General features: G+C 37.2%; 3 protein-coding genes across 9 annotated transcripts; all 3 read right to left on the minus strand.

Annotated features, from left to right (window-relative positions):
• Positions 1–1,136: 1,136 nt before the first annotated feature.
• On the minus strand, positions 1,137–17,447 carry LOC103461837 (interferon alpha/beta receptor 2-like). 2 transcript variants are annotated; one of them, XM_081604681.1, is made up of 8 exons: positions 16,994–17,447; positions 12,817–12,940; positions 12,422–12,472; positions 11,212–11,390; positions 10,168–10,316; positions 8,711–8,870; positions 7,522–7,637; positions 1,137–5,363 (listed from the first exon to the last, which is right to left on the minus strand). In XM_081604681.1, the coding sequence occupies exons 1-8, from the start codon at positions 17,040–17,042 to the stop codon at positions 4,737–4,739; spliced, it is 1,455 nt and encodes a 484-aa protein (XP_081460807.1). In that variant the 5' UTR covers positions 17,043–17,447; the 3' UTR covers positions 1,137–4,736. The 2 variants fall into 2 exon arrangements, with proteins under 2 accessions (XP_081460807.1, XP_081460808.1); XM_081604682.1 differs by lacking the exon at positions 12,422–12,472 and having other exon boundaries at positions 16,994–17,442.
• Positions 17,448–19,840: 2,393 nt separating this feature from the next.
• On the minus strand, positions 19,841–35,916 carry crfb1 (cytokine receptor family member b1). Its single transcript, XM_081604683.1, has 7 exons — positions 35,374–35,916; positions 35,172–35,295; positions 25,449–25,591; positions 24,357–24,517; positions 23,348–23,501; positions 22,292–22,419; positions 19,841–21,711 (listed from the first exon to the last, which is right to left on the minus strand). Exons 1-7 carry the CDS (start codon positions 35,417–35,419, stop codon positions 21,067–21,069), a joined length of 1,401 nt encoding a protein of 466 aa, XP_081460809.1. The 5' UTR covers positions 35,420–35,916; the 3' UTR covers positions 19,841–21,066.
• Positions 35,917–42,926: 7,010 nt separating this feature from the next.
• On the minus strand, positions 42,927–102,434 carry LOC103461792 (exosomal polycystin-1-interacting protein). 6 transcript variants are annotated; one of them, XM_008404149.3, is made up of 9 exons: positions 102,035–102,297; positions 94,320–94,477; positions 94,049–94,181; positions 83,405–83,705; positions 83,236–83,298; positions 82,960–83,152; positions 75,435–75,571; positions 53,732–53,840; positions 42,927–46,167 (listed from the first exon to the last, which is right to left on the minus strand). In XM_008404149.3, the coding sequence occupies exon 9, from the start codon at positions 46,123–46,125 to the stop codon at positions 45,442–45,444; it is 684 nt and encodes a 227-aa protein (XP_008402371.2). In that variant the 5' UTR covers positions 46,126–46,167; positions 53,732–53,840; positions 75,435–75,571; positions 82,960–83,152; positions 83,236–83,298; positions 83,405–83,705; positions 94,049–94,181; positions 94,320–94,477; positions 102,035–102,297; the 3' UTR covers positions 42,927–45,441. The 6 variants fall into 6 exon arrangements, 5 of the variants coding, with proteins under 5 accessions (XP_008402371.2, XP_017159248.2, XP_017159250.2 ...); XR_001776411.2 differs by lacking the exons at positions 42,927–46,167; positions 53,732–53,840 and adding an exon at positions 68,892–69,246 and having other exon boundaries at positions 102,035–102,434; XM_017303759.2 differs by lacking the exons at positions 94,049–94,181; positions 94,320–94,477.
• Positions 102,435–130,019: the final 27,585 nt, after the last annotated feature.

The raw sequence follows: 130,019 nt of genomic DNA on the forward strand, positions 1-130,019 counted from the left end.
AAAATACTTGGTAAGATTTTGTCTTTTTGCAGTGTAGGCCCCCAATAACAAAACATAAACACACGGTTTGGATAAATAAGTCCAGGAAAACAGGATCCTGAAAAAAGGATTAATAATCCTTAAACATTTGAAATGTGTTAAATTAGTCCCACAAATCAGATTTTCTGAATTTTAATTTCTGATTTTTCACTCATTTGTCTTTGAAAAATACCTCCAGTTTACTCAACCTAGTCACAGTCTTAATCCCAATTACATCAGGACTTTGACTAGGCCATTTTGACACTTTATGGAAGGTGAATCTTCAGGTCTTTTTCACCATCCAACATGTTTCCCCCCCTCCCCATGTTTCTCCTGTTTTTATCTTCCCATCAATTATCTCTCTTGATGAAAGTCCCACATCATGCTGCTGCCACCACCATGTTTCATTACAGAAATAATGCACTTAGATGGATGAGCTGCTTTCCTCCAAGTCCCTTTAATTTACCATTCAAGATTGTCTCTGAATGTCCAAAATATGATTTTTTAAAAATTTAAAAGATATTTTGTGTAAATATTGGGCACATCGTCTATTGAATCTTATTTTATAAATTCAGAAACGCAACAGAATTCCAATTAAAATATATATATTTCTATATTAAAGTATAGAGATACACATTAATCCAGAAAGACATGCAGATGATAGATTGCTCAACAGATTTGTAAATACTTTGTCATTCAAACTGATTTTTTATAAACAGGATGAGTTTAAGAATATTAATATAGTTTAACAGACTTTTGCTATTTAGACTCCATTTCATTTTACATTTATGAAATATAAAGAATAAAAAACTAGAATCACAATAAAATAAGTTACAATAATAAGGAAATATATTTAAATTTGAATTTAATTGAAGCCAAATACTACAGATGTTCCAACATTAATAATTTAAATACGATTTCTTTGGTTCAAAGTCTCAATGAGTGTAAATCCAGCAGTAAAACACGGTGGAGGTCCCATCATTAGCCGTGTTGGAGATCTTATAAAACATTAAATAAACTCAACTTGCTAAATGAATAAATCAAACTGAATACTGGAAACCATCCAGCTGGACGCATTACACAACATGCTGAATTTAAAATGAAAAATAACACTAAAGTTTAAAAAAAAAAAGTTTTTTGTACCATTTATTTTTAATTTTCCCATCAGTGCAAAATACAAAAATATAAAATATACAACAGACAGAGCGTTCCATACGGAGCGGTCCAATTTCACAGGAAAACCGATTATGGCTGAACAAGGTGAGGTGATGAGGCGAATTTGATCGAACAGTGAGGATAACAAAATGAACATTTAAACAAAACAACTAAAAAATATGGCAACATTTCACCAAAACATCCAGACTGAAGTAGCTGCAGGAATCTGACACGGATTTGGAAAGAGTTAACCACCCGGGTTAACATCAACTTTGATCAGAACAAAAACAAAACTTAGGAGTTCCTGATTGTGCATTTTTAACCAACATAAAACACAGAATCAAATTATAATGACAGAAAACAATCAGTGTAGATGAGCTGACTGTTCTCAGTTTACAGTCATTAGAGGGGAAACCAAGGTAATGTAGACCTGCACAGCTACTGGTTCATTATTCACCTTTAAAAGTCCATTTGGAAAAAAAAGAAACGGATACAACAATAAAATACTGTAACTAGTGAAAAACACTCCAAAAACACAAAATCTTGCCAAGTATTTTTAGTCTAGTTTAGTGGAAATATTTCTGTACACTTGAAAATAAGACAAAAAAACTAAATTTGCTTTTCAGAAAGATATAAGAGCTTGTTTTAGGCAAACAATTCCTTAATATTAACATTCCCACATTAACCTGGGAAAAATGTCATGAAAGTAAAATAATTTGCTAGCAAAACAAAGTCTTCATCAACATTAAGGAATTATTCACTTAAAACAAACTCCTATATTTTGCTGAAAGGTTATTATAAGTTTTTGTCTCATTTCAAGTGCACTAGACCAAAAATACTTTGTAATATTTTGTGTTTTTGCAGTCCAGGAGCAAAACATGAGAAAATGTTTTCATTTCACAACTGAACTCTAAAATAATACTCAGAAAAATAATAATTGGCCCTTTTGCTTCATGTAAATGTTAAAAGAAATGCCAGAAAAATCTGAAAGAAATACCTGCTTGGTGTAAACGAGAAAGCGGGCGGTTCAAGTTAGAAATGAGGCGATTATGAGCCGCCGGATCGACACAAAACTAACCAAACATTCTGGAGTTCTGCTTGGGTTGCTAGGTGACGGGCTGGCGTTGCTAGGTAACGGGCTGGCGTTGCTAGGTGACGGGCAGTGCCTGCTGATTTGTAACGGAACATTTGGGAGGTTTTTGAAATGGATAACTTATTGCCAACAAAAAAACTTCTGAATGTTGTTTTAGTTTAGTGATTTGGCTGTTTTTAGAAGCAGTAGAAACCAAATCCAAGTATAAAAACGTGCAAAAACGTTAATTATTCCTATTAAGTTCCATCTAAATCTAGGCGGTCGGTCACTAGTCACAAGTTTTCCACCACACTGTCCAAAGGTTTGAACCCTTTACAGCAGTGCTCCCCAACCTTTTTATTACCGCGGACCGGTCAAGACTTGGAAATTTTGCTGCGGCCCGAGGGGGGCAGGGGAGGTGGGAGTGAACCGTGAGATAAGGCTTCTGCATGTTGGTGTTCCCGCCAAATACTGAATATACCCTATTTGGGTTGTCTTGGCCCTTTTATCGCAGCCTGTGGGGTTTTCCCTGACCTGTTGAATGTGACAGGTAGCCAATCAAAAAGCGCGGTGACGTAAGAACAGAGGGGAATCCCAAACAGCTGACATATTGCGCAACCGAGAGTCCGGTGGATATCGGAGATGATATGTGGAAATGTTTATTATTAAATCTAAAGGTCATTTTTATGTTAATTCAGTTAAAAACCTTAACTATGAAATAACATATTCACCTCCAAATTATAGTGCAGCAAATAGAGCGGCTGCTCCCGTCGTCTTTCATCCACCAGCTTTTCTTTTTATTACATCTTTTATCTATTAAAATGAACTATCACTATTGCTTCTACATCGTCATTCGTGTTTGGTTATTCTAAATTCCCGCCATGTTGGGGGTTTTACTGGATCATCCTCTGGAATCAGGACGTTCGTGACTGGAATCAGTTCGTGTTGCTCCTGCCTTGGACACACGAACCGATCGAACCTGTTGTACTTTATCAGCTCTGTGGTCACAGAGGTTTGGAGAATCGGCCGACAATTCTTAAATCTTGCAGTCTAAACCAGACTTAAGACTCACAAGCTCTACTCATCTCCTCTCGACCACTGCCCAAACGCTCTGACTCTGGTCGCTATGGTAACGTTTACATATCCTTTCAAAATAAGATACAGAAGCGCCACAAAAACGAACATTTTACTTTTGTGAAAATTTTAACTCACGATAATGACTAACGGGAGCACTGAGCTTGTTTCTCTGCAACGAGACGGTTCATCTGGGAGTGATGGGAGACAATGACACCCGACGTGTTGCTTATATGCAAAGGGTGCTCATGGTCTCTACGTGGTGAAGCAGTTTGAAGCTTCATTGCCTCATTAGCGAGCCAACATAAACTATCGAGCAGGAGACTTGGGAAACAAAACCAAGAACTAGGGGTCGGTGTTTATCGTATCGTTTATCGTGATAAATTTCTTATGGCAAAAATTTTGATACATCGTTGTCATAATAAATTCCAATTAATGTTTAAAACCTCCCATATTATCAGGAGTTCTACCTTTACTACTTTTCCCACCATCTGTTCAATGGAAGCATCAATAAATGTGAAAATATGATTAAAAGCATTTATGATTTGCAGTCCAATTATATAAATCATATTTTTTATGTGACTGGCCTAGGAAACCTTTACAAAAAGGAGTGTTTTTCAAGAGTAATACTTGTGTTTGTGTGGATATTATTGCCCGTCACAATAAGCAATAAATCGATTGATCGCACGATAAGTTAAAATAGATTTGGCAGATAAATATTCTGTATTCTGTTTTTTTTTATCTTTGAGTTGGTATACTTGCATAAATATGCCTTTATTATTATTAGATTGGTTAATGATGTCAAAATGATATCGTTTAACGCAATAATTTCAGGGAAAATTTATCATCCAGCAAAATTTATCATGTGATACACAGCCATACAGTTTACCTAGAAAAGAAGCAAGTAGCCCTTATTGTCACTTTATCCTTATGAAAACGGAACAATAAAACCTTAAGCCCACCCCGGGTTCTGAAGTTTGTGGGCTGAACGGACTCCAGCCACTAACCGTGGTTGGTCGTTGGAGGGCTGGAAAGCAGTTTGAACCATTACCATGGCGACGGGTTTCACACATGTACATGGTTCAAGCGACTCATCTCCCTGAGGGAAAAACATCGGCTGCGTTCGGGTTCATCAAGGAGCGGCTTGTTTGGCGCCCACCGCACGGTGCGTTTATGTTTCTATCCGTTTAACTTTGTTAATCTAAAAAACAAACAAAAAAACAAACTGGCTTGGATTTGTGGAGGTTGAATGTCTTCCACTAAATGATCTAAAGTGCCAACATGCAGCGACTGACACAAGAAAGTCCAATTTGATCACAAATCTATGTGTAGAATTGTTCTAATGAAGATGGAGTGGAAATGTATTCCTGACCAGAGCCGGGTCAGTCCAGCTGATCCAGACCGGATCGGGGACGCGTCACGTTGCCTGTCTGCGCATGTAGTCGCAGTCATCGTAATCTTCATCTTCATCAGTATCAGTACAGCATGACGCCGCGGCATCGTCAGCAGGCTGAGGAGGCTGAACCAGAGGAGTTGCCAGAGCGCTCAACTCATCTGGAACATCTGGGCAGCCATCTTCCTCCTCCGTCTCCTCCTCTTCCTCCTGCTTCTCTGGCCAGCCGAACGTCAATGTGAGGAGGTTCACTTCCTGTCCAACGTTCACCGCCGCCTGCTCTTCCTCAGTTCTCCTTTTTTTTAAACTATGAAGTTTCTGTTCAGCTCCAGGCCGAGGTTCTATAACAGCTAGAACCTCGTGTTGCGATATTGGGGTCCGGTTGGGTGGAGGTTCCGGTTTGGAAGGTGAAGATAAGGATGATGAAGATGATGAGGGGGAGGAGAGCGGGGTGGCGCCTTGACGCAGAGCGTAGTTTGCACCAGAGGAGCTCATACCGGAGGTTTCTGTGCAGCTCTCCTTGTCCGATTCCTCTGAACTGCTGGAGGTCCTCTTGCCTGCAGGGGGCACCATCGACCTGACGTTGAGCAGAGACGACGGGGCGTCTCCACAGGACGAAACTTTCACTTCTTCTAAGTGAGAAATGGAGGTCTGGTGGAGAGGCAGGAAAAGCAGGTTCAGATTTACTACATCTGGAGATTAAAAACACTTTTTCAGAAAACTTTAAAATACTTTCCTGAACGCATCAGGAATATAATGTAGCAAAGAGTGAAATCCTTTATTGTATTCATTAAGTGAATACAATAATAAAAAGGGACATTGCAAGAATTTTGTCACAAATTCTTAAAACTAGAAATATTTCCACCTGACATGCAACCAGAACAGAAAAAGTTAGCTGAAAACTGCAGAAGAAGCTGATAATTAGCTGAAATTTAAGCAAAACAAATGGCAAATTTAGTGCATTTAGTGACAGATTACAAATGACAAATTACAAATGGACTCATACAAAGGTTGGGCTGCTGTAAGGAAGATTATTCCACTGATTTCTGTCAGGGCTATGAATCATTTTGAGCTTGACAGTAAAACTGCTCAGCCTAGTTGGCAGCTCACTAAGTTAGACTGTTCAGCTTCATTAAGCCTATAAATGCATAACAGCATGTTAAGTGTATTGGTTAATGCTAGCATAGCTAGCTCTGAGCAGCATGTCTGCATAGCAGCAGACTGCAGGCTAGCCACTAGATAAGACTGATTACTTATCCAGCTGAGGATAGATAAGATGACCTAGAGAGACAAAGATACAGAAGATTGGCTAGAGACATAGATAAAGATAAATGAGAATAGCTAAAGACATACAAGATTAGATACAAATAGGAAACTTACACTGTATTAAGTGGCTGTTTGCAAAAAATGCCACAAATACAATTATCCATGTCAGGGTGTTTTATTATTTTAGCAGGAGAAGGAATAAATGTTGCTTTTCTGTGTTAAATGTAGGGAATTAGAATGACAGCATTATTTCTCATTTAAAATGTTTTTTTTCCCCATAAGATTATTTATGCAAAGTTACGCAAGTTTCCCAGGGGGGAAATAACACATGCAAAACTACCATGAAACATTCACCGGAAACTACATGGTCTCTGCAGATGGGTGCTTCCGTTTTGTCTCGGTGCTGCAGACCACAGATAAAAAAAAACAACAACCAAGGCCAAGTCTCCAATCTGAGAGTGCTGACATGGTAGCTGATGTTCCTTCCTGTTATCACAAATGTTCAGTCTTTCAAACAGTTTGAAATTGAAAAGTTTCTAATGTGGCAGGGAGTGTTTTACTCCCTGATGATGCAGCCATTAAAGGGAAATTTTAATGGCTGCATTAGTTGATCCTCAGCTTTTAAAGTACATTTGCACAGCAGACATTTATGTGGGTTTTGATGTAATAGAAAGTCGCCCGCAATGGTTATAGAGAACAACCTGTGGTGTTTAAACTGTAAAGCGCATCATTAAAAACATTCGGCATATTGGAGCAGTGAGACAACCTGAAACCAATTTCTGTTACCTTCATGTAAGGACAAAGCGAGAGGTTTGCTCTGAGTGCTCTTCCTCGAAGTCAGAAACCACTGCGCTGTTTTTATTTCTTCACAGAAACGTTTGAAGCAGTTTTCTCAGAAATCTCTAGACGTACCAACCTCGCGCCGTTAATCCAAACTGAGGCTTCATTGTCAACGGACAAAAAAAAAAGTCTGAATATTACATTAGATCCTAAAAAAACAAAAAGAAATGCTAGGTTTTCTGAAAAGTATGTTTGTTGGCTGTGGAACCCAGTGGACCAGTACCAGACATGCTGATCCAAACCATCCAGAGTCTGTGACCTCTATTTTAAAATGAAATTTAACTTTTCCTTCACCTGAAAAGAGGATTTTTGACCTCACCAACTCAAATTTAAGACTTTTTAAAACCACTATGAACAAAATTTAAGACTTTTATCAAGACAGAAATGTTCATAAGAAAATCGCAAATAAATAAATGGTACGTGTTGGCAACTGGCGAAGATGAACGTTATCCAGTCAGACGATAAATTTAAACTTGGCTAATGTTAGCCATTTTAAAAGCCAATTAGCTAACAAAAGTATATTAGCAGCTAGTTAGCGGTTGCCACAGCAGCAGCCGCCATGAGTGCAAGTCAAAAGTTTGCGCAAAAAAAAAAAAGACATTGCAAAGGAAAAAGGAAAACCAGAATACACACGATTAAATAATCCTACCACAGCAAAATTAAAGTTGTTTTCCGTTTTACCGGCCGGCTGCGTTTCACTCACCAGAACCGACGGCATCGGACTCCGTTTCAGACAGATGAAACCGGTCCAGACCAGCAGAGCTAAGACGGCGATGACGGCCAACACCAATAAACTCAGCACTGCAGAAATGACTGCGTCTGCATGGAGGAGACATTATTTTAACCGATTAATCCAGAGAAAACACCTTCATCATGGCAGAAACTGACTGGGCCTTTTTCCTTTCAAACACAGGATTTATTTCCTCATTAATACGTTTTTTTAAGGTTTCTATCAGGGTCTGTACACTTTTCTCAAAGTACAATCAAACGTTTTTCAAAATTTTCTAGAACTACACTTTGAAGATAAAAACAATCCATCACCAAAAACAGGCCGTGTCGATTTACTGTTACATGATAGAATTTATTACCATTATTAATAACAATCTACAGCAGGGACAAGGAAACTCAAATTTTATGTTTGGAAATGTCTCACGCATGACTTATACACCTGACTGGTCTGAGAATAAACCACTAATTTAACAAAAATATAAATATATAAAACTATCTTTATTGCAACTACAGAGTTCTGCAATTCATTGAGAAATTAGGAATAATACATGTTCATTATATTTAAACAATTCCAATCAACCCTAATTGCGCAAATTACTGTAAAGACAATATACAAAGAAAGTAAAAAAGAAATCTCTACAAAATGCTCCTGCTTAGTTTTCTGGCATTAAACAAATAGAAATGATTTACTAATTCTAACTAACGTAAAACAAAAAAGATAAGCTCCGATTTCACTTTACAGCGAGGAAAAATAAAAGTGTTTTTATATATCTGAACACAGAAGTACGTAAGCTTCTGGTTTCAACGATAAACAAAGGTTTATTCTGTTTAATTTTTTTATTTTTATTTAAATTTCACACTTTTTCCTCTTTTTCTCGTTTAAACACAAATGGGCTCAGAAGATTAGGATCCCAATATGAGTCGAAAGAGCAACACTTGATTTCATTGGACTTTGGGGGGAAATATTTAAGAAAAATTCAATAAAATTGATAAAAATATTTAGAGATCTGAGTTTTTCCACACAAAGCTCATATTGATTTTGTTACTCAGACATTGCAGCAGCTCAATAAAAGCATTAAATAACTTGTTTATCCAATAAAAACAGGTGAACTGTGTAAATACAGAGTGGATCATTTAGAAAACAACAGGAAAAATGTTTCCACCTGAATAAAAGTGTCCTGGGACAGAAATGCACTCAGGCTGGCTGAAGTTGGACGACAGGTGAATCAGGCTGTCGTTGAACCGGATCGAGGCGCAGTAATCTCTGCCCGGAACCAGATCCATCACGTTTTCCCTGCTTTCCAGGGAGCGAATGTTCAGGATCTGACATGAAGAGGAGAAGAACGGGGATGTCACACCGCAAAACAGACAAAACTGTGATTCTTTTATTAAAAACGACAACAAAAACATCATTTTATATACCTTTAGATGTGGCGCTGTCCCGCGTATACATGAAATCTCAGACTTTGTTCATAATAGATCCGATTTCCAATTTTAATGCAATTTTTTTCCAAAAAAATGAATTACAGAAAATATTTCCAGAAAGTGGCTCGTTTTTGTTTCAATCATCTCTTCTGTGAATTATCAGGGCCAAAGTACGAGAATTTTTGTTCAACAAGAAATATTATTATTATGTTGGAAGAATAAAGATGCAGATTTATCAGAAGAATGTCTTAAATTACTAAATAAAAAAGGTTTGATGAGAAAAAAGCTTTAATAGTAACGTGACAACCATGTGGTTCTTTCTTAGAAATAACTGCTTAACAGTTTCAGAGTCTTGCTGCTGATAATTTGATGCTGATGTGTTGAAAGATGAAATATTTCTTTATTTGTAAAATTGAAGCCACAGTATAACTTCACAAGATTCTTCATTTAAAACTTCTATAGAAGTTCAAATAATTAAAAGCTGTAAAAAGTGGTGGTGCTGACAACCAAGGCACAATAAAATGTCTATTCACAAACACTTTGCTTAAATTGAATTAAAGCAAAGTGGCAAAAAAAAAAAATCTAGGCCACTTTTGGCAGAACATATTTACAGAAAAAGTTTTTTTTAATCTTAAATGCAAACTATACATTTTTGTACAGTTTTGGCTTAATTTACACCTTTGAGGATATTTTTCTGACAGCGAATTGCCTATTTTTGAATCAAATTACTCAAGTTAACAATTGATTACTCACTTAGTTGGTAATTATTTCAACCATCGATTAATCACGATTAATCGTTTGCAGCAGGTTATAACAGCTTAATGAGACTAAAGTCATTGTTAGAGTTGGGATTTCTGTTTAATCCGAGTTGTGTAGAGGTTCTAGTTTTGCTATCCTGCCAATAATCTCCACTTGCATTGCAGGTTTGAATGATTTTATCTCTGAACTTGAAAACAGTTCCTGTGTTTAGATTATTTACAGGAAGAGAAACATCTCTTCTTCTGACATCCTAAATAAATCCCGTGGTAACCTCATGCTGCTGCAGGCTTTTTAAACCACATCACATGAAGATATTTGTGATTCCTGCTCAGCAAGTTGCATAAAAGTTTAACCCCTTTAGGTTTTGATAATGCTAACAGGAAGCTAACAGGAACCATCCAGGCTGCTGAAACTGGCTCCATTTATAAGTCAGTACCTTGGCTTTGCTGGTGTGGCTGCTCTTGATCCGAAGTTGGTATTCGATGTTGTTGTAGGTCTCCTGGAAGTGCGAGTACGGAGGCAGGAAGCGCAGGCAGAGTTTGGTTTTGCAGGATGTGACGTTCAGCTTGGGCAGAGGCAGGTGGGCTGGCAGGGCAGACATGACGATCACATGATTAACGAGCCATAAGGCAAAGATCAGTCATCAGATGAGTGCAAACTTGTCGATAATTATGAAAGTTTCCCTGAGGCGGCCATTAAAATAAGTGAACGTGAACCATTTAAAGGAGTGGCATCCCTCCTCAGATTGTTTTCATTTGATACTGCAAAAAACAAACATCTGATCAGAATTTGAGAGCAAACTAACCAACTAAGGAAAAACGTCTGTTTTTATGTATTGTGATGCACATTAGTGCTTTTTAATCTTCTTAAATTTGTAACTTAATATGTTTATTTTGTTCATTATAATTATTCCAATTTTTGGAAGAATCTTGGATAAGTCTTTATTTAAAGAGGTGAGCATAAGACTGACATGGCAGCTGTCATGAACATAAAGGAGTCTTCAGGAATGTTTACGGCTGTTGTCATCGTGTCATTCGGTAAATGACACTTGATGCAAAGTTGACTCTTCTACCTGAATTTTAATGTAGGTTTTAATGCAACTTTGCATAAAAATGTAATTATTTACCAAGTAATGCAACTTTTAAGGCACATTTGCATTAAAACTGTCAGTCAGACATTCATGAAGACTCTCTCATAGTCATTGTAGGTATTATGTCATGTTTATAGCAGAGTACCGTGTCAAATAAAGTATTACTGAAACCTGTTTTTTATATTATTGTACCTTAAGGGACTGCAGATGAAAACTAGACTTTATGGCTAACTCTGTCATATTATGCAATGCACATTTTCCCTTTTGAAATAAAACAACATGTAATAAAAAGTTTAATAAAAATAATAAAAAAACGAAGTGAATCAGACAAAGAAGCCTCTTTAATACCAAAGCTATGCTAGCCCCGCTCCAAACATGGAGATAACTCACCCACTGGTTTATATTCTCCAAGTTTGGCTGGCTGGGATGCGTTGTTCCCCAGGTGAGCCTTCACCTCGATGTTAAAGTTATTCTGTAGGCCTCCAAATGTTTCAGTCAGGTTGCAGGTCAGTGGACTCTGAACGCGTTGGCAGCCGGGTACCGGGATTAACCGCTGGTTTGAAACCAATCTGGAGAGGGAAAACCAAGCAGAAAACAAGAGATTTGAGTTGAAATAATTGTTAATGTCTATGTTCACCATGAGTCTCAAATTAAAAACAATCCAAGGGTATCTAAACCGAGCTTTCTCACTCCCATTAGCTAAAGGAGCAGTTTTTTTAAGTGAACCTATTATGGAAAATTCACATTTTGGATGTTTTTGTACCATACTTCCATTTGGGTCTCAACTATTTCTAAAAACAACAAATACCCTTAAAATATGCCATCCAGCCGTTTTGTTTGGAAATAATTTAATGTTTTTTGAGTGTGGAAAATAAGTTATTTCAAAAAGTCAGAATTGACTGGAACTATGCAGTTGCCTAGCAACCCCAGCAGAGTTCCATCCGTTACCTAGCAACCCCAGCAGAGTTCCATCCGTTACCTAGCAACCCCAGCAGAGAGGTTGCTAGGTAACCCTGCTGGGGTTACCTAGCAGAGGGGTTGTCTTTTCCAGCAGCACAATGGCTGCTGGAAAAGACAAGTGTTTTGTTGTCAACTTACCATCCAGAAACCACTTGCTGCATTCTTGTTGGTTGTGCAGGAGGATCCACTTCTGCTTTTCAAATATGTACAATTGTATAATTGCACATCTATCTATGTGGGATCAATAGAGTATTTTTGAATTTGAATTGAATCTGTTTGTAGCCATTTTGGTGAGTGCGTGGCCGGCATCAGCTTATTTGGATTTAAAGTGACAGGACGCCCTGAAACAGCTCATTCTGAAAATAGAACTGAGCAAACTGAAATCTTAATATCCAAAAATGAGTTAAGCCTGTCTCAATAACAACATTTAGCTGGATGACAAATTGTCCCAGAAGTTATTGAGATAAACCATAATACTGATGTTTTGAGACAATTTTTAAGTAATATAACGGTTATGGCATCATAAAACAAGTAATATCAATACATTTTAATTTATAACAAACATTTAAGTCTGGAACCGGAAGACTTTTTAAATATATAAAATAAATAAACAAAAACAACAAATACAATGGATACTGACGCCTCTGTAAACAAAATTATCCTCCAAGAAAGGGCTTGTTGAGACTGAAGACTTTAGTCATCCAGTTTTTGGTAGAAATGGAGAAAAAAAAATCATGCAAATTATATTAATAGATTATCTGTTAATCTAGTAAATTAGGTGATTAATTACTACATAAATAAACTGTGACCGTAGATGAAACGGCTGACAAAGTGGTTTGGTCCCAGTAGCTTTAATTCCTGGCTGCTGGTTTGTTTAGGAAACATTTCCTGAAGTGAAACTCCTCATGGATCTCCAGGTTTCTCTCTGGGTGAGAGTCCCTCGACACAAACAGTGACTCATCTGCACACAGCAGCCTGCAGCGGTTTCCACTCAGAGACGCCACCAGGTGAGACACGCCAACAGGTGAGACCCACCTGGAGGTATGAACGCTGAAATACGTCCCACTGGGGGTTCCTGCTCCGGGTTCCCATCTCAGCATGTAACCCGACTGATCCAGGGTCACCTTGACGTTTAGTGGTGCTGGAAGCCCACTCACAGCTGCAACACAAAAACAACCAGAACGGTAAGCAGAAGGGGACAAAAAGCCAGTTTTAATGGTAAATATATTTTCAATCATGGGGAAAAATAAGGTGAATTCTTTACAGATCGTCCACTATAGTTCAGTTGTGGTTCGCACACTTTTTCATCAGCAAAATTCAAGAACTTTTCTAAATTTTCACACTTTTCCAGCTAAAAAAAAACAATCCAAAATAACTAAAAAAACAAACTTTCAATTCACTAATATATCATTTATTACTGTCACTAATAATGTCTTGTTTCTAGTATTTTTACTTTATAGCAGGGACAAAATAAACTAAAATATAACAAAATGTCATGTTTTGAAAAGCATCTTTCACTCAACCTATGCACAATTTTTTTTAAATGATTTAAATAAAAATGATTAAAAAAATACTAAAAATGAAAATGACTAAAAATAAATAAAAATTATTAAAAATAATAAAAATAGAAACAAAAAAATTAAAAGAAATGATAGAAATAATTTTGTCCAAGTCTTTGTCAAAATAATTAAATTAAGCATTTGTAGCAACCATAATCGTGATAACAATGCAACAATGTAAAAAATTTTTTTTTTAGGAAACTGCATGGCCACATGACTGAGTCACAGCAATAAAAGCCCCACAAACACAAATACTGCTCTTGTAAAACATTCCTATTTGTAATGCACTTCTTTAAGTCATATAAAGAAATGTGATTCATACAATTAAACTGCAAATTGTGAGTATAGTTAATTATATTTTTGAATTTTTTCATGCTTTCATTGAACAAACAGTGGACAAAAAATAGTAAGCAGAAAACTCTTTCCTCTGCATGCTCTGTGTTTTACTGGGTTGTTAGTCCATTGCATTTTGCCTGATTCACTTCTAGCTGTTATATTAGTGGGATAACAGGGATAATTATCGGCCCATCGCTTTAGCCAGTACACTATCCGAGGTCCTGGAAAGGATTAGATTACCGTAAATGAGACAGAACATTTTCTCCTTACTTCAGATAGCCAGTTTGGTTTTAAAAGTGTCTTCGCTTTGAAAGATTTTAGATTTGTATAATAGGCACAACTCTACAACTTTTCCTTGAAGGTTTTTGATCGGGTTAATCAAGAAAAGTTATTTTATAAGCTACACAACAAAGGGGTTCCCAGATCTATTGTAGAATTTTGTCCTTTTGTTTCATGCATCAGTTAATGAACATAAAATGTGGTAATCGTGTGTCGGCTCCTTTTAAAATAAGGAACAGGGTTAGACACGGACGTATTTTGTCTCCTCTTCTTTTTAATGTGGATGATTTATCCAAGTGGCTACAACACTGTGGGACAGGGTGGGACCATAATTAACCATCTGATGCTGATGATTTAGTTATTTTTAGTTCTTAGTGCTGGTCTTCAACAGTTATTGAGGACCTGATCAGAGTATGGTCAGGAGTCTGGTATTATGTACAACGCACTGAAAAGTAACATTATGATTATAAGAACCAAGGAGGATCAGAAGTTGGTTGGTACTTCCTGACTTCTCCTAATCTGGTGTTGTTCTTAAAGTGTTCTGTCAAATACCTGGGATATTATACAACTGATGACACTAGGGCTGAAACGATTCCTCGAGTGATTCGAGTACCTTGATTATTAAAATTCCTCGAGGAAAATTGACCTGCCTCGAAGCTTCGTTAATTTATGTTTTATCATTTAGCGCACCGTGTTTCAGCCGGAACATTATTTGCGTTGTGCGGAGCTCTGACTTCCGCCTCTGAGTTGTTGACGGAAGCTACGTGTTAGCGGCATAACGTCCAATCTTCAAGTTCGGCCCGCGGGGATTTTACTGATTGGTGATAATTCCGGGTTTTCATCGTTTTTGTGGGACCAATAAACATCCTTAAAATGACCGGCGCGATGCCGGGAGTTCGGCAGCCTTTCTGCTCCGGAGCTGCTGGTTGAACGGCGGGAAGAAGCTGAGGAGGATTTATACAGGTGAGCGGAGAGACTGAACACGGCGGGCGGCTGAGGGTTGATGCTTACAGGGTAAGAGCAGCTTTACGGACGAACCGCACAATAAACTTATATCATCCCGGTCTGAACAAACGGGAGGCGGAACATGGCTGGTAGATGAGTTTCTGAACGGAGGAGCCGTAAATATCCCGTATTGCTCCCCCGGTCTACAAAAAAATAACTGGTAGGGAAGCTCAAATGTGGAAAAAATAGACTGATGTTGATATCCGAAGATTTACCAATATTTTATTTCATAATTGTTTTTATCCAATTACTCGATTAATCGTAAGAAAAATCTATAGATTACTTGATTACTAAAATAATCGTTTACAACAGCCCTAAATGACACTGATGGACATTTACAGACAACGTTGTTTAATGTATGCACTAGCCAACATGCTGGTACGTAAATTCAGGATGTGTTCTGCCTCAGTGAAGGCGTCTCTCTTTACAGCATACTGCTCTCCTCTGTATACTGGTCGCTTATGGAGACAGTAGAAACAAAGCAGTTTACAGAAACTCCAAGTGGCTTACAATGACGGAATGAGGATGATGCTTAGGATGCCGAGGTGGATCAGTGCTGGTCAGTTATGTGTTGGTGTCTCCACTTTTCATGCCGTCTTACGAAACCTTATGTACAGGTTAATGTGGAGGTTACATGTTTCTACAAACAACATCATCCAGATACTAAGATATTTCACAAAGCTCAGTCAGGTTTAATGTGGAATCACTGGCGGTCTAGCTTTTCTGTAAATCAGTGACTATATGTGATTATCATCTTTTTATGTGATTGTTTCTTTCTTTAATGTTCTTTCTATGGACCCATTTATGTCTTAAATAAAGCTGATGATGAGTAAAACTAAAAATACTGACAGTTCATTAACAGAAATTTTCCATGACGACGATAAATCAAAATTATCATCATGATGAGAAACTTATCATGATAAATGATACGACAAATGCCCATCGTTAGCTTGAAAACAAATTAGTTTCAAATGACTTGCAAGCTTCCCTGCTCTGTTTATAGTAGCCTGTCATATAAAAACCCAATAAAAACTTTGAACTTTGTGGCTGAAATGTGAGGAATCTTGAAAAAGTAAAACACAATATGCCAAGTCCCAAACAAGTTTAAGGACAGAGCTCAAATCGTGTCAGCTGCCGGAAGCTGACACAGACTCAGTGGCAGATTGAATATTAAATATGGATATAAATAAGTTTACTTCAAGCAAATCGATAAAAACAATAATAAAAACAATACATCTAAATATGTCCATACAGCTGCCACAGATTTTCCTTGGCAGGTACCACCAAATTAGTGACTGTTTGTGTGTATGTACTTATGTATTTTTTATTCATTTATTTAGTCGATTTGTTCAATGTTACGGCCCTGGGCCTTAAGGGCTGGGCTGCAGGTGTTGCTTTTGTCTGTCCTTGTGCTCCTCCCCTTTACAGGTGCTGCTGATCAGGTTGATTGGGAGTGCAGAGTACTTAAACCTGGCTGTCTCCATCTTCTGGGTCGCCTTCAGCGTCCACTCTGCCGCTTGACGCTTGTGGTGTTTTGTTGCCTGGCCTCAGCTCCCCTCCTTTTTGCACATTTGCGTTTGTCTTTGTTTTGGCACTTCAACACTTCCATATACACTCATACAACACATCCAAGCATTTGCATTACACCACTGATACTGATATCCACAATCCATTGTTGTTTTTGTTAATAAATCTTCATTTTTCTACACTTTAACCCCTGCATGGTCTCCCGTTTTTGTTATGACATTGAGCCAGTCGTAACATTCAAAATAAACGTATTTGTATTGATATTCAATTTGCCACAGAACCTGTGTTAGCTGCCAAAACTAAGCTGTGGCCCCTGTCACCGGAAGTGCCACTCTAGCTGCCAACTGCCAAGACACGAACATGGTGTCTCTGCGATTTGAGCATGTGTTGCAATGGGTCCACAATGAGCTCCGAACCCGATAATAAATAGGTAAAACATAAAAAGCTCAGAGAGTCATAATAATCCAGGTGTTTTTGGGTTTCTGGTTGGTAAACTTTGAACTCACCTGTCAGAGCCAGCGGCAGCCAGGTGAGAATCCACAGCAGTTCAGTCATGACGGAACCATCTCAGAACCGTTTTCTCCTGGGCTCCGCTGCTTTCATGTTCCTTAACTCTATACTTGACGCTTCTCTTTAAAAGTTAACAAAAATAAACACAATTTCCCCAACGAGTCCAGTAAACGCCAAATATTTGGACGATACCCCACTAAACAGACGCCCACTCCCCGGAAACGTGTCGCTAGCTTAAACACGGACTACCACCGCTCGGAACCAGTAAAACTCCAGAAACCGAACCGAATTTTACTCGGAAACTGGTTCGGAATGAAAGTATGAGGTTTCCCAGCGGCATCCATTAGGACTTCAGGGAAATATTCCCACCACGGACAGAAGACAACCCATTCTGGGAACCGTAATATGTACTCCTGCTGCTGGTGCGTTCACTGACATGCTGTTACTTTTGAAACCTCTTTAGGAAGCTTTCATAAACTATCATACCCAGATAGTTTATGAATAGAGACTTTATAAACTATCTCGGTATGATTCTATAGTTATAATTACAGATGCTGCTGATGGTAATTCAAGCATTTACTTACTTGCGATTGCCTTTCTTTTTCCGCATATAGATTTTACACCAAACGTCCGACTGACAATAAATGCAACATAATAGAAGCGGTTTTTAGGAAGTCATGTGACCTACCCAGCCTTTTATGCGAAGAGCTTCACAATTTACAGTTTAAATCGTTTAATTTACAGTTTTAACAAACTTTAACTCTGGCTCAGCTTAACAAAATGATCAGTAAACAAAAACCTTAAACTTCGACTGAACGTAAAGACTCTTGATCAACATATAAACAGGAAAAATATGAAGACTTCTGACTTGTTTTTTATTCATCAGTATAAAAGTCCTCATTTCACAAAATAATTATTTAAATACGCAAATACAAAATACTGTAAGAGCAAAATAACTAAAATAAACTAAAGTAGCTCTATGAGGTGTTTAAAACATTATTAAGGCAAAAACTACTACTAATATGATTAAATAATAAGTGTAATAAATGAAAATCAAATAAATCTGTGAAAAAAATTAAGCAAAACTCTAAATGATACTAAAATAAAATGAAATAAATATGTAACACTATAATCAGAGGAAAATAAGACCAAATGTATAATAAAATACAAGCGTAAAATTAATAACAAATAAGAACACAAGACAAAAAAATGAAATAAGATAAGTCTGTCAAAATGCACAAAATTAACTGAAAGAAAACTTCAGATTAAGTATTGTTTTATCTGAATAAAATAAAATAACACCCACATTTCTGAGTTTCAAATGTAAAAAATGTTCAACATTTGAACTCAGAAATTTTTTTTTCTAGAAAATATCTGATAATAGTGTTGACTTTTTAAAAGTTTAACATTATTGAAAATTGAAATTGTCAAAAAGCTGAAAAATCAAGTTTTCAAAATATTCAACTTTTGAAGCTTAGAAACTTCCATTTTTTTCCAGAAAATTTCTGAGATTTATCTAGAAAAAAAAACCATTTTGACTTTTGAATCTCAGAAATGTCCTCGTTTTCTGAAAAATTCCTGAGATTAATCTCAAAATGTCTGATATTTTCTCGCAAATGTTCATACACAGAAATTTCCAAGTCTTTTCTTGAAAATTTCTAAGATTAATCTAAACATTCCTGAGTTTTGGAGGAAATCTACTCCTATTAACTTCTTTCCATCTACAGAGGCCCTAATACACTGTGGTGGAATCCACATAGTCAATTTTATTATTTTTATTATTAAATCCTTTTCAGACTTTCCACCCATCAGGTTTTACGAAGTGAAAGACCAGCTGTTTTAAAAGCCAGAACAGTTGAACTGTTGTGATTATGTTTTACTGAACTGCCCCACTTAGAGGCTCCCTAATGGGGGCAGTTCTCTCACTTTTACTTTTGATTTAACTTCTGTTGAATTGATAATAAAATAAATGCTGATGTATCATGTGAGTCATCTGGAATAATAAACTCCTTGAGATAAAATAATTTATCTGGAAATAATCAGGAAGGAGAAGACATATGTTGCAAAAAATTATAACGTATTAACATACCATGTTTTTTTCGATAGATGTGTAGCTAACATAACTAGTAGCTAGCTAGCTAGCTCGACATGCTCGATATGTTCGCTATGCTCTAGCTAGCTGAATATATCTAAGTACTTCCCAAGAGGAGCTGGAAAACATCGCAGGAAAAAGGAATGTCAATTTTTCGTTGGTACAATAAAAAAAAATGTGCATAAAAAAAATCTCAAATTAACATGGTTTTGTGTAGTTTCTAGTGCAAATTAATACTTAAAATTAGACAAAACTTGTCAGCAACATGTAGGAGAACATTAATGAATAAGTTGAGCTCCACTGGCAGATTGTTTTATTTAGATAAGATATTTTTCCACATTATAAGAAATAATCTGCCAGTGGAACTAATACTTTGTCATTAGTATTAAAGGACTATTGATTTAAAACAAGCCCTTATATCTTGTGAAAAAGTTACTTATAAATTGTCTTATTTCTATAGTACTAGAAATTAGACTGAAAATACTTAGTAATATTTTGTTTTTGCAGTGTTAAAGTGTTTAGATTTTATATGGTCGGCCATAAGTAACACTTGTGAGAAAATGATCTAATCCCAGAACACTTTTCCTTTTGGTTTAGTTTCTGGTGAAGGGAAAACAGTCCACTGTGATGTTGTCATCTAAGACTTAAAGTCCACCTCATTCTGAAACATAGTGTCCAGATTCAGAAAGATTGCTTTTCTTAAGTCAGAAAATATCAGAAAACAAAAAGATCACACAGGAGGCGCAGTGGAAACTTTTAACAGATTTTTATTTTGTTGTTTTCACCTTTAAAACAGGTGAAGCAGATAAACATTTGTCTTTGCTCTAAGGCACTAGTCCGGTTTCATTTTGACCCAGCAAAAAACCAACTGGAACTGAAATGCGAACAATCACAAAAAACGTGAAATGTCGCTGCAGAAAATCCAAAAATACAGACGGTAAAAACTTTGAGCACCGATACCGTTAGGGTTGGATTAAATAACTGGACAGATCTGACAAACTGACTGCAAACAGTGGGAATGTGAAGAGAGCTTTACGATTAGAGGTGATTGCAGTCGGTCTGAGTTTAAAAACTGGAGACGACGTCACATCGATATTATCGGGACAGGGTTATGCGGAGTAATTGACAGGAGTCAGTGTGTTACCTGTAGTAAACGTCTTCTTACTGAAGTAGTTTTGGAGAAAAATTTAGACATTTTAAGACTACATTCACACAGCATGTTTTGATGCTCAAATTAATGAAAATGAATTTTTTGTCATTCAAACTATTAATTAAATGCGACAAAAGTCAGACTTCTGTGCGACTCCAAAGCAACCCGCATGGACCTGCTGAAGAAGAACAACAGGTCCATTTCTGATTCTACAATTCTGTGTGTGAACCGACAAATGGAATAATCATCCACACTGCAAAAACACAAAATCTTACCAAGTATTTATGTCTAGTTTATAGTGAAAATATCTTGGTACACTTAAAATAAGACAAACGTAACCTATTAGTAACTTTTCAGCAAAATATAGGAGCTTGTTTTATAATAATGATTCCTTAATATTGATAAAAAGTACTGGCAGATTTTTTCACTTATAACAAGGGAAAAACATTTTGTTACAAGTCAAATAATCTGCCAGTAGAAATAGAGCTGGGTTGCTAGGCGACAGGTTGGGCTCAGCGGGGGTTGCTAGGTAACGGTGCAGTGCCTGTTGATTGTGAAATAAGTGAACGTACTGGAACTAGTAGTTTTTCATCAATATTAATAAATTACTGACCTAAAAGAAGCTCTTATTGCTGAAAAGTTACTTCTAAGTTAATTTTGTCTGATTTTAAGTGATATTTGCAGTAGAAACTAAATAAAAATACTTTTTTGTTATTTTGTGTTTTTGCCATGTGGGTGATTATTCCATCTGCTGGTTCACACAGAGTCGTAGAATCAGAAATGGACATGCTGTTTTAACGTGCAGTCCTCCAGTTTGAGAAAACATTTCATTTATTTGTCAGATATTCAGAGAACTCTTCTTCTTCCTCCTCCTCCTCTTCCTCCTCGTCCATCCAGGACTCTGTGCAGCTGCCATCTTGTCCCGACTCTGGCGGACGAATCCCATCGTCCCGTTTGCTTTCAGAGTCTATCTGGCTCAGAGGTTTCAGGGTGTAAGTCCTCAGAAAGTCCATGGAAGAGCTTCCAGAGTCCTGATCCTCCTCTACCTCGTCTTCATCGCAAGCAGCCATTGAGGCGAGGGTGACGGAGAACAGGTTGACGTCTCCAGAGAACTCCAGAGTCTCCATTTTGATTTCCTCCTGCTGAGTTATGGAGTCCTCCATTCCAGATTGATCTTTATCATAAATAAAAAGAGTTTCTGCTTTGGCCTCATACTGGTTGGACTCCACCTCCATGAAGTCACCCTTCATCACGTCAGCAGAACCGCCGCCTGTGGAAAGTTCTGCGTTTCTGTCCATGTACAGCTTCACTGAAGCCTCCTCATCGCCGTCTTCGTCCTCAGAGCTGGCGTCCCCGGCGGGAGACGGAGACGTTGCCGGGCGGTTTCTGGTTTTTACCGTTTGGGGGATGATGGTGACCCGGTTGATGTCCGTGGTACTCAGGGTTAGGACGTAGCTTTGCCTCAAAACGACCTGAGGAAGAGGAAATGAGAAGGCAGAAACAGGAACTGTAACTGGAAATGAACTGTGGTTGGAGAGATGCAAGGGTCAGAAGTATGGCAGCAAATCAGGGCCAAAATAGATGGAAAAAAAGGAATAGATTTCCATCAAAAAACTCAGACATTTTCTAGAAAAAAGTTTAAAAAGTCAAAAATTTACTACAAAATTAATCAGAATTTTTGAGAACAAACTCAGAAATTTCTAAAAAAGAAATTTGGAAAGTTTACACTTTGAAAAGTGTAAGATGTGCTAGAAAAAACTCAGAAATGTTGAGATTAATCTCAGAAGTGTTATAGAAAAAAGAGACTTCAAACTTCTGAAAAGGCAAAGATTTGCTAAAACAACTACAGAAAACTTGGAAATTTTTGAGTTTGGAAAGTTGAAAATTTGCTAGAAAAAAAAATCACATCAATCTCAGAAGTTTTCTTGTCTGTGTGTGTGTGTGTGTGTGTGTGTGTATGAAGCCAGGTAATCAGAAATGTTACTGTTTTGTGTTTTTACAGTGTAACAATAAGGGTGACCCAGAATATCGACAGGTGAATCATTGTCTCACCATCAGGGCTGCCGGCATTTCCTTTAGTTTGCACAGGAATCCGGTGTAGTAGAGGCAGAAGATTCCCATCATCAGGCCAATCAGGGAGGAAATCAAAACAGCTGTGACGACGACTAAAACCAACAGTCCTGAAAACAATCATGGAATGACGAGGAATTCAGTCAGACTGGAAATGCTGGATCTGCCCTCTGACATCACACTGGGATTTAACTTGTTTAAACGCCTATTTTTAAACTCAGAGGGCTGGAACTTACACTGCAAAAATACAAAATCTTATCACATAATTTTCTAGTTTCTAGAATTTTAGAATTCTTGAAATGAAAAAACTAAATTATAAGTGACTTTTCAGCAAGATAATCAATCATTGCTTTGCATTGATGAACATTTACAAGTTTCTTTGGCAGATTATTTCCCTTAAAACGAGACTTTTTACCATGTTATAAGTGAAATAAATTGCCAATGGAACCAGTACTTTTTCATCCATATTCAATAATTGTTTATTTAAAATAAGCTCCTATATGTTGCAGAAAAGACCATTGTAAGTTAGTTTTGTCTTATTTCAAGTGTATAAAAGTATTTGCAGTAGAAATTAAACCAAAAATATGTGGTTTTGCAGAGTATGTTGAAGAACCGTTTCCATTTTACATTGTTATTACAGCATTTTCACTGTAAAAAACTATTTTCGGTCCAGTTTTCACTGCAAATATCTTAGTACACCTGAAAGTCTGAGAACTTGTTTTAAAACAACAATTCCTTAATATTGGTTAAATAGTGCTAGTTCCATTGGCAGATTGTTTTCACTTATAAACAGGAAAAATGACTTAATACTAATTTGCAAGTGGAATTAATAATTTTTTCATGAATATTAAGGAATTATTGATTTAAAACAAGCTCATATATTTTGCTGAAAAGTTTCTTGTAAGTTAGTTTTGTCTTATTTAAGGTGTACTAAGATATTTGCAGTGTAAACTAAACCAAAACGACTTGGTTAGATTTTGTGTTTTTGCAGTGTACTGTACTTCATTGAACAGAATCTGTTGTGGCGGTCCAGCTCACCGTAGTCTGGTTCTGAAATGCTGGTGAAGATGCATTTCCACTCGGACGGCTGCGTGTTTTTGTTCGATCGGGCCTTGGGAAGCACCCGCACGCAATACTCCACATCTTTCTCCAGGTTGCTGAGGTTGAAGATCCTTCTATGAGTTTCCAGCTCCTGAAAATAATTGAGATATAAATCCACACGGTTTTTTTCTGTGTTTTCAGCTGACTCATGTTTTCTTTAAACATGATTATGAATCGGAGCAGCTGAACAGATCCGTCCAGACTTGACCGAAGGGTTTGGGAGTGAATCATGTTTCCATTTTTCCTCCGAGCCTCATTTTAGCCCAAACAGTTCAAATGATGTGGAGCGATTAGATTCCAATTTATTCAATACATCGTTCACACAAATCTGAACGACGCCATCTTGGTAGGCAAGTGCAGAAAGCATAGTGGCCCCATGGCCAACAAGAAGAAGATATGTGGATACTATTGACCAATGTGTGAGACGAATATATACTGCTCAAAAAAATAAAGGGAACACTTAAACAACACAATATAACTCCAAGTAAATCAAACTTCTGTGAAATCAAACTGTCCACTTAGGAAGCAACACTGATTGACAACAAGGACCCTCGTCGGGTCAATCAGTGTTGCTTCCTAAGTGGACAGTTTGATTTCACAGAAGTTTGATTTACTTGGAGTTATATTGTGTTGTTTAAGTGTTCCTTTTATTTTTTTTGATCAGTGTATATCTGAAAAGTAGCTGATAAAGACTGAAACATGTTAGGTGAATCAGGTAAAAACATATGAACAGCATCCTCCTTTCCTACGTAGATTAAATCTGTAGTTTAAAATGTTGGAAGGTATTTTTTTAACTAATCTTTGAATGGAGTTTTAGCTGTAAAGTAAAGCCTCAAAAAAAGAAAAGAAAATCCTGCGCAAAAAAGTAGAACAGAGATTGCACACAGGAGGAAATCAGAAGGAAATATTTGCTGTATAAAAGAGAAATTTGATATAAGTATTTTACCTGAATTTCTCTACCGTTTCCTTTCCTCCACAGGACTGTGAAGCTGAAATCATAGTTTATATCTTCATCCTTTGTGTATGGATCTAAATCAGGCATCGAAATGTTCCCCTGGATGAACGTCCCATATCCGGCCACCGAAAGCAGCGGAGGACCAATCACAGCTTTTCACACAAGAACGAAATTAAAGTTAGTTTTATACAACACTCTATAAGGGCCATTGTAGACGGAAACAAAGGAGGAGAAAATTTATGGCAAAAAAAAAAAAGTTACATTTTGAGATTAATTTCAGCAATTTTCTTTAAGAAATATTTTAAATTTCTGACACATGCTGACACATTTCTAGAGAAAAAAAATGCAGAACCTTTCTAGAAAAAAAACACATTGAAATTTCTGAAATTCTAAAGTTGAAAATTTGCTATAATAGATTCAGAAATTTTGAGATTATTTATAACTGAAGGTTATGAGTCTAAAAAGTTTAAACTTTGCTGAAAAAAACTCAAATTTTCTAGAATAAAAACTTGGTAAGTTCTGGTTCTGTGAAGTTGAAAATTGGCTTTTTAAAACTTAGAAATTCAGATTAGTCTCAGAAATTTTCTTGAAAAAAATCTAGAAATTTTTATACATGGAAATTTTAAAAGACAAAAATGTTGTCTTTTGTAAATTTAAAAAGCGTTTAAATTCCTGAGTTTGTAAAGTTATAAATTTGCTAAAATAAACTCAGAAATTGAGACTAATGACATATTTCTTTTTTTCTTTTTTTTTACTTGGAAATTTCTGAGTTCTGAAAGTCCCCAGCTTTCGAATGTGGAAATCTTTTGACCTTCTAAAGTAAAACGAATTCAACTAAAATTGACAGATTTACTCCTTTTTTCATTCAGCTCTGCTTCATAGACATTTATGCATGAAGGCTTTTCTCATCTGTTAAAACATAAAAGTCAAACGGAAACCGTTCCCTGTGGTTCAGTCTTTGCTGATAAGTAGTGAAACAAATTTGGGCGACCTGGGCCATCCTTACATATTTTACATATTTTAGCATAGAGGAATATTAGAACCTTTATGAGGCTCAGAGTTCATGTGCAGATGTTGACTTACTTTCTGTTAAGGGCTGAAAGGTGATTGTAGAGCGAGGAGACTTTGTGTTGTTGTAGGAAGCCTCGACAGCCAGTTCGTGCTTCTTCTCGGGTTTCAGTTTCAAATTGCAGGATGTTGAGTTTACTGGTTTTTGAGAAACCTTTCTGTCATGAATCCCAAAGAAAACAGAAACTGTTAATTTCACATCTGCGCAGCAAAAGAAACAGCTGAACAGATGCTCTGACACCAGTAGGGGGAGTTTAGCGATGCTTTTGACTTGTTCTTTTTCCAGTCTGGTGCGATTATTCAGCAACGGGAATCAATTTAAAAGCAGGACTTGGCTGCACATGTTTTAGTGCTTTTCGGCGTTTCAGCTGCCTGTCATACCTTGGACCGCAGAACTTTTCTGTCCCAACTTGGCCCGGTATCAAAAGAACAGTTTTTTATTTTGGGTTCTTCTATGGCTTTTATCACTTGTGGCGTCCCTCAAGGCTCTATTCTTGGTCCACTAGAATAGAGGACCAAGAAAAGTAGCATGTAGCTAAAAGTAGCTACATGCTACTTTTAGCATGTAGCACTAAAAGTAGTGGATATTCTGATCCACCATCTTGCTGTTGATATTCAAATCTACTTGCCAATTTAGCAAGATAATCACTCTTGAACTGTCTGAATTATATTAAAACTAGGTAGAAAAGGAAATGACAATCTTGACCCTTTGCTGTCAGGAATATGTTTTACTTTAAATTATGCAGACTGCTGTGAAATCAGTTTTTTTTTTCTCCAATTATTTTAAGTTGTGCAGACTGCTGTGAAATCCTTTTTTTTTTCCAATTAAGAGAAATTTCCAGGATGACGTCAGATCTTCCAACCAAAGATCTTGAAAAAGTGATTCATGCTGTCATTAACTCTCGGTTGGATTCTTGTTGGGTTAGATAAATCATCTCTGCATCGCCTACACACCAACCAAGCTACTAAAAGTATCTGGTTCTGGCTTGTTCAGGATTGATTTTAAGATTTTATTGCTTAATTTTAAGGCCTTTTATTCCAGTGACATTAACATCCACACTCCAGTAAGAGCACCAGCCACTTTTTCTCCTTTGAGACTTTTAAATCTTTGCCTGCTATAATCACAGTTTATGGTAATTATAGATTTGCATTTTGTTTAAACTTTATTTTAAAATATAGATTTCAGCAGTTTCATGCAATATTTGAATCTTGTGATTCCTGAGTTGTTTTTGATCACTTGAATAAATGTTTTTTATCTGAGGGGGAGGATTTGGGTCACATGTTTAAAATAAGATCCTCATGTGATGATTTAGAGGTTGATTTGGAAACAGGGTGAAGTTTAGGGAACTGATTCTACTGTAAAGTTAAACCAGCAGCAAAACATCCCGATCAAATCATATCTGATTTTTATTTCCAATTCCAGTTATAGCTTGATACATTTCTTATCATGGTTAAGATAATGATTTATTGTTATTTCAACAAATTCCAATGTTAAGAAAACCCCCAAACTATCACTAATGTTCGGATTGTTACGTTTTAATCTCTGTTCTTTATGTGGCTGATGAAAGAAGTGTATTACAAATTTATGTTTTTTAAGAGCAGTATTTGTATTTGTGAGGCTATAATTGCTGTGAAGCATAGGCCCATTAGATTAAACAATAAATCAAATAGCTACATGATTAATTAAAATGATTTTCATAATTTCCAGTTGGACAACAATAGTTAAATAGATGCTCCCCTTTAAGAGTGAAAAGCCAACATTTTGAAAAACTTTGCAAACATTTGACACCATGTATGAAGTAGTTAGTCTGCAGTAGCTGCACCTTTTGCCTGTTTTCCCTGTCTAAGATGAGTGATTAATATATTTAAAGTGCAATTTTGGTTATTTTGGATATAAATTATTTTTTCTGGTATTAAATATTCTTTAGAAATTAAAGTTTTTTCATATTTGAGTGTGTACTTGCATTAATATCCCATTAGTATTATAATTATCATAGTTGAAAATTGTCTCAGGATGAGAATATTAGTATTTATGTTACAATACTTTCTGGGACAATTTATCCTCCAGCAAAATTTGCAATCGTGACAGGCTAATGACGCACACCTGCAACCATAGAGTATTACATAGTTCGTATCACTTTTTATCATTATCACAATAATAATAATTACAGTTTTTACGTATTTCAGTTAACAAAAATGTCTTCTCAATTTCAGTTTTCGTTATTTCTAGGTAACTATGACACAAACAGCTGTTGAATAGAGAAAATGCCATTTTCTGCCATGGTTATGGCGCCCCCTCTAGCGCAGCGCCCCTTTTGCCCATTCTTTTTTGCGCCACAGTCACACAGATATCGTTTTAAAATATGCTGAACTCCCAGCTCCATTTATTTCCTTGCAGGGCAGAACAGTATTAAATGCACCTGGAATCAGTAAGATAATGCAGAAATTCAGATTTTTAGTGATCAGCTAGATATGATGATGAACAAAAAACCGTTAAAAATGCCACATTCATCATGATTTCCATGTAAAAATGAATCACATTGTTCAGCTAGACGCGAAGCCTGAGAGGGCGAGGCGACCTGAAACCGAAACCACATCCAGGTGGCGTTTTCAGAGAGCAGCGGGGCTCTGCGGTGGCAGCAGCCCAGCCAGGCGCTGCGGGGATGGAAACAGCTCTCACTGCAGGAGGGACGCCTCGGAGGGAGTCAGAAACCAACCGCCATGTGTCAGATGTTCCATCAAAGGGGCTCCAGTCAACCGCATGTTTACAGACACACTACGCTCTGAGTGAAAACGTGACCGGATTAAAAGGTCGCGGTCGACCGTGGAGGACACCAAGGCTGAAAAACTCACAGAAACAGTTTCTGAAGTGAATGCAGGCACAAAACAGGCGTTTTTTTTTTTTTTTTTTACTATAGCTTAGTTTTATTTTGTTGTAACGTTTTGATGGTCTAGGTTTTTAAGAGTGTGTTTGCACATTTTTTATTAGTTACAGACACGTACGTGGCATGTTATTGTTTACGTTCGGAAATTTCGCACATGCGCACAATGCTGCAGTCCGTTACCGTAGAATTCCGCTTACAAAATGAAACCTGGATGTTTCGTATAATTAATTTTGTGCAACAGCAATGGGGAAAATAACGCAGAAAAACATTTTAAAAACAACTTAAAACCACTCATATTAATTTTTTCTCCACAACGCCACGCACAGACCCGTTGCCATGGTTTGACAAATTTAAGCTAGCATAGCTAGCTGACCTGCTTCCGTGTCCCTCACTATTTTTTTATTAAAACTTTTCTCTGACCTGTGAAATGTGCTTGTTGTTTTGTATTGGAAATATTAATTTAATAATGCTTGTTTTAATTATGCTTAACTTTAGTGCATGTTGAAATATTAGATTGATCATAATTGTTTTGAGTAGGCCTCAATTTAGATTTAGACTTATGATTTAATCAAGATATAACTTAATCAGTAGAGCAGTTTTCTTAGATATAGATTAAAATTAGTCTATGCTGTTGAGTTTTTTTTATATTAGATCACATTCTTAAGAAATTTAAGTCTGAAAATTCTCCTAGTTCATTACAGCCAAAGTAGAAAACTAATCAGAAAATATTGACTGTAATAGATGTTTTAGTAATGAAGCTGCTCATGTCTGTTTTCTACGAGTTTAAAGGTATTATATGAAGCGTGTGCTAACTTTTGCAATAAAAATCTGCCTTTTGATGCCCTGGGGCCGAGGAGAGGTCAGGAGAGCTCTGTGCGGTTCAGGAACCAGTTTGAAATGAGAAACACAGATAAATGATAAACTTTGGTCCCGATTTCTATGAGTAAAATGTTTCCCCATGAAATGAACACATCTATTGTTCATACCCTGGGAAAGTACGCAGGGAGGATAGCTTGGACAGCAATGAATTCATCCCTTGGCCTTGGCACCACCTGCATGGTCTCTGGCGTACAAACAGCAACACATCATTTCGGCTGTTTGAGATCACCTCTAAACGGTACGTTAGACGCATCAGACAGTAGAAATACGCCTTGATATAAAAGTAATTGAGCTAAAACAGCTGGTCAGATCACTGGGTGGAACTGGAACAGCTCTCAGAAGACAAGTCTTCGTATTTTGCATTTTTTTTCTCAGGTACTTGATGTTTCCTTTCTGACTTTGGTATCTGATGACCATGTTGAGCTGTTTGTGTGATTTTATGCATTTGATTGTTTGAATAAACTGGCTGATTGTGAAGTTGAACAGTGACTCTTGTTTTTGTGGTTTCGCTTTTACGCACGACATTAACAGACCTGGGGAGACGAGACAACAACGAGCAACAGGTAGAAAATATCTCGTTCTCTTGATAAGTTGTAGCAAAGTACTGTGTCCCTTTTTCTTTTACATCTCATACATTTAAGATCTTGAAAGCTAAAATGTTAGCTTAGCTACAGGGCTAAGCTAACATTTTCGTCACGTTGCAACAAGTAATAGTTTTAGTTTTCTCTATACTTTGGTTCATTTTTAGATGCAGAAATATTTTATTACTATTTATTATTGTGATAGTGTATTGGGTAATGAATACTCAATAGAAGATACCATTTTTAAAAAATGTATTAAATTATTGTTGAACATTTAACTGACTGGTGTTTAATCCAAACTTTTGCCGCCGCCATTTTGTGGACTAGCAGGTGGAGAATGGAGTACCGTAATCTACCGACAGCTGGCGTAAACTGCTTGTGTGTGGAAAAAAAATTCTCATTAGTTTGAAAGACTAATAAATAAATTCATAAACACACAAACAAAAGACATTACATGTATAATTTCAGTATGTTTTAGTTACATAAACACACAATACCAGTTACTTAGTTTTTTCCTTTACTTATCAGATGAAGCTTTTATTTCTGTTTCTGTTATTTTGTAGGTTTTATTTAACTATAATAACGATGGTGCACACAAATGGCTCCTACACACAGAAAATGCCAACTACTAGAATTCATTTTTCTACCAGTTATGGCGCCCCCTATCGCACGGCGCTCCTGCAGAGCGCCACATATTGAAAATACACACAAAAACATCCATCTTATTCTGCAGAGTAGTGGGGAATATTGTTTATGTTCTAAAAAAAATGACCCCGATATTGGGAAATGTGTAAGATGTGGTCGTCCTGGAAACCTGAGAATTTGAACTGCAAACCACAAACTCGAATATGGCAACTTTAAATCGAGCAGAAAACATCTGCTCACGTCTCACTTCTTCATTCCCTTCATAAAAGAGGAACAAAATGTCCTGAAGGTTTGATTTAAAGCAACCTGTGGAAACTGGATGCCTCAGAGTTACTTTGCTTGATAAAAATCAGTGTTCAAACAAGTTTGTGGTGCTGATTATAGTAGATAAAGCAACAGAGGGTAAAACCAGATCCAACAGCCAAGTGAGATTACGGAAAACTGACTCACCACAGCTTATCAGTGAAAATTAGAGTTTTTAAAGAAAATTAAATGTTAAACCAATTAAAGGGACAGCTGAAGTCATGTTGTACAAATAATAATAATATAGGAACATATTCCCAGCTGTTGCATGTATTTAAAGGCTGCAGACAAAGGAACAAGCATAGAGGAGGATCACCACTGAATGCCAGCAGAGGAAGAGGGGCTTACGGGTCCAAACTGACAAGATAACATGCAGCAGAGCATTCTGGGATTTGTAGTGGTTGTGGTGCACGAGCTGTTGACTAACCACAATAAAAAAAATCTACAGAATGCGCCAATTTTTTAATAAATTAGTCACCAGAACAATCAATTAATCACCAGAAGAACCAATTAATCGTCAGAACAAACAATTAATCAGAATAAAAAGATTTATTGTCCGAATAACCAATTAAGCATCAGACTAAATTGATAGATTAATCAACAACTAATATAATTGTTAGCTGCAGCTTCATTTGAACTTTAAAAATAGGCAGTTGTGAACCTTTCAAGGTCTTAAGTATTCACAAATTTCAGCTGTTTGTGTTTTTTCGGTGGTTGTGGTCATTAATCCCCACTGATACCAGGATTCACTGTAGACATGAAAATGATTGTTCAGCTAAATTTTCTGCACTTTTAAACCATGAAAGGAAAAATAAAGGGACACAAACACTACAAGCCCAGAGAGCCTTCAGCTACTTTAAGGAAATCTGGTAAAGGTGCAATGAACATAGATGGAAGGACATGCAAAAACAACATGCAAATAATGAGAGATGAAAGTACAACTTTGTTTTTTATTTAAAGCGTGCCACAGAAGTGAAAGGCTGAAGGGAGAAAAAGAATCAGCAGCTTTCAACAGCTCCCAAAGTGCTGCCGTTTATAGATATAAATATATTAAAATGTGAAAAAATTAGGGAAACTTTGTCAAAACAAGAATAAATTTACACAGATTTAACAATTTTATCATTTTTAAAATCTTTCAGAAGGTTAGGATAGGTCTTTGATCTATACAAAACATGATGATTACACTTTTTCGCACAAAATTATTCTTAGATAATAAGATTTTAGCTGTTTTAGGGAATCTTGTCACTTTAAAACCAAATAAGCCGCTGCTGGCCAACTCAGCGTTTTCATATGGCCTAGAAAATATCTGCAAACAGATGCACAATTACGCAACCATTCATCTTTGAAAAGCAGAAGTAGAGCCTCCTGCACAACCACCAAGAATACAGCAAGTGGTTTCTGGTTGGTGAGTCAACAACAAGACACTTTCCTTTTCCAGAAGCCATTGTACGGCGGTAATAAAACCAGCTACCCAAAAGTGCTGGAGCTCCTCTTGGGTCACTCGGTAACGGGCTAGACTTCACTGTGGTTGCTAGGTAACGGGCAGTGCCTGCTGATTTGTGATTCCAGAGAGTTTTGAAACGGCTCACTTTCCAGACACCAAAAGACATGAACTTATTGACAAAAAATGTCCTCGTGTTTCTTTTTTAAAACGACTTGGCTGATTTTAGAAACAGCATAAATGGAAATATAAAAATGTGAAGAATGTAAATTTCGAATTATGCGTTCCCTTTAAATCTCTAAAAGACAAGCAGATGTTCCCAGAATCATTGTACTCTCGAATCAGCAACAGTTTCTTTCACATGCAGCAAACTGCTTGATGCTAATATTGCAGGTAAAAGATGATGGATCATAAAGAACTTTAAGCTTTAAGAGCTGCTGCATAAACTATCAGAATCGACTTTATTGGTCACGTTTGTGCAAACTAACAAGGAATTTGACTTCAGTGCCACTTTCTCTCAATGTACAGATGTTTTTAAGATAAAAATATAAAAATATATGGGATAACATTTTTCTGTTTTCGTAAAAATATTTGAATATACATAATTTCACAAAGAAGATTACGACCAGGTTGAATCAGTGCAAATATAGGAGGTAAAAACAGCTGACGAAGCCTGGGTTGCTAGGCGATGAGGGGGCGGAACTCTGCCGGGGTTGCTAGGCAAAGGGGCTGGCACAGCTGGGAATAACGAAGGAATGCGACAGGAAGTTTTACAGTTAGGAAAGGATATAAAGTCCCAAACCACTTCCTTAAATGAACAGCTCAGTGTTTCCTTACAGGAATAATCTGCAACATTATTATTTATATGTTCATTTTAACCACAAGTAAAGCCGAGGAAAGGCAGGGGATTTATTTTGTGGGCGACTCTGGTATGAGGCGCGACTCGAAGCGTCTGAGCTGGTTCTTCTTCATTTCACAGGAGCTCAGACGTCTGCGAGGTAGGTTTCTCACAGAAAGAGGAAATCTGTCTGTTTGTGAAAAAGCAGCAGGCAGCAGTGGAAACTCCCTCTGAAACACCAAGGGGAGTTTAGAACAATGAAGAAAAAAATAACAGCAAAAAAAAAAAAAGAAGCTTTAATTTGACGCATGGTTCGGTTTCTGTGGAACTACGGTGGGTTTAAGTTCGAGGTTGGTGAAATGTCACTCAGTGTTTTAGTTGATGATCTGAGAGGAAACAAGTCAGCACTGAGACGTTTCCTGTAGCAAAGAAAAAAATGTTGGGGAAAAAACAAACTTCTATCTGTGACGGTCAGTTTTATTTTAACCAGACGGAAAACATTATTAAACACGCAAATCCTGCAATTTTCTGCTGTCGTGCAAAACAAACTCCCCAAGGCAGACGATGCAACTTTACAAAACCTAAACAAGGAATGTTTCAATTAACAGCCATAAAAATGAAAACTTTGGTCTGAACTTTGCAGAAACTGATTTTAATGACACATTTTCTCCTTTTCTTCAATCCGAGATCACTTTACGACATACAGATGGTGTACATTTTTAAATATTTTATAATATTCTGAGTTTATTGTAATTTAAAGTGAACTATTATTATTAAATCTTATAGTCAAGTGTTTCCCAACAGGGTGATTAAAAAAACTTTGTATTATTTCCTCAAACACCAACTATTTCAACCACCTGCTAGACGGATCCAATTTATTCACACTATCACCAAGTTTTCCCTAAGAACGGATCAATATCTAGGAATAAATGCAGCAACCAGCCATGACAGAACCTCTACCGTGTTTAAGTTACATAAACAGAACAGGCTTGCAACTAATGAGTATATTAGAAACTGATTAATCGATTATTCTGATGATTAATCGGATACAGAAATGGCAAATTCTTCAGGATTTTCATACAATATTAGAGATGCAATAAAAGACGCAAATAAACAATTAAATTCCTTTTTTCAATTAAGAAAATAAACATTTTATTGCCTAAAATGCAGTAACACAGCATTCCTTTTTTAGATTTGAACTGGGTGAAGCTAAAGCATATTTATACAGAAAGGGTTTTTATTATATGGAAAATGTATGTATTTTTGTGCAGCTTTTGCTTAATTAAAACTCTGAACATGTTGGGATTGTTCAGTACATATCCTTTTTTAATCGGAATATATCAGTTAACGATTAATCGATTACTAAATTAGTTGATGAGTATTTCAATAAACGATTAATCCCGACTAATCGCTCCATCCATAAAACTGAATTTTTTTCTTTTTAATTCTGAAATTTCTTTCTCCTGTGTAAGAGGACTGGGGCCACTGGGAAAAAAAACAGAATTATTACTTTATTCTAAGAATTCTGACTTTTCCTCCTCAGAATTTTAACTTTTTATGTAAAATTCAGACTTTTGTTGCAGAATTCAGAATACTGATTATACCAAACGTATTCTGATGTTTGATATAATCTGACCTTTTTATCTTTTTTTTTGCAACATTTTGACTTTTGTTCATCAGAATTCAGAATTTTTTTGCAGATTTCCAACTTTTTCACAGATTTCAGATTTTTTTCTCATATAATTTTGACTTTTTCTCAATATTGCGACTTTTCGTAGAATTTGACTTTTGCAGAATTCTGACTTCTGTTCCTCATAAGTCAAACTTTTTTCACATAATTCCGACATTTTCCCGCAAAATTCAGTTTTTCTTGTCAGTATTCTGACTTGTTTTTCTCTCAGAGTTTTGACTTTAATCTTCTGTGATCAAAAATCTGAATTCCTTTTTTTCAGTGGCTCTAATTGCCTTCCATATTTTCTGCATTCTTGTTTTCGGAACAGAGCGGTACACCGGTATGTTTTGGATATATAGCTATATATATATTTGTTGCTGCTAAAGCAAACGGGAGTAAACCAGTTTCAGATGTTGGGGAGGAAATGACACTTCAAAAAGACACTTCCAGGGATTACGGGAAAATCTGACGACGAGGACAGTGGGGTTAATTACCTGTTCTTATATATCCAGAACTGTGTCCCAGGAGGGCTGCCAGGTCCCGGATCCCAGTGCAGGACATGCTTGAAGTTCAGAGACTCAATCCTTAGGTTGACCGGTGCCGGAAGGGACGCGACAGCTGCGGAGAACCGCGGAGACACACCTGAGTAAACGTGACAAGAAGAGCAATTCCACCTGGATCACGCGCTTTCCTCACCTGAAGGGAGCTGAAGAATCAGGAAGATTAGAGGAAATCTGCTCATTCTTCAGGGATCCGACTCCGACAAGATCCGATCATCAGAAAACGTTCACAAATAAAGCCGACAGCTGATTTCACAATCACATCCTGAGAATTAAAACGGTCCGAAAGTTCGCAGAGACTCTAACCCGTCCTCATGTTTACTGGAGAACCGCTTCCCAGTTAAAAACAGAACCAAGACTCAAATATCGGCTTAAACTGGGAACGACTCACGGAGGTCACGTGTTCCCACGGGGCGAGTCATCAAAGCTCAGAAAGAAAAACGAAATCTTAGTTCAATAATAACAGCTGCCGCTCCTGGATGACGAAAACACGAACTTTCCAATGCCATTTACACGCATTGCTTCCGGCCCGCCTTCAAAATAAAAGCTTGCTTCAGACGTGAAAGGTTACATCAGCCTTCAGAATAAAAGACTGCTCTCTTAAGCTTTAGAAAAACGTCACATTTTGAAAGTCAATAAATGTATTTTTTAGTTTAGTAGATTATTTGTGCTGCACAGAAATGTAGGATAGTGTGTTAAAGCCATAAAAAAGACTAAATAATAATAAAAAATTAAAAATCTGAAAAATTCTTGAAAAAAGGTAAAACATTTCTGAGTTTGAAAAGTTGAAAATTTGCTACAAAAAATTCAAAAAACATATTGATCTATCTCAAAACTTTTTGACAAAATTCTGTTTGAAAAGTTGATTTTGTTTGACTTTTGAAACTCAGAAATTTCAAAGTTTTCACTAGATTTTTTTTTTTAGATTAGTCTTAAAGTTTTGGAGTTTTTACCAGAAAATTTTGGGATTTTTTCTCTAGAAAATCTTTAACTTTTCAAACTCAGAAATTTCCTTTAATTAGAAAATTAATAGAAAATTTCTGAGATTGATCTCAGAATGTCTGTCAGATTTTGTTGTTTTTTTGTGTGTGAAATGTACTTTAAAAAAATGTTTTTTATCTGAAGCGGTCCTAATACACTGTCATAGAAATGCAATGTTTTTGCTCCTAAAGGCAAAACAAGAAGGGCCGAATAAGGATTTCTTTTAAATTAGGAGAATAAAGTCATGACAAAAGTCACATCAGCAGGTTAAAGTCATAAAATTACAAGTAAAAAGTTTTTTTAATTCGAGTTTAGCTTTGATAAAGTTACCCAGACCTGACAGACTGTCACTCACAATCGTTCACGAAAGTTTGAAATGATTCAAAGTTATTATCTCCAATTAATCATATTTGAAGCTGACATTTTAAAAATATTATTTCCTTATTTTAAAAACTGAATCTGAAGCCATTTTATTATTCTAATTTACAAGATTACTTCTTCTTTTTGCTAATGTATGACCTTATTCTGGTAATTTTATGACTTTGTTCTCCTAATTTTATCACGTGTACAAACTTAAGGCCTGCGGACCAAATACGGTCTGCCAAAACTATTTCAGGGCCACAGAAATATAACTTCAAAATGAAAGTTATTTGCTTAAATATTATTTTATCAGGCAAATCAAATCTGTTTTTATTTGTATAGCTAAATAACATCTGGAAAAAAGATTCATAATAATATTTAGTTATTAAAAGTTTGAATGTTTTTTCATTCCAAAGGTTTTGTGGCCATAATCAGGTTTGATATAACAGCTTTTACTCTTTGGCTCATAAAGTTTAATGACTCGTCACACGTAGTGTTAAATATTAACCGACGCCATAAACTTTATCATCCACAGTCAATAATTCAAATAATTTTATACAAGATATGAACTGAAAATGCAAAGCATAAAATCCAACAACACAAAACAGGAATATTAAAATGAAAAATAGAAATGATTTTAATTTATCTAATAATTTTCAAGGAGATTATAAAATTATTTAAATAAGAAAAAAAAGAATGAAATATTTGTAACATATGTTTGTTCAGAAAACAAACACAAAAATTAAAGTGAATATTTACTTTTTTTTCTTATTATTTTTTCAGTGATTGTTGTTATTTTAACACGTGGTTGAGTGACAGGTTTTATTTTTGTGGTTTCCTTTTGAGATCGGGACTAATATTGTTTCTTCATTTTTTTAAACCTCTTTGCTGCCCCCTGGTGGCGCCAGCCGTCCACTGCAGCCTGAAATAATATGAAGGATTTCATTTTTGTTAATGCTGGTGCGCCCCCTGCTGTTCAATGACGGGAGTGAAAAGTTTATTTTCCAAGATTGAAATCTTAGAAAAAGAAAATCAGATTTTCCAGAAAATCTAATTTTCTGGAATCAACAAAATCAGATTTTCCTGATTCCAGAAAATCTGGAATCAAGACATATGTTCAGTTTATTTTGGTTTTAACGGTACTGCTTTCCAGATTTTTTAGTTTTCTGGGATTATTTAGCAGCTTTCTGATGTGGAGAATCATCAAGTCTCCTCTGTACGGAAGCCTTGATGTGCCACTGCTTAAATACACAGAAATAAGTTGATTTAATAAGAAAATAAATAAATAAAAGTAGATTAATGCTTTATTTGAATAAATCCAAAAAGTAAAATATTTTAAGTGGACATTTAAGTAAAGATGTGATTAGCAAGTGTTTCATTTTCAAGAAGATGAAAATTAAAGTGGTTAATGTCCCAAAAAAAAAAATATATATATATTAAAAATATTTAGACTAATCTCAGGAATTTTTTAGAAAAACCCCCAAGGACATTTATGAGCTCCCAAAATAAAAAGTTTGTGGGAATTTTTGTTTTTTAGAAATGTAGGGAATGATCTCATTTTTGTCTTTTTTTGTTGTTGAGAAAAAATAAAAACATCAAAAGTTGAAAATTTGTGAGAAAAACAAAATTCAGGAATGTTGAGAATAATCTCAGAAAATTTTTTAAAAAATTTAAAGTTTCAAGTTTTGGAAATTAAATGAATTTTATAAGTAAAAAAAAAAAGAAAGATTAGTCTAAAAAGATCTGACTTATTTCTATCCAAGTTTTGACTTTTATAGCTCATAAATTTCGTGGAGGTTTCTAGCAAATTGCTGATATGAATCTCAGCATATTTGAGTTTTTTGGCAGAAATTTAAATCCTTTTCTTGCCATTTACAATGGCCATAATACGCCGTTTCCATGGCAACACGCGCAGGCATAAGAATCAGTTATTAAAGGAAGACAGCCTGCTTTAATTTTATTTTATTTTTCTGTAAACAAATAAAACACTTACCAGCAAAGTGAGATTGTTCCTTTTTATTTTATCTATGACCAATTTGTTTTACGTAAACTTCACTAAATCATACATGTAGCTACCCAACCTGTCTGAAATGCTTAAACCAACCATTGAAGTTGGTTTATTTTTGATAATTCCTCCATGTTCTTGTTCTTTTTTTTATGACGGAGACCAATAAATAATAACTTTTTTCACCCAGCTCTTTGTTCCAAACTGACCCCGTTTACAGCTGCTCAGAAACGTCACTCTGTTTTAAAACAACCAAGAAATCTCCGTCTTGTTGCGTTATTGTTCTGGATTTCCTCCACTGCGGCGGACAGGAAGTTGGCTGACGTACATACAGCCTTTATGCAGACGGGGGGAAATAATGACAGCTGTGAGCTGCAGATGGATTCGCTTAACGTGAAACGGGAAATAGATCTATCTGAAGGGAGAAGGTGAAAACCCAGAAGAAAACAGGAAGTTTTAAACGGGACCTACACATTTAGCTACTTCCATCTAGGTTTCTACTGCGTCTAAAAACAGATCAAGCCGTTTTGGGGGCAATAAGTTAATGTTTTTTGGTGACTGAAAATGAGGGATTTCAAATTAAGGAGCGCTGCGCCGTTACCTAGCAACCCAGGCAGAGTTTTAACGTTACCTAGCAACCAAAGCGAAGCGCCAGCATTTGGTCGACTGGTTTCACCGCTTTATGCGCTCAAAATGGCTGCTGGAAAGGTGAACTGTTTTGTTTTTGGCTTACCATCAAGAAACTACTTGATGTTTTTTTCGGTTTGCAGCCATTTTCTCGTGCGAGTTGAGTTGGGGGGCGTGGCCAATGGCAGCAGCTAAATTTGGATTTAAGTGATAAGAAGCCCTAACAAACAAACAGGCAAAAAATTATCAGATTGAAATTTAATAATCTAAGAAAGATTGTGTTAAAAAAAAAGAAGAAAAAAAGAGTAATGAACATGTTTTGGAAGCAATAATAGAATAAAATCTACTAAAAAGTAAATAGTTTATTTTTATAAATTATTATTATTATTATTATTATTATTATTATTATTATTATTATTATTATTATTATTATTAATTTATTTACATAGAACATTTTTCAAATCAAATTTACTTGCATAGCACATTAAAGAACAACTGCCTTTGGCATTTTTAAACAAATGTTACAAAATGTTTTATATTAGAACATTTAAATTAAAACATCATAAATGACACAAGAATCACAAAAGACATCAAAACAATTAAAATACGTAACAATATAAGACAAAGTAAAATAATAAAAACACAAAATAAATTCAAATATTATAAGTTTTTTTTAATTAAAGTTAATTTTAGTTAGTCAAGAAATAAACTAATATCAGGTAAAAATCTGTTCTCCCATTTAAATCCACTAGTTCACACTTCTGTCTCTGGGTGGCGCTATAAAACAGTACAAATCATTATCTCCTCTGTTAAACTCTATATCCTTAAAATGCTAATTATTATTACTTTTCTTCATGACGTTAGAGAAACGTTTCATCAGTTTGGGTTTTAATTGGACCATTTTTCCTTTTTGAAGTTAATTTTAACCATTTCCCACCATTTTTAGCTTTTCTTAAAATCTGTTTTCAGAGTTCTGCAGTAGAGAAAGAAAAGAGTCATTAATTTAATCACACATTAATATATCTGGTTCCGGTTCTGCATACTTTCAGCCCCATTTCACAAACAAAACAAAGTCAACATGAGTTGCACCAGATCAGTTTGTAGGACTTTCTGTTACACAAGCAAACATGTTTCCATTTAAGTAGAAAAAAAGCATCTTGTGAAGAACTGAGCAGATGATGTGTTGACTCAAAGTGAAACTGAACATTTGTGTGTTAAAGTGCAGGCAGTGGCAGCGCTGAGAAATCCAGAGTTTATATAAAGACAGTCCAACAGCTCTGCGAGAATCTATTTTTAGACAATGTCATGTGAATCAGATGGAGAACAAGCGATGAGGGAATTTTAATGTCCAAGAAACAGAAACGACTGAAAGCTGGAGGAAAACTCACAGCAGCTCCATTGTTACCAGTCGTTAAACAGCATGTTGCAACATAAACATTTTTCAGTGCAGATAATTCACTTCCAGACAAAATGAACTTTTATTAGATAGTAAAGTTCTGACCGCAGGCAGGTAAACTGCCTCCTGTCAGAGGGTGGGACATTTAAAACAGCAGCATGGCATAGTCAAAGCATCTTGTGATGGTCCCAGTCCGCAGGCAGCCATGGCCTGCCAAAGGCTGTCCAGAAAAGAAAACTGGAGAACAAGAGGTGGGATAATGGCTCCTTGGACCAGGCAGCAATTAAGGAAGATTGTCTGGACGTCTGGTGGATGTTCAGGCCGTCTGTGTGTTTCACATGGAAAGGACATGAAACTACAGTCGAACAGGCAACAGGATTAGATCATGGTTTTCTTGGAAGCCTACCAACCAACCAACCAATGGACCAACCAACCAACCAACCAACCAACCAACCAACCAACCAACCAACCAACCAACCAACCAACCAACCAATGGACCAACCAACCAACCAACCAACCAACCAACCAACCAACCAACCAACCAACCAACCAACCAATCGACTGACCGACCAAATTCAATTCAAAAATACTTTATTGCTCTACAAGGTAAATTAAATTAAGTCAACCATTCAACCAATTGACTGACCGTCCAACCGGCCAACCAACCATCCAACCAACCAACCAACCGACAAACCGACCAACCAAACAACTGGCCAACCAAATGTACGTTTTGACTATGGCAGCCTTGAACAACATCCCATTTGCTTTGCAACGAATAAAAAAAAAAACTAACCAACCATCTAACTGACTGACCAATCAACCAACTTTCTGTCCTTCTTGACTGTGGCAGCCTTGAACAACGTCCTTATACTCGCCCGAAGTGTTTTCCATCCAGCCAACCAACCTTCTCTGATTCTTGACTTTGAACATCCTCATTACTGCCCTTCGGTGCTTCTAAAACTCAACACTTTCACAAGAAAATAGCTGCACTGGCCCTTTAAGAAGAGGCGACTACATGCATAAAGCCAGATGTTTGTGTTCCTGCCTTTCATAGAAAGCTGCTTTGGGTTTCTGCAGAGGTTTGTGTCGTTCATTGCTGCTCCAGGCTGACTCAGAGCTCCGGTCATCTGCGGTGACGCTGCGCAGCTCTGGCTCCTGTTTGTCAGCAGCCTCTCACAGGAAATGAGCTGCAAGCCAGACAGTGAAAACCTGATCCAGAGTCACTTTTCAGACCCACAAACAAAGACACATTTCTTTCTCTTCCCGCTCCTCCACCACTGAACTACTAATCCAAACCAATCCGGCTCTTTTCCCAGTTCTTGTTTTGATCCAGAGAGACGAGGATTTGCTGGCTCCTAACCCTGCGCCTCTTGTTCAACCTGTTTCAAAACAACTTGTTTTATTAGGCCATCTGCAGTCGGTCCGTCCAGCTGGAAAAACGCAGCGGTGAACCCACTGAGCCGGGTCGCTCCGCTCCGTCCCGATCCTCCTTCATCTTTCTGCTAAAGGACTTTCTCTGAATGTCACAGCAGGAGTTCGCTGTAAATCACTTTATAAATACGGATTTTTTTCCCCCCGCAGTCGGAGAGAAGCGCTCGCAGCAGACTGGAGGTTTTCCAGCAGCATTCAGCTGCTGCGGCACATCGTGTTTTTACCAGCAGGTGCAGCTCAGGCCGCAAAATGTTATGGAACAACAACAACAACAAGGCTTAATTCTTTATTAGCACGACATCACCAGACTTTTGGACGTTTCCTTCCACTGGCATGGACGAATAACACGGAGGAAAATAACTTTATAGCATTAAAAACTGTACAAAACAAAATAAAAGCAAATTATGTGAGACCTTTAAGTTTAAAATCAATTTCGCCAGTACACTTTTTAGAAAAGTCTTTATTTTTCCTTTGACTTTGATTTTAAATCATCAGAGCTCTTCGAATAAATTAGCACAACTTTTTATTTATATACAAAAAACGCAACATCTGAAGTTAATGTTACTGTTTTTTTGTTTTAGAAAAAGTTTGTTAACTGGAACAAACTTCGTTTTATTTTGGTATTTGTTTCATTTTACTTTTTTCTAAATGGTATGGACTACTTTTTTGTCTCGAAATAAAATATTTACTGTTCAAAAAATACAAAATCAAAATTTTATGTCAATATTTTTTTGAATTCTTCATCTTCAACTTTAATTTTAATTAATGCTGCTTTCACTGAAACACAGAAAAATTAAACTGCAGACTTAATTCTTTCCAACTATTTTCTTTTATGTTTGTTGAGAAAAATTAGCAACATTTTATAGCAGAAAGGATCCAAAGGCGAATAGATGAGCAAACCGACTTTATTACACTGTAAGGAAAAGATAAGACGCTGGAAAAAACGGAAAATCCAGAAACAAAGATCCTAAATTAGAATCTTGAAACAGGATGCGACAAAAATAATCGAAAAACAAAACATCTAGAGAGGATTTGACTTGAAGCCGATTGAAAAGATTAACTGGACTGAGTTAATTTCAGGAAACCAAACAAAGAAATCAGGGAACTAATAAATCATCCATTCATCCACTACATGCAGGGTGAATGGGTGAGGTGTGAATGAGCACAGAATTAGGTTTAAAAATGGAGCAAATAAAAATAAAGCTGGTAATGTTTTGTTAAAATGGAGCTGAACCTTCTGAGAGACATAAAGACGGTTACAAAGTCGGCCTTCTATCACCTGAAGAACATTTCAAGATTTAGAGGATGAATGAAATCTACAAGAACTCATCTGTGTTTATCTTTAGTAAAGTAACAAGTCTGTTAGTTTACAAACTAACTTCCAGAAAACTGCAAAACAGCCGAAACACTGAGTTCCTTCAAATGAAGGTTAAAACTTAGACTGTTTATAGAATTGATTTTGAAATAAATTAATGGAAAATTGACCATCATTTTGATATTTATTGATGATTTTGATGGTACTTTTGAACAAATTTGTTCTGTCATGTTAATATCTTAGAGTATTTTCTACAGTTTGAACAAAAATAATTCAAAGGAAAAATCCACAAAAATGCCTAAAGATGAGACATTTTATGATATATAAAATTTAGATAAAGTATCAGTATTGATGATACTGATTCCATATCTAGTTAGTATTCAACCAAAATATAAAATATTGCACAGCTCTAGTAAAATTATCACACCCAGCCACAGCAGCAAAAAAAAAAGGGCAAATATTTCAAAATACAGAACAAAAAAATCAACTAAAGCTTCACAAGCAGAGCAGGAATGAAAGCGCTCCTCTACGTCCCAACATGATTTATGTTTCTGGTAAATTGTTTTTCAGACGTCGTCGGAGTGGATTTGTGCAGGATGGGATGCATGTGATCAATAAAACCCAGTTTTAGTGAGCAGGTCTGACAACATTTTCTGCAGTAAAATTAGCTTCATATTGATGTCGTACCTTAGAGGTCATGCAAAGAATTGAGCTTTAAGGTTAATACATTATGGAAGGTAAATAAAAAAGCTGAAAACTACTGGAAATATGGTTAAGCTTGAGATAACAGAAATAATGTTTTTCAGTAAATCTAAAAAAAGGGATGAATTCATGTAAAAATGACAATAAAACAATAAAAGGCCAATGACTGGTGAGAGATTTCTACTAACTGACAGAAAATATAAAATATTCCAACCATTTATCTACAACTTTCAGCCTAATTTTCCTTTTTTCAGCCTGTAGATGAGAACTTTTTATAGTGCAGCAGATAACTGAATATTTTACAAAAATCTTTCACATGTGGATACAAGAACCAAACTGGGCACAAAATTCAAAATGGCCGCCATCATTGTCGTCAATGAAAATCTACTTTTGCACTAAATCTGCTGATATTTATCACAGATAAATAATTTTGGTGTCAAATCATGCATAATTGGACCCATAGAAATTACATTTCCTCATTTTTCAAAATGCCTACCAAGGTTGTCATGGAAAATTAATGTTTGCAATAAAATTGACAATTAGATAAATATATTTGATGTCAAATTTAAACATTGGAAATCATTTGTATTTTCTTGATCTTGTGCTTTGTTTTTCTGGCGGACATTTTTCAAAATGGCCGCCATGGTTGTAATGGAGAAAATGTTTGCACTAAAATCGGCAGTAGTTTTTGCCAGTAGCGGGCACAGCTGTCTAAAAGTTAGGTTCACAAACCACTAATTCGCTGAAAAGATGCTTAGCTATGCTAATGCTAAACCACTAAAGACATAAAACATTTTCAGAAGCTAAAGCTGAACATAAAAATGTCTGGAAGCTAACACTACACAGCTAAAGATAAAACAACTAGCTGAAGCTAACACTACCATCAAAAAATTCCCAGAAGCTAACACTAAACTGCTAAAAACAAATAATGGGAAGCTAACGCTAAGCTGTGAAACACACAAAGTAGCGGAGGCTAACGCTAACCATTAAGACGACTGTAAGTCTGTGTTGCAAGTCTACATATTTTTCTACTTGATTGAGATTTACAAACAGCAAGTACTGTAATAAAGTTACAATAATACCAGAAAAGAGTCAGAATATCTCAAGACAAAAAGGACGAAACATTATGAGAATAAAGCTGAAATATTTTGAGAATAAATTAATATTTCTAGAAGAGAGTCATGACGTTGTGAGAATGAAGTCAAAACATTTTGACTTTATTCTCACATAATCTCTTGATGGTGTGGCCCAAACCCTCAAAAACGGCGGCCATCTTGAAAAATGGCAGTGATGCTAATGGGAAATATGAGAAACATGCAACCTGAGCTTGCTAATGTTTGTGCTTGTATCCACATGTGAAATATTTTCTCGGTAACATTCTGCTCCTTCAGTACACGAACGTGATGAGCGTCTGCTGTGACGCTTCTGAGGAGTTTTCCTTGGACTCCAGTGGGAAAACCAGGTGTGGGAAGAACTGGGAGAAGGTGTGAAGTGGCGGCCCGATGACGCTGTACGCCTTCAGAGCCGACAGTCCGTTCAGAACGCCGACGTCGACGAAGCTCATGTGGTGGGAAGTGGAGGAGTCCAGCTCCGGCGCCGACCCGGCAGACGGCGAAATCCTGATTTCCTGGTCGGGGTACGGCGCTCCGGGGGCGGCGCTGTGAACGCTGAGGGTCCGCAGCCCGAGCAGAACCAGCTGCCGGCTCTGCAGCGACTCCACGCCGCAGAACGACAGCCGCAGATGAGTGACGGCGCTGCTGTTGAGCAGTTCCTCCAGCACCCACAGCTCCCACACCCACACCGCCACGGTCCGCCCGAGGCTGGCGCGGTCCAGGGATGACCGCGGGACGGTGCTGCAGCGGCACCAGGAGTCGGCCTGGTCCTCGTCGCAGTCCGGGACCAGAGCCGGGCAGCTGCAGGTCCGCAGGCCGGCGCCGCTGTCGAATAGCAGCGTGACGTTCGCCGCTTCAGGGGCGGAGAGCATCGGCTGGCAGTCAGAGGTCAGCGCGAACATCAACCACAGCGACCATGGCAACAAGGCAGAGCGCGCCGCGTTTGGAGGCATCCCCATGGAAACCGAGCTGACTACATCTTCACGGGGTGGAAGGTCGAACTGCAAAATAAAAAAACAAAGTGACCAATTTAAAGGAGGGTTCAGTGCGGCCACTGAAGACAGAAAACCTTCTGTTTAGTTTGGAACTGAATAGTGGAAGTGGAGCCTCCTGCACAACCAACAGGAATGAATTAAGAGCTATCAGGATGGTAAATCAACAATTGAACCCCTGCCTTTTCCAGCAGCCATTGTGCAGTGCATGCACCTTTAAAACCAGATGACCAAACGTGCTGGAGCTCAGCTTTGGTTGCTAGGTGATGGGTGGAGTTCTGCTACGGTTGCTAGGCAATAGTTTGGTTCAGTGAGGGGAAGTTCCTGCTGATTTGTGACTTTACATTCAGGAGGTTTTTCAAACTGCTCATTTTCCAGACAGCAAAAAACACGAACTGATTGAGAAAAAACATCTGGGTGTTTATTTTTAAGCACTTTTGCTGTTTTTAGAAGCAGACCCAAATGGAAGAACAAAAAACCCTGCAAAATGTGAATTTTACATCATATTTGCCCGTTAGAATCTAAGAAAGGAGCTTTTTGTAACCTGCAGCAGCTTCCAGGCTGAACTTTACAACATGTGGACGCCAGCTCCAGCTGAACGTTTCTTCTTTTTATTTCTCATCCAGCTCCGGCCCTCCATTTCACACATGCACACACACGTGCACACATAATTGAGCCACTTATTTGACTTTAATGGAGACCAGGCCGAGTTGCTGCCGCTGGCATGAGCTGGTGTGCCACGCTGCACATCGGCCAGCCACATTAACTAAAACACAGGCTTCATTCAGGAAGAGCGAGCGGAAAAGTGGAAAAGCAACGCTTACTTTTCCATACTCTCTTTCTGTGAGTGGAGAACTTTCCAGGCTTATTGTTTATCCAACTTTCCTCGACTCTTTAGGATGATCTGATGTTTTCTCCTGGTACTGACATTTTGATGCATGAAAAATTCATTAAAAAGTTTTTTGATAATAAATTAATCTTTTTTGAGTGGATGTTGATGCGTCCACCTAAACAAATCAAAAATACATCAAAACAACTTCAACTTCACACCCTGATGCCTTCACTGAACCCCTGGAATTGAATGTTTGGGGTGAAAATCTAACCAAAAAAAAGTGACATCCCAGAAATTTCACCCCAACGTCAGAGAAATTCAAATAAAACCGAACATTTCCATCCCAGACTCTACAGTTCCCGGTTAGAACGTTAAATGTTAATGTTTCTGGCAGGACAATGTAAAACTTTAACTTGTTTAAAAGGCTGACGTTTCTAATTTCAACATGGCGACATGAGTTAGGTCTGCCAATAGACTTTTAGAATAACAAGGTTTGGCCAGAGAAGGTCCATACACTGCAAAAACACCAAATCTTACCAAGTATTTTGGTCTGGTTTCTAGTAGAAACATTGCAGTGAACTTAAAAGAAGACAAAACTAACTTACAGGGAGCTTTCTTGCAAGATATGAGAGGTTTTTTTTAGAACATAGCTTACATTTTCAAAGCAAAAAAAGCTGAAATGCTACTTGACATCCTATGGACCTTACCAAGCTCCGCCCAGAAACGCCCCTCGAAAGTCTCACATGACTGCATGTCTCACAAACAAAGCCTCGCAGTGCTTAGTTTCTATCTGTAAACATGGCATTTTTCATTCCGACTGACTCTGCAGAGTATTTCTGAGTCGATTATTGTAGCATTTCTGCCGGATTTCCAAAACATATCAGCCATGACAATGGACAGGGGAACCAACAAGTTCATGTCATCTTTTTTGGACGACATCAAGGTGTTTGAGCCACGCGATGCCTCCAACATTGTGCTCGTCACAGCTAAATGCTACCAGTCGATGAGGAACACAGATCCTCACACCCTCAGCATAAATATAGCTGTGGACAAGATCACTGACGCCTATTGTTCTTGCAAGGCTGGGTAAGTCGGGCATTCATGCTTTTGACGGTGACTTCTGTTGGCAAATGTTCGTATGTGCCTAGGCCTGATACACGGTACTTGGAGGCTTGGAGGCTAACACAATTAGCGTGGCTAACATGATTAGTTTAGTAAAAAGCCTTTTCAGGTAAAATAAAATCTTTAATGTATGTCAGATACGGTACACATTGCATATTGATCTGTTCAGCTACCGTAAGACTAACAGACAGGCTTCAAGGTGTAAAAGTTGTATCGGTACTGCCATTATGCTCTACTTGGCTAAAAGGTTTTCATAATGGATGTGTTTATTATTGACTTTATTTTTTCATTCACTAAACACAAAGAAAGCAAAGCAATAATACTTACACCAGCAGACACTCCTTTGTTCTTATTGATCCTATGATGGTTGAGCTGAAAAACGCGGTCGTGCACAAGCTTTAATCCAAGTAAGGCATTCCGTTTCAAATTTTGGAAATCTGTGAACTTTAGTTCCACAAACACGATCAGGATACCTGACATCGCCTGTGCAGATACCCCACTGACGGTGGAGTACCATTCTTTTTCGAGTCCTGACGCAAAAACTTTCTGCCGGTCTGCTAGTCCACAATGTACATTAGCATGTTTTACTACTGTAGCTTGTGTTTGTGAGACGGTCACGCACGTGGGAGCTGCGCTGTGACGTAAAATGGGCATTAGCCAATGAAACGCGGCCCCTGTGGTAAGGTCCATTGGCTGGGATTTCCAAAGCAGCCAATTATTCGGCCAATCAGCAAATGCGCTGCTAAGGCCTAATGCATCTTTGTTTCTTATTATTCTTCCACTAAATGAATTGGTTTTTTGGAGGCCTAGACATTCATGTAAACTCAGAGTTTTGCATATTTTTTCAGTTGTATGTCATATTTATTATTTACATATTTTAAAGGTTTCACAAAAGTTCCTTGAGAAGTAGCTCAACAGCGCCCCCCACCTGTAACTTTCAAGACACCCTCGTCATTAAGCTTAGTTTATTGTAGAGGCATGAAATTTGGTACACTTGTAGAACTTCCCAAAACCTTTTACACCCACGCTCTAGAAGAAACAGGAAGTCGGCCATGTTGGATTGAACTTGTGATTTTGACAATGATTTGGCTAATTTTGACCTCTGTATTCATCAAACTCCTCGTAAAGGTTTTGACTGATCGACTTGAAAATTGTTGTGTTTGCTTCTGAGGCATAGAGGATATGAAGTTATCAAAATCGTGACTTTTCATGCTTGCAAAAGGGGCGTGGCTGGACCTCAAACTTTGACTACGCTCCAAAAACATAGCAGTTCTTATAACTCTGACAAGGAAAGTAAAACAGGGACAAAACCGACTGTGACTGGTCTTCATCTCATTCCTAAAGAAACTGTATGGTCAAATGCTGACATCATACTGTGGTTCCCGAATCCCATGAAGACCAAGGGTCTGGTTTACCCACATTCCAGATTCTGAACACGTTAACAACGTTTTGTATTCAAGAAATGTCATCAAGAAGACAATGAGGAAGAGTTTAAATGTACGGATGTCTTCTTGGAGCCTTGGTTAGCTCCCGTCAGTCTCCATGGTTCCCAACTGGAAAAGCAAAGGAATGCTGCCTTCAGGGCTGGGATGAGTCTCTGCCTCCAGTGGAGGAGTTCACATTTATGGCCATCTTTAGAGCAGAACGGAGGGATAGAGGAGAGATACCTCTGCAATTACAAAGCAGTTGCTCCAGTCTATGATGACATCCTGTATACCGTCAGATGAAATTAGATTTCTTTAGAGTTTTCTAATAATATGTGCAACTAAGAGTAGATCCAGAACTTTGTTTTAAGTTCCCTGTTGGTTCAGAAACCACTTGGAATACCAAAGTAAGAGCTAATGCTTTCTGCACTTTTATTGCAGTATTTTCTGAACTACTTTATTGTTTTATTAAACTTAATTTTATTTCTTATTTTACCATACATATCTATGATAATGTAATTATTGTGAAGCACTTTGGTCAGCTCAGGTTGTTGTCAAAGTGGTATATAAATAAACTTTAACATGACAAGACAAAGTTTTATTCATAGTTTGGCTTCCTGCGACTCATTTGTTTTTTTTCTACTTTATGATGCATTCTTTGACTGACGCGTTAAAGGAGACCTAACCCTAACCCTATTATGCAAAATTCACATTTTCACATTTTTATGCTTCTTTTCAGGTCTCTACTGTTTCTAAAAAAAAAACAACAACAAAAAAACAAAACAAAAAAAGCCAGTACTTAAATAAAAACATCTGACCATTTTTTGGCAACAAGTTCATGTTTTTTGGTGTCTGGACAATGAACCATTTCAAAAACCTCCTGAACATTGAGTCACATTCAACAGGCACTCAGCTGTTACCTAGCAACCCCAGCTAAGACCAGCCCGTCACCTAGCAACCCAAGTGGAACTCCAGCACGTTTGGTCAGGTTTTACTGCTCAATGCAGGAAAAGACAAGTGTTTGGTTGTTGACTTACCATCCAGAAACCATTTGCTGCATTCTTGTTGGTTGTGCAGAGGGCTCTACTTCTCCTTTTCATAGATATAGGGTTGTATAATTGTGCATTTGTGGCCATTTTCACATGTGAGTGTAAATGCTGAGATGGGAGGGCGTGGCTAGCGGCAGATTATTTGGTTTGAAAGTGACAAGATGCCCTAAAACAGCTCATTCTGAAAGAAAATCTCACTATCTGGGAATAATTTGTCTAAAAAATGCAATGAACATATTTTCTTTAGACCAGAAACCTATGCTAACCTGTTGAAGGAAGCATCATAGGTCACCTTTAAAAAGCAGAAAACTAAACACAACCTCTCACCAAACCTATCAATTCATAGTTCTCGCAAGTCTGAACAGGAAGTGATCTGCACCACTGAACCCTTAGCTAGCAGAAAAAAAAAGCTACATTAGCTAAGCTAATTTAGCTAGTTTGGCAGTAAGTACTACAGTAAATATCTCAGAATTACACAGAGAATAAGTGTAGAGAACTAAAAAACTGCAATGGAGTAATAGTTGTAATGTACTTATCTTGTTTATATGTTAGACGGGAACGAGGGGAGAGCTAGTTCCAAGATTGTGGCTTGTTTATTGTTGCCATAGCAACTCCATAGCAACCGCCTGCCAAGCTGGCCATCCGTTACAAAGTTTCAAGAACCGTGAAGGCACACGAGAATTAGAGCTCCCTCATGTTTGACAACTTCTAAACAAATGTGATTTGTAGTCCAGAAAATACGGCAAGTCTTGAGCTTTACAGAGTTAGTTTTCTCAAATGACAGAGAGGAGTTTTAGAAGAAGGGGTTAAGAAGGAAGTGAAATGCCTGACCTGAGGCTAAATTAAAGCTTGCCATCTAATTCCCAGATCTGGAAGCATGATGCGGCCTCCATAAATAAGTGTGACCTCAGTGAGGTTGGTTTACAGAAGCAGCTGCCCTCCACGCAGCCATCTTACCTCACTGCTGATGTTAGTCATCGTCTCTCCAGCTGCTGCTGGGGCCGAGCTTTCCCACACACCATGTCAGTCATTATCCTTCACTCTGCATCTGTTCCTGCTGTCTCCACCATCATCATCATCTTTCCTTTCCCTCCGTTTCAACCAAACGGATGCTAACCGACCATGTTTTAGTGAGAATCCGGATTCGTTTATTCCACTCCGTACCGGTTTAGTTTTAAAGGAACAGACGTTTTCCAGGCTGGTAAGGATTAGTCGCACATCAGACGCAGATGGAAAATGGAGGAATAAAGAGTTAATTAGGCCGTGATGTGGCCGGCTCTCCACACGCTCTCGGCTTGTTAAAGGCGAGGCTCGATGCATTCCTGTGACATCATGCTACGCCGCAGCCACCCACCCTAATCCTCCTGTCTCATTCTCAGCACCTCCGCTCCACCGTTTCTCATCCGTCTTCACACCAAGACATCCCTGCCACGCTGGTGTCAATAGCTGTGTTTCCGTAACAACTATGTGCAAAATATATGACCACATATCGCTGATGTCGAGAAAAACAACACCATGTCGTAATTGTGGTGTTTTCATCAAATAAGAAATGCAATTAAAACCAGTCCTGGATAAGTTAAAAAACATCCCACACTGATTTTTTCCTACTTCCTGTTTTCTTCTTTGTTGTTTCCGCCAGCAGTAACATCCAGTTGTTTTGACTGTGGGATGCAAATGTAAGCGATTCCATTGCAGTTTTTAGTCGATTCATTAGTGATCAAAATAACCTTTTATAAAGTGATGATGGTGCATACCGTTCTCTTTCTGGCCCAATGTCATCCTTTGGTTCAGACCCAAAGTCAGTGAATGACTTCTGCATCACATTTTGAACTGATTCTTGGTTCTGAACAAAGTATTGCTCTGAACAGATTCCCAAATCTGAAGAAAGTCCTGAACAGATTCCTGATTCTCAAACAGATTCCTGAACCATGTGTCGACTCAAAATCAATTATTTTATTCTCTTACAGCTTTGAAACAGATTCTTGAATCTAGACAGAAGTTCAACTCTGAACCAGTTCTTTTTCTGAACTGGTTCCTCATAAAAGGTATTTTCTGAGCATTTTTCACTGCTTTCCTCTGGATTTTCTCTGATTTTCACTCAGTTTCACCACAGTTCTTGTTTATGAGCACTTTTTTTTGTTACATAACTTTGACTTTTGACTCATTCTTGCAGAAAAAAAAAGACTCAAATGAATCAGCAGATGAACCAGCGACAGTCGACAAATTAGTAAGACTAAAACTTTTCAGTTTTTTATTAGCTGACCTCACTTTTATTTCCACTTTTAAAGTTGTAGCTGCAGGAAATGATTATTTGATAAAGAACAGTTCTGTTTCCTAAATTACACAAAGCTCTGATTGTACTTTCAGAATAAAAGAAACTCTTTTTTAATACAGTTTAGAGTAAAAAATGATGCATTTTTGCAGTTAAGGTATTCCCTACTCTTTTCTAATCCAAAAATCAGTTTAAAATCAACAGATGTGGTAATTTCTAGTTCAGTGCAAATATCTTAGACCACTTGAAATAAGACAAAACTAACTCTGGTGCAACTAAAACTTAAAAAAATAATAATTTCTTAATGAGTATTAAAGGATCGTTGACTTAAAACAAGCTTCTATATGTTGCTGAAAAGTTACTTGTAAGTTAGTTTTGTCGTATTTCTTTTGTACAGGATATTTGCACTAGAAACTATACCAAAAATACTTGGAAAGATTTTTACAGTGTAGGAAATCTTTTCTCCATTCTACATTCCAATAACACCAAATCTTACTAAATATTTTTGGTCTATATTTAGTGCAAATATCTTCGTACACGAGAAATAGGACAAAACTAAGTTATGTAACTTTTCTGCAAGCTGCAGCGGCTTGTTTTAAGTCTTGAATATTGATGAAAAATTACTAGTTATCCTGGCAGATTTGTTCACTTTTAATAAAACATATTCTTCCAATATAATCGTCTAATGAGTTTAGTAATTTTCCATCAATATTAAGGAATTATTGACTAAAACAAGCTCCTATTTCTTGCTGTGAAGTTACTTTTACGTTAGTTTTGTCTCATTTAAAGTGAAATGAGCCGTTTTCAGTTGAACCTAGACCAAAAGTACTTGTTAACATTTTGTGTTTTTGCAGTGCATGCTTGTAAAACTCACTGTGTTGGGCTGGCGGCTGCAGCCGTCTGCTTCCAGGCTGATCTATCCGGCTTCCTCTGGCGCTGAGAGAAGTTTCCACATCTATCCAGATCCCGGCTGGAGAAAGTCACTGCAAACGCAAACAGAGGAGCCGTTCATGCCAAGGAAACGGGAACGAGACAGAGAGCGGAGGAAGAGGTTTTACTTTGTGAAGCAGGGATGGAAACATTCCTGACCACATGCGTCTGTACGGAAAGCTCTCGGTCCATTTTCTCTGCTGTCCCTCTCTGGGTTTTTCCCCCCCCCCTTTTCTCCTCCTCTTTTGGGAAACACCTCCCAGTGATTTTCTTCCTCCCACGCTCAGAGTTTCCTTTGAATGCCATCTGGTGGCAGGAAAATTATTACCGTGATAATTTCTGCACAGTTTTATGTATTCCATGTGAGATTCCTGGACGAGGAGAAAGTGATCAAAAGGAGGAGGAATGTGATGAGATTATGTTCGGCTTTTCCCCAGGAATCAATCCTTCCCCCCCGGGGAGTTTTCCCCGAAATCCTCCATAAATCAGCAGAAAAACCCAGAAGGAGCATATAAACACGTCCCGGGTGTCACAGAAAGAAAATGGAAAGCAGGAGATGCTCAGAAGCTACAATGAATTAAAATCCAAGACTTACTGGTCTAAAGGAAGAAAGTTCAAATCCCAGAAGTATTTCTGCATGATCTCCCAGGGAAAAGCTCTTTCTGGGTGCTACATAATAATATTATGGAATAATAGCTTTCAGTGGTTTAGTTATTATTATATATGAAAATGTCGTCTTGTTTTGGCATATGAAGGCTATTTGTAGATAAGAAATGGAGGAGTAAATTTCTGCCAAAAATCTCTGAAATTTTTGAGAAGAAACATAAATTTCTGGGTTTCAAAAGTCAAAAATTTGCTAGAAAAAAAAATCTGAAATTATAAGATTAATCTCAGAAATTTTCTAGAAAAACAAAAACATTTCTGGGTTCCAAAAGCTGAAAGCTTCTGACTCATGAAATATTTGAATTTCCAAGTCAAATATTTTTGACTTTTGAAATTCAGAAATTTTCAAGTATTTTTCTCGCAAATTTTGAAATTTTCTAGAAAAAACAAGAACATTTCTGATTTTGAAAAGTCAAAAATTTGTTGGAAAAAACTCAGAAATTGATAGATTAATTTCACAAATTTTCAAGAAAAATGTGTCAATTTATGAGATTTAAAAGTTAAAAGTTTTTGACTTGAAATTCAGAAATCTTCAAAGTTTTCTTCGCAAGGATTATATTCTAACATATCTTTTAGACAAATTTAATTATATACATGGATTTGTGTGTAATTCTTGAAATGTTTTGCATATATTTTGAATTAGCATCATTACTAATGTGCATTTTAATTTGTTTAATTTACAACTACTCATTGCTATAAACAGTGTTTTGCTGTGTAGTTTGCTTAGGGTCATTTATTGTGTTTTGTTTAATGCATAGGGACAGAAGCTGCTGCTCTGATGTTGACCACTAACTTGACTTTGATGTTTGATTCTAAGTAATGTTTCAATCATATGCTAGTGTCTGAATATTACACATTTACTGCAGTTATTATCTTTGAAAACTGAATGAACTGAGTAAATCTTGCTTCCGCTACCCCAGATTAAGACCTAAATCTAAGAATGAAACTCTCAGTCTATATCTGCACCTGCAGTTGGGAGAAACGGTTTGGTTAAAAACATGAAAAATGCAGAAATGCAGGTTTTTAGTAGCTTTCCCCCCCAGATTGACACTTAAAGCACCAGTAAAATATATTTTTAGATCTATATTACTGGTCACATATTGAAAAATATACTTTTTTTAAAATGTCCTTTTCCACAAACATCCAATCAAAAGACAATGTATTCATCCTCATTACTTCCTTTTCTAACAGTCTTGTGTTTTTATTTATAAAATAAATAAAACGGAGAACCTTTAAAAATGTTAGCAATAGTGGAACAGGAAGTACTTTTATTTTGAAATTACAGACCGGACCGGTCTTGTGATGTAGAAGCTAGCTTAGCAGCTACAGTCTACCAGAGTCTGTTAGTTACGATTTATTTTGTTCTGAAATGATTCAAAGTCATTTAAACAGTTTTCAATTGGAGAAACATTATTATGAAGTTACAACAAACATGAATAGATTATTAGAACATCCCATAACCATCATCAATGGAAAATAATCAAGCTAATTCTTTCAGAGTAAAACACACAGCAGCTGCAGTCTGTAGCTCACATAACAGCGTCTTTAACTCTTTATTACCAGATAAATAAAGTTACTAAGACTCGAGTTTCACACCGGGAGACAAAATCAAGTCCAAAGTCTTCAGGACACAAATTATGTTTGAAGTTTTCAAAACAAATAAATGCGCCAAAAATGTCCAAATTAACAGAATGACAGGATAATAATTAAGGGCTTTTTAAAAATGTATTTATTTTTGCTTGTTTTCATTAAATAAATGCAAATAAAGTAGTTACTGAATAAGTTTGTTCACCAATAAGTCATTAAAAACATGCTGCACCACTTCCTGTCGTCTACCATTTTTCTGCCAGTAGTAACATCCGGTTGTTGATCACGTGACTCCTGACGCAAAAAAAAAAAAGTTTCCATTAAGCACGTTTATTTTTGCAATTCCAAATTACACAATTTTTATTATCAATAGCTGCTTTTCCATTACAAATGTGCGCAAAACTTTGCCAATATTCCACTAATGTCGAAAAAAACAACAACACAATTTTGCAATTGGTGTTTCCACTAAATAAGAAGTTAACTTCTTATTTAAGACATGATCCTCCAACTACTTCCAGCCTTCTTCTTCTTCTTGTTCTTCATGATTTGCATCAGTAACAACATCCGGTTGTTGATCATGTGAAAAAGTGTTTCCAGTGGAGTTTTGTGAAATAAATCACTACGGTCAAAACGCCGTCGTCATCCTCACGCCGAAACCTCCTTCCCGAAAAACATTTCTTTTTAAATTGTTTCCATGAAATTTAGTTTTGAAATGTCAAACTGTAAAATTATGTTTTCGGTTACCTTTGATCTGTAAGACTGATTGACATATTTTAAGGTGCTTCATTATTATTATTTTTGACAAAATGTAATGTTTATTACTTGTTTCATCACTAATGACTGTATAAAGCACTTGAAGCTGGAATACACAAATACATTTGACTTAAAATGTTCAGAAACACTCACGTACTTATTTTCAGAGCCTTTCAGCTCATTAATAAATGTATTTATTTGTGCAGGAATAAATAAATGTGGTGTAATAGTTAATTAGAGCCTCTGTGATAGTTTTAAACCAGGAGGGAAGTGAAAACATTCCCTGATTTGACCACAAGAGGGCAGCATTGGCCTGGTAATTCCCCCGATCTCTCAGCAGGGGGTCCGTGTTTGGGGGTTTTACTCTCCTTTTAATAAAACAGCTGCATTTCTGTGTTGCTTACATAAAACTAAATCCACTAGACTGATATTTTCCACTAGAATCCACCTCCAAAAATGTTTATGTAAACTTATATTTATGTTTGACGTTTTTAATAAGAGGGACGAAAACCTCTCCAATAGTTCAGATGTTACTGTAGAAACTGAAATAAATCAAATTGAAAAGCCATCTTGTAAATTCAGTCATTTATTCTGACTGTCTGGTTATCAATGTGATTCAAACAAATTCAAAACTACAATAAAAACACACAAAAAAATCTGATTTTTTTTTTACTGATTTATGGATTAAATCAGGAGGGTCTGTTTGTGACACTTTGGTGAATTTGTTGTTTAATTTTGGTTTACAGTGCTTTTTAAAAAATACATCTGGGCTCTCAGTCTACACAAACATTACACTGTAAAAACACAAAACCTTATTTGGTCTAATCTCTAGTGTGAATATCTTGGCATAGTTGAAATAAGACAAAAACTAATAAGTAACTTTTTAGGGCTTGTTTTAAAAAAAAATACTTCTTAAATATTTCACTTATAACATTGGAGATATATCTTGTTTTAAGTGAAATATTCTCCAACTGAAAATATATTTTACTAAATAAATATTCAAGAATAATTGAAGTAAAACAAGCTCCTGTAGCTTTCTGAAAATAACTTGTTAGGTTCGTTTTATTTCAAGTGTACTAAGATATTGGCACTAAAAACTAGATCTAAAATACTAACATTTACAGTGCATGTTGTTAAGTTTTATAACTAGCATATTTAGTGCAGCTATGTCTTGGCTTAATGCAACAATGTATAATTTGTTGAAGTAAAACTTAACATTTTCATCAATCCTCTTAAATAATATTAATCAAGAATATCTGATTTATTTGTTTCTTGCTCTTGGTACAATTTACATGATTTTTGTTTAATTTGTCCTGATTTGGACTTTATTTACACTGAAAAAAGAGAATCGAGATCCAACATTAAAAAAAGTTCATTTGTAGGGATGCACAGATATAAAAATTTGGGCCGATATTGATATTAATATTGCTGCTGTGGCCAATTAATAACATTTACTATATGTACGGTATATAATTATTTCTTTACCGTTTCTGGAAAAAAGCAACAAAATAAAAATCAATTGTGTTTTTTCATGTTGGCCCAGTTCTACAAAATGAACAGATAACACGTTAAAAAACGACTAATATCAGCTGATATTGATTAATTTGCTCCATGCTGAATTAAGTTTGTCAAACTTAATTTGATTACTTGTACCAAATTAACCCTTTTTTAAAGTTGGACCACTTGTTTTCTTTTTTCAGTGTAGATGAAATGAAAAAAAAAAAAGAAACTGAATTTTTTATTTTAAAATGATCCAAGATAATTATCCCTTAATAATAAATTATCTGAAGCTAAACTGCTATTCAAAACATAAACTTAACAGTTTACATGATGGATTTTATTTATTTAATTGGAATAATTTAGGCATTTAATGATTAAAAATGAATAATTTGAATGTATCAGTAGGTGAGCAGAAAACCAGTCAGGACTTTTCTGACCTTTCCGCAGATATCGGCTGACAGCCCTGAGCGGGTCGGAAGCCCGTTAGCTCCCGGTCGGGTAACCCGATCCGCCCTGCGAAAATGCAACAGTGTCTGAGAGGTCATTCTCCTCCAAATACCACCCCCCCGACCCGGGCCGGTGTCAGAGGGCCAAATCGATCCGCGTGACCCCGGCCCTTTTTTCCACCACTGAACTTTCACCCCAAGCCTAACAAAGCAAGAAAGGAAAGAAAAACTTGATAGTTGGAGAGTGTTTTCAGTGCAGAGCAAACACTGCAGCACCTATTGGGCGGTTTGTGTGTTCGGGTCCAGACAGACAGGACGTCCCACCGTAAACGGGCCTGCAGCCAGTCCAGAGAAAATCTGCCCAGAAATCCTCATTTTATTTATTTATTCATCATCCAAACGATCAAACAAGCAACAAAAATAATATAGAGAAGAAGAGTTGAGGTACCTTCACTGCAAAAACAAAATGTTACCAAGAATATTTTCCTGTTTCTGATTAAATAAGACAAAAATAACTTAAAAGTAACATTTGAGCAAGATATAAGAGCTTGTTTTAAGCTAATAATTCATGATTACTGGTGAAAATGTTGATTTTTTTTTTACTTCCATTTGGGTCTCTACCGCTTTTAAAAACCAAGGCACTCATCAAAATAACTTTTCAGATGTAGGAGTTTGTTTTACGTCACTTATTCTTTTATATTTATGAAAAAAACCTCCTAGTTCTGCTGCCAGATTTTTATTAAATATTCAAACAAGCAAAACTATATAAGGAAGAGGATGACTTATTGTACTTTCACTGCAAAAACATAAAATCTTACCAAAACTTTTTGTCTAGTTTCTGATGCAGATATCTTAGTCCACTTGAATTAAGACAAAGTTTCTTTTAAGTTAAAATAACTTAAAAGAAACTTTAAAGCAAAATATATGAGCTTGTTTTGAACCAATAATTCTTGAGTATTAATGAAAAAGTTGTTTTTGACCTTTTTATTCATCAACCATTTACATTGATATATATTGCAGTATATTGTCTTTACAAATATGCTACATTCTACTCCTTCCAAAAACCAGGCACATAAAAAAACATGCAGATGTTTTTTTAAATAAGGTAATGCTGTTGGGGGCCTGAAAATGAGCCAATTCCAAATGTAATGTCACAAATCAGCAGGCACTGTCCCTCACCTAGCAACCGCAGCGGAGTTCTGCCGTTACCCGGCAACCCCAGTGGAGTCCTGCCGTTACCTGGCAACCCCAGTGGAGTTCTGCTGTTACCCGGCAACCCCATTGGAGTTCTGCCGTTACCCGGCAACCCCATTGGAGTTCTGCCGTTACCCGGCAACCCCATTGGAGTTCTGCCGTTACCCGGCAACCCCATTGGAGTTCTCCCGTTACCCGGCAACCCCATTGGAGTTCCCCCGTTACCCGGCAACCCCATTGGAGTTCCGCCGTTACCCGGCAACCCCATTGGAGTACTGCAGTTACCCGGCAACCCCATTGGAGTTCTGCCGTTACCCGGCAACCCCATTGGAGTTCTGCCGTTACCCGGCAACCCCATTGGAGTTCTGCCGTTACCCGCCAACCCCATTGGAGTTCTGCCGTTACCTGGCAACCCCAGTGGAGTTCTGATGTTACCCGGCAACCCCAGTGGAGTCCTACCGTTACCCGGCAACCCCAGTGGAGTCCTACCGTTACCCGGCAACCCCAGTGGAGTTCTGCCGTTACCCGGCAACCCCATTGGAGTTCTGCCGTTACCCGGCAACCCCATTGGAGTTCTCCCGTTACCCGGCAACCCCATTGGAGTTCCCCCGTTACCCGGCAACCCCATTGGAGTTCCGCCGTTACCCGGCAACCCCATTGGAGTACTGCAGTTACCCGGCAACCCCATTGGAGTTCTGCCGTTACCCGGCAACCCCATTGGAGTTCTGCCGTTACCCGGCAACCCCATTGGAGTTCTGCCGTTACCCGCCAACCCCATTGGAGTTCTGCCGTTACCTGGCAACCCCAGTGGAGTTCTGATGTTACCCGGCAACCCCAGTGGAGTCCTACCGTTACCCGGCAACCCCAGTGGAGTCCTACCGTTACCCGGCAACCCCAGTGGAGTTCTGCCGTTACCCGGCAACCCCATTGGAGTTCTGCCGTTACCCGGCAACCCCTTTGTACTATATCTATATATATAGTAGTACAAATATATGTACTATATATACACATACATACACACACACACGTGTGTGTGTGTGTATATATATATATATATATATATATATATATATATATATATATGTGTGTGTGTGGGTGTGTGAGAGACATAAATTTATTTAAGACAGAGAAAGAGGAAGACAGGGTTGTATTGTTTTTGCTTTTTAACATGAGGAAATAGTCTTTGATTTAGTGCTGATACCACAATGACTTTTGGATCTTTTTCTTGCAGTTTCTTGACTCTTTTGGGGGCAGTTTACATTGACCTAAGCTTCATGCTTCCAGGAGATGTGTGGGTTAACTGGAGCACCCAGAGAAAACCCACGGCAGCACGAGGAAAACAAGCAAACTGCACAGACCTGACGCTTCCTCTCTGTGAAGCTGCAGTGCTAAACAGCGCTGCCCACTTTTTTTATTATTCAAATTCCTCTTTGAATGCTTTTTGAATTGGGTTAGGAAGGGATCTGTTTTCTGGTTGGTTAATGGGGGCATTTTACTTTTTTTTATTTATTTTTTTTTACATTTTTTCCTGACGGAGCGTCTTGTTTTGTTGGAGATCTTCTTCCTTAGCTCTCTCAGTGTTGGAAAGCTGTAAATCCTCACTCGATCCTTCCAAATGAACATTTTTATCACGATTTTGACTCAAACAGGATGTTCCTGTTTGAGTGCAGCAACATCCTTGTCATACCTATAACTCAGCTCCTGGTATAAACGTTTAACCTTCTCTAACTCAGTCCTCGCATTCTTTTCCTTCTCCTCCAGAAACTTGATTTCTTTTGTCGTGGTCTCTTGGAGAGCAGCATTCACAGCTCTCACCTCGTTGAGAAGCGCCATGTCCTGCCTTGATTTCTCCAAGTGGGCTTTCTTCTCCTGAACTATTTGCAGCTGTAGGTTTTCCACCTGCTGTTGCAGTGCAGAATGGTTTGCTTCACACTGGCCCATGTTACATTTCAAATGTTTAGTGATCCCGATGAATTTCTGCTGCAGGATCTCGATCTCGTTGGACATTTCCTCACAGAGCTGTTCCTTCTCAGCTCTCAGGGTGTTGATTTGTTGGAGGTCCTTCTCTGCTCTCTCCAAATTGGCTTTTTTCTCACGATCTGCCTCTTCCCGATATGTTTCTACTTGGTTTTTAAATTCCTTTTCTCTTTTTGAACTAGCGATTTTCTTTAGCTTTATCTTCTGACAATATTCCTCAACCTGCTGTTGTAACTCAGTAACATCCGTTTCATACTTACTTTTCAGTTTTTGGTATGAAATTTGAACCTGGTGTAATTTATTTTGCATTTCTTTCTCCCTCGTTTGCAAAATTGTGATCTCTTCTGACATATTTTGAACGTCATCTTCCTTCTCAGTTGTTACGTTGTTGAGTTGTAGAGTCTCATTTGCGTTCCCCAAATTTGCAGCATCTTCCTCACATCTCACCTCCTGCCGACATGTTTCCACGTTTTGTTTCATTCCAGAAACATCTTTGTTATATGGACAGTCCAGTTCTCGATATGAAAGTTTCATCTGGTTCAATTCTTCCTGGAAACTGTTTTGGAGAAACGCGATCTTTTCTGACACTTTCTGAAACATATCGTCCTTTTCAGCTCTCAGCTCCTCAAGGAGCTGTTGCTCCTCACAAAGCGTTTGCGTCTCACCTTCATGCTTAGAGAGCAGCTTCTTGTAGAACGTCTGGACTTTGTCCAGTTCTTCTTGGAGGGCCTTGCTTTTGTCCTTTTCAGCCTGGATTTGAGACGATAATGCTTTCTGGCTGAGGAGGTGGGTCACCTTTAATTCCTCAAAGTCTTTTTGCAACATCTTCTTCCTCTTGTGTTTCACGTCCTCGTGAACCTGGGTAGCAAGGATGATGCCGTCAAGGGCTCCTGGATCACTAAACTTCTCTGCTCTCTCCAGTTCTCTCTTTGTCTCCTTGCCCCTGTTGATAAACATTTCTTTGAGAGCTTTCTGCCTTCTTAACTGGACATTTGTCTCTTCCAGCTCTGCTTGCATGTCGGCCAGTTTTTGGTTGTCTTCAAACCTCCGGGCTCTCTCCACGTCCAGAAGAGAGCCCAGTCTTTGGATTTCCCTGTGTAAGAAATCCACAGGGGGGAACATCCTCTGTGAGTTTTGGGGGGTTAGTCTTCTCCCAGGGGGTCCCATCGTTTTGTTGTAGTATCTCGGCTCTTGACGAGACATTTTCCCTTAAATGCGTGTGATAAAATGTGTTGATCTGTAAATTACCTAAACGGTTGATTTCAAAGAGTTTTGCGTACGACTGAAATTGTCAGCGATATTGCAAGCAATGAGAATTATTCAGAATTTTGTTGCATTTTGTTATGCAGCTGATGACATCACAGTGACCGAATCCCTAGTGACCTCACAGCGTCTGTTTTATTCTTGTTTACATTCAAAATAGTCTATGATTCACTTGTTTTTATCCCATATATGATTATATTTTTTCAATATCTATACATTGGAAAATTAAATTTGCTTTAGTCGAACAAAAAGAGAGTAGGAAAGAAAAAGTGTAACATTTATTGCTTTTTGCCCGTCTTTTGTTTTATTATTAAATATATTGATGTGGGAACGGGTAACATTTTGCTAAGTTAATGCCATGAGTAGAAATCATTAAACATATCATCACACAAAAACATCAGTTAATGGAAATGACATTAACTGATAAAATTAATAAACCAAATGAAATGAACCTGTTGGAGCTGAGCATTTAATTACTTTTGGTTTCTAAAAGTGTTTTCCAGTTTAGATGTCAGAAGTTGACCTGAATCTGTCCGTAAATGTCCCGATTATTCCTGGGAGGAAGCTGATTTCTCCGTGTGAGTTTCTGGGAACACGCGACATTAAAAACGCAACAATCCTGAGAAAAGCTGCATGCAGCCGCCTCTCAGAAGCAGGGAGAGAGTGTGGCGGCGCTGGGAGCGGCGACGGGCCTCGTTCCCACCTGATCCCCCTGCAGGGAGGAAGAGGACACTAAACCAGTTGGAAACTGGGCAGAAAGGCGATTCCAGTGGGGGGAACTGGGATATTTAGCAGTGGGAGGAGAAAATCAGTGAAGCTGAAACTCTTTGAAAGAATTCATTCAGCTGCTCCTTTAATTCAAAGCCATGGTGTCGTTTTTCCTATTATATTCTCTTTTTTTAAATGTTTTTAAGGTCAAACTGATGATTATAGATCTACTAAATGATAATTTAATGGATTAGAAACCTCCAGTCAGGCGTTACAGAGGAAGTTTGGTTGTGAATTATCCACAGATCACTGAATCTCTTGTTATATTAGCATATTTTAAACTATTATTTTAATTAACTAAAGGGAAAAAACAAGTAACTCTGGTCCAATGTGAAAGTATTTACCTCTCAAATCTCATAGCTAGTTGTTGGAAACAGCAGGTTTTTCATCGGGTTCAGTTTGTTTCACATGGAACAAACGTTGCAACTTTGGTTCTAAATCAAACCGAATCTATCGGACTAGCAGGTGGGAATCATCCTAAATATTTGCTTTCTCCAGGTTATGCCAGTCAAATTTACACACTGGATGCATCTCCAGTGCGCAAAACTTTGTTGATATTCTATTAATGCCGAAAACCCACAATTCTGCAATTGCAGTGTTTCCAATAAATAAAAAAACTAAATTAAAACCACATGTGAATAAGGTTGTTAAAACTATAAGTTATAGAGTTCTTGGTGTCTTGTTCTCTAAACAAGACACCTTCAACATTTATAGTTCTCACACAAATGCTTAAAGGGAACATATGCAAAATTCTAATTTTTTTCATGTTTTTGTTCTTTCATTTGCATTTCTACTGCTGTTTTTGGCAATAAGTTTAAGTTTTTTGGTGTCTGGAAAGTGAGTCGTTTCAAAAACGTCCTGATTAAATCACATTCGAAAGCACTGAGCCGTTACCTAGCAACCCCAGCAGAGTTCTGCCCGTTACCTATCAACCCAAGCTGAGCTCCAGCATGTTTGGTCAGCTGGTTCTAGAAACCACTTGCTGCATTCTTGTTGGTTGTGCAGGAGGCTCCACTTGTGCTTTTCAAAGATGTAAGGTTGTATAATCGCTCATCTGTTTGCAGCCATTTTCATGTGCGAGTTTTGGAGGCGCGGCCAGCAACAGCTTATTTAGATTTAAAATGACAAGAGCCCCTAAAAGAGCTAAAATCTCATCATCAAAAAATTATTCTGTGCAAAAAAATTAATGACCATGTTTTGTATAGGCCACAGATCTATCCTAACCTGTTCAAGAAACGCTGAAGTGTGTATTTAATGTCCAGCTGAACAGCCCCTGCAGAGAAAGTGTTAGTAAGCGCTCACTGTGCTCCTGTTTTCCTGCAGAAGGTCTCAGGGGTGTGAATGTGGTCAGTGTGTTTTTTTTACAGCCTCCAAAGCTCCCCAGGCTCAGCAGTAAAGGGGCAGCAGAGGATTTTATGGCTTTTATGGCTTTCAGTCACTAAAACTGTAATGGATGCTGTTAGAGCAGACAGACACGCCCCTCACACAAACCAGCTAGCTGGACGTTTAAAAGATTTTTTACATTTTAAACCGTTAAACTTTGATCTGAAATTTATTTTCAAGTGAGCAAAATTTAGATTTTCTGCATCATTTTTAAGGTTGAAGCTGTATCTTTAATGTGTCAGTTGAATTATATATTCTGGGCAAAAATAAGCAGGAAGTCAAACTAACTACTCTTGAAACCGTCAAGAGTAAATAAACAGTTAAATGATTAAATTCAGAGTGGTTTAGAACCTAAACATCACTTCTTTAGTTTCACAAAACAACATTTACATAATGACTGGGCGATGTGGATTTAAAAGTTTTACAGCAATATTTTCTGGTAATACTTTGAAAATGATAGAAGCGTCAATAAGAACTATTTATTGCTTTTATTTTTAGGTAACTCAATGGCTACGACTGTAACAATAAAATTTTGCTGGATAGTAAATTGTGTTGGAAATTATTGCTATAAATGAAAACATTGTCATTTTAAGACCATTTTCAACTAATATAATAATGACAAAGACATATTAATGCAAGTATTCCCACTCAAACATTAAAAAATAAAACTAATTTAAGTCAGCAATATTGTTGAAAAGGTATTGGAAGATTATTTAAATTACAACATCAGAAATCTGCCAGTGGAACTTGAACTGAGTTGCTAGGCGACGGGCCGGGGTTTGGCTGGGGTTGCTAGGTAACGGCGCAGCGCTAGTTGAATGTGATATGAGTAGAATATTCTACCGGTGGAACTAGCACTTTTCATCGATATTAAGGAAATATTTACATTAAGAAATCTCATATATGTCGCTGAAAAGATGCTGGTAAGTTAGTTTAGTCCTATTTTAATTGTAATAAGATATTTGGACTAGAAACCAGACCAAAAATACTTGGTAAGATTTTAGAGTAAAGAGACTAACAACAAGGTGAAATCATTTATATCGCATCAGTAAAGGATATAAATGTTTCCTTTACTGATACACTTCCCTCCTTTCTGGAACGTGTCCGTCTTAAGCCTGGTTGGATCCCTTCAGCTTCAGATCGACGATGTGAAACGTTTGTGAGACGAATAAAGCTGTCTGAGGATCCGGCAGTAAATACCCGACCTGTTCATTGTGTGGGAAGAACACGTGTTTGCCCCGCTGACCGTGACATTCCCAGCTCTGTGCGTCTTTATCGCCTCCTCCTACTCATACCTTCTGATTATTTCTCAGCTAAACATAAAGGCTGGAGCTGCAAAGACGATTATCTCCATGGGAAAGAAAGATTCCTTCTCTGAGGAGGGTTGGGGGTTTTGGAAAAACAGGTGAAAAAGTCACCTCTTGAGTGTTTAACGTCTTCATTTGAGATGTTTTTTTCTCCAGAATGTGAATAAAATGTAACTCGGTTGACTCCAGGATCCATGTTTGCGCAGATTGATTATTGATTGGGCGACATTAAAGGAACAGAAACACAATGGTTGTTAAACAGCTGATAGCATGAAACACAAACAGGTGGGTGATAGCATTGTGAAGAGGAGCCGCACTGATTATTGATCAGCTCAAATATTTGGACAACCTCTCAGTAAGAGAAAGACTAAGGTTGGATGTTTTTACAAGAGGTCAGAAGAAAGTGGGGGAAAAAAATGGGAAGAGCGAAATTAAGGAGAAACGTACGACGGCGTAAATATAGAAAAACATTTCTGACAAAAATCTCACGTTTTGAAACTAATCTAAAAAATTTTCAAGAAAAAGTGGAAAATCTTTGACTTGTCAAACTAAAAAAAAATGCTTGTTGCTAGAAAATTTCTTAGATTAGTTAAATTTCAATCTAATTAAAGTTTTTTCTAGCAAATTTTCGACTTTTCTAACTCAAAATTTCCCAGGTTTTTTTTTTTGGCAGAAATGTATTTGTTCAAATTAGATCACAGTTTAAATCAAACAATACCAACTTGAATCTCAGAATTTTGAAGATTTTCTCCAAATTCTGAGAAAAATGTAAAAATTATAAATTATTTTTGTGTCAGGCTTTGGAATTTTAGTCACCAAATTCTTTTTTTTTTTACTAACAATTGCAATTTGCATCTCAGGATTCTGAAAATGTTCTCCAATTTCTGAGAAAAACAGGTTAACATTCTGAGGGAAAAAGTCTGATTGTTTTTAAAGTCTAAATTTAGAGACAAAAGGTCAAAATTATTTTTATTTTTTTTATAATTGACTTTAATCTCAGAACTTTTTTCTCTGAAATCTGAAAAAAAAGTCAGAATTCTTTTTTATTTTGGCCCTAAGCCTCTTCCATACTTTCCTGAATGTTATCTAAGTGTTAGTTCTTCCTCACGTCGTACAGGTTATCAATCTGGCGTCTTCTTTAAAAGTCTCTCCATTCCTGTCATTCCTATGATTAGCGACGGAGCGTATGGGGTCGTAGGATGGAGGGACACTCCACTCCTCTGGCTGCTTTGTTGTTTCTCACGCTGCGACTGCAGGAGCTGACGCTGCGGACATGGAGTGAGCCCAAACACAGGATTCCTCCTTGTTTCTATCTTTTCTTTTCATTGAGCTGAGCAGCGCCTCCTCCACATTCCTCAGGCTGTCTGGACTGAGGAGGAGACATTCCTCAGACCTTTGTTGGGCTCACCCGGCCCCCTTACCCACAACTGAAGAGGTAGTAAAGGTAATGAAAATATATTCTGCATTGTTTCCTTTTGTTCGTTTGGCTAAATGCTGATCTGGAGATCATATAATTAGACCCCAATTTACAATTTTCATTTGTCTGGTGTAAAAGTGGCACATTATGGGGTTTTCTAGAAGCTCGCCATCCACTAAATTTACATAAATCTTCAAAACAAAATTAATAAAATTAGTGAAAAGGTAATTTGATTAAATATAATGGATAGTAGGAGTACTTAAGATACTCAGAATCATGTTTAGTCTTTCGATTAATAGTTCTCTGGTGTTTAAATTTAGCTTGCCCAATTTTAGCTCTGGTTGTTTATGTTCACCAAGCCTAACTTTTCTTATTTTAGCTCAGTTTTGTGTACCTTATCTTAGTCAGCTTAGCTTAGCATAGCTTAGCTGCTGTTGCGTATCTTATTTTAAGATAAGGCTACGCTAGCCTAAACAGACGCTATGCTAACTAAGCTTTCATTCTAGCTGAGTTTAGCTTAGCTTATTTTTATTATACTTTGCTTTAGTTTAAACTAAAGCTTGCTGCCTTTCCTATTTTAATAAAGTTCAGCTTAGCTAACTTTTATGCTAGTTTCTGCAAAGCTACATTATATTAGTTCAGACTTATTTCATCCTTGCTTATTTTAGCTTATCTTAGCTTTACCTTCCTTAGCTTAATATAGAAATAATCTTAGTTTAATTTTATTTTGACATAAAGCAGAAAAACAATAAATCTGTCAATCTGTGAAGAGGTCCGAATCACCCAAAAATAAAATGTATCATCTTGTGCAACCTTGAACAAATGTCCTTCATTTTCAGTATCAGCTAAAATAAAACATGGACACATTTTAATCTGTTTTAGTGTTAGAAGGATGTTTTCCCTGATCGACAATGTAAAATCCTCTCCTCACATCTATTTTTGTTGCTGTTTTCCGTCACCGTTTGCTTTATAAATCTCCTCTTTCTCTCTCTCTTCTACCTTGTATCTTGATATTTACTCATCTCGCTCATTGAAAACCATTTTCCAGTTGTAACTCATCTCTGTAACAGATTTCAGATCAAAGTGTAAAAACCTCTTGCCTTCTCCGTCTCTCTAATCTCAGGTTTCTCTGGAAGGAGATGAGGATCATGTGAATGAGCACAGGTTTTACTTCAGGGGCAGAGAGATGAATCAGATGCTCCTGCGAAGGATAAAAGGCAGAGTGTAATTTATTCATTTACAGGGCTAACAGCCACCGGGATCAGTTAGCTAAGGTGTGAAATAAAGCTGAAATCTGCCGAGTTATTTGGTGGGAACTGACTGATGGGTTTACGGCTTCTCCTTCGGGGAGGATTTTACACAACAAAGCGAGAAACTGGTTGTACAAGAGAGTTAACTTTTCATCTGACCACCACTCCCTTCCTTTACAGTTCGCCTTCAGGGAAGGATTTATCCGTGCCACATGATGCTCGTACCTGCAAGGTGTGTGTTTGCCGTTAGTTCAGGTGACAGCGTGTGGTTGTGTGTAGAGGTCAAAGGTTCAGCAGAGAATCCACTTATAGTTGGCCGTATAATTGCACAAATTGGATTTCAGGAAATACATTTGCTTAGTGGAAACACACCAGTTAAAAAAAAATAAAGTCACGTTTTTTAATAAAAAGTTTTTGTGCTAGCTACAAAGAGATATTTGGCTTAGTGTATTTCACGTCACAGACGTCACATGATCAACAACCAGATGTTACTACTGGCAGAAACAACAAACATGACAGGAAGTGGCAGGAGGATGATGGCGCGGGATATTTTTTAATGATTCATCGCATGAACAAACTTATTCACATGTGATTTTAATCGTCTCTTGTATTTAACAGAAACAACTCAATTATGAAATTGTGTTGTTTTTTTACATTAGTGGAATACTGAAAGTTTTGCACACATCAGTAATGGACACGCAGATAAAAACTGCAGAAACAATGGAAGAACATGTGGCATCACTTTTTTTTTTTTCAGTCTATGGCTTTGAAAAGCAGAAGTAGAGCCTCCTGCTCAACCAACAAGAATCCAGCAAGTGCTTTCAGTCTACAAAATGCTTGTCTTTTATAGCAGCCACTGTACAGTCCATACAGCAGCAAAACCAGCTGACTAAATGTGCTGGAGCTCAGCTTGGGTTGCTAGGCAACGGCGCAGTAGTTTGAGATTTTTGAAACAGCTCTTTTATTTGTGGAACTTTTTGCCCTAAAAACAGCTTGGTGTTTTTTTTAAGCGCTTGGTTTGTTTTTAGAAGCAGTCGAGACCCAAATGGAAGAATGAAAATGTACAAAATGTGAATGTTGCATAACAGATCCCCTTTAACTATAAATATTAAACTAGTACACAGTAGTTCAGGAACAAAAGTGTTGGTTTAAAGGCAAGAAATGCAGGTAAGACAGAACAAAATGGCAGAAGCCGTCTTTAGTTCAGAACCGCAGCATTTAAAAAAAGAGAACAGAATCCTTTATAATAAACAACAGAGTGCTGTTGGTTGTTTTAAGATCCATTCTTTAGTCACTCCACAGGCCTGCAGGGCTCAGCGTTGGAAATTCAAATTTCATCAAGCCATTTTCCAAACAACATAAACTTCATCACAGATGACTGATCTCTCCCTTTATATTCATGTTCAGCTCAAACCGCCAGCATCAAAACGTCTTCCTCTGGGATTTCTGTTGTAACCTCCAGCCATGACGCTCCTCAGCATCTCCTCCGCTCTGTTTGAACTGCTCATGTTATTTTAAAGCACTGCAGAGGTAAAACACCTCGCTATGCCGGCCTTCTGAGCTCCATGTTCAGAAACTCAGGCTCCTGTAGCTGCTCAATCTGCTCCTGTTGTACTTTGAAGCAGATTTTCCAAAGTTTATACTTTAAGAAAGGAATTTCTGAACTCTGTGGGGGTTTTTTTTCCCTAAACAAATGTACAATTGTGTAATCGGCATCATATGATTCAAAGTAATTATAGCGGTTAACCTCACGCTTAAAACCACAGAGGAGTTTAATGGAGCTGATTGCTACATTTCTTCTCAGAAAGAATAACAATGTTCAAATGTTTGTTGCTTTCCAAACCCAATCCCACATTCAAATTTACGTAAAAAAGATTTCAACAACAACAATCAGATTTAGAATCAGAATAACAAATGTGACTCCGTTTGACCAGGATAACTTTTAGTAGCATTAGAAACTAAAGAGAAACATACCTTTGTACTTTATTGTCTTTAACATAAAAGCAGCATATTTGTTAGCATATGTTCTCATCTGTGTGTGTATGACTCGTTTAATAAAACACAAACCATCAGCAGGTTTTCAGAAGCAGTTCCTGCTGCTGTGTGGCGGCCATGTTGGATATTTGTTTTTTGGGGGGGGGGTTCAGCTTCCACAACATTTACATAAATATTCAAAACATAATTCAGAAAAAATTAGTTCAGAAAAAATGTGATTAATAAGAAATCAAATGTATTAAATTTAACGAACAGTAGGGGAATCTAAGATACTCAGAATTAACCAATGGCAACAACCCATTGAGTAACTTATGGTTGCCTAGCAACAACCTTTTGAGTAACTAATAGGTGCCTAGCAACAGCCTGTTGAGTAACTTATGGTTGCCTAGCAACAACCTTTTGAGTAACTAATGGGTGCCTAGCAACAGCCTGTTGAGTAACTTATGGTTGCCTAGCAACAACCTTTTGAGTAACTCATGGCTGCCTAGCAACAGCCCGTTGAGTAACTTATGGCTGCCTAGCAACAGCCTGTTGAGTAACTTATGGTTGCCTAGCAACAACCTTTTGAGTAACTCATGGCTGCCTAGCAACATCCTGTTGAGTAACTTATGGTTGCCTAGCAACAACCTTTTGAGTAACTCATGGCTGCCTAGCAACAGCCCGTTGAGTAACTTATGGCTGCCTAGCAACAGCCTGTTGCGTAACTGATGCAGCAGCACCACACTCCCTTAAAAATTAAAAACAAGAGAAAACTGTGGATAAAACAGGAAAGTTCAGCCACCAGTTTGGTAACATTTCAGATATTTAAAACCGAAAAACTAATCAATAATTGCTGATATCGTCTGATATGGAACACATGTCTTGACATGTTTTTCAGTCATATTGTCCAGTTCTTCAGATTAAATATTTCTACACTGAACAAGGAACAAACATACAAATATTTATATTCTTTTGACTGTCCTTCATTGTAAATGAGTTTATTTTATTTGTACGTTCAAACCAACTTCATCAGATTATTATTATTATTATTTTTAACTTATTGAATTTCCATCTTTTCTCTGCGATCGCTCTTGTTTTTGTTCTGCTGGAGTGAAAGTTTACGTTTGCCCACAAAACCAGGCGCAAACAGCGTCTGGTTCTTTTGTGACCTTGTCAACAATCATAAACAGCCGTCACAATCGGCGGTGGAAATGCCGATGCCAGCTGCCATGTTTGGACATTAAAATAACTTTAAAAACAGGAACCACTGGGTTTGTGTTGACGGATAATATCTTTAAAACTTCCAACAATCCCAGGCCCCTGATTTCTCCGTTTTGGTGACACTCCTCCCCCATTCTTTCTCTCTCTTTCTATACTTTCTCCTCCACAGCAGCTTATCCATGCAAACAAGGCCGAATAATGCACACAGAAGGGGATCACAGACCCTTTCACCTCCCACTCAACCCCCTGGATCTCTTCATCCAAAGACCCGAAACCGATCCGGCACGACGCAGAGCTGCAGGGATCACAAAGGCAACCAGGCGACGAAGAGGAGGAGCGGTGCTGGATAATTACAGATGAAGATAACAACCACTGAGATGCAGATTAGCTTGGAAGGAGGAAACAAAGACGAAACAATGCTGAGGGCTAGAAAGAAATGATATAAATATATTTGTAGGGTCCGCATTTATCGCAACGTTCATCATTTATCGAGATAAATTTCTTATTATGATAAGAATTCGGATTTATTATTGTCACAATAAATTCCAATTAATGCCGTTTAAAACCCCCCAAAACTGTTCAAATTGTTATTTTTACTCCTTTTTCTGTTGTTTGTTCACTTAAAAGTATCAATAAACACTAATAAATTTAAAAACATGATTAAATGTCGTTACGAGAGGCAGTTTGATTATATAAGTCACATTCCTTTAAGTGGTTGGTATCCTAAAGAAGCAAATTACAAATGGGAATGTTTTTCAAGATCAGTATTTGTGTTTGTGGGACTATAATTGCTGTGACACACAGTCACACCCGTACAGTTACCTAAACAAATAATCAATAAATAGTTCTTATAGTTCTCACAGTGTTACTACAAAACATGGTGGTAAAACTTTTGCTCATTTATTTGGTTATTTAAATACAAACATTTACAGAGAATCATTTTTATATACTTATAGTTAATAACTAATGCTTTATTAGTTCTGATAGTTTTCCCTACATTAACGTTTTTTTTTATTTACTTGAAAATGTTAAGCTAAATTTATTTCTCCTTTACTTAAAAACAAAAGATTTATTTTTGTTTTGACATAAAAGAAGAAAATGCACAGTTCAGTTTCAGAGGTCTCTATTTTTTCAGTCTGCGGGTTTATCCTTGATAATCTCATGTAATCTCTCTAAAAGATTAACAAAGAGAAACCAGAAGGAAATAAAAGAGTTAAATTAACTGTTAAAGCTTGCAGACCCCCATGAGAGAACAAGGAAAAGACGACTAAGATGAGAAAGGAAGGATGGAGACAAAACAGACGGGAAAAACAATGAAAGAAAAGTAAAATAAACGAGAAGCTTTTCGAGAAGAAGACTTTCACAGTTTACAAGAAAATGTTAGCAGACACTCGAACCAGATTTTGTTGGCAATAAAGGCGTTTTCGCACTGCACAGAACGGTTCCGAGCGTGTTTGCATTAGAACTTGCGACCGGTTCCACCCGGCCCCATGGAACCACAAGAGCTGTGGTTCCAATCGGAACGGCCAAGCGGTTCTGCTTAGAACCAGCAGCTGATTGGCCGCTGGTTGTTATGGAGTCAGACGTTGATTTTCCGTTGACAGCTGGCTCTCACTAAAGTGTATTTTATTTTGTAAAGAGTGCTCTTTTCAATATGTTTATTATTAGTTTTAATTAGCAGTGGATTCGTCTCAATATAGTGCAGTCACCTGGTCTAATGATGAGTTGTTTTTTTTTCCTCTGCTTACTCGCTGATGAACGAGTACAGCCGGCCGCTACATTGAAACCATTAGTTTAGTTTAAAAAATAATGACGTCCGGCACCGCTTCGATGGCGCCCTCAATGTAATGCAAACGCAACAGGGCTGGAACCGTTCCGTTCTGTTCCCCGCGGTGCGAAAACGCCTTAAGTTCATGTTTTTTGGTGACTGGAAAACAAGCCATTTCAAAAACAAATCAGCAGATACTGCTCCGTTACCTAGCAACCCCAAGGAAGCCCAGCCCGTTACCTAGCAACTCCAAGGAGGGCTAGCCTGTCACCTAGCAACTCCAAGGAGGGCAAGCCCGTTACCTAGCAACCAGAAATGACCTCCACCACTTGTTTTATGTTGAAGACGCATATGGTTGTCTTTAAATCTGTCTGTATGTTTGGACTGAACTGATTTTACATTTCCGTATATAAATTGAGTTCATTTATCCTTTAAAGTGCCCTGAGAAAACACTTTGTTTGTGATCTGGTGCCATAAAAATAGAATGAATTTCACTAAATTCTTAGCAGAAAGTTAAGCGACAGCTAGCTCATGTTATTTCAATCTAAGCTACACTAACTTTATTCCTGTTGAAGCTCAGAATCTGGACTGTTTTTAGGCTTAAACTGGTCAGACTGTTTCTAGTAATTTTGTTCACTTTTAGGTTGGTTATATAACATAAAATTAATTGCAAACTGTGCTAAGACAAACTTATAAAATTAAGTTTGTACGTTTGTCTTGGAGATTTAAAGAGCAGACTTTCTTTTACAAGAGAACTAAAATCTTAGTTTTATTAAACCTTATTTCCCAAATCAAGGTTCATTTGTGTAATTTGTTTAGTGTTATGTTTGACCAATTCTGCGATATTATATTTAAATATCATAAAATAACATTTTATGATATTTGACATTTGACATCCCAGTTGGATGAACCACTTTGGTGGAAACTAAAGGTAGCTTGTTTTAGCTAACTGCCACACATTTACATTATATTATGTGGTTAATGTGCACTATCCCCTGGCAAATACATAAAAAATATCTCTAGCTCTAGCAGAAAGTGGCTCTCTTTACTATAGCAACAGTAGCTAACCAGCTAGCCCACTAGTTAGCTCGCAAGCTAGCCCACTAATTAGCAAACTAGTTAGCTACGTAGCTAGGTAGCTATCTCCAGCCGTGAATCCTGTTAGAAAACACCTACCTATTGTGTGTATTTCTGTGTGTCTCTGCGCACACGTCCGTCTTTTATTTGTCCCCATAATGTCTGCCAGGACAGGAAGCAGCACAATGCCAGGCAGGTCCTGAGGAAAAACTGGATCAGAACCACACACACGGGTCCTGTTAGACACAAACAAGAGAATGCACACTAAGTAACTGCAGCACACTCTGCTGCGCACAGAAATATCTTTGTGGTGACCGTTAGACTCATGAAACAATAAACAAGACTAATCTGAAGATAAAGTGAAAAATGTTACTGTCAGGTCAGCCTCGTTTGCACAGCATTTTGGTTTATTTAAATCGTTTTCTGCCAAAATTCAATAAAAAGATGCGTCTTCTAAGTGTTTATTTTCTGTCTGGTTTCAGAACAAATGAAGAAATCCTTTTACTTGAAAAAAAATCACCTCTGATTGTTAATGAGGCATAAAGTAATGCACCAGTTTCAGAGGACAAAGAGTTAAAGACTGAAAAGAAAATACTGACAAAGAGGAAGAAGAGGAAACGTGTAAGGTGTTGATCCCGGATGATCTCCTGTCATCCTAAAAACACAAACAGAACGAAGCTGAAGATCTGTCCCCCGAGGGACGACGGGAATAAAGAGTTAATCCGTCTATTACAGCTCAAACATCCTGGGAAGTCAAAGAGCATCTGAGTATCTGCAGAAACAAGCAGAATCTGGTCCGGACACAAAGCATGGAGTCTGTTTATGGAGGAGAGTTAAAGAAAAAGACCTGAAAAGGTGATTCAAGTTCAGTTAGGAAACTTTTCTGGATTCTGAAGCTGCAAGAGGAAAAGAGAATATTAAAGATTATCCAAATTACTTAAAAAACTCCTAAACATTAAGATCCTCATGATAATTTGTAACATGCAACCCAATCTCTCTGCAAATAATGACAAAAAAAAACTCATTTTGATTACTTATCAAATTAGCTCAAATTTTTAAAAGTTGGATCACCTGTTTTGTTTTTTCAGTGCTCACTATAAAACATGTACACATCACTGTAACATCCATTAAAGGTAAAAACTGAGTTTTTATGGAGACCAAGGCCCAAGGCGTTTCATTATCAGGTAAAATTTCTTTTAAATCATATTTGATATACATAGCATTTTTTTATAACAACTCAAGGTGACAGTTACCTGATTATGCTATGAAATGGCACTGTGTGGCGCTAAAGACACAATATTGGCCCTTTAAATCAAAGAGGACCAAGATTTGATCCCTGTGGAACTCCGCTGGTTTAAAGTAACCAACAAAACTGAAACGGTTCAACCAGTTAGCCTGGAAGAATGATTTTTGCTAACAAAGCTCCTCCGTTCAGCAAAATTGCTTCACATCCTCCGTTTTTATCTGATAGTTAAACCGAACTTTGCTTGTGAACGAAGTGTGTGAACTGCTTTCATAACAGCTCAGATTCTCTGCTTTAATTACTTTGTTGTGTCTCTTCTGTTAATGTAGTTTCCTCATCAGGGAGAGACAAAGGCACTCCGGGGATGCCGAGAAGCCCAAAAAGAGGACAAGTTGAATCCTGGCTGCTGGAACAAGCTGGAAATCCTTGTTGAGCTAAAAGAAGAGAAGCGGAAACCAGGAAAACTGAGACATTTCTCTGAGACACAACCAGAGCCTCTTTTCATTCAAAGACAAAGACAGAAAGAAACACTTTGCATCCCATGGAAGTTACAATCCAATAAGTGCTAATGAGGCATCATTTGAATCCCAAAGGGAGCTGGGAGATAGTGGTGCGTTGAGGTGAAGAGTGAGAGTTGATTCCCAGAGATGGAGAGGGTGAAAGAGAAGCCGAGCCCCCCTCCCCCCGAGGGTCGGAGCGATTTCTCTCCCCCACATCCCCTCTGTTCGCTTCCCTTTTCAGCTGCTTCCCTCCCTCCATCAGATCCTTTCTGAGTTAATCCAACAAACGCAGGATGAGAAACAGACTCATTAGCGCCGAGTCCGCCCGTCAATGCCGTCCTGACGGAAACGTTTTCCTGCATAAACTGAAGCTAAATCTTCAGGGTCATTAATGAACAGGTTGTTCTCTAAGGTTTCCAAACAAAAAAACTGGATTTGCACTGCAAAAATACAAAATATTACCAAGTATTTTTGATCCAGTTTTTTAGTGGAAACATCTTAATACACCTGAAACAAGACAAAACTAACTCACACGTAACTTTTCAGCAAGATATAGAAGCTTGTTTTAAGTTAATTCCTTAAAAAGTATTAGCTCCACTGGCAGATTATTTTAATATATTTCTCCCATGATATAAGAGAAATAATCTGACAATATAACTAGTCATTTTTCATCAATATTATGAAATTATTGACTTAAATAACCTCACAACTGTTGCTGAAAAGTTACTAATAAATTAGTTTTGTTCTATTTTAATTGTACCAAGATGTTTCAACAAGCATTTAGACAAAAAAAATACTTGGTAATATTTGGTATTTTTGCAGTGTAATGGACTTTGAAAAATAATCATATTTATGAATATAAATTTAAAAAATAAATGCAACATAAACATTTATATATTAAAAGTGTAAACTGAGTTAAAAACATTTTAAATTAAGAATATATGTTGAATATTTGAATTAAATTACTTAGATTATAACACTAAATTTTATTATTTTTTGCCTGTTTTCTATAAAAAAAGGGTAATAATATTAAATATTCAATCAGATTAAAGTTTAACTAGATAGATTAGAGGCTTTATAAACTAATTGCAGCATTCAAAAACTTTAATTTAAATTAATTAATCCTGTTTTGTAATGGGATACAAGTTTGAAAGTTAGAAAAAAAATCAACTGTAAAACAATTTACATATTTATCTAATTTAATTAAGACATCCAGCAGAGTCCCCTCCATTTGAATTAAACAACCTGAATTTTATTCTCATTACTTGATTTATTTAAAATAAAACTGGTTAAAATCCAGAAAAACCAGCAGATCTCGGCCTCCTCTTTGAGTTTTTGTTTTCTGCTTCGATGCCATACCCCTCATTTCTTTCTGTTTAGCAGGTTCTGTACTTCAGACAACATTTCAAATGTCAAAACTGATAAAATCCTGATTTATCATCTCTGCTTTCATTGTGTTTTCCACGCCTATAAATCACCGAGGAGGGAAAGCTGAAAGCGACGAAATGTCTCAAACATTTTCTCACAGCGCAGCTCTGAGACGTCGGCTTGAATCGGCCTGAAGGCGTTTTTTCAGCTTTTCTAAACATGAGCTTCAGATGTGAAGATGAGGGAATTAAAAAGTATCTGTGTGGAAATGTGATCAAGAACAATGGCTGACGCCTCCCGGTGAATGGTTTTATCCAAACTGTATGTCTCTCACTGTATTCATGACATTACTAGAGGGGGAGAAAAACAAAAACTTACAGCAACAAAGTGAAATCCAGAGAGGTTTGAGATTGAACTGCAAAAAACAAGAAACACTGATTGATGGAGAGCAGAAGAAGAAGTGTCGGGTTAAAAAAAGCAGCAACTTTTTCCAGCAAAATTACATCATCTGAAAGACCAACTTACTGCTAATATGGTCACACAGATATAAAGTTATGTTTCTCTGTGTGATAAAAGACGCAATATTGTCTACATAGAAATTTTTATTAAAGTGGCCCGAGAACGGAGCCTTGATGAACCCCACATTTGATTTTTATTCGCTCTGACCAGAATTTACCAAAGGACCAAAGTATTTGGACCAAATGAGCCCAAAGCCAGAGATTCAAGAATCTCAACAGTGTGTTTGAGTGACTCGAAAATGGAGCCTTGAGGAATCCCACATTTGATTTTTGTTTGCTCAGACCAGAATTTACCAAAGGACCAAAGTATTTGGACCAAATGAGCCCAAAGCCAGAGAAAAATCACTCACTTTTCCAGCTGATAAATCAAGAATCTCAACTGTGTTTTTGAGTGACCCAAGAATGGAGCCTTGTGGAATCCCACATTTGATTTTTGTTCAGTCAGATCAGAAATGACCAATTTAGAAAAGTATTTGGACCAATTCAGTCCAATACCAGGGAACATCACTCATATTTCCAGCTGATTATTCAACAACCTCAATTGTGTTTTTGAGTGACCCAAGAATGGAGCCTTGAGGAACCCCACATTTGATTTTTGTTTGCTCAGACTAGAAATGACCAAGTTTAAAACCTGGATTACACCCCTTAAATAATAATAAAAACTGTGCAGATCTTTACTGTACCACACTATTTGACTGACTGTAGGCTGATGCTCCAAGCTGCAAACGCTACATCTCTGCATTAATCAGCAGCAGGAACGGCGGGGCGGGTCACGCTAAGGGAAGCAGCCTAATAACAATGTCCATTGAAGGGCCGTGTTCCCGTTTCCCCTGGGAACATTACCAGGCCTTTCCTGCTATACAGCAGGTCCCCACAATGGGCTGGTGCTTCAGACCAAATGGGAAAGATAAATGCATTAGGACCACTGTAGAAAGAAAAAGGAGGAGTAAAATTTTACCAAAAAGTTAGGAAAATTCTGAGCTCCAAAAGTCTAAAAAAAAATCTGAACGTTTGAGATTAATCTAATCAATTTTCTAGAAAAAACCACAAGGGGAAAATTGTTTGACTTTCAGAGTTTTAAAAATCATAAATGTTTGACTTTTTTTAGAAATATCCAACTTGATTGGAAAATTTCTGACAATCTCAAAATTTAAAATTTTTTTCTAGCAATTGTTTTTTACTTTTCAAACACAAATTTCGCATTTTGTTTTCTGGAAATTTTTCAACTTTTCAAGATAAAAATGTTGGGGGCAGAGGGAGGTTTGTAGAATACTTCTGAGTTTATTCTAAAACTATTTGATGCTTTTTATCCCAAAGTTTTTTTGATTAATCTGAAAACTGTTGACTTTGTCTGGAAAATTGTTGACCTTTAAAATCAGAAATTTCCTTTTTCATGCAATAAAATTTCCGAGTTTTTTGGTGTAAATTTACTGCACCTTTATTTTTCTTTCCATCTTGAAAGGCTCTAATGCGCTGTTGTTTTTACTCTTATTAATAATTGCTGCATGTTTTTACAGTTAACAGGTAGAATCTGTTTGAAGTTTAGTTTGCATATCTGTGTTTCTTTGTTCCATCTGTTGGATGTGTGAAGTGATCATGAAAAAGAAGTATGAACGGATCAGATTTCAGCTGCAGACCTGAGTAATTTCTCACTTTATCTACACACACACACACACGCACACACACACACACACACACACACACACACACACACACACACACACACACACACACACACACACACACACACACACACACACACACACACACACACACACACACACACACACACACACACACACACCACACACACACACACACACACACACTCAGCCCCACTGCCTCGAAGCAGTCCGAAGCACATTTTTTCTGCAACTTCAAGGACATCAGAAGTGTCAGAAGTTAAAAACCTGCCGGAGGTAAACTGCTCCGTTTGAAGCAGACAGGAGGAAATCACACACACCTGAATGAGAAACAAAAATGCTTTTAAGGAGAAAGAAACCCGAACTCAGAGCTGCTGCCCCTTCACCTCTGCTGGCTACAATAAATGTTATGACAAGTGAGGACAAAAGGAGCCGTCGCCGCTTCGATCTGGGAGAAAACAATTTGGATTGTCATTGATAACATGAGAGTGAAGGGGAGTCGCTGCAAAAATATGATTACAGATGGTTCATATTGTAGCACCGAGTAAAAAGTTTTCAGTTCTGACTTAGAGGAGTCAATGTTTTCTGTATTTTTTTTAGGTTTTCAGGGAGTTGGCGCCAAAGCAGAGCATCATGGGAATTCTTTAGTTCACACTGAGTTAATGGGACTTTGATGACCTGAAAGGTCGGCACGGTTCACACCAGACAGAAACACAGAGACGGATTTAGGAAAGATTTTAAAATGGATAAGAATCAATTTAGATGAGAGTAAAAATATGTAAAACAGGAAACAGACCAAGTAAGTGTCCAGTAAGGGCAACATTTCAACATAAAGTACTGAACAGTCATTAAAAAATGTCTCATTGTAAGTGAAATAATCTGCCTGTGGAACTAGCTAGCTAGCATGTGCTGCTAAATAGCCAGTTCCAACTACTTAGCTGGAACTGGATAGTTATCAAGCTACAAAATTCCAGCTATCTAATTAGCTAGCTGTTAACTAGCTAACTAGTTGTAACTGGCTAGTTAGCCAACTACATAATTCAAACTAGCTAGATAATTAGCTAGTTGGAACTGATTATCAGCTTGGTGCTAGAAATAGCACCCCCTGCTAGCCATCTTGTTCTACTGGCAGATTAATTTAAAACGTGGGAAAATGTCATGAAATAATCTACAAGTGGAACTAGCAGTATTTTTTTATTCATATTAAGGAATTATTGACTTCAGTCAATATCACATCTTGCTGAAAAGTTATTTGTCTGCTTGTTTTGTCTTTTTGTCAAGTGTTTTAAGACATCTGCAGTAGAAACTGTACAAAAAACTTGGTAAACTTTTGTATTTTTACAGTGTAGCAAAATAATGAAAAGTATTGTAACTATCATGTTCAGTCTAATCAACTAGAATCAACTCTCATCGAGTTGATTTGAAGCATTTTTCTAGTAGAGATGTTTTTTTTTTTGGCTACGATTGTAATGTTTATTGTTCTGCCATTTTTCCTTCTGTGTTGGACAGATGGTTCATGTGTGATGCGTTATTTTTGACAGCTCCTGTGAGGAAATCTAAACGTTGGGATCTGAGCACGACCCGTCACCTGTTAAAGCAAACGTTGCTTTAACAGGTGGATGGTCTGCTCCCCGTCCAACGCGTCCTGAAGGCATCTTGTGACAGCCAGCGATCCAGACCAGTGACTTACCCTTTCTTTTCTGACCTCACCTGCTGCTGCTAGGGGCCAGTGTGTTGAATAGCTTCCTGTCAGGGCGGGGGTTTCATCCTTCACTGGGTTTGTCCCAAATAATAAAACTGACACCTAGCATTTAAAATAAGCTGTGCTTCCATTCCAAATGTTGATATGTTACAGCAGTTTTGGGCGACTAAAAGGGAAGTGAGAATTTCTTCAGACCAAAAATAAATCCAGGAAACATTAAAGCTCTTAAAAAAAAAAAAATCAAAAACAACCAGATGTTTTTGGCAATAAGTTAATGTTTTGTGATGTCTGGAAAACGAGCCGTTTAAAAAAAAACCTCCAGAATGTTAAGTCACATTCGAAGGGCACCGGGCTGTTACCTAGCAACCCCAGCAGAGTTCCGCCTGTTGCCTAGCAACCAAAGCTGAGCTCCAACAATGTTTGTTCAGCTGGTTTTACTTATGCAATGGCTGCTGGAAAAGACGAGTGTTTTGTTTGTAATAACAGTAATAATGATGATCTTTTTTGTCCGCAGCTTCATGGTAGCTAAAAACACACTTCATAAAAAAATAAAATAAAATAAAAGATTTCAAACCAGCAACGAACACATCTTCAAGTCTGAATAACAGCCAAACAACTGAGGAACATTGCTGCTTTTGTTGTCGACTTACCATCCAGAAGCCACTTGCTGGATTCTTGTTGGTTGACAGCAGGCTCCACTTCTGCTTTTCGACGACGTAAAGTTGTATAATTGCACATCAGTTTGAAGCCATTTTGATGTGAGAAAGTAAACGTTGATTTGGGGGCTGTGGCCTGCAGCAGCTTTCATGGATTTAGAGACGTCACACCGTAAAGCAGCTCATTCTGAAAGGAGCAGAATAAAATCTCATTATTTATGACTCATTTTGTGCAAAATGTGTCATAAGGATGTTTTGTATCGCCCTAACCTGCATTAAGCCGTTTTTCCAGGACAAATAAGAGAGTCCCTTCCCAGGATAACTTGTTTCTTCCTTCCAGATGAACACAAACATTAGTTAAGCTGATATATGAGAAAACTCAGTCACACACAGAGCTGACATATGGCTGAAGAATAGCCACAAGTGTTAAAATATTAACCTGCTCCTCCTCATTAGGGCTGCCAGAGCAGTAAAACCCTTCTGTGAGGCTTGATGCTCGGTCCGAGCCTCCAGCGCCAGCGGGGTGCGTTCTCCACCCCCCCATCCACCACAAAGGCCAGTATGGCTTCGTTAATGGTGCATGTTGGCTTAAAATCGACCCGCAGCTCAGCGGGGGGCAGACTCGACGAAATGGCGTCCGCAGCGCGAACAGGAGCTCCCTGTGGGGTTGAGCTGAAGAGAGGTGGAGGAACTTCAGGAAATGCTGCACGGTTAATGGGGAGAAGCTTCGACAAATAAAGCTGTAAATAGAGTGAATGAAAAAAGGCATTAAAAACTGATTCTGAAAGCTGTCAGTTAGGTCAGGCTTATTTGTGAGGCGCAATAAACCTTACAGTTTATAAACATCAATACACATCAAATTGATCAATGTTTTATTATTAATCAAAAGCAACTCTGAAAAGTTGGGTTTTAAGCCTTGATATGAAGGAACGTAGTATATTAGCTGCTTCGACATTCATGGCTAGCAGCTCAAAGCTCACAGCTCAAAGCTAATGGCTGAAAGCTCAAAGCTAGCGACTCAATTCAAGGTTAACGGCTCAAAACTAACAGCTCATGGCAAACGGCTAAAAGCTAACGGCTAAATTCAAGGTTACCAGTTCAAAGCAAGCAGCTCAAACCTAGCTGTTCAAAGTTAATGACTCAAAGCTAACAGCTCATGGCTAATGTCTCAACACTAACATATCAAGGCTAATGGCTCAACGCTAAAGGCTCAAGTTAGCAGCTCAAGACTAACAGCTCATGGCTAACAGCTCAAAGCTAACAGCTCATGGCCAACAGCTCAAAGCTAACAGCTCATGGCCAACAGCTCAAAGCTAACAGTTCATGGCTAACAGCTCAAAGCTAACAGTTCATGGCTAACAGCTCAAAGCTAACAGCTCAAAGCTAACAGCTCAAGGCCAACAGCTCAAAGCTAACAGTTCATGGCTAACAGCTCAAAGCTAATGGCTAAGTCAGCTAACAGCTCAAGGCTAATGGCTAAGTCAGCTTTAATACCAAGTCGCGATCATACTGCCAGTAAAAACAAACGTTTTAAAGGCTACAAACTTACACCAGCAGCCAAAGAACACAGTAATAAGTGCTAATTAACATCCATACATTCATATAACTGTTATCAACACCACTCACATGTCAGTGTCTGCTGCTCCGCTCTACACAGAACCTTTTTATTAACATTCAGGAGCTATTGACTTAAAACAAAGCTCCTAAATCTAATTGAAAAGTTAGTTTTGTATTATTTTAAGTATACTAAGGTTTATTTACTAATAATTGGTACGATTGTGTTTTTTGCAACATCAGCGTTTTATGGATTTTATGTGAATATCTCCTATAAACTATTTACAGTATCATCTACAATCTCTGAATTTCTTTCAAACACTTAGTAATAAATAATTTATCAATAAATAAACTATTTTAAATCTTTAAAAAAATGCAAATTATATGGAGGAAGACGAAATGAGAAGATAAGTAAGAAGAACAAGCCTTTTAATTGGAGAATAACTATGAACATGTCAGTGAAGAACCAGGATTGAGAAGTGAAATAAATCCGATTCAAGCTGCCAGCATGGATCCAGTCGGCGTCTCTATCCTCCATGTTTTATTCCTCCCATGTCTCTACTCCTTCCCTGTCGCTGATCCCGGCCTTTTGTCAGGATCCGTATTCCTACCAGGAGTCGTTGGTCGGGGATTAACTTTCCGAGTGTCAATCAATACTCTTCTTCCTCCTCCTCCACCTGCCTTTTAATTGAACATGCAGTCATGTGAGGAAGAGGAGGGAGGAAGGAGCTATTTTATTAATTTGCCGTCTCTCCTTTTCTGCCCCTTCACCTCCGTCCAACAGGTTTTCTCAGCCTCTATAAGCAAAGGCAGGAATACAAACGTCTGTCGGGGCCAGTGTAAATAGAAAAAAGGTTTAAATTTCAGCCAAAAAAAATCTGAAATTTTGAGGTTAATCTGAGAAATATTCTAGAAAAATGTGGAAATTTATGAGTTTCAAAAGTTGAAAATGTACTTTTGGATAAACTCAGAAAATGTTCAAAGTTTCTTCTAGACAATTATTCTCATATGACTTTATTCTCGTAACTCTACGATTTTATTCTCACAATGCATCTTTATTCTCGCACTTTGCCTTTGTTCCTGTAACAATACGACTGTCGTAATGCTACAACTTTCTTCTAATACTACGACTATATTCTGAATTTTAATATTTGTGCTTTTTTTCTCATAAAACTTTATTCTAATAATTGTACCACTTTATTTTTGGAATTCTATGTTTTTTTCTTTGTATTTTGTAAAACAACCTATTGCAAAGGAAAGCAATTTTCATTTTGCTTTAATGCAATAGAATAAAATTCCCCTGTTGTCCTCTAGGCGGCTTTATTACGGAGCCCTCCAGGGGACATGGGGATTTTTTTTTCTTTTGCGTTCCCTTGCAAAAGGTTTTGCGTTCTCTCGCAATAATCTATTGATCAGTTCATGAGGCATAATTGAATACTGTAAGCCTTTTTTACGGTGGCTGCCGTAATTTCTGCTTTAATACAAGCTTATGAACGGTTTTCCCATGGACTATTGAGTTATTATCGCGGGTAATAAGTCATTTTATTGTGTCTATTGTGTTCGTCTGAATGGTTTAAAGAGCTGCTTTCAGTGCCGTTCCATCTGAGCCTTAACAGACATAAACATGCAGTAAATAAATCGATTTTCAATCAGTTTTTTGCACCAAAGAGTTAAAAATAATAAACACGTTTGTTACGGAGTGAAGCTTCTTCAAACAAAACGGAGGCTCGTATGTCTTTTACTGAACCTTTCTGTTCAGTTCTTTATTGAAGAGAGAAAACGGCGACAGCTGATAACGGCAACAGCTGTTCGTAACCAAGACAACCAAAATATCAACAAAGCAAGATAGTGACAAAACAGAACCAGATACTTAAGCATTCTTCAAAATAAAAGACTTCTTCTATTCAAATAAATCATGTCTTGCACTTAAATATATTTCACTTCATCCTTGTAATTATATACAATCATGTTCAATTCAATTAATAATAATCATGTAATTTATGCTTAACATATAATTGTAAATCAGTCACTTATCATACTGAACAACATATAAGTGTAAAAAAGTCACAACAACGTTTTCACTGAGGCTCTATAAGAGCCACATGAATTAAATAATTATTGATATGGCAGAAGCAGCGGCTTTGACACCTGGTGGTGGGCGTGTCGATGTGGGCGTGACGTCATCACGTATGAATGGGACGGTTATTGGCTGCTGGCTCTGTGTACATGAGGAAGCGGGTGAACGAGGTGGTCAGTCCTCGCAAAGTTTGGAGCATGATAATCAAAATTAAATAAATCGATAATTGTGACAGAACAAAGAAGAGGTTTGGAGTTGATTGATACACGGACAGATGAGATTCTCCGAGTTAACCCAGTGCTGCCCTCTACCACCATTAGTTTGCTGTGTTTTATAATAATAAAATGTGTTTACTATTATTAACGCTTTGGTGCAAAAAAACTGATTGAAAATCGATTTATTTACTGCATGTTTATGTCTGTTAAGGCTCAGATGGACTGAAAGCAGCTCTTTAAACCATTCAGACGAACTCAACAGCGACACAATCAAAACTGTCAGATGACTTATTACCCCGCGATAATAACTCAGAAACAGTCCAAATAGTTTAGATGCATTTTTATTTCTTTCCAACTTACGGAAAGTTTCTGTTTATATCATAGGTTTGTTGTGCCTTTCTACACTACAGAAAAAGATATAAAACGTCAGATATTTCACAACGAGATATTAACATTCATGGAAAAACCTTACATAACATTGTAGTAAAGCAGAAAGTACGGCGGCCACCGCAAGAAAGGCTTACAGTATCAATTATGCCGCATGAACTGATCAGTAGATTATTGCGAGCGAACGCAAAAAAATAAAAAATAAAATTCCCATGTCCCCTGGAGGGCTCCGTACTTTATAGCCCGACTTACATTTTCTTCTTCTTTTTTTTTTTTTTTTTTTAAGTTTGCTCATAATTTTGCATGACAATTTGATGGAAACAAGCCATTAACTCATCTCGCTCATTATCCTGGTCATATTTTCCATCTCTTCATCTACTTTAAGCGATTAAAACGATTAAAAAAGTAGATTATTGCGAGCGAATGCAAAAAAATAAAAAATAAAATTCCCATGTCCCCTGGAGGGCTCCGTACTTTATAGCCCGACTTACATTTTCTTCTTCTTTTTTTTAAAGTTTGCTCATAATTTTGCATGACAATTTGATGGAAACAAGCCATTAACTCATCTCGCTCATTATCCTGGTCATATTTTCCATTTCTTCATCTACTTTAAGCGATTAAAACGATCTTAAACTTTCTCCCTTCCTGCAGGAACTTCTTTAAAAGCCCATGTATCCTGGAAGCGGACCGGCCAAACGCTCATTTGGGTCAGTTATCAGGAATCTGAGGTCACCCGTTAGAACAGCAGCAACACTCCGGACCGGCGTTATCACATCTAAGCTCTCCTTTGATTCTGGACCTGGACCGTCTTAGTCTAACGTTACACCAAACAGAACCTCAGGCTCCAGGATCCGGGCTAACACGCCACCTGGCCGATAGCAATCACTGCTGGATGAAGCCAAATCAATGGCGGCTAATGGAGGGGGGCTCTCTGCTCCTAATGAACGCTTCGGGTCTCTATCAGACCATCAGCAGAAACGACTTCAGGGTCTGTCAGGTCCTCAACCAGACAGCAGATGGGTTTTCTTCAGCTGCTTGACGCCACATAAAAGGGAGAAATTTGTGGAAAAGTGAGTAAGCACAAAGAAGAGTTGTTTTAACTGCAGAAACACAAAATGTTACCGATTATTGCTTGTGTTTTTAAGTTAAGCTGCCTATACTGGAGGATTATTTCACTTATAATACTGGAAAACGTCTCACGCTTTTCTTTAAAATCAATATAAAGAAGTTATTTACCAAAAACAAGCTACTGCATCTTCCGCAAAAGTTACATTTAACATAGTTTAGTTTTATTTTAATTGAACCAAAATGTTTCCACTAGAATCTGAACAAAAATACTTTTGCATTTCTGCAACTTCCTTCGTTCCACACGTCAAAAATATTAAATATTACCAAGTATTTTTGTCTAGTTTCTAGTGCAAATATCGTAGTACACTTGAAATAATATTTAAGTAACTTTTAAGCAATATTCAGAACCATCGATAATTCCTTACTATTGATGAAACAGTTCTAGTTTCACTGGCAGATAAAATGTTTTGTTAAAAAGTAAATATTCTGCCAATGAACTGGAACTTTTCCATCAATATTAAGGAATTATTGACTTAAAACAAGCTCCGATATCTTGCTGAAAAGTTCATTTTAAGTTAGTTTGGTCTAAGGGCACCAAGATATTTGGACAAGAAACTAGACCAAAAATACTTGGTAAAATTTTCAGATTGATTTGAATTTTCCACAATTAGACATTAAAATTTAGGTCGATTTTTCTTTAAAGGTGTTCAAACTGTGTCATATCTAGTTCTGGGTTCAGTTTCAGGGTTATAAAAATGCACAAAGTCTGCAAAACCGTTTAATTTCTCTTCCTATATAAAGTTGGGAGCATGTTGAAGGGAACCAGACTCTAAGCTCTGCTCCTTCTCTGCGGCTAAAAGGTCGGATTAAATGCTGGCTTTGTTTGTGAAATGAAGATCTGACAGCTGCTGTGTTTGGATTATTTCTTCCTCTGTGTGTTTAAGCGCTCAGGCCTTTTAGCACCTGGCGGCTTGGTTTTTATTCCACCTCTTCACAGTTTCTTAGTGATTTTGATCTGGGAGCAAACAGAGGAGAGAGGGAGATTTCCTCAGATAATAAACACAGCTGGAAGTTTCAGCACTGAAATTCACACTTTTACATTCTGATTTTCTCTCATAAAGAACAAAATGTCTCCAGGAATTAAATTTAGACCTGCTTTGTTTATGTTATGGATATTCTGTGTTTTAAGGCGTCTTCTGTGCAAAACTCCTAAACCATATTTCTCCAAGCTGTCAGATGTTCTTAGTGAATTTTAAAGTGAATTTGATTATTTTGTCTTCTGATATCTGAGAGTTTTGCTTTTCATTTCTTAAGGCACTTTTAAATTGACGACACTTAACACAAAATGATACATTTTATTTTTCACCACTGTGAATGCATTAATAAACTTTAGACCTATTCAGAGATACAGTACTTTAAGAAAAATTATAAAATCTTGTTACGACAGCATATTGGAGCCAATATATATAGAAAAGAGCAGTACATTTTTGCCAAATTTTTAAATAAATTTTGCATATCTTCTAGAAAAAAATAAAAAATTTACAGCAGAAAACCTCTGAAATTTTGAGGTTAAGTTCACATATTTTCTAGAAAAAACATGAGAAATTCTGAGCTCCACAAGTCAAAATTCTGCAAGAAAAAACTCAAGACATTTTGGGAATAATCTAAGAAATGTTCTTTTAAAAACCAAAAAAAAAAAAACAAAAAAAAAAACAACTTGAAATCTCTGAGCTCCAAAAGTCAAAAATTTGCAAGTAAAACCTCAAAATTTCACATTTTTTTCTAGCAAATTTTCAACTTTTCAAACAACAATTTTGCCATTGAGTCCGTAGAGTTTAGATAAAACTTACAAGTAAATTTTTAGCAAGATATGAGATTGTTTTACGTAAATGTTTCTTTAATATTGATAAAAAAGTACAAGTTTCACTGTCAGATTATTTAATAGCAATGAGACATTTTTCCCATGTTATAAGTGAAATATGACAACAGAACAAGAACTTTTTCATCAAATTAAGAAACTATTGACTTAAAACAAACTCTTATATCTTGCTAAAAAGTTATTTTAAGTTACTTTTGTCTTATTTCACCTGTACTAATATATTTACACAGAAAACTAGACCAAAATACTTAGTAAAATGTTGTGTTTTTGCAGTGTAAGTCCAGTTTTTCTGCGTTTTTAGCTCCTGTTGTCAAGTCAAGCTGCTATATTCTAACCTTTTTGATTACTTTATTAGATCAGAAAGGGTTTTAAGCCAGTTCAGTTCCTGTTGTTTTGATGCAGTCAACAGTGACAGGAGCCACTCAGTTGTTTTTCCTTCTTAAATTCAAAGGAAGTGAGTGTGAGGCGGATTATCTGCGCTGTAAACACAAACACTGACGGATCGGATGGTTCAGAGGAGACAGAGAATAAAAGATGCTGGGAGTTCATCCTCTTATCTCCCCATTGTTGGAGTCATCTTTCTAAGAAATAGAGGAACTTCTTTTACATTTCAGGTCAGGATCTTCATATGAGTTCATCAGCAGTGAGCATGGGAATCAAACAAGTAGCGTAGATGTGACTGACCGCTAACCTTACAGCAGAGAAGAATGTGCTTATTCTGACAGGCAGGTTAAATAAACGGCGATGTTGGAGCTCAGAAAAACAAAAAAACAAGCGAGCAGATAAACAATCCTGCAGGCGAAACAGAGAGCGACAGAACAATGGGGCAAAGGTTCCCGTCAAGGAAGGCTGGAGGGGAGGAAGAGGCCGGCCGGCCGGTCGGGTCGGGTCGGCTGTGTTATCATAACAGCAGCTACAGCAGTGCTAATGTGGGAAACCAAACATGGATGTGACTGAGAGCAAGAAGGATACTCTCGGTTTTCAGCTCAGACCTGCAGCAGCAGGAAGAAAACTCTGAAAAAAGAAAACTTTAGCGCTCAGAAAGCGGGCGCCGTGTTTACACAACATTTTACGGTCAGGAGCAAGAAAAACAGCTGATATTTCTCTATGATGGAGTAATGGGGGCAAAAACTGGGAGATTTATTTTACATCGGGAATTTCTGAGCAGCGAAAGTCATACATGTGCAACAAAAAACTGAGAAAATTTCAAAATAATTTGAAACATTTTCCAAAGAAAACGTGAATTTCAAAGCTCTGAAGGTTGGAAATTTCTGCCAAAAAACTCCGAAATTTTGAGATTAATTTCACATATTTTCAAAAAAAAAAAGGGAACTTTGGAGATGCAGAAGTCAAAAACTCAGAAATTCTTGATCTCAAAAGAAAGATAAAACATTAATTTCTGAGCTCTGAAGGTTGGAAATTTCTGAGAAAAATCTCAGAAATTTTTAGATCAATTTCACAAATTTTCTAGAAAAAAAAAGTGGAATTTTCTGCATGAAAAGCCAAATTTTTTTGACGAATGAAAATCAGAAAATGTCCACGTTTTTTGTTTAAGTTCATTGAAATGTTTCTGAGCTTCTTCTCGCACATTTTTGACTTTTGTAGCCCAGAAATGTCCAAGTTTTTATAGAAATCTTTTTTTCTTTTAGAATGATCCCAATATGGTGTCATATTTCTCTCACTGTTATTTCTAACATCCTGGCTTTAGAAAACAAACCCTGGCTTTTTTCAGAACGGCTGCAGATCATGACAGGAAACAACAGGAGAGCCAAAACAATAGAGAAACATTTTTAAATCTTTCAAGAAGCTCATTGGATGCAGAGTGGAGGAACATGCTGGTTGTTTCCATCAGCAAAGGAGGAAAACCTCAAAGGCCACGAAAATATATAAAAATCAAGCTAAAGCATGTGGAAAAAATGGAGAAAAACAATTACACTGTGGCATTCATGAATAAAACAGAAATGTAAACTGATACAAAATACAACACTGAACATTAAAAGTCCAAAGGAAGAGACTTCAGTTGGTAAAACCAACAGTTTGCTGTAAATCCAGCTCCCTGTTTGCTTCAGTGTTTGTACAGCACAGCAGGTGTCCCCCACATTAGAAACCATTCTGCTGCTGCCACCGCGTCTCCGACTGCAGAGGTTAATCCCTAAAACTAATGCTTCCACATGCACACAGGCCGTCCTTCACTGCTGCATCAGATGCTATCAATAACTCCACCCTCCGCCTCAAACTGGCCTTCAGAGCAAATAACTGATGAGCTGAATGGAAACTTAAACTGACACAAAGAAATTCAGAGTTTTTCTGACTAATTAAACACCAAAACCAGCTAACCACAGCAGTTTTCCTCTGAGAAATTCAGCAAAATGAAGCATGCCTCCATAAATATCACGCTTTAATAAATATTTTTTTTATAACTCAGCTAACTGATATTCTAGGAGGATCGTTTCATTTTTAAAAGCAATAAAATCAATAAATCTAATTAAATTAGCAAACCAAATAACAGATACTACTTTGTAAACTCGAAACCCAAAAATGTCAATACACGAGTTACAGCTACAAATGTGCGTAAAACTTTGTCGTTAGAAAAAAACAACACAATTTTGCAATTGCCTTTCAACTACTTCCTTTACTTTGTTGGTAAATAAGAAACATAATTGAAATCACACGTGAATAAGTTTGATCTTGCAATAAGCCATTAAAAACATTCCACCTCCTACCACTTCCTGTTGTTGTTTTGTCATTTCTGCCAGTAGTAACATCCGGCTGTTGATCATGTGACTCGTGTGATGCAAATACAGTATTTCCATTGAAGTTTTGCAACAAACTAATTTTGATACAGTTGAAAAATCCCCCTTACTGGCTTAAAAACAAGTTTTTTTTCTGGGGTGTTTCAAATGAGCAAATTTATTTTCATGATTCCAATTTGTGCAATTTCATGGTCATTAGTTGCGTTTTCATTACAAAAGTGAAATAAACTTTGGGAATATTCTGCTATTGCTGAAAAAAATAATAATTTCACCATTTGCTGTGTTTCTATTAATTAAGATTACAATTAAAAATCACACCTGAATAAATTTGTTCACATAAGTCAATAAATACTGCACCATCGTCCTTCCTGTCGTCATCTTTGTGATGTCGTCAAGTTTGTGACATCTGGTTGTTAATCATGTGACTCGTGATACGAAAAAAGTGTTTCTATTGCCGTTTTACAAAATACACTAATTTCACTACAGCCGAAAAACTTTTTATTGAAAAACATGAGTTTTTTTCAAGATTGGTGTGTTTCTATTAAGCAAATTTAATAAGAAATGGTCATTTTACGAGTTTTTTTTTTTTCGCAAGTTCTTATGCAAAATTTGCTTTTAATATTTACAAGCTTTGAAAAGTAACTAGCTTCAAGAATATGCTATAGAAGCTATAGAACCTGAACCTTCAGTCACATAAAGACAGTTCTAAAGTCAGCCTTCCGTCACATTGAAGAGTATTTCTAGTGTTAGAGGACTAATGTCTACTTTTTTCTGAAAATCTGCTTTTAATATCAGTGAGCTTTTAAAAGTAGCTTCAAGCTAAGTTAATTATCTTTCTTCATTTAGAAAAAACTCATTCTACAAATTTGCTTTTGTTAAGGCGAATTCCTCTTCAAAAATCTGAAAATATACATTTTTATTTAATTTTGTTAGCGTCATAAAATAAAATGAAATATTTTACTTTGAGTGTATTTAGAAAATACTTTTTTGCAGCTGTAGTTGAGTTTTATTTTGTAGCAGCGAAACCTGAACATTCAGTCACATAAAGACAGCAACAAAGTCAACCTTCTATCACCTGAAGAACATTTCCACTATAAGACTAATGTCTGATTCACAAAAAACTGTAAATAAAAGTTATAACGGTACTAACCTGAATGCTTTGCTGAAGTTTGTTCTTAAACTGATGAGTTTTCACCAGAATCTAACGTCTTATTCAGCATCTTGTGATTCGCAGCTCTAAGCTGTCTGCTGACGGTTCAGGTTGCATCTTTCTGAAACAAACGCTGAGCAGCAGAAACCGAATACAGACCACAAAGCATTTTTTTAATAATCCTCAGTGTCACCAGTTCAGTTCCTGAGTGATATCAGCTACAGCGTCCCTCTGACGAGAAACAATAGGGATGAATATTGGCAGAACTCACTGTTGGCTGCTGCTGCTGCTACTGTGCATGACCAGGCATGAAACAACGAGCTCAGAGGAGGGCTGAGAGGATTAAAGTCAGGGTCAAAGGTCGCAGGACAAGGTCAAGGGCACAGGTACACTCAGGGTAGGGTTTTCTGCAGGCTTCTCAGTTGAAATCTGGAGTTTAGACAGAAATTTTCTGTTATTTATTTGCAGCAGCAGCAGCAATTCAGTTCTACTGAGTTTTGTTTCAGAAAAAAATCACCCCAAACGCCTTTAAAAAAGTATTTGCACCCAATGAATTTATTCTGTTTTTGCTTTTTTTGAACCACTTAAATTTTTCATATCATCAAACAAGTTTTAACAACAGAAAATGTCAACAAGAGTGGATAGTAAAAGTTATTTTTGAATGAAAAACAAAGTTCCTGTTCTAAAACAATGTAAAAAGTAAATGCTCCCTTTTGCGTTTGCAAAAACATCGCTAAGGAGGAATATTGGCACACTCTTCCTCCTAAAAGTGCTTATTACTCTCATATTACATTAAACTAGTTTCTACTGTACAGGTAAAAATATTGTTTTATGTGTTTAATTACATTCAGTGTTTGAGTAGTACACCTGGACAGCTTTAATTAATCTTTAATTTACATTTTGGATGTTTTTGTACTTCCATTTGGGTCTCTAACGTTTCTAAAATCACACCAACCAACCAGCCATTTTTTGGCAATAAATTAATGTTTTTATGGTGTCTGGAAAAATATTTGGGATATAATGGTACAAATCAGCAGGCACTGCCCCGTTACCTAGCAACCCCAGCCCGTTACCAAGTTAAGTTCCAGAACAGTATGGCCAATTGGTTTTACTACAACTGTATAGAACAGAATAGTATAGAATATACTTTACTGATCCCCAAGATGGAATTGCTTATTACTTCACAAGCTACTCCGAAGTGTTAAATATCTGTAAATACAATATAAGCGATATAAAATGTACAAAACAAAACACAAAAATACATTGTACAATGGCTGCTGGAAAAGATTAGTGTTTTGTTGATGACTTTGGACTTTTCCAAGGTTGTTGAAACCACTTGCTGCATCCTTGCTGGTTGTGCTGGAGGCTCTACTAGTGCTTTTCAAAGATGTATGGTTCAGTAACTCTCCATCTGTTTGCAGTCATTTTCACACGCGAGTGTAAATGTGGAGTTGGGCCAGCAGCAGTTTATTTGGATTTAAAGTGACAAGATGCCCCAGAAAAGATGAGATCTCATTATAAGAATGAGTTTGTGCAAAAAAATGTAATGAACATGTTTTGTATAAGCCTTAGAGCTATCCTAACCTTTAACTACAAAACTTTAAATGCAAATAAAGTTAGAATACACCAAAAGGTAATCAAACTATGATGTGAGGAAAAAACAACAAATTATGCCCGTATGGAACAAGTTGGCAGCCAAATCCAGAGTAAACTGTGAGCAGGACGCCATCAGACCTGTAACAGCTGAGCTCATAAAGCCGTTCTCCTCCGACTCAGACTCCAGCAACCAAAACCTTTTGTTATTTTGTGAAGACAGCATGACATTTCCAACATGTCCGCAACATGTTCTTGAGCCAAACATCAAACAGAACCGCTGCGTCACCTGACAGCCGTGACCGTCATGTTTCTGACGCTACAAATCGAATTCCTGCCTCTCTGGCTTTTCAAAGTGATTCCTGTGTGACATCATGCTAGCGTTTAACCACAGAAAATCCGATTCGCCCATCATCAGCTATCAGGACATCAGATATGTCTCTCTAATCAACATCTCAGGCCCTAATGGACATCCCGGTGGTTTCTGGTGGAGAATCAAATGAGAGAAGAGGGAGGTTTTAATCTGGTCAATTACTCTGTATCTTTCGGTAATACAATCAACCCGTGAAGGCCCAAATGACAAGCCCTGAGAGGCTGCAAATTAAAAGCAAATGCTTTGAAAAAAACGCATTGTCTGCCACTGTTTAAAAAAAACAAACCCCTCAGCAAATCAGATGGTGGAGTCGATACGATGGAGTTTCTTTTTCTTTAGGAACAAAATCCCTACTCCACCATGAAACAAGATTTTCTACCCAGAATCAGGAAAAGTCCAAAGCTCCAATCCACTTCCCTACTTCTCATTTTGTCTTCCTTTATTCTCTTTAATCTGATTGGAAGGTTTTAATTCAGAATAAGGAACCAATTTGGGTTTGTTGGATCTTCTCTCAGTTGGCTGAAAGTTCAGAGATATAGAAAAATTGGGTTCATATATGGAGTAATTAGCCAAGTGGCTAATTTCCATTTCGAGTCCCCTTGGCACTCGAAATGGAAATTTCGTTTGTGTTTGATAAAAATAAGCAAAAGCTTCATAAACTGGAAAACTGGATAATTAAATATTTTCTTTTTTTACAATTTACTCTATAATGGTTCAATAATTTTGACTTTAAGTTAATAAGTTGAATAGAGTTAGCATAATGGCTCTAAAAATTGGATTTTATGCAATGTTTTAAACACAATATAGCTAATATTTTTGTTCAGCCATTTGACACTATGAGCTTCAGTCATTTCACTTTGGTGATAAAAAGTGTAAAACCCATCAGAATGTGTAATACTGACTTGTAATAGGCCAGTCAAACTGCATTAGTCAATGCATTGCAATAGGCAGGGTGATAGTATCAGCATTTTATCACAGGTTGTAGAACTGACTTGCAGAATCCAGAGCATTAGCATTTTTTAACTACAATTTGGCTCAGCTTAGCATTGATGCTAATATTAAGCATCACAACACTTTTCTCACTTATTAGCAACATTTTGTGTAGTGAATGGAGTAAGTAATCATAGACAACATGCTAGTTATGCTGAACATGATACTGATAGCAATCATGCTAAGATTAGCATTTTGGCAAATTCCACCTTATGCATTAATTTGAACAAAGTTAATGGTCTAAGTACAGCTTCATCAACATATTTATGACTCTCCACAGGTTTTTGACTACAATTTAGCTCAGCTTAGCATTGATGCTAATGTTGAGCATCAGAACGCTTTTCTTACTCATTACCAATGTTTCATATACTGAATGGAGTAAGTAATGACAGAAAACATGCTAGTGATGCTACACATGCTATTGATAGCATTCATGCTATTATTAGCATTTTGGCTCATTTTAGCTTATGCAACATACTAAATGGTACAAATACAGCTTAGTGAACATGCTTCTGACTCCCCGCAGGTCATTGACTACATTGCAGCTTTCTTTAGCATTATTGCTCATTTTTAGCATCAGAACGCTTTATTAAAAGTCCGACGGACACACTTTGGCAGACCCCATAAAATTTCTGCAGGAATTTTCTAGTTATTATTATTATTATAGATAAAGTAATTTTTTTATTAAGTATATAAATAAGTTAATGTAGTGCTACTCTTACTCAAAATCCGGTAGTAACTAGTTAGTTACTCAGATTTACTTGAGTAATTTTTTTGAAAAAAATTTACTTTTAGAAGTATTTTACTGCGCTGTACTTTATACTTGTACTTGAGTAATTTTATTTTGAAGTATCTCTACTCTTATTTGAGTAAAATTTCTGGATTTCCTACCCACTGAATGCAAAACAAACACGTTTTAACCAAAAATTCACCAGAGACAGACACACACCTGCAGTTTTTGTTAAAGTTTCATATTGACAGAAACTGATTTGGAAACATTTTGTTTTGCTGCTTATATGATTTATTGCCATTTTGGTGCCTAAAATACAACAATTTCCACTTAACTTCATAATTTGGTCCATCTGATGATGTAATTTTAAAATATTAGATGATTGATAATTTGATCAGTACCTGAGTACACTTTTTACCAAATACGTTTTTTACTCTTACTTATTTCTTGGCAGCTACTTCTCACCTTTACTTGAGTAAAACTATTTTGTAGTAGTTGTACTCTCAGTAGAGTATAATTTTTGTTACTTTACCCTCCTCTGGGTGTAACACACTGATACTGATGGCTGCTCTCCACCTTCACATTAACTCATTACTGCTCCACTGAACCGCCTGGCATTTACAGTGACGGATTCCTCTCATCTCGCCGCGACCCGACTGAGGTCTCCGCGCCGCTTCTCACACACCAACAGCCCCGAGCAAGCCGCATATATTGCAGGTTTAATACGGCGAATCCATTTTTAGGACTGAAGAATGTCACTAATTCCAGCAGGCAATCAGCTTTTCAGACCGAATCTGCAGTTTTTCAAACTCCTAATGGCCTACGTGGCGGCTGGATTGATCACTCGGTCGTGACAGGAATACCTCTGTGGTTTGGCGTTGAGGTGCTTTTTTTATTTTCACAGACTCCGCTGTGAGTTTGATGAATGCCCCGGTTCCTGCGGCGTTCCGGGATCCGCTTCAGTCTGTAGACAAACTGAATCGTCCCCGAGTGTTTTTGGTGATTGATGTCGCTCAACCCAGTGAAGCAGAACGGAGTTAGAAACATAACTTAATTAGTATCCATTATAATAACAGAATAAAAAAACATTATACCCTCATTAGAGCTTCAGACATCTTGATTTAAAAAATAAATTAATCTGTACTTGAACTGAAAGGGTCATAATCCAATAACTGATTCACAACATTTATGGTGATACATATTAAATAGTTGGATACATAATATATCAATAATGAACATCTAAAGGGTGAAATATTTGAACATTATTCTTTTTATGGTCTTGATACTATGATGCAGTATCAGGATCAGGCTAAGAAAATTAAAATAAATAAATAAAATTATGAGAATAAATGTTAAGAGACTTAAATCATACTATTACAAAAATATTGTCATATTACGAGACTTTAATACCAGAACGATGTCAAAATAAATGTATATTATGAGGAAAAAGTAATCATTTTAAAATAATTAAATCTTAATATTACTTTATATTCTCGTGTTATTACAACTTTATCCTATAAAATGACTTTAATCTTGTAATATTATGAATATATTCTCATAATACTCTGACTTTCTTTCCGTATGAGTTTAGTTTCATTATACTATGACTTTCCCCTCTTTTTTTAATCACTTTATTCTGGTAATTTTATCTTTTTCTCTCCCTAATGCTCTGTCGTATGCTACAGATTTTCATTTAAATTTAAAATATGGTACACAAAAGAAATATCTCCATGACATAAAAATAAATAAACAAATAAATACAGTCATACAAACAGAATCAGTTTCAGAAAAGTTTGTGTGTAAATGAATCCACACAAATTCGCCTCTGAACGAAGTTTTAAACATGCCAAACCCATAGGGGGCAGCATAGCGCAAAGCTACAACCTGACAGCCAATCAGATTGCTTCAAAACAACAGTTAGGAATTAAACATGTTCATTTATACATTGAAGTACTTTTAAAAGGTGGATTAGAAAATAAAGTTATTAAAACACAAAACGATGTTGATTCGAATTATGTGAAAGGAAATGTGTGGATATATTGGGGCATTATTTATTGCAGACTGTTTTATTATTTCGTCAAATGTTTTACCGTATTATATTGGTAAATGTGCTTATAAAAGTAATATTACATGAACATGTGAAATAAATATATTATGTTCCATAATCTAATAAATATGTGTATTGATAATATACTACAATATGTATTCAATTTACATTTTTTTAATAATGTTAATATCACAAATTTCACTAATTATGCAATGATTTTTTTTTGTTTTTTACTGATTTTTGCCATTTTTGTTCCTCTAGAGGTCACAAAAGAAATTTTAAATATGTTAGTTTTCTTTGTGAGTTTCCACTCAACCTGCTCCTAACCAAAGTTTTAGCTCTGAAATGGCATCAGTGCCTGACTTTACATCTTCTCCATGAATCATTCTGACTAACTTCTCACTTGACCTTTCAGATCTGCAGAATGACATTAAATTGTATGTTTCACTGACTCTCAGGGAGGAAAAACACCCACTAACTCGTGACATGGAGCGAACAATGTAGCATATGATTCACTCTGCGGAGTCATTTCACTGAGAATTTTTAAAAAAACTTTTCTGACCTCATTCTGTACGCAGCTCCATGGCAGGAGCTGAAGAACTGACAGCTACACAATGACACTTCTCAGATATGTATATTTTTATCTGAGATATTTAGCTACATGTTAGCTTAAAAAAAACTAAAATAGATCATTTTTCTTTTTTAAATTTTTTTTAGAGATGGTTGCTTTTATAGCTTTAAAATAAACAGGTTTTCGTAGTTCATTTAACCAGCTAGTTAAAAAGCTAACTAGAAAGAATCGGGTTTTAGGGTTTGATCCTTCAAACCCTAATTCCAACCGTAATTCGACTTTATTCTCGTATTATTTAAATTTTATTCCCAAACGGTTATTTTCATAATATTGTGATCTTATCCTCTAAATATTCTGACTTTATTCTTGTATTATTCCAACTCTATGCTAGCATGACGTTTTAGTTCTAACTGTGTGACTTTGTTCCCATAATTGTCACTTTATTGATGTGCCATTTCGACTTTATTTTCATCATGCCTTTATTATTGTACAAACGTATTTTTATAATCCATTTTTTTTATTTTTATTTTTTATTTATATGGCCCCAATACTCAATTGTAGTTTTTTTTTCAACTATAGTACTCATATAAAAAAGAAATTATTATACTAGACTCCAAATAAAAAGTATTTTTTAGGAAACCCAATGTAAAAAAAGAGAAGTTAAAAAACAAAAAAAAGGATAAGAACCAATATATATATATATTTTTTTTTTTCTTGGCACTACCAGAGCTCCGTACAATGTCTTTTTGATCAAGGTTTCTGGTCCCTTTCGTCTGTCAAACTCAATCGCTGCTCATCAGGTTTTAGCCAAGAATCTGATGTTTCCATGGAAACCAAATATGTTTACGTTTGACTGAGGGGAGTTGCAGTAATGTCAGTGATTTGAGAGGCTGATAAAGTCAGACAGAACCAGGCTACTGAGAGTTATGAAGATGTTTCTACAGTCGTTAATGGAAATGAAATAAAATAAATTTCCTTTGCTAAACCTTCTTCGTCATCACCGCACACATCACGCTAATCAGGAGGCAGCATCTTGTAATCTTGTTTTCCTAAAATCAGCTGTGTGATGATGAATAATGGAGTGCATTTCAAAGCTGAAGACATGTTTTCTTTTAATCAGACTTCAGTCTCCCTTTCTCCTCCTCCTCTGCATATATATATATATATATATATATATATATATATATTTTTTTTTTCGGCCCGTCCCTTACACCCACACATGTTCACATCTGTGTGTTTACTTTGTTTGAGCCGTGTTCTCCGAACGCAACATTAGCTCCGTTTTGTCACTCATCGCCGCGTCGTGTTAACACGGTGACCTTTCAGCGCGCAGACTGACGTATCATTACTGATACCCTGCCGGGGCCCCAACATGGCCGCCAGCTACACACCATTACAAAGCCATCTAACGGCCTTCGTGTAATGACCAAATCACTCCCTTATGGTGGAACGCAGCAGGCGTTTAACGGGAACGATTCACATGCACAGAAAAACGAAGGTCATAGCTGGACGTAGATGAGAGCAGAAAGTCATGGAAAGACGCGGAACAGAAACTGGTCATTGTCCCATTTGGGTTGGGGGTTCGGGGTGTATTCACACCAGGCCTCTGGCAAATTATTTATTTTTCGTTTCGTCTGTAAAGTTACGCTAATCATCAGCTTCACCTGTATAAATACACCTACCGCGCACTCCTCCGCCATTCGCTCCGAACCGACCACCAGGTAGCAGCCCCGCCGGAAGGAGAAAGGCTTCGTCTTCCTCTTCTTCTTCTTTCTAATTTTATTGCCGGATGGCAAGGAGAAAGGCTGGCGTATTCCAGGCATTTTAAAGATGCTTATTTGTCTCCCGAAAAACGATAAAATTCCGGACATTTTTATCTGTCAATGAAATCCTCCCCGGTCCGAACTTGAACGTTATGCTGCTAGCTGCTAGCACTTTAGCATTCGTCAACAATTCATAGGCGGAAGTGAGAGCCTTGCGCAACGTAAATATTCATCCGGCTGAAACAGATGCGCTAAATATGAAAACATAATTTAAGGACGATTAGATGCTAAAACGATGCTACGGAAGTACGGAAGAGTGTTGCTGTCACGGAGAAAAATAAATGTTCACGGTTTAACGTGATATTGTATAAACGTGATAATTATATTGTGTAAAGGTAATAATTATGTTGTATAAGTGTGACAATGTGATATAATAATATGTGATAGTTATACTGTATAAACGTGATACATATTGTACAAAGTAATCATGTTTATACAATACAACTATCACGTTAATGCAATATAATTATCATGTTTGTACAATATAATTATTACATAATAACATGATGGTGTTTGAAAATTTTAATAGTCGAGGTACTCAAATCATCTGAAGAATTGTTACAGTTTTAAAAATAATTATATATCTAAAAGTTGCCTTTCAGAGCAAAAGAAAGGTCACCTCATAAAAAATAACGATACATTTTCTTTGACATTGTCTTCCAGTTCCAGTGTTAAATGTTCGATTTAAAGTTCATTGAGCTTTGAGAATGTGTTTTTGCATTATTATGCCATTATATCACTTGAAAATAAATAATATTGTTTATCGCAATAACTTCTGCGACAATTTATCGTCCAGGAAAATTTGTTCTTGTGACAGGACTCGTATTTATGTAACAGATTCCAAAGTGGCTTTTTCCCTGGACATATGTTTTGTTTTGTCTCTCTGAAGTGTTGGGTCTCATAAATCAGGTGCAGAGCTGCTTGGTGATTTAAATCCATCAGCACTTTGAGGAGAGTTGGTGAAAGTACCCACTAGAAAGTTAGTACACCCCCCACAACCTACAGCTCATATTTTAGATGTTCAAGCTCGCTGCTCTGCAGGTCAGACATGGATTATGTAGTTAAACAAATGCTTCAGCCGGCTATCAAAACAGCCATTAGCATTTCCGCGGCTGCTAATCGGCGGTGTTGAGTAAACGAAGAGGAAAACCTCTCCACCGGCTTCCCACACATTCGGTTTAATGCCTGTGAACACACGCAGAGACACGCATGGAGGCGTTTAATGCTGGACTTTCACACAGTCACAGTCGCTGTGTCACCGGATTCCTGGCCCCACGGCGGGTTCCCAGGGGCCGATCGGGCCCGGCCGCCCCGGACCGCTGAGAAAACAATTAAGTCATCAGCGCCGGGCTCTGTGGCGGAGGAAAGGGAAACTGGCTGCTATAATTTAAAGGAGGAAATGGGATTACAGACAGAACAATAGACGCTTCTCAGATATTCAGTGAGTCTATTCCACGCAGGGAGAAACGTCGAGTGTTTGGATGAGTTTAATGTGAGCCTCTGCTTTGAGAACTATAGGGGGCGCTGTGGGACACTGTCACAGGGCATGCATGAACTAATTATTCTATCAATTAAATAAAATGTTAAAAAATGTGTACTTTTTGTACCAATTTTCATTTACATAAGCCTTTTTAAAATGCAAATAAGTAAATAATTCAATTACTTTTTAATAAGAACATGCAAATTTTACTGCCTAAAATGCAATATAAGCATTTTAGGCACTTTACTACCTAAAATCCTGATATTTGTATAATATTTATTTGTTTGTATGTTGCAATAATCAATTAATCACATAATTATTTTATTGAAATGTTTTTATTTTATTGTATTTTATTGTATACCAGGTGAAACCATTTGATGAGTTCTGGGTTAAACATATTTATAAACAAAGACTTTTTCATCTCAAATGCAAAATTCATATACTATTTATCCAGTTTGGACCTAATTTATGCTCTGAATAGGTTACATTTTTTTCAGTAAATTAACTATTTTTGGGTCTGCTTACTCCGGTTAACGATTACAAAATTAGTTGACGACTATTTAAATAATCAAATACTGGTTTCAGTCCTAGTCTGAACATGTAAGAGGCTGTAAGGTTTCAGTTTGGTGAATAAGTCCCTTCACAGTGAGCAGCGTGGCTGTGAACGACCTCTGGAAGAACATGTGTTCTGGTTTGACCCATCACCCACTCTTTGAACTGCTAATTGTTAATTACTTTAGCTGAAAAGCTCTGAAACCATCTGTGATTGATTTTACAGGCCAGCCCAGCGGCTCTTTGATGCTGATTTATTTCCTGATTTCATGAAAGTCAGAGAAAGGTTAACACTTCTAACTCAGGACCACACAGTTTAATTAAAGATTTTTTGCTTCCAGATTTATTGCTTAAGAGCAGCTCAATAATTTAAATCAATATGGAGACTTATTGTAGACAAGGAAATTTAGATTTTGAATGAAAAGGATAAAAAGGAGCCATTATAATAACTTTATATTGTGTTTGTTGAAAAAAAAAGTTGATCAAAAAGCTTTTTTTTCTTGTGTAACATCCTAATCCGATTTTTATTTAGAATTATTTCCTTGAATTCCTCAGAAAATGCATAATTTTCGACATTAATATCTAATTATTGTCAATATAGCAAACAATAAATGTGACTGCATATCATTCAAAGTGGATATATATACTTTCAAATCCCTCCTTGGCACTCATTTTGGTGGTGTCAACTTTTGGCAGTAAAATTCCTCCATACTTCTGATATTGTCTAAGACTTACTGAAAGTAGATTGTAAACAGGAGGAGATTGTAAATCACAAGGGAAACAATGATTTAAAAAAAGCTTTTACATTTGTCTTATGAATGAATGAATTAATGAACAAATAATTTGCTAATTTTGAACGTTAACTTGCATAAATCCTCAAAAGTGCTCCAATGCCTTTTATCTTAAAGGGGACATATTGTGTGAAATTCATATGTTCCATGTTTTTCTACTTCCATTTGAGTTTTTATTGGTTTATTTCAGCCCACGTGCTAAAATAAACCATCCAGATGTTTTTTTGTCAATACGTTCATGTGTTTTGGTGTCTGGAAAACGAGCTGTTTCAAAAACATCACAACTGTTAAAGCTCCAGGACTTTTGGTATAATGGCTGCTGGAAAAGACAACTGTTTTATCTTGTCGTGTGTACCGACCGGTGAAACCGGCCGGTACACATGGCCAGTTTCACTGTACCGGACATGTGTACTTAGACTTGCATGGCTTAATTGTTGAGCCAAGCATATGCTACTGGCAGGATCAACCAGGTAGACTCCCAGGTGAGTGTGTCTCCACTGCGGTTCGGGTTGCCCTGGTAGCGTCTGAAAAAAGAGCGCCTTTGGTCCGGGGGAGAGCCCTCTGCTGCAGGTTCTTACTCCCGTCTGCAGACAGAGGGTTTGAGAAACGAACGTTTCTGGATGGTTGACTTACCATGCAGAAACCACTTTTTGCATTTTAGTTGCTTGTGCAGAAGGCCCCACTACTGCTTTTCAAAGATGTATGGTTGTATAATTGTGGATTCATTAGGAACCATTCTTCTATGTGAGTCTAAACGTTGAGTTGGATATTTGCATTTAAAGTAAATCTTTTTCAAAAGTGTTACTCAAGTAAATTTAGTTGAGTCAATGTCACTATCTGACTGCATTTAACACTCAGGACGTGTAGAAACAAGCACGACTCAGCTCCAGTAACTTCAAAACTTTATTTTTTGGGGGACATTTTCAGATAAAATCACCAATGCTGTGAGGACCAGCCGACAAAATGTGTTAAATCATCTTCGATGGAGTCCAGTTTCATGGTAGCTAGGTTGAGTTATGAGTTGTTGTGACAGTCAGGGTTCATCAGATAAAGTTAAAGTGAGCTTGAGCTAGCATTCTGATGAGAGTAGCAGCATGTATGAGTGTAGGTGTGTTTCCAGCGGAGGATATGGCCGAACCATCTGCTGTCAGCACAGATGCAGCTGTCAGCTGCTTCTGCCTGAACGTTGCTTCGTTTTACGGGTCACAAAACTTTCCATTTCTCATCTCAGAGAAAAAAAACAACAAATACAGTTCAGCGTTAGAGCAGCTTCTGTAATAATAATGCGCCAGAATCCGCTCAGCTGACAGGTAGCGCATCCCAGATGGTGACATCACAGCAGGTGGCCGTTCCCCAAAGCAGGTAAAATCTTACAGAAAGCGCGTCGATGAGCCGGCAGTGACAGGACCGTCAGATACGCACGTCGTCCCGGAGATGAAGGACTCGTTCCTCCAAACATTTTTTTTCCCATGACACCCCAGGGAACCGGGGCTGCAGCTCCTGCCGACAGTCTGCAGCTTGTGGGTTTTACAGGAGAGATTTATGGAAAGTCTGATGAAGTTTGTAATCCTCGCTGAATTTAGGAAACTTTTAACCCGAGAAACCAGCTCTCAATGTTCTCACTTTATGTTTCTATAAGAATTGGGAGTTACTCAGATGAAGTTATAGACTCTGTTAGCATAATGAAACATAATCTGCTGGGAATTTTTTACTTTTTAAATCTGATTCTGGTGATTATTTTTCCAGAGTGGAATCAAACGACATAAAAACAACAAGAAATTTTGGAAAAAATAAAATTTGCACATTATGCAGATTTTGAAGCAGCATCATCTTTACTTTTTATTTGACCCACATTTGTGTTATAATGTTTTTATTGATTTTAAATGTCATGTTTTCATTACCTATAAGTGGAAAATCATCACAATTATCTAAAATAAAAGCTGGAAAACACCAGTCTGTGTGTAATTAAGGTTTATAACTTGTTTTATTTAGTATTTTGGGGAGAGATAGTGACGTAGCATTAAGATTTCTGTTCCATCAGCAAAACTGCACAATAAAAGTGATTATTTATTCAAATTGGTTGATTTATGTAAGAAAATAAAAATACACCAGTTCACTATAGATCAATAGTTAATAATAAAGCAGTTAAAATAGTTGCTATTAATGCTGATTAGCTTAAAACGACTGAGCTAGCAGTTAGCATGTAAACGATGAGGATCGTTCATCGTGATTGGCTGATTTTGGGTCGGTTTATAGCAGTTTGATCAACATCTGGCTGTTATTGGCTGGTCAGCTGTGTGTCGGTGGGAACCTGAGTGTGTGACGGCCTCCAAGGTCATTTATCCTCCTTGTGACCTCACTCCTTTCTCAGCCTTCCCCCCGCCACAATATCACTTCCTGTCCTGCAACAAAAGGACTATTTCTGTCCACAATGATCTTCCTCTGACAGTGACACAGAAGGACAGGAGATGTAAATTTATACCAGACTAACGTAATTCAAGCCAGCCAGGTTGATGCACCGACAAGTGTTTGTTTATGCAGAGCATGTTAACAACACTTTTATATTCGTGCCTCTCTGCAAAACGGAGAAGAATATAATGGTTAAAGTCACAATTCTGGGAAGAAAACTGTGAATTCTGAAAGTAAGAATTCTGAAATTAGTCAAAGTTCTGACATCAAAGTTGATTGAATTCAGAATTCTGAGAAAAAAAGGCAGAATTTTGAAATTAAATTCAGAATTCTGTGAAAAAATTCCAAATTCTGAAATGAGTCAACATTCTGAGATTAAATTCAGAATTCTGAGAATAAAAAACTAAATTAAGAAATTGAGAATTCTGAAATGAGTCAAAATTCTGAAATTAAATTCAAAATTCTGTGAGAAAAAAAATCAAAATTCTGAAAGTAAGAATTCTGAAATTAGTCAAAATTCTGAAATTAAAGTTACATCAGTTCAAAACACTAATAAACAGATTCATGACTAATAGATTGTGCTTTCTGCATGGAGGTTTGAATCTTAAATGATTTATAGATTTAATAAAAAAAATTTATTTACCTTTTTTGGCGGGTAAAACTAAAAACAATGTTTCCCTATTGTAATTTAATGATTTTTGTTGCCTGCTAGTAGTTCAAATTTGCCAGATTTGGGGTAAAAAGTCTGGACTTCGCTGCTGTAACTTGAATAATAAGAGCATTTTGAAGTACTTCAGCTCCTCATGCATAAATAAATCAAATCTAAAGAGTCTGAGATGAATTTGGGCGAAAGTTTAAATCAGACATTAACGTCAAGAAGGGATGCGTCCCATAAACAGAATCTGCTCTGAGCTAATCGGTGATGTCTGGTGTTGATATCCTGTTTGTGTCTGGACCTGCAGCTCATTGTTGGTTCAGGTTCAGATTCTTTTAACTCCACCTGGTGCTGACCCTGTGACCTTTGAGGTCACGGCCCACTGCAGGGGTCTGATGACAACCACAGAGATCCACCAGGCTGCAGCCAGAACAGCGTCAGAAAAAACTGCTTCTGTTGCGTTAAAAGAGTCAACAGATGGACACCCAGGTAAAATATGCAACATGTAAACATTCCTGTGTTTACACTGCAAAAACATAAAACATCACCAAATATTTTTGGTTTAATTTCAAGTGCAAATGTCGAAGTTAATCTGAAATAAGACAAAACTAATTTACAAGTAACTTTTCAGGAGCTTGTTTTAAGCCAACAGTCCCTTAAAAATGATCATAAAGTAAATGTTCCCAGGGTTGATTATTTAACTTTAACGAGACATTTTTTCTCATTATATAAGTGAAATAATCTGCAGTGGAACTTCAGTTTTTCATCAGTGTTAAGGAATTACTTTCAGACCTACATCCATAAAATCTGACAATACAACTCAAAGCAATCAAAAATATTCGTAGTGTCAGAATTATGCATATAGGTTTATTAAAGTCCTGAAAAGCTGAACATACCATAAAAAGAAGATACTTTTGAATGGATTATTTCAGACTTTAGTCACATGTGGAGTTCCACAAGGCTCTTTCCTCGCCCCACTGCTTTTTTCACCTTTACATGACATGATTTAATGTCTCTGAAGATTTTCAAACATCATTTATTAAATTCAGTTTTATGCCGATGATTCCTAAATGTATTGAACCATCAAAAAGAAAACATAAAATAAACACAAAAGCATCTTCGAAAGTCCATTAACAGTTCAGATTAAAGTTTTTCAGTATGCAGTAACTTAATTTTGTTTAGCCTCAGCTCAGCAAAAAATAAAAAAAACTTTTAGATTTATTTACTTTTGGTTTACTCACACAGGATAATCTTTGTTGTGTTTTAAAGATGCTTATTGATACACAAATGAATTCGAGTGGATGTGAACAAATTGAAAAATGCGTAACAAGCAAAGAGTAGTTTTGTATTTAAGAAAGAAAAAGAGCTGAATGGCTGATTTGTGCTTTCTGCTTGGGGGTCAGGGTGCAGGAAACCCAAGACTGGGCGTTACGTCTTGGTGCAGGGATGGACGTTTGTATTATTTTTCCCAGAGGTTGCTATATTTATGTCTATTGTTTTGGGCTTGGAGCTCCCCTCTGTCTGAGCACATGTGTCCACTGTCTCTGTATGTGTGTGTAGTGATGGCCAGCTGGCCGTCCTCCAGTAATGAAAATAACATGCTGACCAAAGGATGACCGCAGTACTTGAAGATGACAACGGCAGCTTGTTTTCTTTGTCCCTTTTTCCACTAGTTTTTTTTGTTTTGTTTTGTTTTGGGGTCAGGTTGTTAAATTCCCACTGAATGCAGTCGTAAACAAATACAGATGAGGCACACAACAATAGCTGGGAAGATGCACAGAGGATTCAGCGTTTGTATAGTTATTGTTGAGACGTGCGTCTCTGAAGTGATTCGTTTTATTTTTTTACTTTATGCAAAGGTTATTGTCCTTGGAGGCCGTTGTCCTGTGTTTCAGATACTACCTGTTAATGCGTACAGATTCCCACTGCTTAAAAAACTTCACACCTGATAGACTGATTTGGTTAAATGTTGCAATGCTGTAAAAATGCAAACATTATGGCGCTAAATTGGGGACATAAAGTTTGAATAAAAAAAAAAAGGAATCTGAAATATTACTCCTAAAGGTGTTTTCTTCCTGGTTGTCCACTAGATTTGGTTAATTTGAGGACCAAAATTGAAACATCTGTTACAAATGTTGCAATGTTGTATAAATGCCAAATGCTTCTATGGAGCTAAATTGGAGCCACAAAGTTTGGCCAAAAGAAAAAAAAGTTTGAAACTGAAAAATGACTCAACGTGTTTCCAAACCTGATAGTCCGGTAGATTTGGTTCAACTTGTCACAAATGTGGCAATTTTTAACAAATGCCAGATGTGGGTGCTTTATGGAGCTACATTGGAGCCATAAAGTTGATCAAAAGAAAGAAGTTTGAAACTGAAATATTACTCCTAAGGATGTTTCCACACATGATAGTCTGGTAGATTTGGTTAAATTGGGGACCAAAATTGTAACTTCTTTTACAAATGTTGCAATTTTGTAAAAATGCCAAATTTGGAAGCTTTCTGCAGAGCATAATTGGAGTCATAGAATGTGATATAAAAATAAAAAAGGAAAGAAACTGAAAAATTACTCAGGCTGTTTTCACACTTGATAGTGCGGCAGATTTTGTCAAATTTGTTACAAATGTTGCAATTTTTTAACAAATGCCATATGTAGGTGCTTTCTACAGCGAGAAATAGAAGCCATAAAGTTTGATTAAAACAAAAACATATATAATTTAAACTGGAATAAGTTTGAGTATGCATAAAAAATTAAAAGTAAAAAATAAACATTTTAAGTAAAAATTAAGACTTGATGTTAAAAATAAAATCAAAACTACTTTTCAGATTTATTTTTTTTTCAGTTTTAACCTGTTTTTGTTGTCCAATTGCAAATTAATTTTTCAGTTTAAAAATTATTTATTTTTAAACTTTTCTTTTTTTTCTGTCAAACAAACTTTATGTCCCCAATTTAGCTCCATAGTTTCACGAAGTAAGCCCCGAACATCTATGATTTCCAAATCTTTCCTAAACTTCATCAAGATTTTTAGCATTTATTTTGAATTTTCCTGCATTTGCAGCTATTTTTAAACAATAACATATATTTGGTGTGATTGTTTCAGGAATTACTGAGCTTTTAATACGAAACTAATACTTGAGTTTTGACTAAACTCATGAAAAGAAAATTACTCAAAGAGACCAAAAACAAACGAAAATGTTTCCTGTGACTCTGACCAAGAATGGGTTGGATAACCAGACGTGAATTATACTTACATTTAAATAAGGTTAACTTTAATTGTCAGTCTTCGGTGCATGGCTCTAACTGCTAACCTCGCTCTTATGGTGAACAAAAATCAACTTAAAGGCTAAAAATGTGTTCAGTGTCAGGCGTCCGCCCTGGTGGTCAGCAGAAATCATGGCCACCCACCTGGATGAAGAAGAGTCTGAGCACAGATGCGAGGAAGAGCGTGTTATCTCAGAGTCCTCTGGCGTTGTGACACTGCACTTGTGTTTGTTCAGTACATTTGTCTTTTTGTTTGTTTTGGGGGTTTTCCTGTGCCAACGCACAGAGCTTCAGCAGAAAATAAGATTTAAAAATGTTCAGGTTGTCTTAAAGATGAAAACATTGAAATAAAACTGAGGTATTTGTTGTTGCACCATGAAGTCTTTGGTTGGGATGCGACATAAAAAGGTTGATGTTTCGCACACTTTTACAAGGTTTGTATTACGATCAATTATCACTTCTTTAGCATTTCAAGAAAAGCAAAACAAAACAATGTTGTACTTCTTCTCACACAAACACCAATCAACAATATATAAAAATCACTTTGGTTATTTAAATAAAATATATTCAGTAGTTCTAAACACAACTTCAACGCCGGTGAGTTGATTTATTGACTTATTTGCTCTTTGTTCTGGTACGTTTTGTTGTTGTTTTCCCCCTTAATAATGATGTGAATCAGAAAATAACTGTCAAAAAACATCCTGACCTACATAAGTTGAATAATTTTATTTTTGTTGTGAGACCTATTGGTTATGTTCTGTTTTGTTATAAATGTACACATTTTTCATCCATTCTCTGATCTAATTAGTTATTTGTTATTTTGTAGATCATTACCTCTGTTTGTTAATTAATTAAAAAAAAGCTAATTAATCTTCTGTAACTCAGTCACTCAATTACATTTTTCCTAACTTTTCTCCATATTTCTCATCATTTTATTCATAAAATCTGAAATTTATGCAGCTTTAATGGCTGATTTAAACTTATTCTGCAATCTTGCTATGAAAGATTGTCGTTTTGTCTGAAACATGGCTAAAAATGCCAGACACATCAGATGTTTACTTCCTCAGCACTAAAGAGCGACATGTAGAGAGAGTTTCGGCAGCTGGAGTTTTAATGCAGCATCCCAACACTCCCAGTTGCCTCCTGTGGAGACAGAACCAGTATGGTCCCAGTAACACCGGGGAGTAAAGGTGAGAAGCAGTGAAAGTCAGGCGCGATCCAGGACTTACATTTTTTCCCTGGAAGCGTCTGAGTGACAACAACAGATGGCGGTTTGACCGAGGCGGCCCCCTGCAGAGAGGAGTACGGAGTCCCCTGGAGGTCAACAATCACCGCCAAACGTAATGAGTTTACAGTCCAAAGCAGCAGAGTAAGTAAAAGCTTTCTAACCGTTTTAGTCAAGATTCTCCTTCAAGTCGTGAGATAAACGATCTCTAAACACATCAGGTAGTGAGTTATGGCTCGATAAGGGGTGAATACATTAGCCGAGTTTCCATTAACAATAGAACTGTGCAAAATGGAATCACAAAAATGGAAACATGCCAATTTGAAAATAAAAAAACACTTGGTTTTTGATAAGGTTTTGCTCTAGTATGAGATGGTTTTTCAGCCGTATTGAAATAGCTGGAGTGGAGACACTTTTTTTCTCATCACACGAGTCACATGACCAACATCCGGATGTTACTACTGGTGGAAACGACAAAGAAGTCGACAGGAAGTGGTAGAAAAAAGATTGTTTTTGTTTGTTTAGTATTAGGGTCAATGCAGATAGGAAAAAAATTAGGAGTAAATTTATGCCACAAATTTCAGAAATTTTGCGATTAATCTCTGAAATTTTCTTCTAAAAAATATTTCTGAGTTTCAAAAGTCAAAAGTTTACCAGAAAAAAATCTGACATTTTAGAGTAATCTTTGACACTCCCTCCATCTTTGTGTTGTCCTGATTCCATTGAATCTTGCACATTTTTAAATTTCGGTAGATTTTACAGGCAGTGTATTAATTTTTTTAACTCATGCCACATTTTATGCTATCGATAATTTGCATAAAATTCCCTTTGATGTGTTTCTTGTATTTTTTGGTCAGTAGTTTCCGATTGCGCTCATCTTTGTATTTTATTAGCTTCTATGAAGGACACTTTATGATTTTTATCTGTAAAACTTGAGAAAACAAACTTTCTTCTACTAAAATGTTTAACTTATATAATTTTATCTTATAAGCCCGTATTTGGAGTTATTCGTTGTGTTTCATGTGGAAAAAATGGGGAAAATGATTCAAAACATGGAAATAAAGGCTAAATTAAACATTTAAAGAGGGTACTTTAAAACTTTTATAAGCTAGAGTAACAAAAACCTAATTTTCCTGCAATAATGTGATGAAAAGCTTCAAAGCAAGACAAACTAAATCAAAAAATCTAACTCAATTAATATCTGCAAACCAACCACTAAATAAGCAACAGATAAACTGATACTTTTCTTTTTTAAATGCTCTTATAAAAGCCAGCAGGTGTCATGAAGATGTTTACATTTCCTAATTTACCGTCAGAGGAATTTGCCATATGGGGCTTCACCTGCAGGTGGGCCGCCGGGGTCGGAGCTAAAGGTTGAGCCGTTAACCTGGGACATTACGGGGTCAGCCAAAGGTCACAAACTGGAAACATGAACACCTGCAAGTTGTCTTAAATATTTACAGAAACTCTGACAGAAACAGACCAGCAGCCGTGGAGGAGCAAATCACCCTGGATTGAAAACAAGCATCTTGATCAGCTGCTGACTTTTAGAAATGATGCAGGATTAAATACTTACTTACTTACTTACTTACTGACTTACTTACTTACTTACTTACTTACTTACTTACTTACTTACTTACTTTGAATGGGATTTTTCAAACTAAATATTTACATATATAATAAATGTAATTATAGCTCTAGCTGTGTTTTAAGTTTGTTGTGCTGCTTAAAATTTGAAAATAACACCAACTAACAAAAGAAAGCATTTCCTTAAATAACTTTATACATAAACAAATTAATTTCTCCATTATCTACGTAGGTGACATCACTGATTGGTCATTGATTAGTTAGAATTTGCTATTTTTATATTCACGGCTGTGACGGTGCTAACCGCTGGGCCGCCGTCTCATTGGGCCGCCGTCTCACTGGGCCGCCATCTCACCAGGTCGCCGTCGCACCGGGCCGCCGTCGCACCGGGCCGCCGTCACACCGGGCCGCCGTCTCACCTCTCCTCCTGCATGCAGCTGTCAGTCAGGGCGAAGAAAGGCCAAACGGAGCGAAGGGCCACACTGCGACTAATCAAATTCCCTCAGAAAGCTGCAGGACTGGGAGGGCCGCTCCGAAATAAATCGGATAAATGGGGACGCCGGGGACCCAAAGGGAGCGGAATGATGAGAGCCAAGCGGGAAAAGCAGGAGAATCGATTAGTCAGGCCTTTCAGGGAGAGCCGCAGCGCTGAAACACGTTTCACTAAAAACTTACTTCACTCGTCTCAGTTTGCAGATGAATTTTATTCAGACTGATGTTTTAAACTTTCTACACATTTACTCAGACATTTCTGGAGAATATCTGCCTAAAACCTGGTGGAAGTTGTTCATAATAGCTGCTGTTTATTTCCCTTAAAGATATGCTAAAAGCTTTCTGATTGTGTTTTTAGAGGATAATTACTCCGATAGGAGGATATAATTTGGCTTTTATAGAACCACCAGGGACAAAAACCCCATTATTCGTGACCTAATGGGCAAAATGTTGATTAAAACTGCTGTATGTAACTTGTATAAGAAATATCTTTTATATATTTGTTGAAACTGTCACCATGAATGTATTGTTTCATTTCCAGCTGGCGTAGTTCTCTTTCACACTGGACTGTGTCAAACGAACCAAAGTAACTGAAAGAGCTGTTTCCCTCCTCGCCTGGTGGGGCGCTGCACCCAGAACCACTGAAGGAAACGACAGAAAAATCTCTGAAGAAAACACGGAGCTCAGCTTCCTTCTTCACAAAGGGTAAACAGATTTGGAGTAGCGTCAGGTTTTAGGTGTTGTACGATTTCTCTTCTGTCTTTGGTAAAAGATCACGAGTCATTTCTCCTGCTAGTGCTAAGCTAGCACGTTTGTTTTGGTTGTATTTACCCAATTTGCACTGCACTGTAGTCCACTTCCTGCTTTTGGAGCTTCAGGCTGCTTGGTGTTCACAGACTGATTCGAGTTCGGTTTCGGTCGATAAGGAATTCACACCTCTGCAAACAAATCAGACTTTCTAGACAAAGGAACTAAACAGAGCTGGTGTGAATATTAAATAAGTATTTCTAGATTAACGAGACATTTTTCCCATAAATGAAATAATCTGCCAGAGGAACTAAAGCTTTTCATCAATACTAAATAATTATTGACTTAAAATAATCCCATATACGTTGTCAAAAAGTTACTTTTAGGTTAGTTTTGTCTTATTTCAAGTGAACTAATATATTTGCTCTAGAAACTAGGTCTAAAATATCTTGGTAAGATTTTGTGTTTTTCTGATTAAAATTGAAGAGTAAAGAAAATCTTTCTCAGAAACTGTTTCCATTGATCATATAATGGCACAATTTGACTTTATGAAAATAAATTTGCTTAATGGAAACAAGCCAGTTTTTACTAAAAAGTTTTGGAGCTAGCATGAGGGTTTTTTTTTTTTTTTTTTTTACCATATTGAAATTGGTTTATTTCATAAAACTACAGCGGAAACACTTTTTCCCGGTCACAAAATTAACAACTGGATGTTACTACTGGAGAAAACCACGAAGAAGAAGAAGATGACAGGAAGTGTTTGGATGATGATGGTATGTATCTTTTTAAATAACTTATCACCTGAACAAACTTATTCACATATGATTTAATTGCGTTTTTTATTCAACGGAAACACAGCAATTATTAAATTGTGGGGATTTTTTCAACATTAGCGGAATATGCACAAAGTTTTGCGGAAGCAGAAATGCAGATTTTCACAGAAAATAAAATGTGTCTCTTGACAGATCCAACCTTGTTAATGTCGTTACTGAACTGAAAAGTCGTGTCATCGTGCAAATCTGTTCTCTGGTTTTCCTTATTCCATATTGGTACGGCTCTCCAGGGTGACCGAGGGATCACGAGGCTTTACGACCAGGGTCAAAGGTCATCTAAGTTTAGCTGCCTCCCAGAGAGGAGCTGAGCGTTTCTCCAAAGTTTGCTGCTTCATCTTTGCTCATAGTGGCTGTGATTTAGGGTGGAGGCCTATGAGGCTCTATTGTCTGGATGAAGTAACAGTTTGGCTTTCATGTGCTGTAAGAAACCCTCTGGGTGTCCCGATATCAGACCTGCAGATCTGCCTCCCGCTGCAGGGAGAGAACATGGAAAACACTCAGAACAAGCAGCTCACTGTGAAAACACAAACTATCACCAAGTGGTTCTGGTCCAGTTTCAAGTATGATAAGTTAACTTGAATCAAGACAAAACTAACTTAGAAGTAGCTTTTCAGCAACATGTAGGAGCTTGTTTTATGTAATTCCTAAATTCCGACAGAAGGCCCCTGTGCCGTTACCTAGCAACCCCAGCCCAGCCCGTTGCCTAGCAACCCAGTTCTAGTTCCACTGGCAGATTACTTCACTTATAACAAGACATTTTCCCATCTTATAAATGAAATAATCTGCCAGTGGTACTAGTACTTTTTTCTTTCTGAAAATGTATGTTTGTATTTAGTTTTATTTCAATTGTGTTTTCACTGTTTGTGTTTTTACAGTGAATTAAGTTAATCACACTTAAAACAATATCCTACAAGTTGCTGAAAAGTTTTGCCTTTTTTAAAGTGAACGAAGGTATTTGCACTTGAAACTAGATCAAAAATATTTGGTAAGATTTTTCAATTTGTGTTGTGTTTGAGTGTTTCCACTGTAAAAACTCAAAATATTACCAAGTTTATTTGTCTAGTTTGAACTGCAAATGTCTGAGTTTACTTGAAATATCACAAAACTAACTTTTAAACAAGGATTTGAGCTTGTTTTACATTGTTTCACTTATAACACCAGGAAATGTTTTGATATACTGTAAGTGGAGCTAGTACTTTTTCATCAATATTAATTAAATATTTACTGAAAACAAGCCCCTTTATCTTGCTGAAAAGTTACTTTTAGGTTAGTTTTGTCTTATTTCAATTGTACTGAGATGTTTGCACTACAAACTAGACCAAAAATATTTGGCAAAATTTGGGGATTTTGAGTTTAAAGACCAACATTACACAGACTGATTTCATATACAGAGGGGAAAATAAGTATTTAGTCAGTCACCAATTGTGCAAGTTCTCCCACTTAAAAAGATGAGAGAGGCCTGTAATTGACATCATAGGTAGACCTCAACTATGAGAGACAAAATGTGAAAAAAAATTTGAGAAAATCATTTTGTGTGAATTTTAAAGAATTTATTTGCAAATAATGGTGGAAAATAAGTATTTGGTCACCTACAAACAAGCAAGATTTCTGGCTGTCACAGACCTGTAACTTCTTTTTTAAGAGGCTCCTCTTTCCCCCACTCATTACCTGTATTAATGGCACCAGTTTGAAGTCGTTAACAGTATAAAAGACACCTGCCCACAACCTCAAACAGTCACACTCCAAACTCCACTATGGTGAAGACAAAAGAGCTGTCGGAGGACACCAGAAACCGAATTGTAGACCTGCACCAGGCTGGGAAGACTGAATCTGCAATAGGCAAGCAGCTTGGTGTGAAGAAATCTACTGTGGGAGCAATAATCAGAAAATGGAAGACCTACAAGACCACTACTAATCTCCCTCGATCTGGGGCTCCACGCAAGATCTCAGCCCATGGGGTCAGAATGATCACAAGAACGGTGAGGAAAAATCCCAGAATCACAAGGGGGGATCTAGCGAATGACCTGCAGAAAGCTGGGACCAATGTTACAAAGGCTACCATCAGCAACACACTACGCCGCCAGGGACTCAGATCTTGCAGTGCCAGACGTGTCCCCCTGCTTAAGCCAGTCCATATCCAGGCACGTCTGAAGTTTGCTAGAGAGCATTTGGATGTTCCAGAAGAGTATTGGGAGAATGTCACATGGTCAGATGAAACCAAAGTAGAACTATTTGGTAAAAACACAACTCGTCGTGTTTGGAGGAAAGTGAATGCGGAGTTGCATCCAAAGAACACCATACCAACTGTGAAGCATGGGGGTGGCAACATCATGCTTTGGGGCTGTTTCTCTTCAAAGGGACCAGGACGACTGATCCGTGTACATGAAAGAATGAATGGGGCCATGTATTGTGAGATTTTGGGTGCAAACCTCCTTCCATCAGCAAGGGCAATGAAGATGAAACGTGGCTGGGTCTTTCAGCATGACAATGATCCCAAGCACACTGCCAGGGCAACAAAGGAGTGGCTTCATAAGAAACATTTCAAAGTCCTGGAGTGGCCTAGCCAGTCTCACGATCTCAACCCCATCGAAAACCTTTGGAGGGAGTTGAAAGTCCGTGTTGCCCGCCGACAGCCCCAAAACATCACTGCTCTAGAGGAGATCTGCATGGAGGAATGGGCCAACATACCAGCAACAGTGTGTGCCAACCTTGTGAAGACTTACAGAAAACGTTTGACCTCTGTCATTGCCAACAAAGGATATACAACAAAGTATTGAGATGAACTTTTGTTATTGACCAAATACTTATTTTCCACCATTATTTGCAAATAAATTCTTTAAAATTCAGACAAAATGATTTTCTCATTTTTTTTCACATTTTGTCTCTCATATTTGAGGTCTACCTATGATGTCAATTACAGGCCTGCCTCATCTTTTTAAGTGGGAGAACTTGCACAATTGGTGACTGACTAAATACTTATTTTCCCCACTGTACCTGAATATTTAACTGACCTCTTCTTTCCTAAACACACAGGAGTATCAAACCTTTTATAAATCCATCCCTGAAATTCACCTTTAGCTTGCAGAGGAGCGGCAGTGAGCTCCCTCTGGGATAATTGTGTGTGTGGTCGTTGCAAGTTTGCCAAATGATTTTCAATTGCTTTCCTGTGATTGTTTTCTAGCTTGGCCCTTGTATTGTTATTTTTCTGTGAAAGACTCCACCCCTGCAGCCCTCCAGGCGGTCAGAAGGACACCGTAAACGTTATTTGATCAAAGTTTGTCTGCAGGTTCTTTTAATTCTGCTCTAAATCACCGACTGTAACCAAGAATCTGACCTTAGATTAGCATCTGACCGTCCTGACATTCAGCTGGGTGCAATCACTAAACCTCCACGTCTCCATCGGCTTTTCTAGTTATAAAACTTCTCAACAAGATATTTAAACCACCTCAAATGCTAAATTGATCCCAGTTTCCTCCAGTTAGGCACCGAACACAAACCTCTGGTGGATTGTTTCAAACTGAATTTATATCATTATGTCTTCCAGTTTTCTAATATGAGAGCCTAAAGTTTATAAATCCTGGCTGAAAAAATATTGATACTGAAAAAAAAGAAACCTTACCAAGTACTTTTGGTCTAGTTTCTAGTGGAAATATCTTAGAAAACTTGGAATAAGACAAAACAAACTTTTCAGCAGGAAATAGGAGCTTGTTTTAAGTCGATAATTTTTCAACAAAACGGTGAGGTGGTTTATTTAGCAAATGGAAACACTTTTTTTCATCACACAAGCCACATGATGTCCGCAACAATTGGATGTTACTACTGGCGGAAATGAAGAAGAAGACAACAGGAAGTGGTAGGAGGCTGATGTCATGTTTTTTAATATCTTTTTGAGAGAAAAAAATTATCCATGTCTGATTTTAACTGCATTTGTTACTTAAAGGAAACACCACAATCACAAAATTGTGTTTTCGACATTAGTGGAATATTGACAAAGTTTTGTGCATCATTTTTAATGGAAACATAACAACTCTGGAAAAAATTAAGAGACCACTTAAAATGATCAGTTTTTCTGTTTTTACTATTCATAGGTTTATGTTTGAGTAAAATGAACATTTTTATTTTATTCTATGAACTACTGACAACACATCTCTGAAGTTCCAAGCAAAAATTTTGCATTTCCATCCATCCATTTGCTTTACACCCTTGTCCCTCAGTGGGGTCAGGAGGGTTGCTGGTGCCTCTCCAGCTAACGTTCCGGGCGAGAGGCGGGGTCACCCTGGACAGGTCGCCAGTCTGTCGCAGGGCAACACAGAGACACACAGGACACACAACCACACATACACTCACACCTAGGGGCAATTTGGAAAGGCCAATTAATCTGACAGTCATGTTTTTGGATTGTGGGAGGAAACCGGAGTACCCGGAGAAAAGCCACGCATGCACAGGAGAACATGCAAACTCCATGCAGAAAGACCGGGGCCGGGAATCGAACCCAGAACCTTCTTGCTGCAAGGCAACAGCTCTACCAACTGCGCCACTGTGCAGTCCAAATTTTGTATTTATTAGCAGAAAATAGAAAATGGTCAAAATAGAGAAAGATGCAGTGCTTTCAGATCTCAGATAATGCAAAGAAAACAAGTTGATATTCATTTATAAACAACAAAACTAATGTTCTATGGGTTCAGAAATCAATATTTGTTTCAGGTTTCTGTGAGGTCTCAGTGGGGTTCAGTGCAGTGGGCTCTTCCTTTATTCCAGAGCTGTAGTTTCAATTCTTTCATAAGGATTAAACCAAAACATCCTAAAAAGTCTGAAGAAACTGTAAAAGTTAAACGTCCGGGCCAATTTTTCCTTAAACCTTGTTATTACAAGAGACAAAACTCAGCTTAAAACAACAGCAGCTTTTCACGCAGCGACGATGTGACAGGTTAGGGATAAGGTGTTACCTGTCCGGCAGATAAATGGGTTTGGGATTTATCCGCTCCAACCAGAGGTCAGCGCAGCGACGGCGGGTTAACCTGCCTCTGAACACACAGGGCCTCCATAGATCTGGAGCCGGGCCCCCCTGCCGTCAGCGCAGGGTCCTGTTGGAGCGCTGGGGGAGGCTACTGTTTCTGCCACTGTCAGTGAGATGGATGAGGGGGGAAACACAGGAAGAGAGGAGTCAGTTTAGGCTCAGCGACATCTTAGAGCATGTTTGACACGTGAGAACAATATCAAACATCCAACTGGTCCTCCTGCTGCCAACATCTGGCGTCCCAACACTGAAAAAAATACATTTTAACAACCTTTTCTGGTCTGGTTTATACTGGAAACAGATTGGTACACTTTAAATAAGACTAACTCAAAAGGAACATTTCAGCAAGAAATGTGAGCTTCTTTAAGGTCTATAATTCATTAATAGAGATGAAAAAGTGTTAGTTCAATAGGCAGATTACTTCACTCATAACATGGAACTAGTAATATGTTTTCTAGATTACGGCTCTCCTGCTTGTTGATGTTCACCCGATCCACCATGCAAACGTTTCCAGCTAATGTTTCTGCACATTTCTTTATCAAACTTTCCTCAATCCGACACCAACAGAGTATCTGATGTCTGAATTTGAGTCATTTTTTCATGAACAACTGATTTAAAAGTGGAAAATTAACTCTAATAGAAGGAAAACCATCAGTGCACTGCAAAAACACAACATTTTACCAAGTATTTTTGTTTAGTTTCTACTGTAAATATCCTAGTACACTTAAAATAAGACAACAATTAATTTACAAGCAAAATTTTAGGAGCTTGATTTAAGTCAATATAAAAAAATAACCAGTTCCAGATTTTTGCTTTTAACATGTATAAAAGGTGAAATAATTTGCCTTTTTTGTCAATATTAAGGAACTATTGACTTAAAACAAACTCCTATATTTTGCTGAAAAGCTGTTTCTCAGTTAGTTTTATCTTATTTCAAGTGTAATGAGATATTTGCAGTAGAAACTAGACAAAAATACTTGGTACGGTTTTGTGCTTTTGCAGTGAAAACACTGAAAAACACACATGCAAAAGAAATTAGGAGGCTGCTGATGATGACCAAATTAGACTGGTCACCCCAGCTTCACCTGAATACAGGCTTCTTTGTGCACACAGGCATCCACGTACATAAAACACACACATGCACGCCCACACACACACTCATGCACACGTGTGCAGTACAAAGGCTGAGATCCTGCACAAAGGAGCAGAGGGATGACACCATACTGTGGCAGAGACAGGCGGGATGATGGATTCGATGGATCCATCATCCCGCCTGTTTAATCAGGACATCAGTCACCGCGTCCGATGGGCTGAAGGCTGGTGGTGGCGTGGAGGGCAGCGAACAGCGAGGGGCGCCTTCAAAAACCACATCCAGTCCCACATGGGACCATCATGAGTTGATGGGAAAAAAAGGTTGACTATTTAAACAGGAGGTCAGCATAGAAGTGTCTTAGGGCGATTATTTAGGGTTGCAGCTAACTATTATTTTTAATCTATAGATAAAACGCTGACACATTCTGCAGATTTTTTATTTAACCACTTAAGCCTTTTTCTATGCAATACTATAAATACATTAAAGGTGACCTACTACGTTTCCTTGAACAGGTTATGATACAAAACATGTTTATTACATAATTTGCACAAACTCAGTTTAGATAATAAGATTTTAGTCAGAATGAGCCTACTGTCACTTTAAATCCAAATAATCTGCTGCTGGCCACGTGACCCCCCAACTCAACGTGAAAATGGCTACAAACAGACGCGTTGTTACATGACGGTACATCTTTGAAAAGCAGAAGTGGAGCCTCCTACACAACTAACAAAAAAGCAGCAAGTGGTTTCTGGATTGCAAATCAACAACAAAACACTTGTCTTTTCCAGCAGCCATTTTATAATGATAATAAAACCAGCTGACCAAATATGCTGGAACTCTGGTTGGGTTGCTGGGTAACGGGGCGGAATTGCGCTGAGGTTGCTAGGTAACGGGCTGGACTTTGCTTACTTAATGTGAAGATTTATGGTGTTTTTAAATATAATAAAAGTCTTTCGACTGGAAATGGTCTTATATTAATTTTCATGAGTCACTTCTTTAACACCATTGCAGATGTTTTTGTAGCTTGATGTATATATTTTTTCAAATCCTGCAAAAACTTTGTAAATTGACCTAAAATATATCTGAGGTGTCTTCAAAGAAAAGTCCCGCCTAGTAAAACAAAACCTCAGACTAGATTCTTATTGAACTGAAACCGTTCAGCTGCTCTTCCCCTGCGAAACGTTCTGATGATGGTGAAGGAGGAAGTGGGCGTATAAACGAGAAGGCAGAAAGAAAGGGCCTTTGAGCGATAGCTGCAGGTTCAGTAAGACCTTGGCTCCTTCCTCTTTGCCAGATCTTGAGCTTTCACACACCGCTGCCTCGCCGCTCACAGCGTCACCGTGTCGTCAGGAAGCAGCCATTGTTAGAGTTCGCAGCGCTGGAAAGCACGGAGTGTGAATTGTGAACTGTTTGTTTGGCGGCGGTGGGAGGCGGCTTGTGATGAATGTATCTCTCTTCCTGTTTGGAGGTTCTCAGGAGAGATCCTTTTTTCCCATGAATACTAGTTCCCATAATCACTTTCATGCGTTTCTGCTGAAGAAAAGCAGCCATGCTCACAAAAATGTGGAAGCAGAACTGCAGCAGGGAGAAAATAAAAAAAAAATACTTTAAAATGACTGCTCACATCAAAGACCTAAAATTACTGTATTTTCTGGGCTATAAGTCCCAGATTCTTTCGTAATTTAGCTTGTTCTACAACATATCTGCTTTTTAATCTTCGAGAAGCAATTTTTGACTTATCCAACTTATACTAGTAGTTTGGAAACTACAGGAATTTAATTTTTGTATCTGTTGCAATAGCAAAAAGTATGAATGTGTGAAAAATAACACCGCAAATGGGACCGTAGTAGATAACTGCTTCACAATTACCTCAAACAATAAGTTGCACCCATTTTTCTACCACACATTTTCCTTCCACTCAACTTTCCAGTGACATACTTGGATACAGCATGCTGACCTTCAGTGGCATGCTTCCTCATTGTCTACTGGACAAATCAGCAGACTGCCATGACTTGGAAGACAACTTTTCTTTTTAAATGAATCTCACATAACATTAGAATTTTCTGAAAATCTATCAGCATTTTAAATATAATGTCCTATATTTTAACCAAATGTCCTCTCTGCTGAGGTAACAAAGCTCTATTCATTTGTGTTATTTTTTTTTTTCCAGATATCTTTAACTACGTTTTGGGTTATTTTTAATAACTTTCAGCCATAACAGACTAATAAAAATACAATATGTTTTTCATATCTTCTGGTTTTTATACTTACATTTTGGTCTAAAAACAGTCCAAGCTCTTTAAAAAAAACTCACCCGGCTTTTTTTTGGCAATAAGTTCATGTTTTTTGGTGTCTGGAAAATGAGCCGTTTCAAAAACCAACAGCACTGCTCTGTTACCTAGCAACCCTGGCAGAGTTCCGCCCATCACCTACCAACCCAGCATATTTGGTCAGCTGGTTTTACCAATGGCTGCTGGAAAAGACAAGTGTTTTGTTGTTGACTTGTCATCCAGAAACCACTTGCTGCATTCTTATTGGTTGTGCAGGAGGCTCCACTTCTACTTTTCAAAGATGTATCGTTGTAACGTTGCACATCTGTTTGCAGCCATTTTAACATGGGAGTGTGAATGTTGAGATAGGGTGTGACCAGAAGCAGGTTATTTGGATTTAAAGTGACAAGTCGCCCTAAAACAGCTAAAATCTCATGTTCTAAGAATGATGTTGTGCTAAAATGAACATATTTTATGGACCACAGACCTTATAGGTCACCTGTGTGCAGTAAATCTACATAACGAACCGTTTTGTCTTTCATATTTCACCTTGATCCATGACTGATTTGAACTTTATGCTTTCCTGCATCGTTTCACCTGGCTGAATAAGTTTTAACTCCCAGTTTTTAATCCGAGCGGATTATCGGTTTCACGTTCAGCTTTTTGCTTGTTTGGTTTCTGGATTTCAGGGATGAGCTGACGAATGAATATCTGGAGATGAGAGCAACATAGATCCGATTACCCTGGAGGCAGACACTTCAAACCTGACCTCTGACCTCCGGGTTTGACCAAGCAGAATCACCTGCCCTCCCATCTCTTCTCTGGCCCCGCCCGCTTTTAGAAAGATGAACGCCAAGTTCCCTCTTTGTGGCGGAGGAAGACGTTTGGCATATGGCCGCCGTCGTTAATGGAGAGCCGCTTTTCAGGGTTACTGGGTTTGAATCGACTGAATGATCGGGACGGTCGGTTCTGAGTGATGGTCGGACATCTGGTCAGTGGTTCAGCAGAGGTCAGGCTGGGATTAGATTAATCAGACGACCTTTGGACATCCCAGCAGCGTCTGAGTACAACAGGAGAATATTCAAAACCTGCTCAGATGTGCGACGACATTTTAGGGCAAAGGCAGAGTAAAAAAACAGAAATTAGGCGTAAATTCCCACCAAAAAACTCGATTAATCTCAGTAATTTTCTAGAAAAATGCCAGGAAGTTTCTGAATTTTAAAAGTTTGACATTTTCTTGAAAAAACTTAATGTTTGAGTTTAATTTCAGAAATTTCTCAGACGTATAAAACTTTTGACTTTTGCACATTTTCTTAGTTAGAAAACTGAAAATTTTAGACTTTTGAATCTCAGAAATTTCCTTGTTTTTTTTCTAGAAATTTTCTGAGAATGGTCTCAAAATTAATGTCAATAAAAAGGAGTACATAGTCAGTCAAAACTCAGAAAGTTTGAGCTCAATCTCATAAATTCTCTAGAAAAATGTTTAAGTTTGAAAAACTTTTGTAAAACTACGAATTATCTTGTTTTTTCAGGACGTTTCCGAGATTAATTTAAAACTTTCTGCAGATTTTTTAGCATTTTTTTTTTTTACTTCTCAAGCTCAGGATTTTTTAAAAAATTTTTTATAGAATATTCCTGAGATTTGTCTTAAAATTAATCTAAAAAAGAAGTCAATTTTTGCAAAAAGACTATAAAATATTGAGATTAATCTCAGAAATTTCTTGGGAAAAAGTCAAAAATTGCAACATTTTCTTAATCTGAAAGTCAGATAAATATAAAAATAAAATCATCTGAAAAGTTCTTATGTTCAACTTGAGAATGTCCAACTCTTTGAAATGTCCAAGTTTTTTCTATAAAATAGAAAAAAAGAACTAAAAATGTTTGAACTTTTTCTTGCGCAGTTTTAGTTTTTTAAACTCGGAAATTTTTAGTTTTTTTTTGTGGAAAATTTCTGACATTAATCCCAAAATTTCTGAATTCCAGAGGCAAATTATTTAACTTATAATAAGACATTTTGTCACGTTATAACTGAAATAATGTGCCAATTATAACATGTAATTATTTTCTAATTATTTATTAAGGAATTATTTACTGAAAATAAGCTCCTATATCTTACTTAAAAGTTTCTTATTGGTTAGTTTTGTCTTATTTCAGGTGAACTAAGATATTTGCAGTAGAAATTAGACCAAAATTAATTGGTAAGCTTTTGTGTTTTTGCTGTGTTTATCAGATATAAGGGTAGAAAACAAAACCAATCCACAGTCCTCCTTAATTTCTTTAAGAAAATTATGTTTTTTACTTCACATATTTATCAAATGACATCTTCAGTCGTTCAGTGGAGCTCAGATTGAAGCTTTAATGGCTGAATAATAATAACGTCTGATTGGCCACTTCAATAACCTCCTAAAACCTGATTTTTCCCCTCCTCTGCTCCATGTCATCAGCTCCTCTCCTCCCCCTCCGTCCTCCCTCTCTTTTTGTGTCCTCCGCCGGGCCGAGGTGAAAGAACTGCTCTCATTCAGGCAGTAAAAGGGAGGAGAGCGAAGCTTGCTTTCAGGTTCCCCTCCTCAATGGCTCTTTATCCGCAGACCCCTGGGCCATCAACATGACAATATGACAATGTGGCAGGGCTTTATAAAACAGATCCTGTGTTTGTTAAGTGTTTTTCCCCCTGAAGAGCAGCGGCGGGGCAGGGCCGGCGGGCCTGAGAGGCTCCTCTGAAAGAAGAGGGCAAACTTTGATCACAAAATGTGAAAGAGATGGACTTTTTGATTAACTTGAGCTGGTTGGGTTGGGTTCTGCTGCTCTGGGTTTTAAAGTGCAGATCTAGAAAATTATTCAAAAGTTATCCACTTGAATGGAAGCAGCAATGTGTGTTTTTGACAACCATTTAAATCAGGAGTGTCACATGGGCCAAAATCATGCAGTCAAAAGGTCAAAAAATGTTTTTTACTCACTTAACAATAAACTACACAAGCAATACTTAAATTTAACAAATATAGCTGTCAGATTTGTTTCTTGAAAGATTATATAAATTATTCTAGATCCAAAACTTAAAAAAGATTCTGGAGATTTTCTATATTAAAAATAATTTAGCTGATTTTCTGGGTATCACTTGGAAAACACATTTTAACCATTTCTGCTGAATAAGATCAGAAATTAGGTCACTTTTCATTTGAAAATTCTTACTAAAATTTGATTTTGAATAAAAGTTATTTTGGTTCAACTTCATTCAGTAACTTTAAAGTCAGGCTGAGCAAAAGTTGTCTTAGTGGTTAGCTTTAGCTTCTGCTAATTAAAAAAAAAAATGTGTTTAGCAGCTTAGCAGATTAGCATCAGCTAATGTTGGTTAGTTGTGCGCAGTAACATCAACTGATTATTTGTTGCAAATTCTCCATTATAAACGTGGTGGCCATTTTGAAAAATGGCTTCCAGACAAAACAAGAGACAAAATATGATTCATCTAATGCCAGGACAATCATGGCGTCCATCTTGAAAAATTGTCCACGAACAAAATTAAATTCAAGATCAAAAAATGTCAACAAATCAATAAAAAAAAAAAAATACAATTTGATACCAGGAGTACCCTGAATGTGTAGCCTTTTCAGACCGTTTTCATGAGCCACGCCGCAGAGGAAAACACGTTTAAACCTTCCTGACATTTGAGAGCTGCTGGTTCTGTCCCCTGGGTTTACCTGTGCATATGCAGCCATTTCAAAGGAAAACAGAGACGCTGAACCGGTTCTTTTTACCCCCCCGACCAGCCCAGAACCTCTCTAAAGTCAAACAGAAAAACAAACATCCCCACTGGGATTGTGCTGCAATTCTTCTCCTTTTCACCTTCACGAAACATTTTCTATTATTCATCAAAAGGGGCTTTAAAGCTCCCACCTCTCTTTCCCGAATGGAAAAAAACAAGGCACAGATGGTTCTGTAATGCCAGCTCCTTTCATCTGCAGGAGCGAAATTTACCAGCCCAGAAAAAAAATAAATAAAATAAACCTCAACTTATAAAAAAAAATAGATGCTTTGACTTCGAGCAAGGAGAAAAAAGTAAGCTTGGCCTCTGTTTCTGCCTCTAACGCCCCATTACTCGGTTCTTTGCTTTGTTTCTGAGGAAGTTTGGATTCCGAGCCCTAAAGTTTGACAGAACATGTTCTGCTCTTTAGATCTGCTGCGATGGCAGTGACCTATCTGACAACCTTCATGAGGTTTTCTACAATTAAAAGTATTTTTATTCTGCAGAGAAAGCTGCCCACTGAGTCACCCTCCTGAATCAGTGCATGCTAATATTAGACTCAGCTGAAAAATACAGAGTAAAACTCCTTCAGATGATTTCTCATCTGTAGTTCTGAGTGATGTGACCTTTTTGAAGTTGATTCACTGGACTTTTTCATCATGTGTTTTTAAATATAGTAAAAGCGGTTTATTTTGAGCTGAGCCCTCTGGGGAACGTTATCACAATGGCCTCATTTTCCAGAGTGGAACGGCAAATCTATCCGTGCAGGATTGCGCCATTGTCAGTTTTTGTTTTCTTTTTTCCGACCCGTTCTGTTTGTCGTGCGTTTATCTGATGTTCTGCCTCGCTATATTTACAAGCTCAGATAAAAGCGTCATTTTAGCCTCTGGTAGAGCATGACAACAACAGTTAAAAATGGAGAAGGGGAAAAGTTAGATATCGGTCAAGTGGAGACAAGTTCTGAAATTAGTGTCAGACTCTGGTGATCGCAGTCAAAGGAAGCGACAGAGCAACACATCAGCATAGAAATTACAACTTTAAACTTGAATCATAAATTCACCCCAGCGGCTCGCTTGGTTGGATATATTTTTTCTGTCTTTGTTGTTGTCGCATCAAAAACTGATAATTTGCATGTAAGATGAATAAAATCTAATCTCTAATCTTTTAGCATGTGATGGATGACTAAAATGGACTTTATTTTTAAGTAATTCCTACAGTAGATGTAGCAAAATGTCTAGACGCGACTCAAATATTTTCCACATAACTTTAAAAAAAAATAACAAGGATAACACAGGTACTGATGTTCATTTATATTTCCTGAATGCCTTTGTGTTTAAGATTATTGGAAAATAATATATTTCATCCTTACAATTCATCTATACAATTAAATATTTTAAAATGTTTATTTCTCTCATGAAAAACTTTAATGCTTATCATTTAATGCTAGCTCAGGGTAGCTTCAGTTTCTGTTAATGCTAGTTTTAGTTTAGCTTCTACTTTAGTTTTAGTTTTAGCTTGTCTTAATTTCTAACTAAAGCTAATTAAAAACTAGCTTCAGCAGAAGCTGAAACTAAAAGGAGTTAAAGCTTCGGCTAGCAGAAGATAAAGCTAGCTTAGCTAGCATTAAACCAGAATGATAAACATAAATATTATTTTATCATGAGAATTAGACCATTTTAATATTTAATTAAAA

This window comes from Poecilia reticulata, chromosome 2 (assembly GCF_904066995.2).
Source record: "Poecilia reticulata chromosome 2, P_reticulata-male-v2, whole genome shotgun sequence".
Taxonomy (NCBI): domain Eukaryota; kingdom Metazoa; phylum Chordata; class Actinopteri; order Cyprinodontiformes; family Poeciliidae; genus Poecilia; species Poecilia reticulata.

Excerpts from the sequence above, each read along its gene's own strand:
- LOC103461837 (XM_081604681.1), bottom strand. The coding sequence starts at position 17,042 with ATGACTGAACTGCTGTGGATTCTCACCTGGCTGCCGCTGGCTCTGACA. Across the intron at positions 11,391-12,421 it reads ATAATTTTGTTTACAGAGGC|ATTGGTTTCAAACCAGCGGT; the intron begins GTCAGTATCCAT and ends TTCCCTCTCCAG. Across the intron at positions 7,638-8,710 it reads CCCAGGACACTTTTATTCAG|ACGCAGTCATTTCTGCAGTG; the intron begins GTGGAAACATTT and ends TCCTCCATGCAG.
- crfb1 (XM_081604683.1), bottom strand. The coding sequence starts at position 35,419 with ATGAGCAGATTTCCTCTAATCTTCCTGATTCTTCAGCTCCCTTCAG. Across the intron at positions 24,518-25,448 it reads CTTTCAGCCCTTAACAGAAA|CTGTGATTGGTCCTCCGCTG; the intron begins GTAAGTCAACAT and ends TTGTGTGAAAAG. Across the intron at positions 22,420-23,347 it reads CATTTCAGAACCAGACTACG|GACTGTTGGTTTTAGTCGTC; the intron begins GTGAGCTGGACC and ends GATTGTTTTCAG.
- LOC103461792 (XM_008404146.3), bottom strand. The coding sequence starts at position 51,563 with ATGACTAACATCAGCAGTGAG. Across the intron at positions 46,168-51,542 it reads TGACTAACATCAGCAGTGAG|TTCGACCTTCCACCCCGTGA; the intron begins GTAAGATGGCTG and ends TTTATTTTGCAG.